General features: G+C 39.6%; 1 protein-coding gene across 2 annotated transcripts; it reads right to left on the bottom strand.

Moving 5' to 3' along the window:
- Positions 1-53,193: 53,193 nt before the first annotated feature.
- Positions 53,194-98,819, bottom strand: gabrg2 (gamma-aminobutyric acid type A receptor subunit gamma2). 2 transcript variants are annotated; one of them, XM_031869091.1, is made up of 10 exons: positions 98,284-98,819; positions 91,029-91,168; positions 85,175-85,242; positions 82,076-82,296; positions 80,425-80,507; positions 78,435-78,572; positions 64,167-64,319; positions 61,677-61,882; positions 60,149-60,172; positions 53,194-57,159 (listed from the first exon to the last, which is right to left on the bottom strand). In XM_031869091.1, the coding sequence occupies exons 1-10, from the start codon at positions 98,397-98,399 to the stop codon at positions 56,878-56,880; spliced, it is 1,431 nt and encodes a 476-aa protein (XP_031724951.1). In that variant the 5' UTR covers positions 98,400-98,819; the 3' UTR covers positions 53,194-56,877. The 2 variants fall into 2 exon arrangements, with proteins under 2 accessions (XP_031724951.1, XP_031724952.1); XM_031869092.1 differs by having other exon boundaries at positions 53,194-57,156.
- Between the last annotated feature and the right edge of the window lie 3,207 nt (positions 98,820-102,026).

Raw genomic sequence — 102,026 nt, 5'->3', positions numbered from 1 at the left:
GTGTGTGTGTGTGTGTGTGTGTGTGTGTGTGTGTGTGTGTGTGTGTGCACATGCACGGCTGGGTGTGTATGTGTTCTGTGTGTTCTCCAGCACATGTGTCTGTCTCTGTGATGATATCTAAGGTCATGTTAGAAACTGCGGTGAAGTCAAGTGTGTGTAAATTTGAATCGCTTTGCTTAAGTCCATATTACACATTGAGGGATATTAATGCACAGCATCTGTATGGACAGTTTAAGACGTATCTCGGACCCCCAAGGGAGAGAAGGACCTAAGAGTATATGTTTTAAGCGTGTGTGTGTGAGGAAAAACACAAAAATAAATCACACTTAGAATATTGAACCAGCAGCAAATGATGGTAGTTGAAATCGAGCTTTGTTTTTTGTTTTACCTGGAAGTCTCTGAATTGATTAAAAATAGCGGCATACTTTCCTTTATAATATACTTACTGACAAGAGAAACAGTTCTGAAGCATAAATTCAATCTTGCCTACATCCCTCTCATCATCAGATGGATGTCTGACCATAACCATAGGAGAAATAAAGAGAAACTTTCTCTTGTTGCAAACATTTTGATGACAAGTTCCTGATGATCGGAAATAATAGACGAAAGAATTCAAAATGTCATGGTGGGATATTGTACCTTGACATTAAAGACCTGCCTCCCCTCTGCTTTCTCCAGCATGAAACTCGATATGAAATGAAATAAAACTCAGAAGCGTGCCTTGCAGCTATTGCACAAAAAAAGAAAAAAAATCACAGAGGCACTCTTCTTTTCCTTTCTCTTCATCAAGATACTGCCTTATCACAGCACCTTCAGACTTTTGTGATTACACTTTGATTTCCACATCCACATCTTTTGTTGCTTAGGCTGCATGTCTTCACTCCATTAATTTAGGAAACAAATTAGGCTAATCATTATCAGGTTCATCACTTTTTATGACCTCCTCATTATACTGGAATAGGCTCTAATTGTGGATCAAGGTGTTTCCTGTCTATTACAGTTTAATGGCTGTTATATATAGCTTAAAAATTCTGATGGGTAACAAATACATACTGTATGACACAAAACTATGTATGACCCCACCGTGCTTATTATTCATATCTATGGCCGTATGTCTCTATGGTGATGTCAGTGAGAAAGGGGAAAATAATAGCTCTGTCAGACAGCTCTAGGCCTGATTGTTACACATTCACACACGGTAGGATTTGTGTGACTGTGTGCATGCTCAAAGATGTATGGCATGAACTTTGACTGTATGTTATGTTTATAAAAGCACCTCCATGCTTCAGTGACCTATGAATCTTTATACGTGAGCGGCAACATGTTTTCTCACAGAGTGACTCCATGCTACAAAGGTATAGTTCAAATTTTTTGAAGTGAGGTTGCATTTGGTATTCATCTATATCCACAGAGAACTGAAGCTGTTATCTATGCTCTCTCTTTAAAGCTACCAGACTCCTTTGACCTTGCAGAATCAAGGGTTTGGGAGAATGGCTTCAGTTCCCCATCGTAAAGGACTGTCTGACGGCAAGGCAAAGTGGTGAAATTGTTGCAACTATATTTTAAACTTAAACAGATATTGATATATTTTCTTTAAGTGAGTCTTTCTTTTTGGTGGTTTCTGCCCCCATCCACAGCAGAACATTGCTTTGGGGGCATGTTGACGTCATCTACTGTAGGTAAAACACTGACTCTGGATAAGTACCTTTTGCAACCCTATTTAAAAGCAACCCAAACTATCCCTTTATGGAGAAGCTAAGCACGAGGGAATCGGTCATCCCACGGTCAGATCTGTCTTGCTTAAGTTGTTTGCATAATTCCTTGCTATGGATGCAGATTCCGTTCAAAGTTAGAAGATTAAATATATTTTTCATGCCATATTTTTTCTTTTCTTTTTTCTTTTTTTAATCCTATTTATAACAATTTGCAGTATCATTAAATGCCCAGTTTTACTGTACCTTAGGGTAAAATTAATCCCTGCTATTGACTGACAAGTAGAAACTTGGGCAGCCAGTGAAATACTGGGAAATTTACATATTTATGTAAGAAAAATGGATCCAAATAAGATCACCGAAGGATGCTAAATTGTTTCCTGATGGATTTTTGCTATTAAGCTGTCGTGAAAAAAAAGAAGAATATTAGATGCGTTATCATGCGGCAGCTTTCATCTCCTTTTGGCTGAGACACGGTTTTATCATTTTGACCATCAAAGGTCTTTTTTTTTTCTTATGCTGTTTTGCCAGTAAAGCAATCTGGATGATAAAAAAAAACTATTTGGCAGTTTCTACTTGAAATTAAACATTTCCAACATGCATGTGAAAATGACTGTAAAAATGCAAAGCAAGTCACAGAATTCATTGATCAAAGTAAGTCCACTCAATGCTGTTGGCTCAGCATAGAAGCCAGTAATGAATATCCTGCCACTGGTGACTGGGAGGCTGAGGATTTACACACACAATTCTATACTAGAAAGGTCATAGACTCAATAATTAGAATGTGCAGTGGGACCATCAACAAGTATGTGCTAACAAAGTAACCTTTTGCAAAACATCCTTAGTCAATCTCTATCTTATATCATATCATACATGTGTAAAGTCACAACTTCAGTAAATGTTGAACAAGTTAGACAATTTCTTCTCTGGTAAGTAAATTATTGTTGTTTGACCCTTTCAGATCCCCTTTAAAGGTTTATTTGACCAGTAAACAGCCCAGTGCAACAACAGTCCTACCAGCCAATGAGCAGCTGCTCTGGAATCAGTGGGGTGAAATGCTTCGTTCAAGGTCTCCTCAACAATAATGTTTACGTGAGGAAAGTTAATTATTCACTTTCTAGGCTTAAATGTCCCCACCCGGTCAAAGGACGTGAACATAATGGTGGAACTTCTGCCTCTCTAAACTCTATACCACCACCAGTCTTATTTGTGCACTCCTCTACCGTATCATTCATGATCACACGGGAAAATGTATCAAAAACAGCAATGAATAATATGAATAGAAATTCACCCATTATTTCTGTTAACCAGTTCTCACCAGAAGAAGTTCACTATTTGCAGTTTAATTCCCATTTGTGTGTATAGAGATTTCTAAGTGATGGGCAATTGATTGATCACAGAGAAATGACTGTCCAGTTACTGCACCATGTTCTATTAAAATGCATTTCAACCTGAGTTCTCACCTCCCTTCACCGACCTTCACTAGCCCCGAGGTAGCTGTCAACCTGTACCCATCTTTGCACCTGAACTGCTCAGCGGACAGTGTAGTTAAATGCCAAGCACTGCTGTAGGCCATTGTTTATGTGCATGTATGCGTGCGTGCACCCGGGGGCCCTGTGCTCGACAGGTAGGGCAGGAAAATGCATTATTGATGCGGTTTGAGGTATGCAAAGCAAGGAACCTCTTTGATCTCTCATAGACGCCGTGTCGCCGGCAATCTCCCTCAGTATCAGTCGTGTGCACATAGCACGGCGAGGCAGGAGCCACACATTTTTCCTTGATCACTTCTCCCTTTTATCTTTTTTCTTTCTTTCTCTCCTCTTTCTATTGAGGAGATACTGCTCACGGAGCAATTGTTTTGGTATTTGTCTTGCTCTGTTATTGGGAAAAGAGAGAAGGAGAGGGAGAAGAGTAGGAAGAAAGCTATTATGATTCCTCCTGTAATTGCGGAGCGAATGAAAATTGAACTGGGGAATTTGCTGCCAATTAACTGTATATTCATAAGGTACTCTTATCATCCGAATTGAATTTACATGCAGAACGATGCAGCATGTGTTGGAACAGGGGGCATAATTGCAAAGCACAGCCAAGTGAGTTATGCAAATGGTGCTCATTTCCCCACAAATTTGAAGTGACTTAGCCTCTACCCATATTCATACAATGCCTTAATAACTTAAACATAAGGTAGCGCTACTGTAATTGCTGTGCTAGATTAAAGTTTCTAGTGCTTAGGTGAAAGAAATGAATGCCCCTGAAGGCAAAATGAGAGGAAGAAGTGAAGAGAATGAACAAAAAACACTTAAAAACTACCGAGTCGGATACTTCTAAATATATTTTGAAGGACTAACGTTGTTGGTTTTCTGAAGATTAGGTTCAAAATAGCACACATGCTCTTTGTAAAGTCCTAATACGACATGAACTTTATGTAGCATAACCGCGGTTACAAACACATACTTGTCTGTGAAGTGAGATTAGGAAAGCAGATATCGCGGGCAACACCTGCGGCCCATTGTGGCCACCGTGTAAGTGTGAGTGTGGATGCACGTCTGTGCGTTTTACCCACAGGTATGCAGCAGTGAAGAGATCAGGCTTATCCTTTGTGACAGTCACTTTTAAGTCCTTTTCGAAAACTGGGTGGTTCAATTTACCACCGTCGCCTCCCGTACCCCACTCCAATCGCGTGCACCCCCCACTCTGACACACACATTCACACGGTCACACACACACCCAGATAGGCTGTTGGACAAACCATTGACCTTCACTTTGCAATCTCTGAGGTCGATCAGTAGGCCATTCTTCCATGTAATGTTTACATCTCTGTGGGCTATTTGGCCACAATGGGGAGATTGCCTTTGGGCAACAACGTGTGTACACAATGGTCGTTTTCCCCCGGCTTGGCTCAAGGCGGGAGGCCATCAACAGCGCAGTGTCACTTTTTCTACTTATTGAAAGGAGTGAGACATTAGGGTCAAGGGAACGAATCAAATTGAGATTCTTTCTGATAACTTTGGTTTTGCTCTTGGTTTCCACGTCTCCTACACTGCACGCTCGACAGTACCCAGTATCTGTGTATCAGTTTGTAAATCCTTGTGAAGGCTGCGATGAAAATCCCATATATGACAGAACATTTAAATTAAAACATAGATTCCCCAGGGATTTGGTGCATTGTGCATATGTTTACATATTAATGAGGAACTATCAATGTTATCAATGCTCATATAACTAAATCCCACATGCTATTTCAGGTGGGTTAGTTGGGATATAAATGATTAGTTATGAGTGTTTTAATTAGCTTAATTCATAATAATTAACATAACCATTGTGCATGTTAAGCAGTAGCCCCGTGTCTCATAGCATGGGCGTACTTTTCTATTTAATTCTCTCGATAACAATCGTTATTTGATATTTCACAAGATGTCGGAGAGGAATATCTTACACTGGAGGTTTTCAAATGCTATTAGAAATGTTTGCTCCAGCAGTGTGAGAACTAGTAACTTACGGAACGCTAGCATTAGAGATTATTTCATTGTTTTGGAGTTTTGTGAATTATTATTACTGAGCTGGGGTTAAAGGGGTCAACTTTAAGCCGTGTTTTATCATCAGCAGAAGGTGAATATGATCAGACGACTGGCTATTCACTGCCTTTAAATATTCATCTGGGTTTTGTTAAAACATGGAAAGGAAATCAAAGAAAGCTTTGAACCAAGTTGTAAGGATCAGAAACAAAAGGGAGCACATCTTATGCTTGAATAAATGTTTCATTAATTATTAGGATTTTAGCTGCTGTTGTCACTAATAATTAGATGTTTCATAACCAAAATGAAGAAAAAAAAGCAACAGCCTCAGGTAAAACAGAAACAACACAATGTCTCTAGCCTTAGAGGACTCATGGATGCAAAATCTAAATATATGCATGACAGCATATCTGTGTGTGTGTGTGTACTGTATACGATTAGTGAATGTGTGTTAGAGAGAGATGACAGTCTGCCTGTAGATCCACAGGGACTGGACCGAGAGCAGGTGTACTGCTCCGTCCTGCAGCCTTGCCAGGACACACAGCCACACCGTGCCAGCGATGTCCGCCTTATACACCCTTGCCTCTCCCTCTCCCTCCGCCTCACCTTATGTCTCGCTCTTTCTCTCCCCACTTCCTTCCAACCTCCATTCCTCTTTACTTCCCAATTTACCTCCTGTCTCTCTCTCTCTCTCTTCCCCCAACCCCCCCGTCCTTCCACTTGCTTCCAGCTTCTGCTCACCTCTCCTACCCCTCCTCCCAAATGAACTAAATCCCACTATACCCTTCATATCCTTTCTTCATTTGCATTTGCTGCCTGAGCTCAAACCTCGCCAAATGTCTTGGGGGCATTCTGTGGGCTCCAACCCCCACCCATATGCAACCCATACTCTTATTATTGTTAGCGTTCCTTTGTTTATCATTCATTTCTCAATCTTGATGCTTTATTAATCCCTCGAAGAAAAGTCGTTTTACACTGTTCTTCCACTTGTAGGCAGCCAGAGAGTTGGCAGACACAATTTTGACCCCAAATTGAATCTAATAATTTGTTTTAGGGTTGATCTACCTGCACACTATTCTGCTGAGTGAGTAAGGTATCAGTTAGACTTTTCAAATTGCTTTTGACGGTAAACACCATCATCTTATTGTCTAATAAGATAATTACCGCAAGTGTAATGCAGCTGACACAAACATATTTCTGCTTGTTTGATTTCACCTAGCATAAATAATTGGCCCTTGATTTTATGTGGCCTTTTTAAAACTACAGATATCTATTTTGATCAATACAAACAAATGTCAGCTGATGTAGTGACCTGGATGCATTAAGCAAATGATGGGGAATCAAGGCATATGCTACTATAAAAACACTCATTATAATGGGGCTCCAAAAATATTTGCTTGGTCGTGTTTATTCTAATTCCTTTTGCTATTTACATTTTATTTTGTTTTTCATCTCTAAATTATGCATATTTATGATGTACTTGTATATAAAAGTATAAAACCACCATTGCCTAATCTCAGTGCCTTGGCAACACGCACTTTTCTCGCCCTACCACAGCTGAATTCTTTCTCTTCTTACACGCAAAAGTGATTATTCTCAGCAACGATTTCAGTATCAATGCACAAAAACAATAAGCCCTCACTGCGGCATACCCGACTTTTATGTTTTCTCTCATTCTCTCGAACTTCGTCCTGCCATCCAAGCCCCACCCTTTTAGTAGCACCTTTCTAAGCTCCCTGTTGTCATCCAAGCTCCCCCACATATATTAAAACACTCCGACAGTCACAGCCACCTGGTTTATACCCTCACTCCATCTTCACCACATGCCATCCACTACACACACACACACAAACAGACACACACGCACACATCCATGCACGCTAATTTAGCCACACAAGCTAGGCCCCAGAATCGAATCAAACCTTCACACCGCGTTCAACCTCTGCTCTGCTCGTCTGCACCCTGCGTTCACTCTAGCGGCCAATCACACACACACACACACACACACACACACACACACACACACACACACACACACACACACATTCAGAGTCTCCACAGATGCATAGCCACTTATCATCACTCATATCTGCTACCTTCCACCACATCAAGCCTTGCAGTTTCTCTACCTGTTTTTACTGCACCTTCATGTTATCCTCAATTTTCTCGACACTTACTCATCCAGGTCCTATGTCCACATAAGTGGCTGATCCATCTGAATGTTGTGCTGTCGATTGGCAGCGTAGAGTGTTGTTTAATTAACACTCTGGCATCTCTCTGTTGTTACATACAAGCTACACAATTCAATTCTTACTATTGCTCACCCAGGAGAATGTGTGACTCACTCAATTATTTGTGGTATTTCGCTCACACATGCATGCATAATTAGCTTTTCATGCAACATGCTACGCCAGTAGGTTGGTGTAAACATCTTTGTTGAATTGTATATAATTAGAGTCTCTCTCTCATTAGATGGAATTTTACTTTACTCAGAGACTATTAGAGGTTTCTACTCTGTTTTTCACTGTACAAAAACAGAAGACGGGTTTGGAGCCCTTTTTTTGAGCTCAGGTTATTTAGGGTTCATTCGCAAGCAACCAATTGCACTTGTCAGAGGCAGCACGATGCAATCAGTGTTCAGTAAGACTCTTGAAATAGCATGATTTTGCAGATTAAGTGTTTTGAGATATTTTTTTTCCCATTGGGGAAAACACAATTTACAAATTTCAGATGTTTTGCACGTTATTTAATTTGATGTGATTTGATATTTTAGTGTTCTGCTGCTAACTTTGCTGCTGCTGTTTGTGCTGCACATTTGTTCGGGGGTTGAATTTTGAAAGAACACACACTACACAGCAAAATAGGAGGGAGTCGGCCAACGGGAGGATTAATCAAGCGGCTGACATCTGTGCAGCTCGGCTACAGTAGTAGAGGCCACAAAAGGCAGGAATCAAAGCTTGCCAATTTTTACGCCTGTCCCAATCTCTGCCTCAGTGCTGCAGACACATGGGGGTAATTGGTCAAATTCAGGAGATTATATGGATTTGCAGAGATTGGCCTTTAATGTTGGTTCAAGTGACCTGTTTGTCTCCTTTGAACACGGCCTGTAAAGTGTAAAATGTGTAAATGTGGTCTGTGCCTGAGGCGTCACACAACGTGTGAATGTACTGTTTACTCTCAACAAGTGAGCATGTGCATGTTTAGTGGTTGAACTGTGCATGTGTCCCTGTATCTGGCATACAGATGCTCTTTCGATCTGTGTTTGTGTGTCCGTCCTTTCATACTTCTGCTGTTGTGATTTCAGAGATGAATAAATGTATAGACACAGTCCCGTGGGCGCTGCTTTATTACTTTTGGTTCATTGTGTTGAATAAACAGCTTGACAGCTTGATTCCATTTCAGTTTTCTCTTTTTCTAGTTATGTGATGTCAAAATGAACACAAAATGATTTGTTGTTCACATACTGGTCAACATTCTTTTTTAAATAGTTTTTACTTATAAAAATAATATAACAGCTCCAACAGCTTGATCTGATGAAGGACATTTAAATTCATATACCTACCAGTGTGGCTGTGGCACACACAACCATGTTAATGGCTTACAAGTAAAAATTGTAAATGTGTTATTGACTGAAAAAAGTATTGAATGAACAAATAAAAATAATAAGAATTGCATTATTTAACTGCATAATACCACTCGCATGCCAAATGATGGCATTCCTGAGTAGCCTAACTTCTCTCTAAAACAATAATATATTGTAACGGACTGAGGGACATGTAATGTTACCCTGTTATGTTATAAGTGTTGTTGTGTTTACAGGAAGAAGTTGTTCTAGATTCGATTGGTTATTGCATTTACTGAGGTCAGTGAAGGTCTCATGCCCTGTGAAGCTGTAAAACCTGTCAGTCATCCTAGCTACCTATGGGGGTGTGTGGCACACAGGAGCGTACCTGAGATTGGCAGAGAGAGTGAGGTGGGAATGATGTTGTTTGTGCTGCTAGCCTGTAGAGAGTTAGTCTATGACCGGGAGCAGATTGTTAAGCATGTTAGAGAACATTTAACGGTGTTGACTGTTGTTTTGGCGCAGGCTACGGCCCACAGTAGCCTGTGTACTGTCCTCTCACAACAAGTAAGATAACGTCTCGTAGCCTTCCTTACCAAGGGTCGCTACAATATGTTTGAAACATGGGGTGAATATGCAATGTGGAACGATTTGCTAAATGATCACTTAGCATAGTATTATTTATAATTTAATGATTTTATGAGTAACATTTTTCAAAAGTTTGATAACACACACAACACAACTTTAGAGTGATAGAAACATTATCAACTGAACTTCTCAAATGCAACATACTCCCAAGCATGAGTTTCTACATCTGAACTCCTAATGGGCATTTACAGGCTGTTTGTGTTTCAAAACATTGAGGGATTAATTACAGACGTGGGCCCTCCAGGGATGGGGTGACTGAATCCCATTTGGAGCGGCTTCATCAGCGCGGGGGTCACCAGGTGTTCGGATGATGATGGGTATGAATGGAGGAGGCAATGCTGAGGGTAATAACGTCATCGTATCTGATTAAAACCTTATAGTGTGTTAGAACGGCAATTGATAGGGGGACCTGATCTGTGTCTCCCTATGCAAACAGATTTGTGTTGTTCTTTAAAGCATGATCCACCGGCCAGAATGTAAATGAGAGAGATAGGAAGACCTGTCTTTATCCCCAGGCTCAGGCAGAATATCAATTGACCTGGAAATACATTACAATGCGAAGCACCGTACCAGAGTTCATCCTCAGAGCGGCTCCACACAATGAGGCAATGAGATAAGTCACTGTAGAGTGAGAGGTAAATCCCTCGTCTTGCTGTGATATCCCTCCCCGTTGGTCTTTGGATATTAATTACATGATGCTGCTTTGGTTAAGTTACTCACAGAAATAATTCAAATATGAAATAAAATGAAATAGCATTGTGAAAATATACAGACAGTTGACACGTTTAAAGGAAACACGTACATAAATTACTGTAGAAACGTAACAAATGCCGATACCACAATACAGAGCAAAAGGGGTCACTCAATGGTTTCAACCCAGCTAATCTATTGATATGACAATGCTCTCCATCATATATACAGTATATATATACTGTATATATACTGTATATATATATATATATATATATATATATACACACACACACAGCCAGATTGTGTTGCATAACAAGGCCATTTCAGCCATCTTGATGCATGACATGTCACGGCTCTGGCTAATTATAGCCCTTGTATCATTAATTCATCACATTGTACCTGTTAAACAACAGAGAAGTAATCAATGATTTAGTTTAAAACACTCATGGACAGATAAGATGACAAGAACAAAAAAGAAAAGAAAATGATGTCTCCAGTGCGAAGAAAAAAAATAAATAACAGGGATCACACATCAGTAATTTGCTGTGAAGAGTGTAAAAACAAATAATTCTTAGATTCAGTCCCTCAACTTATTTACTTCCTTATTCAGCTCACGTCTAATCAGGCTAGAAAAAGAAAGTGTACGTCCAGTCTGAAGCGTGCGTGACGTGCAGAAAGTCCCCAGATGAGGGAATATCTTTCTGTAGAGTGGTGTTCATCCTCCCAGTAGAGTTGAGACACCTGTAGAGTGTGCAGGAGCATTTATTCGCCCATCTGTCGCTGTGAAGACGTAGTCCTCTTGAAATACACAGTCCCGTGTACGACCAGGTGTAGAAAATATTCAAACCCTTTTAGTTGTCGAGTTATGTTCCCACATCACTTTTGGGTCTTGCTAAACTTTCTGAGAGAAGAGATTTAAATAATGTTCTACTGCTGATTTTAGGATTCCTCTCTTGTTATTCCTGCAGTTATTTTTGTACTGGTGCTCTTTTGGTGTTTTTCTCTTTGTGTAATGCTTTTACATTCTCTTTTCGTGTTTTCTCTCTCCCTCTCTGCTCTCAATTAGTTAAAAAAAAGGGTCTGAGGAGTTCGTGGGTTGCAGGTGTTAATACTAAAGGAGGAAAATGCATCCATGCAAAGTGCATCAGTGCTTACCTCAAACTGGGTTCATTAAAACTCCATGGCATTATGCAAAATGAGCCACAGCAGTGAATAAAACAATAAAGTCATACATTTAATTCAGTAGAGGGGAAGCTGGAGAGAGATGAACTGCTGTTTAATTTCCTCACAAAAATAAATAAATATTTGGCTTGATCACAATATGAGTTTTTTTTAAAGGATTGGCTTCTGCAGTGGCTGCAATTTTAAAATCAACTTTTTTCCCCAAATTTGATGCTATTGTTTCTTCTTCATGGTCTTCTTTAAACCCCTACGTGGAACGGACCACAATTCAAAATGAAAAGTAGCGTTAAGATGCATTTCTTATGAAGATTCTCCACTGATGCATTGGATATCTCATGAGTCAAAGACTGGATTTCAACAGCAAAAACTGAAAGCGTGTGAAATTAAAATGTCAAGATGCAAAAATACACACACATGATGATGAGCTGTAATAAACTGGAGACCAGAGAGTCTGGCTTGCCTCTGGTTATCCAGGGACTGGGACAGTTTAATTGAGGTTGTATTAGGGACCTCTATGGAGGAATTTAACTTGTCAGGCTAATCATCATAATGTTGGCCTTGGGTCAAGGCCCATTTTCATCCATTCCATGAGAAAGTCAGGGTCACTTTAGTCAGATGAGGACTCCTCTGCAGTTATAAACCAGGCCACAGAGAGAGGCGGATATGTTGATTCACTTTTAATTAACCATCATCTGCTGGGTTGCCACATTGTCCCAACGATATTGCTTTGGGTCTGGGGAGAAATCATGCAAAGGGTCATTGAAAGTGCTATCAAAGTTTTTTTAAATGCAGAATTAAATGTCTCTGTATAAAAAAACATGTTGAGGAAAATTCATTGTTTCATTGCAATTTAACACAAATGTTATCTTTTCTTGTTCAGTTTGGTTCTGTTGGAAACGGCCGAGTAAATCGTGCTTTTCTTTTGAAGTCTGTTCTGGTCCCAAGGGTGTGAATAACTTAGTTGTGCTTCTTTGCCTAAAACATGCATATTTGAGGGAAGAGAAAAAAAGTGAATCAGCTTTGCATTTAAATTAGTCTCATACACCAGCGTGTATTCAAAAATAATCTTGCAGGCCTAACAAGCAATTCCATGAGGGTGTAAACTGTACCATATGCATACAAGTTATACTCTTAAGAATATTGCAATAGATAGTCTTGTGATAAATAGTAAAGCAGGTACTTACATGCAGCGACACAGTCACTAAAAAACACCATTACATGAATTGTATTATATTACATCAGAATCTCTTGTGTCGTCGTCACGTCTCCCCAAATAATGAAAAAAAAACCCTGCAAGACTTTCCCTGTCTGTCACATTGTACTCTGATGTCGTGATCCTGATTAGCACATGAAGGGTAAATAAGGATCTTGAATATGTTTATGATGTGAGAATGACAGCGGGGATTCAGTCAGCAAATTCTGTTGACACTGCATTAGAGAGGGATGGTATTTATCACCCACCGACACATTTTGATGGAAACAGAAAAGCATGAAATTGAAAATAAACCATTGCGTGAGCGTGTTGGGCATGGCATCGGCACAAGTTAACAAACTAGTGGAATATTACAACATAGTTTTGCTTTCCAGAGAGAGATTAACCCCAAATGTGAGGTAAGCTTCGGCTAATCTTTTAATTGTTCCGCCAGCTGTTAACTAATGTAGAACATTCAGACTATAACTTCACAAGCACTGCTGTTATTATTTGAAGAGTAACTAGAGACCCTCAAATTATGTGCAAAATGCAACAACTGCAGGAGGCATGGCTATGTAGCTACGTATAACTATGTAGCTACGTATAACCATATATTTTAAAATGTATGGTTGAGAGTCAATTATTGCAGATGCCAGAGGAAGACAATCTGGAAATAAGAAGAGAGATGAAGAGACTATTGTCAACTAACTCAGCCAACTCAGCCAAGGGCATCTTTTTTTCAATCTAGATGACTGTCCCTTATCCTTGCAATTATATGTGCATCCCACCATATCACACAGATCTTAAACTGCGGGCAAATTAAACAGCCTTTTTATGGCTGTTGTGGCCCTCTGTATCACTGGGCCAGGTTAGTCCATTACCTCCTTTTAGTAGGGTGTGCAGAGGTGAACTGAGAGATGCAGTGTGAAGCCATGACAGATAAGCAGCAGTCTAGTTGTTGCCAAGTGAAAGTTCAGAAAGCAGGTGTGGGTTGGCACAAGTACAGGGAGGTCATTCTTCAATGAGATAAATCTGCTCAAGTACCCTCGAGCAAGATATTAAATCATTCCTCATTAGGAGAAAAAAAGCCAAATAAATCATTGTTTTGACAATTATCAATTTACAATTGGATCCTAGTGGTCCATATTTAGCCGGTGTTACCACAAGAGTATAGTGCTTGGTATACATAAAAAATAAAATAATACTTGTTCTGTATTCAGCATTAAAAAAGAGTTCAAAAGAGTGCAATGACAGTGTACAGAGAAGAATAAAAATGTGGATAAAACTACTGTGACCAGAATGTGCAAATTATGCACTTGGTTTAGGTGAAGGTCTTCTGCAGTAGGTTACAAACCTCTACTGCAGAGACTGTTAAGTGCTTTTTGTGCTAATGATATGCAAGATGCAAAATAGCAGGCCTACCAAGGACAGAGACAGGACACAGCAGCAGTGGCGATAATTGGAATGAGTTCAGCCATTCTTGGTTCAACGTAGAAGAAGCCAGCGTGCCTCAAATCGAGCTTTTCATTGCAGTCATTAAAATGCGGTTTTGAGAGAAACAGTGCAATTTATCTCTCGTATTATGGAGCTTGAAGGACTAGCTTTCCTTTTATTGACCTGACTTCATAATTTATAGTGGCTTTTAAACAGGGTTTTACAAGAAATAAAACAGATGTTAGTCCTATAATTTAGTTCCATTTGAATTAAATTAAGTTTTCACTTTCATTCAAATTACTGGTACAATTAGGTTATTAGTCAGTTAGCAACTGGCAGATAAAAAAGATAAAAAATAGAGCAGTGGAATGTGTAGTTAAGTTGTCTGTTTGCTGTAATTTATACTGCATACATGTGTCAGTAAATGAGTAGAATCTTGAAATACCTGACACATCAGAAAAGTGTCTTGGAAAGTAATTACTTTTTTTGGAGAAAGTAATCCTGAGGCATATTTTAGCCAACGGAAACCAAACTTGCCAGAGGCGCAGCATAATTGATCCATGCAAGGCTGAACCAATGTTCAGCTTGGCAACACTTCCTGAAAACAGGGCAGAGTGTCCTTTCTATCGTAAAAAATGTCAGTGAAATGCATATCTGTATTCAAAACGTCACGTGACCGATGGTCTGTTCAATTGTGAAAGGTCATAGGGGCTCTAATGAGGTGCCTGCTGGGAAAATAACAAGCCTCTAATGCCTCTATAGACACCTCCCCATGTCAGAACAGGTCAGCTGTAGCAGGATGGAGACGCTTCGCCCAGGAGACGATGCCAACATTTTGATGAATGGAACTGTTTTTGTATCAAATCCGTTTTGTTGTATCAAGTAAATATAAGATTCGAAAGCTCCACATCACCCTAAACAATTTAGCAATATGAAGGATAATAAATACCACAACTCTAATTATTTTCATATGCAAAAGTCACGGATGAAGCAGACAACCTCCATCGAGTTAAATGAGGCCAGAGGAGGTTTTACTGATTTAATTAGAAGTGTCGATTGGCAACATTAACCCTTGGTGTCCTCTGTTACTCATTTAACAGTTACTCCTAAGAGAGTTATAAACCTTGATATTTTGTACTGTGCCTTGAGCTGATCTTTGTCCTTGCAGTTCATTTCCAAGTACTTTAATAAAACCTCTTTAAAACACAGGAGACACTAATGCCTTTTAAAAATGAAAGAAGTCCTGTAAATACAAGATTATGATTCCCCAATTACGTAACAATGGCCCATGCAACATTTAGACACAAGGGTGTCTCTAAAGCGCTTGAGATTATTATGTGGATTTATTCCACCCATGGGTTCTTAACTCACTGTTACAGGGCCACAGTCCTTTTTGACATTTGAGAGAGTATGAATACAATAGCACACAACGGCTGCTGTCATGTGTAGGAACAGACACTGCACACATGGGATGATGTGAACATTCTGTGCCGGCACACGATACTGTAACTGGCAGGGACATGTTGAAACAAAGCGTCATTGTCAGCGTGCCCGCCTGTGCATATGCGTGCTTACGTATGCAGGTATACACACATGTGATTACGATCGCAGTGACAGACACGCAGAGAAGGAAAACAACTACTCAGGCTGACTAAAGGTGAGAGCACGACAGTTGGTGGAAGAAGAGAGGTGGGCTGAAGCAGTAGTCTCCTTGTGCAGGTTTTTGTGATGAATGTGGCATCCGCTGTGCTATTTGATGTCCCTCCGTCACGGTTGACGGATTGTGGGCGAGTGGAGCTTTCTGTGTTGTTGACACCGCACAACAGCACACAGTGGATTTGATGTTTGCTGACAGTTTGTCACACTGCTGTTTTTCTATGTACCTTGGGTGGTGAGAGGTAAAAAAAGAAAGGTCCAGAAAGAGTAGAAATTAGGTCTCGCATTCAGTTGCGTGTAGTTCTGTCATTTAAGTATAGAAGATATGCAGACCTGTGAACCTATTCTGCCCGACAAGAGGAAACGACCCAACATAATGAGCACAATAAAAACACAGCAAGTCTGACACAGCCAGTCAGTGGCTCGTTGTAAATGTTTTTTTGCTTCCATTTTGCAGCACAGCAATGCGATGCCCTGGTTCCATAGTTCCTTGTTTAAAAAAAGGCCTGTAAGTGAGCAACAGGTTGGCAGAAAGTTAAGAACAACAGACACATTGATTAAGGGATATACATTTCCACATGGATTTTGCCCCATGTCATTTATTGTGTGGTCACGTGAGAAAACACTAACTTCTTTAAAACAGGGAAGAACGATTAAAGTGACCATTGATTCAATATATCATATAATAGACTTGAAATATAGTTGAGTATATCTTGAATATTACATTATAAAATGATCCAAGTGCAACACAGGGATTTGACATTTAATACTAAGATGCACAACACAGATTATAAAAAATTTGCATTCAATATCCTCCTATATTAGCTAATATCTCTTAAATTGTGTCATGTGATTCACAACAAACATTATATTTTACTCATTGAATATGAATGCTGTGATGGCTGCTGGGATAATAATCTCATGATAAGCCAATATATATGCAAATTCCTCACTGCATAAAGATGCATTATTAATAGGTTTCCATACCAACCAAAGAAAGAGTCAGAATCCAAGGATCACAGTAAATTTAACAAACTTTAACTCCTTCAGACTCATCAAAGTAAAACCATCCTTTGAAGTTGATCAAGGAACATGTAGATGAGATTTGGACTTGTATCAAGTACAAAGAAAAGTTCTCCCACCTTCATGAAAAGTGTATAATCATGTCAGACACTCTATTGTTGCAGCTTATAAGTGAAAGTATAGAACTTTTGAAACTCATTAAAGAAATTATGTTAAGACTGTTGAACAATTGGTTTAATGTAAACCCACATGTAGATTTGCACTTGTATTTACAGACATTGAACCAACTCATTTTTCCACTCCTTTCTTGAAGAGGACTTTGAAACAGAAGAAATATTTAAATAGACACCCTAACGTTTTGATCAAATATTCATTGCAGAGTGAAATGACCCAGCATCGCCGCAGTGCCGAGAGAAGGAAAACTAAGCAGGGGAACGCTCTCTTAAAACTCCACTTCAACTTTGCACCACTGGGTGTTAGACGAAGTCAAGGGAAATGATCGAGGTCAAGCCTGTTTAGTATGGACTGCACCAGCATGTCTCGGAGTGCAAGCTGAGAGTGCTTTTTTTTATATCCTTATATCCTTTTGCTCCCCTCACAGTAGACATTTCGAAATAGTTTGATACCCGTTTCATGCCTGACTGAGGCTTTGATATTTTAAAAAATTGATTACCTCTAGCAGCACACAAACCTTCTCTCTCGCCCTATGTGTCTCTCTTTTTCTCACTGCCTCTGTCATGTTGCTCTTATTACATGTTCCTCCCTCTGTGTCTTTTTCCATGTGCTGCCAACATTTCATTATTAACCAAAATGTATACAAGTCCTAATATGCAGTAAAATAAGAAGTGTTCCTGACGGTACATCATATCAGGTATAATTTATATCACAACCTCACTCATACATGATGGTAATTACACATTTAATCTGTAAAGCAGCAATATGGTGTAGTTAAATCATGTCATATTTTAGGTCAGAATGGTAATTCAGGCATCCTGGCTAGTTAATTTAATTAACCAAGCAGGCTATCAGTCATTATAGCAGCATGGTAACAATAGGGAGTCATATAGGGGAAATAGACATTAAGACCACCGATTGAAGCCAGTGAGAATAATGGAAGCTCTTCCTGCATAACAAATGCTAATGCAGTGATTCTCAACCTTTTTAATGCTATGCCAAACTTGTACGTGAGGTATGAAAATTCTAAGGATCGCCGGTTTATCCAAGGTTGAATTTAAGGATTTGATCTGGTCCACTGGGCTTAGTTGGCTCATTCAGCTTCTAGCTATTGAGGAGACATTTGATTGACATGAAAGTGCAAGCTATGGTTTAATTAGAAAGCAGCATTTCTATTTCTGCAAGCTGCTCAACAAAAAGCTCAAATTTAGTCATGTCAACTAGCCCTTGCACAAAGGAGTGACTCTTACTACTACTAAGTCAATCTGCAGTTTAACTTAAGAAGAGCTTCAGCAAAAAGCATTTGATTGCAAACTGAATTGCTTCACTATACACTTGTATTTTATCTAGTGCTTTACCCAAGAAAGTCTGAGCATTTGGTCCTTCGTGGCTTGGCTCAGCACCAAACTCATTGTCAAAGCGGAAGAGATCAGAACTTTTTGAATGGATTTCCTTTATGAATGCTTTGTTTTAAATAAGAAAGTGTCAGTTTAATAGTTCGAGAGGCAATAAAAGCGATCAATGTGATGTGCGGGATATTGCCAATGCTACGATGAGCGACTTTTTTAAGAGTGATTAGTTTGATGTGCCCCCGCCAGACAACAACACTCGATGGATTGCCAAGTATGTATCATTACCCCAAGTACTCGCTTTAATCTTGAATCACGGAAGTTAAATCAAACTCTCCCATGACCCCTTTGGGTCTTATCTGGTCATAAGACTGATCAAGTGTGATTATGGTACAATAATACGGGTTTCAAAGGAGGAGACGCGGTGCTACCTTAAGAGGTCACACACAGCATGAGAAGGACAGCAATCAGTTATTTTGTGAGTGCATCCAACAGACCCGTTATCCGTTCTCCACCTCCCATCCCGATCAAACACAGCAGGCACTCCAAAACAAATATCCGTCTATCCTGCGGGACAGCCAGCCCTTCTGGGTCACAGCTCGGATGAAAACGACCTTGACACTCAGTGAGTCCGCAGAAGCAAACAGTCAACATGAATTATACAAGGACGAGGGGGATCTAATGAGGCCTTCATAGAGTGTTTGAGTAACGTAATGAACCGTGGATGCACTGGACAAGTAAGGTATGACTAAATCAATAGCACCTGTCATTGGATGGTGAGGCAGTATCCTTCCTTCTCATCGAGGCTCATTTGGCAGACCAAATAGGCCACAGGATTGTATTTTTGTGATGTTTGCTGTTAACCTGTGCTGCTATTGTGTGTGTGTGTGTGTGTGTGTGTGTGTGTGTGTGTGTGTGTGTGTTTTAGTGTCTGTACCCTTGTCTTTTCTTATGTTGTTGGGAGGCAAGTATGTCCTCCATCCTGGCCACATAATAGACAGGCACCTAATAATAGCACCCTTGCAGTTGCCTAGTGCAGTGGTGAACACACAGACAGTGTATATAGTGGCTGCCCATCATATGTCTGGAGGGGGTCTGATAAATCCCACAAGATAAATTAGTAAAGAGAAGCCTCACAAAGCACTTAATAATCACCGCTAATTATCGCCATTCATTATCGTCTGATTGGGGAGCCTCATAAGGGTCTTTGCTACACAGGAGCAGTTGTGATTGCTGTCACATGAGCCATATTGGTGTCACTCTACCTCTACTGAAACTTCTTCTACAGAACAATGTGAAGAGTAAGAATGGCTTAGGAAGATGAGAAAATATCAGCCACCAAATTGCATTTTTCATGAACATACCTAACCATGATGAGTAGGCTACAAAGCATTTTCAAACACTGGAAAAGGAAAGCTTGAAGTGACTTGCTACCCGATACTTATTTAAAAGTCAGACGCCCTGGAAAGATTGAAAGAATACAATCAATTTTAGATCACTAGTGTCAGTTTGTAGGTTGTTCTTCAATGGAATAAACCAAATGCATATGCAAGTCAATGATCTACAAAACATTTTTTATTCAATGTCTAAAATCTAAGCTAATATTCATCCCAGCCCTTTTGTCTCGGCTATCTTTTAGTTTGTTTCGTCGTGAGCTGTCAGAGAAACAAAGATGTCAGCCACTTTGTGTATGTTCAAAAAAAGGTCACAAAGAGGTAAGATCAATCAGGATTGTCTGCCTTGATGTCCCTGAGATCATAGGTGCACAGTGAGACTAAAGGACTAACGAAGGCTTTTCAATCAAGCTGGCCAACTTGTGACCCAAAAATACATTAAAAAAAGCCCAAAGAAATGGCTTTTACAATTTCAGAATGGGAGTTTGGAGTCTTAAAATATGTTACAAAACAAAAGTATAAATCATTTTTTCACTTGTGCACATGACATACTGTGCTGCAAATAGATTGCACACAGAAAGATGTGAGAACCACAACTATAACTTAAGTGCAGCAAACAACTACAATTTTCACAAATTGAACTCGATATCTTTTATTGGGTTTCTGAGGGCATTCTTACCAGTGATAATTGTCTAGAAAGAAATTGTCTGCATATTCACTCTATTTTTGCAAACTGAAAAAGAAGCTATTGTATTGTAACGGTCTTTTTTTTTTAAAAAGTGGTTTCTTCACTTCCGGTTGACATCAGAGATGTTCACTTTAAAACCTTTCAATGGTTAAGGTTAACGATCTAACACTCACAATTACGCTGCAAACTAAAATAATAGGTTGAAATTGAAAATTATACATTTGATAAATATATTGACCCATTCTACCGTCCTAGCTACAAGCTCCAGTGTTACTAAGCACATATCTTAACATTCATTATTTATCCACTCTCTCCTTTCTGCTGCACTCATAACTTGCAGGAGAAGATCAGAGGTTTAGAGAAATATGCATAGCGAGGGTTTAGGGCAACACATTTATGTGTAGCCTCAACATGAAAAAGGCTGGAACGGTGATGGTAGTTGCCTCTGCACCTCTGGTTAGATTTGCAATTGTAAAGTGAAGACGGACAACAAAACTAGTTACATAATATAACAAGTCAGCTGCATTTACTGACGGAAAACACGCACATGTGATAAAGCTCTGTCTCTTTTATACATAGACAAATCTGTATGGAAATCATACACTTACAATACACAGAAAGCATATTCATCTGATATATTTACAGGCACTAGGAGCATCAACACAGCACAAAGAAGCATCCATATTCTTGCTTGAATTCTCCGTCATTTCTCAACTATAAACAAACTCTTCCCCGGAGCAATTCTTAACACTCAGAGGGAAATAAAAAAAAAGAGTGCTTCCCTTTTTTTTTTTTTAGCTGACTCTGTTATTAAGCTTCATCTCAGAATTAACTTTTGAAACCTACAGTGGAAAAACAAACATCTCTGAATTCATAAGAGGGGCTCTCATGTGCATATTTCAGGTGACAGGCATACACCATGCTGAAGCGAAGTGGTGAATCGATTAAGTCCAAAAAAACATCATCACACATTCCATCACCATATTTATTTTACCTTTACTTGATAACCTGACAGATTTCAATTTAATGGGTTTATAAATTTCATAAGCATTTAAAAGTCCAGTGCTGGATTATGCTGAGTTGACAGGGAAATCCTTGAGAAGGTAAGTACCTTTGTATCAAACCTCTCATAAATGTGATACCTCTCAGCTTATTTATACAGCTGTCAGGAGGACACTCCACTTTCTGACAAAGGCAGAAAGCATGTGGGTGGAAAAGATGGTTGTCTTCTCTTTTCTTTAACAGCTTTGATGTTTGGTAAATTCAAGACATTATATCTTTGCTATCCATAAAGTCCATACAGTGTTGTAGAGGAAACTACTTTGTAGTGCCAACTTTCATGGTCATGTAAAGGCATAAATCCCCCCATAAAGCCTTTAGCCTTGAATAGATTGATTTTAAGAACAATTTTGTTCACAGCTGGCCAAGCCCGCACACTCTGGCACTAAGCATTAATATGCAATGGTGCATTCCATTGTGGTCACAAGTGAAGAATTTTCACTGAAACCTTCTTGACTGCATTTGTCTGTAATTTTGCTATAGTTAATTCTGTGCGGTTCCTGTCGACTACTTGTAGCTTTTGATAGTATCATGCTCACCCACGTGGACACACATGCGCGAGTCACAATACATATTCCTGCCGCTGGTTTTGCACTATTCCACTAAATGTGCAAAAAAGTCTGAATACAGTGTGCTGAATGCAATGTGCCTGCAAAGGCAGCGTAGACGGAGACTGCAGGCTGCCAAGCGTGGATTTGAAAAATTTGAAATAGTAATATTGGCGCTGAAAATGTTGTATGTGAAACTGGATACATTCAATACATCCTTAAGCCCTCAAAGATTCACAAAGTGTTTTGTTGAGGATCAGGGAATGAAAACATAACTTTGTTTGTTTACAAGGACATTGTCCTCAGTGTTCTAAACTAAACCAATGTTTTGGTTGCCGAAGCAAAACCGTTCCAACAACATAAAAGTACATTTTTGTATTAAAAAACAAAATGTTTGTATTTACGTTTATTAATGTGCTTTTTCTTTTTTTGTCTGACTGTGTTAAGCTTTACAGTGTATGGCATCCTGTAACTGTAACGTAAGGAAGATAAACAGCTGAATTTCAAATATGAATTAGATTAATAAACCCAACACAAACCTTTCAGACACATTAGAAACTTTAAAACATGCCTTGAAAGCCATCCATCCATCCATCCAACCTTTTACTTGTATGAGGCAAAGCCTCTTGTCCATTTATCTCTGCAGCAAACAATTTTGCCATCAGTTAACCAATGCAATTATATCAATTTTCAAATTATAAATAGTGCTCATTTGTCCATCTACAGAGCGCTCAAATTTAGACCTGCATGTGTCTTTTTTAACTTTGAAAACTAATGGAGGATAATGTAATCCCTTCCATATTTATTGTATAAGTAAACACTAATGGCAGTAAGCGGTATAGATCTGGATAAGAATTATTCCTGACAGGAAATCTATTTTGCCTACACAGCAAGCACGCAGCTTAAGGGTCTATTTTTGAGACAATACACATCCGCTCTCTTCAGTGAATCCACATGTCATCAGAAATCCCTTCCTTTCCTCTTTCATCTTCATCTTTACAAAACACCCAATTATCTAAAATCATATTCCTAAACCTTGTCTGTCGTTGATATAGAAAACGTGTTGTAAGGTATAAAAAAAAAAAAAAAAGACTTACACACGTTACAGATTCAAATTGTGGGGCACACATGTCATTTATCTTCCTCTGTTTTGCAGCAGAAAGATTGCCGTGATGAAGATGAGTGGTTGTAATTATTTACCAAACAAAAATGTAACAAAATTCGATTATATTTTATGCTCCAGATATGCTTGTTTAAGCGTTTGTTTTTAAGCAGATTATCATCTGGAAATGCTTTGTGTCACATGCAGATTTATCAGCATTAGGGAAGAGAGTGGGTTTGGAGACAGAAATGTCATGGCCTAAAAAAAGACACTCACTTTCTGTTAAATGTGGCGCTATAAAGACTTCCGTGCACTTTATACACTGGTTTGGATTATGGTACCTCCTCCCCTGTGTAACTAATCTTCAATCAGCGCTTATATGAAACACAAAGGATTGGATTTAAGGATTTCATCTTCAAAAAAATCTGTGCACACCAGCAAACTCGTAGGTCTTTGTAAATGTGTATCGTTTGGCTTGTACTTATTTGACATTGACGCAACCTTGAACCACGAAATCCCTGTTTGTTAGGCTGTCTTTGATATAGGCTTTTATGAGCCTTTATTCTGTTCCCACGGTAGTTTACTTTCTCAAGCAGCTGCGGCGTTGGTGTTGACTTCAAAGTATATTTACTTGTTGCATGCATCACCTTCAAGACATTTTCCCTCCTCTTTTCCTCAACACCTGGCCGGAACAGTCACCAGCAGGGGGTGGTGTTCATCCTTACAATGTCAAGTTGAGATGGACAGACGAAGGAAGTGTGGTCCTGATTAATCTTCTGTCTTTTTTTGTGTGTCTGTCCATCTACAATATGTTATCCATCAATCTGTCAGTCTAGTTACTTTTATCCTTCTTACAACTACGTTCTTCTTCTTCTTCTTCTTCTTCTTCTTCTTCTTCTTCTTCTTCTTCTATCTCATCATGTATTTGATTTATGGGAAGCAAGACAAGAGCTCAAGAGTGATCTAGTTTTTACTGGCTTACCATAATGTTAACTCAATTTGATCTAATGTCGTCTTTTTTTGCATAAACATCCAATTGACTGCAGCCTTTTCTGCATTATGGGTTGTACTACAGATAATTCCTGCAGTTCTCACCAACTTGCACTTCCTTCTCGGGTAACACTTTATTATAAAGTCTGTCTGGGTTTGAGGCTTGTTACCCTAAATTCTAACCTCTGGATAATGCTTGGCTGTCCTCTTTGACAAAAGGCATCTCTCTCAGCGATGATGGGAGGAATCGGATGAGGCTTTGAAGTGGAGGGTGCCACAAACACACAACCAAGCCGTTAATGAACAGCCTCTGTGAGAAAACACAATGCTTTTGTTCCGTTGGTTGGTTGTTTGGTTGGGTGGGTGGGTTGGTGAAGAGTCAGCAGGGATATGGAAGATGTGAGGGGTTTTGAAGTCGAGTCATTTATTCTAGGCTCTGCTCCCAAGGCATCAGGGCAGCAGCATCTATTTAGCTGTTGTTTAGCTGTTGTTGTGTGTGTCTGCTCTTTTGTGTATTCTTGTGTGGCATGTATTGTGTGTGTTTTAGTGAATACTTTTCTTATATGCAAACACTTTTAAAGGCAGTGTGTGTACGCGTGCATACTCACAAGCATGAGTATGTGCGTGTTACTCTGCACTTCAACTTCAACTTCAAAGGCAGGGTTTAAGAAAGCTTCTCTGTGCTGTCTCATGCAACTCTTGTTGCTTTAATGAGGTTTCATCCTCCCCAAGACTTTGTGGATAACAAGACACAGTTGGTGGTGAGAGGAGATATGTATATATTCTTGTTTGTAGTGTTGGTATTACAGATCATACAATTTCATAGTGGGTTAATGTATAAATATGTCTATTACATCATATATCATAAGCCTCCATGCTGCAATAATTTCAGGAAATTGCGTGCTCCTTAACTTTATAGGCAGTTTGCTTTATTCCTGAGTCAGTGGAGTATTTCTGAATAAATTTAAAAGTGAGAAATAGGCCATGCAGTTACACAGTCATGCTTCATTTAGAGTTGAATGGGTCCATCTAAAATGCCTAGATTAAAAAGTTGTTCATGAGTTTTGGGAGACACTGTGTCACGTCATCATGAGACTTGCTCCCAATAATTCACTGCTGGGTTGAGTTCTGCCCACCCAGCCAGATTGATTCAGTGGTTATGGACTTAAATCTGGTATCTTGCTGGTCACCGAGGCAGCCTTAGGTTTTCCAATCTTGTCAACCTTTTTTGGTGAACATCTCACACTTGCGCAAACTATTTGTTTAGAGTTATTACAATTGAGCAAATGGTGTATACCTAATACAATTAAATAGATGATAGATGGCAACAGATTTAGATTTTTTTGTATAGAAAGCGTATCTATTTCACCTCCCCTTTGACCGACTTAAGGAGTGGTCTGTTAAGCTGTGGGGCATACGCACAGGAATCCACAGTAAGTGCTCTCTCCTGGTAAAGTGCCGCTTTTACAGGAACAGCATGTAATAGCATGTTTAAGTATGAATTGCTTAAGTGAGCCTCCATTAGATTCCTATCAAGAGCCTTTTCCCATTACTTATAGGGTGCATTGATCAAATTCTGGCAAGTGTGTCCGATCAGCATTTCCACTGAGTCAGCTAGGATTTTGTGTGTGTTGATCATGCGGATGTGTGTCGGGAAGGGTGCCTTTTGTCAGGTCACTGCAGCTTCTGGGCAATTGACTGCAGTGTATTAATCACTTATTGTGCATGTGCTTACCCTTAATCTAACTTCTATCATCAACCTTAAAAAGCTATGGCTTTCTTTGAAAAATCTCAGTTAAGCCGGAACACAACAGGAGTTTATTTAATATATTCTAAGAAAAAATGTGCAGTAATTCACTCATCTTCTGTTCTTTTGTTTTGAAGTAATTTGTCATATCTTGGAACGTTGTGCTTGATGTTCAACGTTACAAATACTTTCCCAAACAAAACAAAAATAATCAAAACTCGTGATTTGTTCAACATTGAAAGGTAGGGAGGTGGAGAGGGCAGCCATGACAAATTGCCTGTTAGATTTTGAAATCGTATCAGCTGTTCAGATTGATATCTTGTGTTGTCAGAAGTTTTGACCTGACAGTGGCAAGAGGCAAAAGCTCAGAAGACTGCAAAAATATTTAGGAATGCGTCATACCATATTTTAAAGCGTGTGACCAGTTGCTGGATGGGTGTGTGAACTGACAGACTGACTGGTGGGCTGATGGACTGTCAAGAGTCAAGTCAGTTAAAAACTGTCTCTTCTGAAGTCTCCTCTCAATGGGTAAGCAGCAGGTGCTAGTCCAGGAGGTGGAGAGATACCAAATACATATTGGTGGGCTCACCTCTACACAATGCCACAGCTCTGGAACCAAACTCTTGGACAGGAACTGAACTCTGGGGTGGCACGCACTATGCAAATGTAAAGATACTCCTGAACCCCCAATTCTGTGCCCCTGTGTTGCTTTTTCCCCCCAACAGACAAGAGGACCACCTTCTTATGTTCCTGCTTAAATGAGGCGATGGCACTCTGTGCCTCCTCCAGGTAGGGATCAAGTTGCTTCCCCAAGTGAGGTAATTTAAGTGTCTTGGGGTCTTCTTCTTAAGTGAGGGTATGATGGAGTATAAGATGGAGGGATGTAACACATGGCATATATACATTCATGTATTTCTCATAATCAGAAGACTCGCACCTCCCTCTGCTATGTTGCACAGTGATGACAGTTTGAAAAAGAGCCCCTCCCACTGCTGATGTGGAAGTTGACATTTAAGATTAGATTAAGCCAGGAAGCACTGTGTACTGTGCACTGTGCACTGTGCACGTGTTCAAATATGTGTCTGCACTGTAATAGCGGGTGTAGTAATATATAATGATATTGAAAAGCTTTCATCGTTTCAAACAATCAAATGTTATTAAAAAGACTGAATTATTCATCTTTGTGTTGCCTGCATAATAGCATCTGTGCTTTGGTGTAGATCCATGTGTGTGTTTCTCTAATCCATCATTCTTTGACGGATTACACACAGATGAGGAGCAGCAGTCAACTAGGCCATTAGAAAAGCTTTATTAACATTGTAAATAATGACAACGGGCAGTCCCAGGAAAGAATCAGATGACATGCTGTCAGACTCTACTGTCACACACTACTGAAATGTTTACCAGCTAATAGAGCATGTACTATGTTATATAATGGCTATATATCAGGTTTTAAAATATTGGGGTGTTTGCTCTTTTCTTACAGTGACAGACTGTTATTATAAAAAAAATAAAAAATCACAAATTGCATGCTCTTTGTAGCATTGACCTATTTTCAATATGCACAGTTACACTTATTTGCAAATAAGAGCTCCCCCTTGTCTGGCCACAGAGGCTGGCTACATTCACTGGGGCTGTGCATAAGTGCTTGCTCAAGGACATCTCAAGAGTGGGAGAGGATAATGTAAAAAACAAAGCAAAACAAAGACAGATAAACACTGACTTTGTATGCCACCAGTTCATTCTCTCATCTGCAAGCTTTAGGGGCCACATTACTCTCACAGTCCATAAACCAGGCAATTAACACCTCATCCAGTATATATTCTGGTATATATTTGATATATATTCTAGACAATGTACTATACTTATTACTATTATTATTATTATTATTATTACTTTATCCTATCTTCTCATACTACCACTATACTATACTGTACAATGTTATATTTATATTATATTATACACAGACAACACTAAGTATCCTTACTTACTCACATTATATATTATAGTGTATGCTATTTAAATATACTAGACCTGCTGACTCGCTGCTGTTAACCATCACATTGTCTTTATTGCTATTTTATATTTCCCATTTTACTTCTGTTCTTTATCGTAGTTGTATATTTCACTATTATTATTCATTTTATTTTATGTTTTGCTCATCTATCTGTATTTATTTCTGCCTTTGTGCTGCATCAACACCTGAACTCCCCCTCTTGGGATCAATAGAGGCGTATCTTATCTTATCTTAGGATGGGAAAAAAAGTCTTAGATAATGCTTTTAAAAAAATACAGGATTTATTTTTCATCATGTAGTTGTCACCCCTTTAGACATATCATTGTTCAAAACAACAGAGTCCTATTTGTTGTTCTGCTTGAGGATGAATAACTGTGATGAGATTTAATATGAGGGGTGCAAGTCTATTGTTTTGAGCTGCCCATTTGCTGCCATGACAGTCAGACACCTGAGGGAAAGTTTGTCCTTCCCGACCACCTCTTGCTCCTCTTCAGCTCTGACTCATTCCAGGTGTGCATGTGATTGTAGATGCACGTGGGATACAGAGAAAGAGATGGAGAGAGATTGTCTATGTGCATGCAGATGCAGAGGTTTGCGAGTGTTTGTATCAGTGTTTGTGCATGGGTCCTTATGCAGTTGCTTGCGTGTCAGCAGAAAGACACCCTCTGGCCAGAGCCAAATAAAGTCTCCTCACCTGTTTGTGGCCTTTGAGGAAGACTGTGTGTGTCACCTCCCAGGGGCCAATGCCATACTGACTTAAAGCCGCTGGAACAATCAGCAGACTCTACACGGCAGGGTCAGATTGAATAGCCTCAGCCCCTCTGAGTACAGGATGAGGAGCCGTTTTGTCTCTCTATATACGCTGAATGACTTTAGAGGATAAGTGTAGTGCATGAGCTGAAAGAACTTAGTCCAAGACCTGGACTTTTCTTATGTAAATTGTTTGAATGGTGTTCAGTGAGGGAATTTAGGGATTAGGGGCGACGCCCCATTAAGACTGTTTGACTTTCTATACCATAATATCTCCAAACGTCTCTGGGTAAAGGTTACTATAGGCTGGCATCTTTGGTGATTTCACAGTAACACATGGAGAGGGAAGCTTTGGATTCCAATATGAATATGAATTGGATTAAAAGACCATTTTGATAGATGCAATACTCATTCCTCTTTAATCCCAGTTTTTTTATTCCATCGCCGAAAAAGTGGACTTGGTTCTTCGGTTTGGTAGTTTGTCTTGTTTTTGTCGGACACTTTTCCAGCTGCGTAAGTATTTGACTTGTGTTTGTGAGGTCACAAGCTAAGTGGGATGGACAGTATGGAATGCTTGGTTTAGTATTAACAATCAATATTTGCACTTAAACAGCCGGACACCTTTTTGGGGGTAAGTAGGCTATGCAACAAATAAAGATGTTTGGTTGCATAGCCTACTTTGCTTTGCATTTTGATCATTTTTTACGTTGAAGGCATTCTTTTTAAAGTGACCATAATGAAAGATGAGATTCTTATCATTTAGTGCCAATATGTTCAAGATCACTGTTTGGTGTGACAAACAGTGTAAAAGGTAAAAAAAATGGAGGATGCAGATTTGGAGAATGCTAAATCAACCAAAATGCTATAATGTTTCTGAGGAAGGAAATCTCCTCTGGAAATTGAGCCACATTGTAATCAATGTAATCCTAACTGGAAACTGGTATACTTCATTAATATAGCAGTCCAGCAAATCACCGGCATTCGTAGAAATACGTGGACCATTCCCATCTCCATCCCTCACTTTTACAGACATAGAATATATGGTAACTTGCGGTGCATTCAATATCCTTTCTATTCAAGCAGGTGGAAATAGAGTTCATAAATATTCTATTATGTTAAGGAATTCTCAGATGATAAATATTCACTCAACGTTCAGCTCAGAGGGAACGACTGGAGAACAGCAGCCTTATGAAAAGCTTTCCTGACCCAAACTTTTAGAGGCCCAGTTTCAACCCCGATGGACTCATTCCTTTTTCTAAAAATCTACAGTCAGATTTTTGAATACAGATCAGACTAAACCAGGAGAAATAACAACGTTAATCGGATGTCACTTTCATCTTACGGAATTTGAATGTCCTTTGTGGCCACAGTTGACTTTGCCCACCTCCTCTTACATCATGTTAGAGCTTGAGACAGTTATAATCTGTGCTCTAGACCCTCCAAAAATCCTACTATAGCTGCCAGTTTCCACAGTCTAGATTGAAAATCTTTTGAAACACGGTTTCAGGGGAGATTTCGGGGAAGCAAGGTTTTAGATCAGTTTGTTTCTGTGAAAAAAGAGCACACCATGGGGAGATTGGCTCCTGCCAAAGAGTTATCTGTTGATATAATCAAACCTGGGGATTACACGAGGTAGAATGGATAAAGCAGCAGTGGGGAAATTACTGAGCTGTAACAAGAAAGTCATTTATTTAACCAGCTCATGAATGAAACAGTAGATTGTGATGCGCTTGTGTGATGCGACAGCCAGTTTGAATAATTATTTTCATGCCATCAACTATAACTTATAAGACATGTCATTGTGTGATACTTGAAAAGGGTGAGTTTTATCAGGATATTATCTATATTAACCTTGCAAAAATGAAATATGCTCCAATGAATTTAACATTGAAATGTATGTTAGACTCCTTACTCCTAAGTAGGCAGGGAGACATGACTTGAAATCCATATTGAGATTAATCCTCACATTTACCTCTGTATGGACAAATGAAACAGTATCATTCTCTCATATGTGATTCATGACATTGCATACGTTAAATTGTTTTATTCCATCTTTAAAAAAGCTCAATAACGGAGAATAGCTCAAATATTTATACCGAAGTGATCTCATAGATGACAAACCTTTCGCACGTGGAGTGTAAAATAACTAAGGAGAGGAGGAACATCTCCACTTAAGAATTAGTAATAGCCTAACATTACCACACACATACAATAAAAATCGATATTGTGTTGATTGAAGCCAATGTGTGACCGGTATCTTGTCACTGTACCAGTTAACTCTGCAACCATGTCCTCAGCTGAAAATACTGCAGTGTCATGACTTTTAAGTCTGTTTAATGATTGATGCAATTATATATTATTTAGGCAGAAGCAAAGAACATATCGCTTTGATCGAGTCTAATTTGCATCTGATTTGAATCAAGAGAGCAGCTGTAGTAGCAGGAAGTCGATTCTGTTTGTAAGTCGGGTGTATTGTAGCTTTATCAATGTCAAAACTCCCAGTAGTGCATGTGTGTGTTTGTGTGACTGCATGACCATTATGTTGTGAGCATTAGTTCCTCTCACATCCGTGCTGGTCATGCTCTGTCGATGAAATGTGTTGTTGCATTGCAGCATGAGATAAGAGGATAAAAAAGATACACCGCTGCCCTGGATGTGCGCTGGTGTGTTATCTCATTTTTTTGATCTTTTTGAGAGAGCAAGCTTGCGATCTTTGCCTCTTGGGGCCTTCTCAATATTTCATGACTGTGCAATGTATCTTTTTACACTAAAATATGCTGTGAATTAAACATGACTGGCTGCATAATCAAAAGCTTTTAATGCAAGTAGAAGGGCAAGCATCTTTGGGTCTGCCTTTTAATTAAAGAATAAAGGGCCGCAGATTTTGGTGAATTTAACGAGGCACAGATTTACTTGATATAGTAGAGGAACAGTCTATGCAGTTCTCTCTGTGCCCCCTAACATTTATAGACATTTCAATCACTTGTGAAACAGGTTCACTACTTCATAAAGGTATAAAGGAGCAATAAAAAAGTTGTTTGCAGAGCATTAGATGCCGAGGCAAGCTGAAGGATTTTATTTTACCACAAAAGCTCCACGAAAGGGACATTGAAGTAAAATACTAAAATTGTAAAGTAATTTGCTCAATATCATTAAAATCTGGCACTTAGGACTTTTAAATTAAATGGCCAGACTTTTCTTTGTAATCACTGTAGAGGTAGATGGATATAAACTCCTTGTATTTAAAAATATATATTTTAGAATCTAGTGACTCATTTTACAGCGAGGTAAGCAAGACCAACCATCTGAGTGGGGTTTGTCTTCGTGTTATTTACAAACCACTCCTACACTAGAAATAAGGATCCCAAACAGATTCATCCTGAAGTGCTGAAGTTCTACCCAGAACCATTTGCTTCTGTAGGGTCATTTTTGAAGAAAAGGGTTTTTGAGGGTTCTTTGTAAGACTAAAGGTTCGATTAAGAACCCTTTTCAACCAAATTACCCTTTTTGGGTGAAATAGTTCTTGATTGTTGAAAGTATGGGTGTCAAAAGGGAACCCCCAAAAACTGTTGATTGTGAACCATGAGTGTTGTAGGTTGCATGGGCTTGCTTAAGCTAATTATTGTTTTATATTCATACAAATTATGTCATATATTACACTCAAAGGCTATACAGCACAATGAAGTAGTGAGCGGCGAACAAAGTTTTAGATTTATCATCTCTTTGAAGGGAACAAGGCGCTCCTCTCAGATCTATATACTCAGAACATTTGTCATGACGCAAAGGGCTGAAAGGACCAGTTGGTCAGGGTTTTTCACATTTTAATGATCCTCTCTGGGACTTATTCCTCTTTCTCTTTCACTCTCTCTCTCTCTCTCTCTCTCTCTCTGTCTCCCACAACCGCTAAGAAGAAATCCCAGAAATATGGATAAGGATTGCCCCACAGAGAGTACATGACCTCATTTCCATGTGTCACAGGGATCTAATAGGCTTGGACACTGCGAGCGAGGATCTGACGTGTTTAAAAATGTTCATACTTCAATCTGTCTGTTTGGCTGTTATTGGTGGGGATAATGAGGCCCTGGCTGCAGAAAGGTTAAAGCAGGTAAAACCACCTCAACCTCCCTTAACTATGGAACCAAAGAGGTCAGATTAAGTCACGGAGTTTAGCCAAGAAACTTAAAAAATGAAACACGGCATGTTTCATGGCAGTCTTAAATTGCAGCTTACTTGCACCAAGGATTATGTTGAATTTACTTAATGCTTGGTTACTTTATTAAAAAAAAACACACACACACACTGCAATTGAATTATTCTGAAAGAGCTAATTAAAACTAATTTGACAAAATACAAAAGAAACACACGAGTATACCTTAGAGAGCTATGTGCAGTAAGTTCGAGAAAATAAATCCTGACATTGGCAGCACTGGGATTTTATACACACCCTGTTTTAACAGCCGCTGACAGACGAACATTAGTGATGAACTGTATGTAACTAGCAACCATCAGCACTATACACCAATTAGAAGGTGACAGGAACCAAGCAGACCTTAACACAAAGCAATTGAGCAATCTCCTTCACAGCTTTTCACAAGCCCACAAAGGAGATGTTACTTTGTTTTTGTTGGTAATTACTACTCTTTCAATTATCCTAGATGAGGGGAAATTATATTATTTAATAGATTAGTGTAAATTTAGCCGTAAATGTATATTAGCTTGTGAATTTGACATGCCTAATAAGTGGATTTATTTATCCTGTGGCTAATTATTTTCATTACATCTCTATGGAGTCATATATTTACCTTTTGCGCTGTTTGTAAAGCCAGGTTGTCCTTTTCAATCATGTATGTTAGTAAATGTAATGAAAAACAGAATTTTCAGTTTTGCTCTGCAAACGAATTAGTTTCATCGTGCTTTGTAATTAAAGTCAATCTGAACCTGATGAGTATACACAGTGTATATTTGAGTGACATTTAAGGCAGCTGAATATTTACTTTAGTTTCCAATATTATATTTTTAATAAAAGTTGCATGGCGTTCCTCTGCACATTGTCTTAATCCTGCTCCTGAATCTCCACAGCTGTCTGCCAATCACAGTTCCATTACCATCTACAAGTCAACCTACTTCCCTTGAACAAAGCTGACATCTTACAGCAAACCACTTAGACACTTCTCCCACAGCTGTTTATACTCACAGAGGGATGTCATCCGTTGAAAGTTTTCAGTTAGCACCGGTCCCATGTTTTTTTTTTAAACTGACAGTAATACTTTTTTCACATCAAGGACCCACAAATAGATATCTGCCCTCGTATAACAACATATAACAGTGACCCCATCTGAGAAGCCTTTTGTTGTTAAATGTGATTGAATATGGAATTTCATTTCTTTCTAGTCCTGAAGAACAGAGATGACAGTGTGACAATTTCAGTGTGGTCTGCCATAGTGCTACAGTTGAATGGACCAACATTAAATCAAACATTAAATGTGTCTCTAACAGTCTCGAACAGGTTAGTGACTAATACAATAGTGTCAGTCCTCTAATCCATCCAATTTAACAATGTAAGGAAAGATGACATACAATCAAGAAAATAATACAACATTCAACAAGGTCGGGTGTAATATCCGTAATATTTTTGCCTATCAAAGTTTGAGTAAATGTCATAATCACCTAATTCACATTGAGTCACAGTTTAGAATGAGGGGTGATTGCCTACCCGTAGCTGAGAACGATGATATTCCACCAGTTTTCATATTATGTTCCTCACTGTCACATAAAGTGAATATAGATAGATCATTATACCTTAAGCGTTCTGGGGTAAAAACTAAATTACTCTGGCACACTCTAACCAACTGACTAACATGTAATTGGGCTTTTCGCGGAATAAAAAACAACTTGTACTGGGTATCAGCCAATGGAAGTCCATGGGAAACTGTCGTAAAACATAAAGCAAATAAACAGCAACACAATGAAAATGCGAAAATGCGGATACGATAAAACCTCTGAATATATTGTATATCTATTGTAAACTGATGCACAAAAGCAATTTCATTTTAAACCATTGTCCAACTATAGCAGCGGAGGAAGAGACACACAATGGCGGAAGAGCACGTCCTGGGCAGATGCAGCATCAATTACGTACTGAATGACAAGAGGATGCTGGCTGGAGTGTAATTAGTTATTAATGGGTATGTCAAAAGTTCACAGTCAAACAACAATACCTCATGGCTTCCTGTGTGTGGAGAGGCAGAAATTCCCTAATCTATTTAATATACTATATATCACATAATAGATAAAAAAAAAAAAAAAAGAATATAAACAAAATAATATCTGGTTGGTTGTAAACAAAGTGAAACAGCCAGCATATGAAAACATGCCTTCCAAAAGCATCTATCCACCCACTAATCTTTAACCCAGCACACTCTGACAGAGATAAACATGTTTTGTTGCAGCAGACACCGCGCAGCGTGAGGCCTTCATTAGGCCCTGTGTAGCCGTGTCCATTGAAGCACTGGGATCTCTGTATGATTGATTGTGGCAGAGCAAAGATCAGTTAGGAGACCTCCCCCATTTTCTGCCGCTGGTCCAAACCCAATAGTCCTTGCTAGGGAGTAGCTAAGGGACCCCCACTCTACACAGAGGCAATATCGTCTGATAAATTGCCTTTCCTGGCAAGATTATACACCGGGGTGTTCCCCACGGTCTTTGGGAGCAATGGTTTAAAGCTCCAGCATTGTGGCAAGGTTGTAAAAGTGGGGAAATCCGTTATAAGAGTGGACATGCAATGATAGGCTTAAATCATGTGGTGTAAAGGCATTAAATCAGCTATAGACATTACAACTAAATATCACACTATCTGTACTTTTTTATGTGAACATCATCATATGTCTATATTCAATGAGCTTTATTATTGATATGGAGACTCTTGAAGTTATTTCAGAGTGAGTGGGGGTGGAAATGTGCTTTCCTAGACAGAAATAAAGAATGATCTTAAATAGTTTTTTCTTGTAAGACAACATCTCATGTGGCCACCAAGATAGCATTGCTTCAAAACACTAAACATGGTGCAACTAATTCAGTCTTCCATTACTTCCTCAAAGTCAACCTTGCACTGATTCTTTGGCTGGCATACAGTGAAAGATCTCCAACTTCCAGCTACAATGTTTTTTGCCCTGCGGGTACTTTAGACAGAGGCGTGTTGTATTTCCAAACCTCAAATAACTCGAGCTCAGAGCATGTGAAAGCCAGCTGACATTCAGACCCTGGAATATCTCGAAGGTTTTCCAAAGGGTTGGCCTGCACACTGGTTCACTGAAACAATGCAAAGTGATGTGGCTGTGAGGGGAATGTCTGCCAAAACTGTTGGGTGCACTTTAATTATGGAGAGGGATTGTGCAACCCGCCTGACTGGCTTGACATTATTCAAAAGTAATTAGTTGCTTGTTATTTTAATTATGGATGAAAGGACACAAGAACAGAATTAACTCTGAAATGGGATTGCTGCATAGCCAGAGAGGGAGAGAACTGAGAGAGGGAAGAGGGATTTTGCAGGTTTTTTTAATTTTTCTGGTCTGCAACCTCCACGGAACAAAATTGCTCTAAAATGAGAGTGTTCTCCAATGCTACTTTGTTCAAATCTATTATGGATTGACTCAAGTTAAGACATTTCTCAATCATGCCAGCCTTTTACATAAACACTCAATGTTTGACAGGCAAAGGAACCTGGTATGCACAGAAAAGTTGCTGCAATCCCACTTGGAAATCCCATCAGTTGTTTCTTAAAGTACCCAAGAGAGACTGTGACTAATACATAAATATACAAAATTTCAGGGTAAACAGAACGTTAATTTATCTGGAATTTTTAAGGTGCTTCAGGAGATTTTGTCCTAACCAGCAAGTGAGCTGTTTTACAATGTAAGGCCCTTCTTACAAACCTGCCACATTTGTGGTCACTTTTGCAGACCATTGCTGCCTAATTGTTTTGATGGGCTTTGTTGTTGTGTGTTGTATGTGTAAATAGGAATATAATAAGATAGCAATCAGAATGGAAACTGGAATAAAAATAATGCTAGGAAATGACATGGTGTACTATAATACAGTATTGTCTCCTGGCCTGAGCAGTATTTACCCAGAGGGGACTGCAGTGCTACAGGCTTCCTACAGCGTCTTCGTCCACTAATCTTTCCAACAGCATCTTGATTCCCCTCTGGAGCTCCAGATAGATTGCTTTAATTAATCACCAACATACTCAATGCACACATAACAAGTGCTAAGTACTGGCCAGGTCAACTGTTAAATGCTCCAGAAGGAAATCTCTGGTGAAATCTTGGAACCACTGAGGTAGACTTTACACAAGGGAAGGTGAGGAGTCGCTGATAGCTAATGCCGTTAATAAGCTTTAATGATGTGCACTGTGCTAACAATAACACTGTGTGTGTGCGTTTGTGTGCATCTGATGCAATGTAACCAGCTGTTCACTCCATGAGCGACCAATTAATGATATGTGACATTTCATTGATTACGTTGCATGTTTACCATTTCTCAATCCAATTGTCTTAAAGATGCCTTGGAATTTAAAGTCAAGACTTTGTGGTTAAATGAGATGCCAGCTGAGCTAGTCACCAACCATTAACAGCTAATTTAGCTCCATTGACCACATGCAGCACCTCCAACTCTTGTCCTAACAGTGAAGCAACCACCTGGCTAGCCATGCAGGTACAAAGACACACAAGTAGATGTGGCAATTTTAGATTTACCGGAGTCCATATTGCTTTTGCTGGGGGCTGGCTGCCTCTCTAGCCCTTGCACCAAGCCAACGCGTCCCAGACACAAAATGTGTGGGCAAATATGTAAATTACTTTGAACAAGAGCATCTTCCAGATTAATGCAATGTATTTCAAGTGACTGTAATGTAATTATAACTGACACCATTTATGCTAGTTATCACTTTTGAAGAAAGTGATAACATTACTGTAAAATGTTGCTCAAAAACTTGTTACAACCCACCACTCTTCTATATAGTAGCTAGTACTCAGTTCTTAGTAATTAGCTTGATGGTGTAGCATAGGCAGTAGCTTGACATGAGGATGCTAATGGTGTGAATGCAGGGTTACTGTTTGCTCATCTGTTTAGTACTGTGTGGTTTCCTCTGAGCCTCATGAAAGGATTGTCATTTGACCCACGCTCAGTTCTTGGCAACTGAGCCAATAATGGAAGTGATTGAGGAAGTCATCGTTAATGGGCTTGATTATTTGCTCTGCCTGCTCAAGCATGTCAAAAAGAGAGATCATACACAGACTAAGTTACACACCCAACTCACACACTTCCACACACACACACACACACACACACACACACACACGCACATACACACAGCGGTTTAATTCCTCTCAGCATTAAGCTTTTAGAAGGCAACAGCAGCGGTTAAGGCATGACAGCTCCCTGGGGACCTTCAGTGCAACTCAGCAGAGAGCTCTTCATGACTACAGATTACCTCCTATTGCATTTCTTTTCCGGTGACAGAGGGCCCATAGTGGCCTCCCTTCAGCCCACACCGGGTCTCGTTCCCATCTTCCTTACCTCTCTTTTTCATTCTTTCTCGGTCTATTTATCCATCTGTCCATAGCGAGCCAATCCTTAGCCACCCTGTGGGAACCTATCAGTCCAAAGATATTTCCTCAAGCTACTGTCGACATTTCGCTTAAAGGAATGGGGAGTCAATGCCCTCAGAAACCATCCATGTCAACCCCGGATGCTTTGTCTGAAATAATTAGGACTTTCATTAGCATCGAGGAGCATGGCTCCATTCGTTACCTGCTTCGACAAGGTTTCCCATAATTGCCGTCTCGAACTTGAGAAGCTCATCTTCCCTGACACCATGCTCTGGGAAAGTCGGTGTCTTAGATGCCATGTTTTCCCAGGCCCTATCAAGCTTACGAGAGCTGCTTCCTTTCCTAGTTTTGTTTCCAGCTAGCATTTAAAAGTTTGATACTGCTCTCTCCTCAACCACTACCATCCTGTCTCTCAGTGCCATCTCCAGCAGCCACTCAGAATGAAGGCCTCCCGATCTGTCTTTCAGTATTTCATTCTCCAGACGTCAATGTGGAAAAAAGAAGAAGGTACACCAAGTCTCTTTTTGACACGCTGCCAGTGAATAACTTTTGATAACTTTGTAGGTGTTGAAAATAGAAGCAGTGCCTTTTCCCACACATCCTGTTCCCTGTAGATTGTTCAGCAGTCACTCATATTCTAGCTCACTTATACATTTACATATTGGGTTGTTGATAGAATGCACTAATAAACAAACATGTTAGTACCTAGTTGAAAATAGTGATGTGTTGGTGTTAGTGTTGAAAGCATTATAAAAATGTCTTTTATAGCTAGTATCCCTTTGTGAATACACAAGAGGTGTCACAAAGTATTGGATATCCAGGGCGCCCTCACAACCTAATGGGTAAGGCACAGACGACACCTTTGTTGCACATCATACCCCTGTCTTTCCCCATGTGTAGTATATTTTTTTACTCTGTCAATTAAATAACACATTTGCATTTATCAAGACTTTTTGGAATAGAAGGCATTTGGGCATCAACTTATCAACTTACTGTAAAAAGCAACATCATCTCCTTACACTTTCATAATGGAAAGTATAATGAAAATAGATTTTTCTGTTGACTAATATTGTTCAAGTGCTGGTTAGTGCGGTGTCCAATACGATAATCACCAGCTGGGCTAAATCTGACCGATCCTGAGGCATTTTCTCTGAAACTCAATAATCCTTATATTAGATTTAATAGATATGTAATCATTTCTTTTGTTGTTAGGTGTTAATAGATGTGCTCTTTAGTTCAACTATAAAGCCCTGACAGGTGCTGGGTTTGCACTTTGTTTTCCTCTTGTTTCTCTCAAAGTGTTGGTTGGTCTTGATGTAGATCTTACTGGCTCCTGAACTCCATACGTTAATTGAATTCATAGAGGTTGCTGGTTCCATGCTAACCATCAGTCAACTTCATCTGGAATAAAAAGAACTTCCATGAAATTAATCAGAATCCATGAAAACCAATCCTTGTCTCTGACTTTAGTCAGGTCTGAATTCAGTCCAACAAATTAGATTTGTATTTCACACTGGAACGCAATCTCGTGTCCCATATTACATGTTATACAGAATGTAATACCCCATTAAAAACATGATTACTGTGATCATGTGGGATCACAGTAAGAACAGTTTTTAAGCTGAGAGCAGGGTTTATGAATGCTAATAAGCCCATCGATCAAATGACTATCATTTATTAGAAATGGAGTGGAAGAAGAGAGAAAAACCACAACCAATGGAATCATGGACCCTATGACATAATCATTGCAGCCTCTTGTAATGTTCTATCACATGGGGAATTTCAAACTGAACTGTTTAGCCTCATCAGTTTTCCTTAAATCAGCTAATGTCTAAGTTATTGCAGCTGAGGTTTATATAATCAGCCTCTCTATTGAGTCCTTCCATTCAATGTACATCAACATATGAACTGAAGTTATGTAGGCATAGTCATGTATGCAAAGGCACTCTTTTTTCATTTGTAGGTGTATGCTTTTGCAAGTACTGTATTTCTGTTTACTTATCAACTACTAAACATATACAGTATTTTATTGGTCGATGATTAGACATTTACATAAAGGGACAAATATCTTGTAGCTGATTTACCGTTTATCCTAATCCAACACAGCTAGCTTGGTCTTCCTCTCTAGCCATCAGAAAGACCTTTCAAATGGACACTTTTATCACTTACCACCTCAAAAAGTGATGCAGGGCTACTACATCAAAATCAATTCATCAATTCATTTTTACAACTCCGACAAGTGTTTTCTGGAGTGTAATGAGCTCTGGACAGACAATTAAACTACTATAGCCAATGCTTAAAGCTTAAAGATTCACATTATGATTGGGTTAAACTTGTTCAAACATGTCTGATTGCCCTTCTTTGCAAGAAAGGGCAATCAGAACTCCATTGTACAGTTGTGTTTAGCACACTACTGATGAATATTACATGTTGTTATAACTGTTAGGATTAGTTCATTTTTAGACTCAGATAAAAAAGAAGATTCTTTTCCTGTTACTGTGCCGTATTTGCACATCTGCATGTCATAACCAGTTCCTACGAGTTGTTAATTTGGATCATGTAACACTTCTTAATTTAGAGCTGAAAACTTGCTGGCCTTCCTGGTAAACAGCACACTGCCATATGGCTCTAATTCATGTTAGGGCACTCTCAATTCTCACCTCAAACAGATGTTATTTTTGGGACCCCAGGGCAATTTCAATTCAAATTTTTTTTTTGAAGGGCTGAAAGATTGTGCACTTGCAATTAGAACACCTAACATAAGATAAATCTCTATTTCAGGAGAATTTTGTCACTGATGACATCAAAGCAACATGATCCCCAAAACCGGGCACAGTCGTTTCGTAGAATGTTAAAGGGGGCATATTATGCTCATTTTCAGGTTCATACTTGTATTTTGGGTTTCCACCAGAACATGTTTACATGTTGCAATGTTAAAAAAGCACTTTATTTTTCTCATTCTGTCTGTCTGAATGGACCTGTATATTCTGCCTGAAAACAATCTTTTTTAGCCTCTGTCTCTTTCAGCCCTCTCCCGAAAAAGCCCAGTGTTCTCTGATTGACGTATATATTTTCATTTGCCTTTTGTTGCAACCACATATATAGCCTTTAGTGCTCCAGTACCAGTCACCACATATGTCTTTTTAGCAACTCAGTATTCAGGTTCAGGTTTTGGGAGAGAGAAATTCAATGAATATGCATGTTACATGAAAGAACATTCAATGACAAGGCTTTGGGGAAGAAACTAGAACACTAGCATGTAACAAATACATGTACATAAACACTTTAAGCACTACAAGTGGCGATACATACATTAAATGGGCACAGTGGATCGATGGATAATGTGTGGCTTACCATGAGTGCAAAAAATAGGAGAGACTATGTTTGTGTACCAGCTTTCCATCAAACATTCAGCTTTTCTGACCATAAGAGACTTCTAGATTTACAACTCATGATTATCAATTCCCTCCTGGACTGTTGACTGATCTTGAGTCTTTTGAAAGCCAACAATGTGGAGGTACATATCCACCACCTGCTGAGCAAAGCTAGAATTTGGTTTCTTGCTCGCTGCATGATTTCGTTTCATCGTTAGGACACCGAAGGTGTGCCTGGTCTATTGCCCCGAACATGCGGCTCATGACTCTTTTGGTTACCCCACCTGTCACTCACTGATTAATGTCTTGGCAGTTTTCAATTCAATCCTAGTTTAGAAAGGGTGGGTTGTGAGGGGTGATTAGCTGACTCAGTGGTATTATTAGCCCCTAGAGTACACAGATGCTCTCTCAAGAGATTTGTGTAAAGTTGAAGTTTGCAAAAGCGCCAGGCCATCTGAATCTTAGTTACTTTAGTTACTTTGACATTTATTACTTGTATTCCCATTGAATGTGTTTACATTTGACATTGTCTACATTTTTTTCTGATACCACCCAACCAACTCTCTGACTATGTTACCAAGCAAAAAGAGTTATTGACTATTAACTACTGCTTGACCCGTGTTAACATGTTACCCTCCTTGGGAGTGGCAGTCCCTCTGCAATGCCAGCTGGTATGTCTTCAAAGTCGACTCCAGTGTATTCACTGAAATCCAAAGCCTCTGTAAATCCAGACAAGCCCCATTCGGACAGATCAGGCTCTCTGGTAGGCACAGGTCTCTTTGTCATACTCACAAAAGCTTGTCTCAGAATAACAGAGCTGATACCCACAAGATATCCCACTGGCACAGAAAATACAAAATTGCACTTCTCTTATGACCAGGACAGGATAGCGGACTGTGTGTCCAGACAAAAGAAGGGGAATAAGGGAGGAAAAACTGGTCTTTTGAGTGACGTCTGGCAGCAACAGTGAGTAAAGTTAGAAAGTAAGTGAGGAAAATAAATGCAGTTATCTTGCTGGTGTTTGCAGCTGTCACTTTGTGCTCATACAGTAGCTATCTCTGCAACAAGAAAAACATGGTGTTAACATCAAGAAAATGTTCAAGAAAATGTTTGGAAAAGCATGCTCCATTATGAGAAGACTTAGGGAAGAGTCCTGTCGTGCCAAATATAACAAATCCAGAACATTGTCAAACGTCTGTCCACCATCAGGATATCTTAAAAAAGAAGAAGTTTTGATAGTGACTCTTTTTGTAATGGACTGGCAATATTATCTTAAAGATTTAATGGGGCTGCTGGGATGCCAATTTTTTTTACTGCTGCAGAAGTATCTATCCATCCATTATCTGTAATTGCTTATCCTTTGCAGGGTCATAGGGGGCTAGAGCCTGTCCCGGCTGACATTGGGCAAGAGGCGGTATACATCCTGAACTGGTCGCCAGGCAATCACAGAACTTGCTGCACAACTAGCCATGGCATTAACTTACCATCGCAATTTTTTTGTATTTCTTTGTATTTTTTTGTATTTTTTCTATTATTTTGTATTTTATGTCTCTAATTTCTGTTGTATGTTCCCCACACTGGCAGCAGGCCTCCAGGAGCAGCTTACTGCACTGCTAGCCACTCCATTGATGGCCTGTTTGCTAACATGTCTGCCTCCTAACAGAGAACGACCAAATAAGGCCATCTATCTTAATCCAAGTGAAAACTTTTAGCCAGGTCAGTGGCAGCCGTGGCACCCAGCCAGCTGCTCACATCAGATCATTAGTGCCAGGGGCTCGACTTTGATCTCCCTGAAATAATTGAACTTCCAGAACCCTGTTCCTGCACAGTGGCCCCCTGCAGCTTCCTCACCCACACACAAAGACACACCTTCACATCTGCAGGGCGGAGCAAAGCTTCTGACAGCTTCCCTGAACAGGCAGTATTGCTGTGCTAGTTGGCTACAGCTTCAGGCCAAGACAGGTGATGTTTTAATGGGTGGTTGTGTCTGTATGGTTCAGGGACTCTCTCTTCTCTGATGTCTGGTGTTTTCACTTCAATATCTCTTGTGCTGTGTAACCCAAGGTTTTATGGCATAACTCTCAAAGTTCCGGTCAAAATTTAGCTCGCTAAATAGAGCAAACCAGACCACTGACAAGAAGAAGCAAAGGTTAAAAAAGCTTTTTTTCTGCCTACTATTTTTCCACAAACTTTGTGATCTCAATTTAATACTGATGCCTCTATTTGACCAACCCAAGTAGACAAGACCATCAGCGAGATGATTGGCTATTTCAACATAGTTATTCTTAAAGCTTGTCAGCTGGGTCGGATTCTGCACAAAATTCGATGAAATCATTCAGGTTAACCAGACACACCTTCAGCTCAGACTCCAGCAATCGTGGACAGACCCAGATCTGGCTTCGCTGCCGCCTTCTGCCTTCTGTTTTCACTGCTTTATCTGCAGTGAAAACAGAAGAACTGCCAAAAAATGTAGAAGAACAGTACTTCCAGCTACTGTGGCATTATATCTGTTCTGTTATGTGTTTTTGTAATCGATGTCTTTACTCTTGTTGCTTCAACGTATACAACTGCTAATATAGATGTGTTGTAGACATGCAGTACATTCATGTATCTGTTGGTTCCACGGGTTCTGTGGCGCAGTAAAAGTTCCTAACATACACATCTGTTTATATCTCAGCAGGATTTTTTTTTTTTGTTTCAAAAAATGTTTTGATTCTGTCAGTCGGAACGATGTTTGCCCTTTTATTGACCCACACATAAGTGAGGCGTGGTTAACTAGGTTTAAAGGCCGTGGATTATTCAATGTACCCACATGTAATGGGAACAGGACAATGTAAGGACAACTTCAAGAAGACTGTTGACTTGGGCTAATTATCATATCTCTTCCAAATGCCTTTGCCTCCAGCAATAACACAGGCAGTGATATGGTTCTCTCAAATACCCACCAGCAGCTGTAGCAAAGGTGGCTTAAAGCCAGGGTTGCAACAGGGATCTAAGAGGTGTATTGGTATTCAGATACAAGCCATTGCCTGCCTTCTGGAAGTACTGAATATTAATCCCAGAGGGTCGGCTGTGAATGCTGGAGGCAAATGCACCTTCACATCTTTAGCCTTAGCTGCCAACAAATGCAGGAAACCATGATAACGTAGGGTTGGGGACTTCAGTGAAAAAGCTATATGTTGAGGGTGTAGGGACGGTTATATTGCTGTTTGTGATTACTTGCATTTTGCAGGAACCCACAGAGAGTTGGTTGAAATTGAACCCAACTAGCAAAACAGTATGTGAGGAACTAAATGAGGTTTAAGAGGCAAGTAGCCATTAGCTGTTTGTAATATGATGCCACGTTTAACCATGTTCCAGTCATGAGCTTGTAGTTAAATTATTTAACAGTAGTAGAGAACACCTTAGATAAAATAACTTGTGGTTAATGATGTTGAATTTCAGTACAGATGGGAGAGCTATTTGACTATTTTCAAATATTACACTTGTTTATATTTGAGAGTTTATTGAGAGACCTAGCAGACAAGAGGATCGGTACCTACTTCTATGGATCGCAGCAGCAATAAAGCACTGACTAATCAATTACAGCCAGCCATATTTTTGGAGAGACAAAGTTCAGGTATCAACAGACCAATGCAGCCACTAGTACTGATTTTTTTTCCCCCAAAGTAGAAGGAAACGTCTTTAACAATCTTCTCTTTAATTACAGAGTTAAATGCATATATGTAAAGCGTTTGTAGAGTTACAGAAGGAGAGACACAGGGGTGCTGTGAGGAGAAACCGATGCAATAGTGTTTAATCACTGGCTTTAAATAAACAAACAAAAACAAAAAACAACAATCACCCTCCCTCCTTAGGGAGAGTCAGCTGATTTTTTTTTTGAGTGACAAATGAAAGTCGACTGCCTTCATCTCCCCACTTCACTGTCCTCCTCAATATCAGGAGGACTAGAGGACAGCACTGTTATTTAAAAAAAGGCATTTAAGGTAATTAAATGGCAGCCTCTCTTACCCAAATAGTCTTCTTTGTAGCTGACAAGCATGTCAGCCGCAGCGTTGCTTCTTTGTTGAGGTTTTCACACTGGTGATCACTTAACTACACAGTATCTAATCTTTCTTACATTTTCAGTCATTGGTTTAATCACTATAAGAGCTATCAAAACCAATAGTGTTTGTTCATGGAATGATAACACAACCTTGACCATCGAGATGACAGTGAAGAGGCTTTGCTTTATTTCAAGTGACTCATTTCCCTTCTATTCTAGAGTACAGTATTTTGAGCTGCAACCGCACCCCTTAAGAGTCATTTCATTTAGAAGGTGGTGAAGTTCATACATATTGTTTGATGAACTTGCTTCATTCAACGTGTACATAGTTAGTGAGCTCAAAAAGATCTAAATAGTAAGAATTTCCCAAAACAAGTGGCAAAACAAGCAGTTTGCAGAAGGCGATCAGGCCAACTTGAGTGACACATATTGAAAAAATAAAAATAAATATAAGGAATTCCAAATGACAGACAGAATAGAAATTTAAAAAACCAGAAACCCATGTAAAGTGAGGTGCAACAATAAACACTTGTGGTTGTACTTAGCTGCCAGGAGGGACATGACTAAATATGAGGCTTTATTGCTGTAAACACAAATATTTTTTGGTGGGAAGATATACTTCCTTGGTAACCACTCTTAATTACTGGTGTTGGACAGTTCAGCATTTTATTACAGTATGTAATCAGCTAGATATTCCTAGCTGGTTGTTTCGTTGTGTCAGACTTTCATATGAAGTCAGAGCATTGAGTGCAAAATCATGAATTGCCTGGAAAAATGAGGGTTGATAAAATGAAACACTCCCCCTGTACTGTTTGCTCTCGAGTGATGCACACAACCTTTAACTCTTCCAGCTGACAGTAGAAAGTAGAAAACTCTTGCTGAACTGGCAGCTTCCAGGTGTGGATGTGGAATTCGATGAATGCAATCAGAGTTAGCGGAAGAGCAAGCACACTCGGTCAACTTTGAATGACTTTCAGCAGAATTATGTTTTCCTCTCTTATATAATGTTGGCTGTTCTATTCATTTCAGTTGTTTCAAGCAATGCAAATATGAGCTGAAGTGTAATGCTTGTTGGTTGTGCATGACAAAACACGCTTTAACAGCTGGCTCATTCAATTTTCCTCAAACTTTTTTTGGGTTTAGTTGTCTCTTTTTTACCCTTTTATTTTCATGCTTGCTTTTAGGCTATATTTTGTCATCACTCAGATTTCTTTTGTTATCAGGAGGAGAATCTGGTTGATAGATGCTTCTTGTTCATTGTCTAACATCATACACAGTTCATTATAGTCCAAGGTGAAGGGGGGGGGACAGCTGTTTGATGAAGTTCAAAGTGCAAAACCCAAACCCTCTTTGCACGCTTCTATGGCTTTTTCGATCTGCACTCTATTTCACATCAGAGACAAAGCAGCATATGGGCAAACTGCAGAGCACTGATGTTATTCAATTAAACTAAGTCATGCTTGAGTCATAGCTGATTGTTTTTAGAGTTATGTAATGCTTGTTGTGTTACACTGTTTGAATAGCCTCAATATACCATTTGGCATCTCCATCTGTTGGCGCTCTAAAGACTCATTTTAAAAGGTTCAGGCAGCTCAGGTCTACCTATTGCACAATAAATTCACAGTTTTTTCATTTCACGTCATTTCTCTTCATCTCTTTTTTTTCTACTTCTTCTAATTATTTAAATTATTATTGTTATTATGCTTTGTGACACTGTGAGTGCCAAGCATACAGTACATTAACGCAGAAAAAAATCAAGTAACGAATCAAAGCAAATCGGATTAAATTCACTTTTGCATCTAGGGGAGTCTCATCAGTCAATGCGGCTTTCCTGAGTATACTCCTAAAGGCCATCCAACACCCGAGGACTGTGGGTTTATTCTTAGATCTAGAGTAAATAATTCAATAAAAAAATCTCCTGAAACCCCTAACCTTTTGTCGATGCCTGTGATTTATCCTCCGACTTGACACAGGCGGTCATTTGAATTCAATGGCTGTGCTCATCCCAACATCCGCTGTGACATTTGTATTTATAGATGATTATATCAGACAGCTGACAACATGTTTCACTCATGACTGTGACAGTGGCTTCAAGATAATGCTATTCACATGAGGGGGACATAGCAGGTTACTCGTTGACCTTGGTGGTGTTGTTGTTGTTGTTGTCTCATCACCATATAGATTTTACTTTTTGCTAAATTTGTAACAAATTTCAGACAGACACTGAAGTCACACGTATGTAGCAGACAAAAAGAGGCACAAACCTTTGCACATACTGTATGCACACAAACACACAGTGTTAGCTCACTTAAGGGGACATTGCTTCGGTTTGCTTTGTCTACAGTTTGTGTATGTGTGAGCATGAGGGTGTTTGCATACTGTATGTGTGTGAAATGTATCCATTGTATATGGAGTGTGCATACATGAATGATGTCCCTAATGGAACAGAAAAGCTTAAAGGGTGATCATTCATTATGTGATGTTCATTAGAAAAACCATGTGTGGATCCAAATAGGTTAGTGTGTGCATGTTTGTCTAAGCTAATGTACTGTATAAATTGACCATATAGCTATGTGCGCAGGATTGCCTGCAGTGTGCGTAGTCACCCAAGGAGTCAGGTGAGCTGGTTCAGGCATCTGATCCGGAAAATCAAACTGGGACCAAACCCTGAGGGCAGACAGGCCGGAAGAATTCACGCCTCAGGTACTTCCAAAAGGCCCTAGAGGGAGGGTTTAGGGAGGGGATTTCGGCTAAACAACTTACAATGCAGACGGTGGGGATGCATATCTTGGCTAACCCGCTGACCCATTCCAAGACAGTTTTTGTCCCAATGTGATACGCTCTCCTTGTGTCATATTTACACCAAATATAATATTTCAACCTCTACAAAATGTAATTTGAAGTGAACCTATTGAAAATATATTTCTAAATATAAGTCAAATGTAACACACTTTTGCAGTATGTTTGTGCCTGTGTCTTGTCCCTGTGCACCCTATGGGAGTGACTCAGCTGTGTGCTTAGATGAGTCACTGGGACCTGGAGGGAATGGACAGCCAGTGGAAGAGATATCTAAGGCACACAACCATGGGTCTTAAGCCCTGTGGGGAGATTGAGATCCAGTTTTCTCGACTAGACAGGTCTGACGCTGGAGCGACATTGCCTCAGGGAGCCCCGGCAGGAGCGGTCACGTGAAGAGAGTTAGTGTCAAGGGCAGTATGGTCGAGAAATGTGCTCTACCAGCTGTCTAGTGCATGCACACACATTTAGGAGTATTTATTTATTTGAGAGGATTTACATACATACCAACAACAGTCACAAATATGCAAATACACACACTGCCCTTTCACAAAATAATTCAATAATAATAAAGATAGAAGAACACTGAAGGGATAGTTTGCTTTCATAGTTTAATTTTGTTAGCAACTTGAATGTGTTGGGACATAATCCACTGTAATTTCTTTTAAAATACATTTATATAAATATTCAGTGTATACAGTATACCGTATATCATATACAGAAAAAACGCACAACATAATCAACCTCCATGTCACACTGGATGGCTCCCTATGTGGCAACAGATTTAGCCGTTTTAGTCCCTGCACTACAGTGAAAGTGTTTTCAGTCTATGTGTTTTGTTTTTTTTTTACTTTTACAAAGTCTAAATTCACTGGCTGCCTATTAGTTGTCTAGCCAACAGCTAAGGCTCATTGTTTTTTTTTTCCAGAAACCTAAGCACTGTTTTTTTCCCGGAAACCTAGGCACTGTTAACAAGCAGTTTATAAAATAACTTAACCACCAAAATGTTGTTTTTCCCCATCATTTGCCAAATGCCTTATGAAGTGAAACTGAAAACACACCAAAACTCAGAGGATTATGATGGTGATTTAAAAAACTGACTGCCCTTTGTGTTAACATAAACTGAACCAGGCAGATCAGCTCATCTACTCAGTTGATGGATTAGAATAGACAGTTGCCGAAGGTAGTTGACCATTCGGTTTAGTGTGTTTTGTTAATGTCTATGTGATGGGGTATAGACATATATTTTATGCCTCTCCCGTCACATCATATTTCATTCTCACGACATGCCAGTGTTTCAACCCATGTATGCTCAAAGACTTATTTTGTATTTGTGTTTTTGATGGCCTTCTTTTATTTTGACACTGCTTTTACAAATGGTACGAGAAGTATTAATCAGGGCCCATACATTTGCTACTGGATGGCAGCGGCTCGAAAAGAAAAAAGAACCTGTTGTCAAGATGGCTGACTCATCAGTTACAACGTTTTTCAATTCTTGCAAAGAAAATATCTGTGCAAAGACAAAATATGTTAAAGAATTGGTGGTGGGAAATTGGTAAAATAGTTATGGTAAGTGTCAGGCAACTAAAACACTGAGCCCTATAGTACAAAATGCCTACAATAACACACAAAATGAAACAGGAAGAGCTCCACAACCATATGGCTTATATGCATATCATAAGATGCTAAGGAATATGATTCCATTGTAAGTAAATCTATTCCTTTTACCAGTCCTGAGTAAATAGAAATGCAATAAGGTTAAAAAAAATAAGATTTATATCCTGGCCTATAATTTCCAAGGCAATGTCACCATTATTACCAAGCATTAGCGTTTTTGCATGGGGAGCTGCGGGGCAGGGCCCCATTAGAGGGCGCTGTTGTGCAGAAGAAGTCATATGCTTCTCTCAATTTCAGACAGAATAATGGCAAACTCAATTTTACTTCAGAACATTTTTGCAATTTTTAATCATATTCTGAATGAAGTATCTTCTCTAGAAACATATTGCTTTGCAGTGTGTGTAAATTTGTTTTTGTGCCTGATGCAGCTTGTCTGTTTCCGCTTGGTGGGGCACGGCAGACTTGCCCCTACTGCATATGTAACTCTGGACCAACAAACCATATGTGCACATATGCGCGTGTTCAACGTGAACTGTCAGATTGAGAGTGGAGCCTGATGGCCGGGGCCCCTAGAGGCATCCCGTTGGTTGATTTTAGTGGTGCAAGGGTGTACACGTCTTGCAAGCTAGCTAAAGAGGGACTGCTATTGTACTTAAGTTAACGTTACGCTGGTACAAAGTGTTTCGATTTTGTTGCGGGGAACACTCCTGTTTGCACGCTCCATTAATCCTGTCAAAGCGCGTTGCTACAGTTCATCTCAAAACAAAACAAGCCTGGTAATGGTATTGGCTTGACTTATCAGGCTTTGATTATGTCTTATAGTTGCTGGATGCTGAGCAAACAACGATGGGAGTGACATGGGTCTCATGTTTCACTCAGTATTATTTTATGAAGTATTAATATCGACCAGACATAAATAGTAGAAATCCAGAAACATGATGCAGATGCACAGGAAAACAAAATGTGAGGATACCTGCCACACCAGTGAGTCTACAGTAGTGGAAATGAAACACCTGAACAGGTGGCTGCCCCACCGGGACACTGGGAGCTAACGTGTATGCGCTGCAAGTAAAGTGTAGATCATTTGAAATCATAGCAAAAAATATTACATCTTTTATTATAGCCATAAAAAAATAAAATAGAGAATAGAATAGATAATGCATACTAGTTTGTAAATAAGAAATGTCTCCAAACTTTTTAGGCTGTTTCAATCAACATCAGCTAGACTGCACTCTTATCTGCAGAGTAACCCAGAGCTACTGAGTGTTCTAATTTCACAGATTTAGTCACAGCAAAGAAGTCAGTCACTGTGAGAGATTGGAGATTTAAACATTTCAACACCTGCAGCTCTCTCTCTCGCTGCAGGGCCAGCCTGCTACAAAAGTAATAGAGTAGATGCACATGGGTCCATGATATGCTACTGGTTTACACGACAGGAGTTTGGTCAACCTTTTGGGTATAACATGTTATCGTTTCATCATTTTATTCACACATTTGTGTGACATTTTGTCATGATTTACAAATGAATTCTTGAGTTTTGGCCAGAAAATTGTAATGTGAGATCACAATGACCTTTGAACACTAAATTCTTATTAGATATTGCATTCACGAATATGGAACAGATGGATTGAGACCCGAAAACATCACCGAGGCGGAATGATTAAAATAGGAGGCAGTATATTCATATTCTGAATATGTCATTGCGCACACAGGGATGAAAGCATGAGGGTGAAGTCCTTAAAAGTGAGCCATGTGCAGACTTCATAATTCATGCAGGACTCCCTGCGATCCCAGCTCTGTACTCGCCGAAGAGCCTGTACCTCAGCTGATGAAAGGGCTGTGACAGCTCTGTGCTGTGGTACATTGCAGACCGTTGTGTAATAATCAGAGGGATTCACATGGCTGTCCTTTGCAGCTGCCACACTGTCCAGTGGAGGGAGAGGTGCCAGCACAGGGTTCCATCAGCCAACTGCCACTCTGGTTCGAGTGCACTTTCCTGGAAGGAAGAGACTCACTGGACGAGAGTAGAACAGACTGTGCTATTCCTACATAAAAATAAAAAACTGTCCTCCTAAATGAAAACATTCTTCTGGTAGAGTAAATTCATGCCAAACAAATGTGCTTAGCTGTTTCCATGAAACAGATCAGATTACTCAGTGACAATAAAAAAAAGTTGACAATATAAATTACACAAAAGCCTGATTATTACTCTGTAGGTTCTAACACATATAGCAACTGCTTCCTCAAAACCTGTGGCGGCTGAATGGATGATGGTTACCTCAGCCTCAGAAAACATGCAGTTTCATGCTAAAGTGTTTATTTGGCCAACTGACGAAGAGGAGGGCGGGACAATTAAATGTGTTTTTGCTCCAACAAGGGGAAAATAATGATCAGTCCATTTTGGACAATTTGCAGACAGACATAGCTATTAAAATGTCTCAATATGTCATCCTCATTTCTAACATGTAATTAAAAAGACACCTTGACATTTTATCAAAAGACTATGAAATTGGATAAATGTGTTTATTGTAGTCTACTTTAATTACAGGTTCTTCAACAACTCGTTGCCTGAGAAAAGGTTCCAGTATGTTTGTAACTGGCCATATAGTTGGTCTGGGTGTAAATTCTCTATTCTGCAATTTTTGTGAATATTAGTATCTATGCCAGGACATTGCTTGGAGCATGTTTTATGTTTTACCTGCCTGGATAAAGTACAGGCCATAGAATGTGTTTCGAGAAAGTGTGAGTCACGGCAACCACGAGCAGTCCATGAACATGCAGCCACGACTGGCACCCGACATATAATGTAGTTTGCTGCAGCAGTATGCAAGATTAGCTGTGGACGGACACAGAGGTGCTCACTTACTTAATCACTCACTCACACACACACACACACACGACCAATCGGAGATAATGAAATCACCAGTCCAAGATAATATGTTAGCAAACGCTAAGTTAGACTGTCTGGCATGTTTTTTCTCCCATTCGCTGAAATGCATAGTCATATTGCTTCACAACCAGTTTTCCTTACAAACTGATGTTTGTGTCTAATTGTGCCGGAAAAGTCTGCTGCTAAGCAATCTGAAAGACACACTTTCAACATCCCCTCTAAACGTCACGCATTGTTTTATTTAAACACCTGTGCTAGGCCTCATAAGGTAAAATTATACAATATTTCTTAAGAAATGCATGTCTTCTTCCCTCCCACATTAATCATCTCATGCCTCCACAGTGACACTTTGGAAGGATCCCAACCCCCACTTTTGGAGCCATTGGACCAAACTCCCAAACTGTATGCAATTATAACTATACTTTTACTCAAGTATGAATTTTAATGTAGGAATTATCCTTGCTTGTCTGTTCATGGTAACGCATATATATTAAAAATATAGCATAGCAATGAAATATTACAACCACAAGTACACATACAGGAATACATAATAATGATGAACCTATGCCAGTGATAAATGCAATCATTTTATTGTAAAATTCCACAGCTATGTGCCATTCCCTTATGAAAAGGATTTTTTCCAGTACATGTATAGTATATAATGCAGACCATAACAGAATTGATCAGTGCCCCCCTTTTTTTTTTTTTTTACAATACTCAATATACATAGATGACAAACAACTAACATAATGTATGTATGAGGATCATATGAAATAAATTTTGTTCTTGGATACCTTTTGAGCTCCGTAATTCCAGTGTGTATTATTTTGTTTCCATCTGTTTGACAAAATACATAACAATAGAAAATATCTACATGTGCGGTTCACATAATGTGTCTCATTTGTGTGTCCCAAAATAAATAAAATCACCTTGTCAAAAATAAGCACGGCATAATAAACGTCCATGTCAATGCAGGCAAAAGGACTGAGACCAGATGAAACGGTGCTTGAATTAGTCCCAATTGTGAAAACATATCCAACATGCACACCACTGAATAAATTGTATCTCCCATATGCCTTTATAGCTCGGAATTTACAGTAGAGTGCACAAGAAAAATTATAAACAAGCTCTTACCATCATGGAAATAATAAAATGCCATAGAGTATGTTTGTTTTTTGCACACTGTTATCCAAACACAAGACATGCTTGGTTATTTACAAACCCAGCATCCTGATAAAGTCAGAATCAGAAATGTCTTTGTGTTAGCCGTGATATAATGATTGTTTTTTTATTGGTCTGGTCTACATTCAAACAATTGTCCTGATGCTTTTGGATCAGTACCATATCAATAACAAACAAAACAACATACAAAAAAAGAAAAATGTCTGAGGAAATAGGATGTGGCCAACTTTTGCTGCATAGCATTTCCTTCAAGGAAACACGCACTTTTAGCATATGTTTTTACTATAAGGCAGTAAAAGTGGATTCACAAATGATATTATGGTTTGATATTCTCTATTGCATGTGTGTCAGTTTGGCACTTTAAACTACAGAACACTGATGATGACCATTCTACATCGCTATTGACACACCTACGTCCCTAAAGATGTCAGAGATAAGAGTATGTGCACACTGAAGACGGACTACTAAGTGGCAGCTTCGGGAAACAACAGGGCCATCATTAAATACGAAAGGGAAAGAACTTCAGGAAATATGAGATAATCTGGTAAATGCATATGTTAATATCATCATTGATGCTTTATTAAAGATGGCAAATACCAAGACCGATGAAAACCTTGCGGAGGTGGAAAACAAATATATGGATATAATCAATAGTCACTTCGACAAGCAAATGTTCTTCTTCTTCTGGTGGCTTGGGAACTGTTTTTTGTGTTTCTCCCCCCCCCCCTGAAAATAGTCTACTACTCAGAAGCTGCAAAAAAAGGTAATGTTGCAACTCACAAATTCAACAGATATAACATTTTGACAGGCCTTTGTGAGAGTAGTGTACATCGATCACAACATAGAAAACACAAGATAAATAAGCTCAAGCTCCATTGACACATCAAACAAAAATGTATCTTTGATATAAATGACAGCATTCTGTGTTTCTTTTTAGGGGCTATATAAACATGAAATACTTTGTTTCAAATAAAATAAATAAATAAATACCATTAATGAATAAATAAATAAATACCCCATAACCCCAAAGTATTCTACATGGTCAGTTCAGCATAATACAATAAGTCTAATATACTGTATGATGATATATTGTAACAATGCTGAAATTACAAAATATATACCCTTATACAAAATCCCAAGGGCAGGACGAGTGTTTTCTTCTGTTCATAATTTATTTACATAAACAATGTGATGTACACCCACTCCTTTTGAGTTTACAAATGATACTGAAGCACTGTCTCCATTTGTTGCATACTGGTGTCTATCAAAATTGTAATCTGTAAGTGGTTGTAATTCATGTGCGTTACATGTTATCATACATAACATTTACAATTCAGATGCTTTCACTGTGTGAGCCGCTCGCTTCACATATTATGGCATTCAAGCTAATTTTATAGGGAAAATTTCAAAGAAAATACAAAAAATAATGAAATTATGTCGAGCCAGTGAATCAATTTCCTCACGATGTAACAATTTACATTCTCAAAGTGTTTCTCCTGAAACAGATAGGACATGAGATGCTTGATAATAAAGTTTACACATCTCTTCTCAAATTAAGAAGATACTTTTTTGTACTTGGATTAAGTTCTTTAGTTTATTTGATATAAATTCATATTTTTTCGTTTTGTTTTGTTGCTCAACTTAGAAGAATGACACATAGAATGAATCCTGTCCCACTGCAGGGATTTCAAAATACCCAACAGCTGTCTGTATCGACATTCACATTAAAGTGTAGATACGTTTGAAACTCACACAATGATTACACTGTTGCAGCTTTCACTCTGGGAATGTAAAGGGCAAACAATGATTTTAAAATAAAACATTACTTGTTTTAGTACAGTTTCTCTTGCATAACCAAAATACAACAGAAGTGTGTCATTATGTAAATGCACACTCTTAACAGCAAATGTAGGGGAGGATGAGAGGTCAGTGTTGTCTATACTGTAAGCTAATAGCTGTGAGGAAAATAATTAAACCAGTTGTCTGGCCTGAAATTCTGGGCTGATCCTCCTACCTTGTATGCAAAGATGATTCCTCAACTGAAGAGGATAAACCGGGCACATTTTTATCATTCCATTTTCCTATTTTTCTAGAAAATAGTTTAATTAAATCTTAAATGTTAATCAACAGTGCTCATTTTTTATTTTTTTTTCTATAGCCAACAACAGAAGACCATAAAATATGTTGATTTGTGGCCTGAAAGGTGCATGCAATAAATGTAAACCACTATGTAATAGTAAACTATATACAGCGTCTGTACAGTTGAGCATTTTTCATAAATAGCATCGTCTCTCCGTCTCTGACCACACATGAAAAATGCAATGTTTAATTGTGCCAATACTTAAATGAATTACTTAGATTAGCATCACAGTCAAACATAGCTCTATTAAAGTGCTTCAGATTGTGTGTTTTAATATTTTAAGTGAAAAATTAAAGTGAAAAGGAATGATAAGATATACATTTTCTCTTTTTTTTTCAAGCGTTTGATGTGATCTGAATTGCTATTCATGTCAATTGTTTTCTATGGAAGGGATGCATTTGTCTTAAAATAAAGCAATTAGTAGAAGACCCATTGTGAAGAAATGGAGGAGGAATTCCAAAATAAAATGTCCAAAATCATATCATAAAACCAGAAAAAACCCAACCTTGTGAATCCTCTTAATTGCTTACACAATCAATGATTTCACAACACATTTACAAACCTCCTCATACCAGTTAAATGTAATGCTACAATATTTGCAATGTCTGTTAAAGTTCTCAAATAATAAAGCTAACATCTCAAGAGATTAAAACTAAGAAATTAAAGGAAATGCTTTAAATCAAATCAGTGGGTATTTCAGTGGGTCCCCTCCTTCGCAATGTCACTTGCTGGCACAGAGCATATGTAGAATGACATGAGCTATATGATGAGGCTGGAAACCCACCCAGGCCTAGAGATAGAGATAGGAGACCCAGTAGACCAGGTTGAAGAGACCAAATGCAGTGGGGAAGAAGATGCGCGCATATGAGTCTATTTTGGCGACACGGATGTGCAACCTGCCGTGCCGCCAGGCTCCGGAGCGGCAGTCCTCGAAACAGCAGAAGAAGCTGGTGCAGTCCTTCCCGTCCAGACACTCATAACCATACTCTTCGTCTCGCTCCTGCATGTGCGTGGCGTTGTTCATCTGAATGGCTGTGGCCGAGCGTGGACGGATGTCTACCGTGGGTGTCTGCTTTTAACAGGACAAAATGACACAGTTAGCTGTCGGAGCCCCAGAGTGCCGTAATTGAGAACTCCCTGACATAACAGGGGACCTAATTTGAGCTGCCATTTCTTGTCTCCCGCTTCAATTTCTGTCATTAGTCAGCAAAATGTAATTTGCACCCTCAATTTGCCAATGGACCCTTTCAATGTCAGAAAATACTAATTCAGCCATAACTACCACCTGTAGTTGTAATTAGTGAGGCTTATAGGAGCAACGGGTCAGTCATCCCTGTGGAATCTATGATGCAAATTACACTTTTGGGCTGGCGGCTGAAGCAGCCATAATATTTTTAGTACAGTAGTCCATATTGCTTTACTTAGCAGCTATACTTTTTAAAGCTGGGGCTGGATAATGCCTAATTCTGTTTTTACTATGCATTATTGCACAACATTTAAAAGGTCAATACGAAATTCAGAGCATATCTAGTTCCTCGACGGCTGAGCCTGCAGCTCGCAGCTAATGGTGCTAAGAGCACTAAAAGTGCAAACAACATCAACAGTGATGACAGAGATAACGGTGTTAACCTGAGGGGGAACGGGAGGTGGGCGTAACGCGTCCAGGACGACGTTATCGTCTAGAACTGCCGTACGAGTAGAATGTAAAGCGGCGGCCGCGAGTTAACCAGCGGGGCACGCTCACATGCACTAACATGCACTAAAAGGCACGTGCAGCTATGTAAACAGAGCTCAGAGTAGCCCGGAATACAACACACAAAGAAGAGCACGACTTTACTCTCTGCTCAGATAGACATTACTATATCTTTACATACGAATAGTTGTTTGATGCCATATTAATGTTCTAAATATCGTATAGAGAACCTTTAAAAATGCAGTGAAAATGCTGTAGCAAGCAGATGACTGTGAGTCACATGTTCTAAGCACTTCTTTAAAATGTTTCGAATGCCCTGTGACTCAACAAAATGTCATAATTTGGACCTGTATGGATGTTGTAAGCATTTCTTTCTGAAATGCATTTATAAGATAGGTAGTAACTGGCTTATGATACATCATTAAGCTTAGCTTAGGGAGGAGCATGTGGTGGCAGATGTGCGGTACACAGCTCAATATTTCTCCAGCCCACTCTTTCTGTCACTAAATGGGTTGAAACAAACCTCCTTTTCAAATTGTGCTCACCACTGGAGGGCATATGCCTTTTATTTGTTCCTAAAATAGGACATCAGTAAGTCTGTGGCCTGTCATTCTAAAGGGAGACAATTAGCATTCAAACAGACTGCTTTCATCAGCTTTTATCTTGAAATACCATGCCACCTTCGCACAAATTGGAATTCTGGCTGTTTGGCAGGATAAATGCCCCCCACCCCCTTTGGCAGAGGTTCCTTGACCTTGCTGATAAACTAGAGTGTCAAGCTCATCATTTAAAAATGACACAGTGCATTGAGCAAAAGTTCAACTTCTAAGAATTTCACATCACCACTTTCCCTCAAAGAAATACCTTTATGACATAGGAATAATATTCTATAAACGATTGTACCGGCACTCCAACTATGTTTTACATCACGTATTTATGCTCTATGTTGATTTGTTCTTTTTTAAATTGCAACATAGATCACAAAACCGTAAATACTCTGTCTCCATGAATGTTTTTGGCCCCATTTTAATGCATCTACAGCTTGCTACAAAAAAAAAAGAAATTGGTCAATGCAGTTTTAGTTGCAAAATATAATTATCTGTTAGCATGCATTCTCAAACAAGCCTAAAAATACTTAAACTTGATTGAACTATTCATTCCCTACAACTTCTCGTCTTGCCCAGCACTAGTGCACAAACCTGTGGTCCCTTTGAAAACGATACATAACCACAAACAAAACAACATATGAGTTAGTTTCGCCATTTTTGTCCGTATTAATGCATGTTGAGGTCATGAGGCGATTAGCAGAATAGGTTATGACTCAGTTCTCAAAGGGGATTGGTTGCACTGGAGGAAGCGCAGTGGAAGCTCAAGCAGAAGGAGCATTAACAGCATCCTGCCACATGACCTGGTCAAGATGGGCTGTGCTGGTGTTAGCAAAAAATAAATTAAAAACAACGACAAAGAAACAACACGGTGGCATTGGCAACTTTAACTGGCTGAAATTAGACAACCTCTGAGAGAAGACAACAGGCAGAATCATTAAGGATCATTGCTGGAGGATCCCTCGGTTATCTGACTTAAATTGAATACTTGATGGTTGTGTACAAATAAAGGTGGATTCTTCAGCAGTACATTTAGACCCATGTGTAGGCTGAAAATCTAATCGATCTGACCGTACAGTGATTGCTCCCAATAACATATTGATGTGGACCACTATGTGTAAAAGAAGATTTTTTTGTCTTGAATTGTGTGTAAGACTAGATTCAGATCTTTGCTAGCTCCCACCCACCCTGGATGCATTTTTTGTGTGTTTAAAGATTGGCATGTGTTAATCTTCTGAACGGACCTCCATCTCTAATTAGACCTAACCGTGCAGGGGTTGTCTGTTTCAGTCTGTTAAGGCTCTGCTGACTCTGTAGGAAGAGTCAGGTTGAGAAGCCCAACAACACACACTTTACTGGCAGGAGAAGGGAAGGAACAGGAAACTATTGCAGCTACTGCTAGATCACTGTGGTTACAACAACAAGGAGTGAAACAGGACAGAGGGAGCCAGAATGAGTCCACGCAGGGCCTGGACTGTTATATTCCTCTGGACAGGGGACGTGTGGGATGCTTATTTTAATTTGAAAAACTCCATAAGTACGTCTGGCTGGCTGCCTCCACACTGTGCACTGCAGAGCGCCCCTTTTTAATGTTATCTCTGATACCTATTTGTTAACTGATGAGTACAGTAGGAATGCAGGTAGATACAGAGGGAATAAAGAGAGGCATATCTGCTGTAGAACAGACAGAAAAGCAGTGAGGTGCTGGGGGCTCAAAGAGCCAAAATGTAGCAGACGCATGCAGTCAGACACAGGCAATATACCTTTGAGGAAAAGAGCCGGAGGAGCTTTTGTCCAGACAGGAAACACAGAATATGTGGAATTGAAAGAGAGTAACAAAGAAAAACAAAGAATACATGTAAACAGAGAACAAAAAAACACAAGATAATGTGTGAAATTTACAATCACTCTACTGGCTAACTCAAAATGGAAAGAGGAGAATTATACTGGAGAGAGACATACATGTTATGAACATACAGAGGGGGAGATGCATGGTGGGATACATGTATTTCACACGATTCTTATGCCAGCATCACCTTAGGAAAGATGTCACAGATGCCACACTGGAGAGATTAAGTCTATATGTAATAATACACCTTGTGATAATGTATGACGGTAATCTAGAAGAAACAAAATAAAATGACAGGAGGACATCTGATGTTGAAAATCCCTCTGCATCTTATGAAGAAGATCACAAGGAACCAACACAGCTTATAAGTAAGATACACTTTTGAAGTTCTTTATTTATATTTCCTCGATTTCCTATTCTTTCCATGCTTTTTAACAATTCATGAATACCAAATGAATTTCAGTCAAAGACCTCGTTTTCTTGCATACTTTCTCCTTCCTATATCTTGGCAAGTCATGCAGAGAACCTAGAGAAAAGCCCCTCTGAGATGGCAAACTGGCGTGGCACCTTCCACTTCATTAGTCATTCATTCATCCACGAGACAGTTAGAAACATTAGTTACAGAGGCTGAAACTAGAGCGCCTCACTTTCCCAAAGTTCCACTTCAACACTCCTGTTCACCCAAGCACAGTAAACTTAGTGGAGAGGTTTAATATCTTTCAAATCTAATCCCACCCACCTAAAAAAAATGACATGACCACAAAGATGGATATCAGTTAAACAACAATTCTTTGACGAAGAAAAATTCAAGTTGTTAATTTGTCTACTAATCACTTGTTTCATGCAAAATTTCTATTCTAGCTGATTAAGTGCTCGTCTCGCTGTTGAGAGGAAATGTTCTCGGCTCCATAAGTGCTCATAGAGAAATCATGAGAAATCATGTCCCTTCAAACCAAGCTGCCATGATCTCTTGAGAGATTTAAGGCTCACATCACATGACTGCAATTCTCCTGTCATGTGACATGGGTCTAAATTACAACTGTAACAGATATGTGGCGGATTAGAAAAAGGTTTTAGCGGCACCCCTCGCTCATTGATTAGTTTGTGTGGCGGCCCCTTGGAAGATGCTCCCTTAGAAATGCAGTGTTTAGCTTTTTTTCCCAAGACTTACTCCCTGAAGTGTAATACTGTGGGGCAGGGACAGTGAGAGAAATTGACATTTCACCTAAATAAAAAGATAATGTAAACGCTCTAAAGATATTACATAAAGATATAGTATATAAGTAAATAAATAAAAGAATGTTTGTAGCTACATTGAGAAATTGAGCAAACGTTCCTGGTCAGAACTTACATACAGAACTTTACTGAAACCTCAATAAAGTGTCCTCATAAAAAAACAAAAAACAAAACATCACTGTAATTAGTTTCAGAGAGACGCTCACCGGGTTTCTCCTCTTCTTGTCCTTTTTGGCGCTCGGCTTCCTGTTGCTGACAAAGTAGTGCAGCGTGCCGTACTCTATAAGTGCGGCGAAGACGAAGATGAAGCAGACTGACACAAACAGGTCCATGGCAGTCACATAGGAAACCTTTGGAAGGGATTTCCTGGCAATAGTACTCAGCGTGGTCATGGTCAGCACAGTGGTGATTCCTGGTAATGTGATTGGAGGGAAGACAGAAAATTAGATCTGCTCTAAATCACAACAAAATAGAAATGTGTAAGTTCAGTTTCTGTACTTTTTTGCACTGCCACATAGAGCTCAAAGGAATGCATCATTTTTACACTCTGAATTCTTATTCCATCTAAAAATGCTCCACAATTCTAGTTATATCATGAATACAATCATCTCGCCGTATTTAATGTGCTCGTAAATCTGTCATGAAGTTGAACATGATCCGCATGCTGCTCACAGTTTTATTCAGACATTTCTTCAGGTGTATAAAGAAGAGTTGATAAGATAGTATTGCATTTGTCACCAAAAGGTTATTCTCCCCAAAATAGTTTCGCAGTTGGAGGGAAGCTGAAACGAGCAAAGGTCCAAGTGGAGATCAAAGGAGTGGAGGTTTTTAATAATGTTCACAGATGAGAAGCAGTTCTTTTTCAATGCATTAAAACACTCAAAACTTATAGCCAAGTGCTGCGTATGATGTACATTTCCAATTTAGAAACGCACATGCCAAGGGGAGAAAAGAAAAGTCACTGGAGAATTACAGTGTAATTCAAATTTTCACGGAGATGCATAATATCATATTCATATGATGTAAGGTGAGATATTTATTTTCTGGTATTTTATTTTCTAATGTAATGCTGGAGGTTTATTTCGCTGAACAATAACAAACTGTGACTTAACAGTAATATATATATATATACACAGTATATATATATATATATATATATATATATGAATTAAAGAGGATTAGTGTTTGCTGTTTAATAGCAAGCTCTTGCAGTTAGACGCCTATAAGGACGGAGTGAGCAGCTGTTTTACTGTCCCCTTGATCCACATAGTTTACGGTTTAGCCGCCATTGACCATCACACTGACGTAGAGCATTCTTTTATCCGCCATCTGGTAACCCTCTCCCCCTTTTCGCACTCCCTCTATCTCTAACGATGATGTAATGTAGATGGAGGCGAGGTGATGACACATGATAAAGAAATGCGTTTATAAGTACACTGATATAACATTATTATCAATAGCAACATCACAACCCTCGTACTACCAAGAGTACCGCCTTGTACATAGGAGATGATTTGTGTTTAAAGTTATTGCCGACAGAAAGACATCATTGTAAGTCTAGAATAACATCGCAGTATTGCAAGTGAATTGATATATTTCTGGATGTCATTGAAGGATTAGGAATTATGTCATCTGCATTAATCCGCCTCCTAACCACCTGGCTTCCTGTACCTTCTGCATCATCTTTCAACTGAAATTAAAATATTTGACTCTTGGTACAATTTTAGCTGGGAATTAGAAGTGTTATTATTTAGACTGCAAATCATGGCTGGAGCTGCATAAGCAGGGGGGAAAACCAAATAACCTATTTTTAGACAGATTAATGATGGGCAAAGTAACGATGCTAGTGAGGTAGAAAGAGGGTTTCGTCCTGCAGGGATTGTTTCACATTAAATTATGCTCGCTAATCATCCCATCACATTGACTTGAGGTCAGGAGTTAGAGCCTTAAGGGGCCAAAAGGAAAGCTGACTAAGGAATATGTACGCAACTCCATCATGAGTGAACTTCTGAAGATGTCCAATGGATGCCGAGGGCAAGTTCAAAAGCTGATAAATTTCCTTGAAATCCTCGCTCTTGCCCTCTTTTTTCCTTGCGTGTCTCCTTATTGCATTCGGTTAGGAGGCCACCTGCATTCTTATTTTGCTGAGGCTGCATCTCTGCACTTTCCCTGCTGCATTGCATAATTAATGCCTCATTAAGGCATGTATGAAAACATATGTGCCAGGATAGGCTTTTCTAATCAAGACGAACTAGATTTGTAAGCAGCTGCCCTGTCTCAGAGGGGAAAAGAGGAGGAGGAAGGATGGTGAGGGAAAGAAAAAAGGAAAGGAGAGAAAGGCAGGAAAGAGGAAGCTTAGGCAGATTGCTTTTCAGTTTGAGGTGGTGTGTGACCACCACAGGGTTTTTGATGTGTTTCACAGCAGAGAGTAATTAAGGCCCGCTAATGAAGCACACTGGTATAACTGAAGCATATATGTGTGTTTGGGCCAAGTGGAATGATTATAAAAATGAACTACAGCAAAGGAATTGTCAAGGCTTCATGAGCAGTTACAGAGGAGAGGGATGTGGGGTCTAAAAGAAAATAAAAGCTACATTTTTGCTAAGTGACCTTTTTTCTTTTTTATAACTGATTTCAGCATGTACAGCAATTGGTAAAAACCTTGCGGCAGAAATGACTTTCTTTTTTCCGTTTACCTAATGATGTCCTTGCAGGTACAGCATCCTTGTTGATCCAGAATGAGACCCAGGAGAGGACAACAATCAGGGTGCATGGGATGTAGGTCTGAATGGTAAAGTAGCCCATTCTCCTGCTCAGGTCAAAGAAGACGGTCAGCACCACATAGTCTCCTGGAGAGAGAAAAATAAGAAAGGACGGATAAGAGTAAGGGCATGTGGAATGTGTGACAAAATATACGGGATGTAAAGTGTCTATATGGGATAGCATGTACTTTATTACTATAGTATAAAAAATGCAAAGTGATTAGTCTTGAGTATTGATTTTCACATCCATCCCAGAAGACAAGGACAAAATAATCGAACCGCGCCCTGCAGTGATGTTTAAAAAAGTATGGTTCAAGTATTAGTAGGTATTATCTTAGGTTGTTAACACAGAAACACCAAGCATGGATTAAACAAACTGATAAGTCATGGGCTGATCAATATGTAATGTTGTGTAACCAAAATCTTCACAGCATGTTTGCCCAAGGCAAGTGGAGATCTAACATGAAACGGAGTTTCAGAGAGCTAGAGCCAGACTTGCTTGGAGACACACACACAAACACACACACACACACACACACACACACACACACACACACACACACACACACTCAAACAAACCCTCATCTCTTGCCAGTAGTTAGCTGGACCATGAACACTAGCGTCCAGCTGATGATGAGCCATCCCTGGGCTGGCCGGCTGTCTGACCCCAGCAGATGTTAGGTGTTAAGAGGTTGAGGTTAGCTGAGCCCAGATAGGCCTGACCCTGACAATATGGATCATCTGGCCTGCCTGTTCAAAATGCATGCTAAGCACGGACGCACACGTGCGTGCACCCTCTTGCACCACACACGCACACACAATGGGCTTCTATCACCTTTGCAAAAAGAGTGAATTAAACCAGGACCAAACAGGAAGACAGGCATGTACAAGAACAAATTCATCACACAAATACTCCAGCAGCATTCCTGCCAGCCGGACTATGCAGCAATGCTTGCCAACAGTTACTGTCCTCTTGAGCGGTCTAACCGTGTACCTGTCTGTCAGTTTCCCTGGGTTTAATGGCAGTTCACTGCTGGCCTCCAGCTCAGTCAGTTGTCTGCTAATTGATTAACATCAGATTGTTACCGGTGTCGGAAACCTCCCCTGGCCTCTCGCTATGGCTTGTAACATGCAGGGCACAAAACTACTCTCTCTCTCAGCCATGTATCTACAGTGTGTGTTTGTGTGTGTGTGTGTGTGTGTTTAGGTACCCACAGCAAATTGAATATTCTCTGCAGCTGGGGATTGAACAGCTGGCTAATAATTTCCCTCATGCGCACAACACATACTGCAGTTTATTGAAAAACAGCCAACATCTGGGCATTTGTGTGTTAATGAGAAACAATGAGGGAACGAGATGTGTGTGCGTTATTTCTGCGAAGATATGCACTCTGTGTGTGTGTGTGTGAGTGTGTGTGTGTGTGTGTGTAAGTCCACTTAGTGTCTGGACAGGGACCAAGTCTGTGAGATTCATCCCACAATGCACCTCTGTTCACCCAGCCATTGATAGCACCATTAAATAAACCAAGTGCAATAACCTCAGCAGCACAACCATAACTGTTCATCTCACCATGTGTGTTTTCTGCTGATGCAGGCAGGTGCACGGTATATTACAGTGCGCCGCCTCGGTTTGTAGGAGTACGGGAGATACATGAAGGCTGCTCTCGGGGGTCCCACAGCCCACTATTTTGTTTTTTTTTATTAACATTACATTAGCAGGGGCCTAAAACCGAGACCCCTGACAGCTGAGAAACTGCCGGTTAATACACTTATTTCAGCTCGGTCAGCAACATGAAGCCTCCTTCATAATTCTTCGGACACTTAATGATAATGGGATTGCCACCACAGGGGTGAGGTCGGCTGGCGAAAGACCCTCCTGGCTTATGCATCTCTTTGCTAGTTTCATTACGGGGCACAGCACTTGCCAGGAAGACACTTTGAGGAGTTGTTATCGACCGATGCCCTCCATTCTGGCAGGCTGATATATCTGTATCAGCCTGCCTGCCATTATGACTCTGTAATGCATCAGTTTGTTAATGACTTCCTGATTCCACTCAATACGAAAGGCTTTCCAGTTCCGTCCCTGGTTTAAGTGTCTGGCTCTCATTTCACAACATTACCGAATGGGGAGCAAATAGTTTAGTGCTCAAGATAAACAATCCCAAAACAATTAGTGGACTGCGGACATGTTAGATGTTGTTTATTTATATTTGAATGCCTGCTTGAGTCAATCTTAACTTGTTTAATTCTTATCTGATTCTTCGATTTTTTTTAAATTATTCCCATAGCATATGTTTGTGTTTGTAAAACAAGTCTACAAAATGTGTTAATGTGCATTGCCAAGACAGTGTTTCCCCTTTTCCCTAAGGTTGACTGCTTTTGGGTGATGGGCAACCATGGACGACAGGGTAAGACTAGGTGTTACGAGAGAGTATTTTGATCGTGTGAAATTTTAGCAGGGGCGCTCATAATTCGAATATAGCGTAAAACCATTTCCTGATATCAGGCAACGAAAACAATGCACCACTAAGAGAGGCCAAACACTTGAATTTATTTCAAATGTGTACATTTTGTTCAAGTTGCACTTTAAAGTGCTGTATGGCAAGTTAGATGGTGGCTCACACTTGCACGCACTCAACGCCTGTGTGTGGGATGAAAGGTCCGTTTATTTCACATACGACTGCAGCTGTGATATCAAAGCATCCAAGCCTTCGTGCCTGCATTCATCCTAACGCGAGCCCTCAAACTAACCTTAGCTAGAACACCCCATCTGTCAACGCCAGCAGATGAGGGCGTGTTCACAGGAGTGTTCACACGCCATCTTCACAGGGTCTATATAAAAGCTCTCTTTTTTCAAGGGTGTTACCGCTGAGGTCAAATTGACCTTCTTTAGATCAACAATGAATATAAAGAAGATGTCATACATGGTGCTATGATCTCACAGCCTTTCGCATGTATCCAACGACACCCACATCTCCTGTGGTCTACAGGCAGCTGCAGTCCTAAGTCTTTCATAATCAACTGCATGTGCTGATTTCCCTCAGTAACAAAAAGCACAGTCAGAGATCAGATCTCTGTCGAGGCCTCCCGTTTGGCCTCTTTTCTTTGCCTCTCTATTACCAAAACTTAAAATTTCAACAATCCTATCATCTTTTCGCTGTAATTACATCACTAATTCAAGCCCTTTATATTTCATGAATGAAAAATGCTGATGACAGCTGTGTGAAAAATCAACTATGCAGACAACAGCTCAAATCTATTGTTTGCATTAAGATATGGTTTGAAGTATTTTCATTAGGATCACACATTTCCTCGGCAAAAGCGATTTACTACAAGCTGATGTAATCTACAAAAAAAGCAATAAAAACTTGGCGGGGATGATCATTCATCAGAATTGTGTTACTTTGTTGTTAAAAGCCGCAGAGACAACGCACTCAACAGAATTTAGACACACACACACACACACACACACACACAACAGAGCAGAGCAAAGCAGAGGAAACGAGAAGATTATTGTTACAGTATGCGCCTTCTACTGAGGTGGAAATACACACAAAAAGTGGATGTTTTATTATTATTATTAGAATACAGATATCGTTACAACATTCTCTATTTGACGGGAGAGTATTGAACCTGCGAGAGTGAATGTTGATCCAAATGTGGCTGTGCATTATTGCAGAACAGCCACAGGGGAATTCATGGGAATGAAACATGGTAATTCAGGATTGCTGACCAGGGAACAAAAAAAAAAAAAAAAAAAAACTGTCACATGAGAATATGGTTCTGCTGGCAGCCAGGCTGTAAATTGGTGTGGATATGGATGGGCGGGGGAGACCTGAGGCACATGCTGGCCATCCAATGAAGGGAGACGAGCCAGACACATGGCAGGGCCGCTGACAGGCTGTCATGCCGAGCTCCTCTCCTGTCAAGGGTCAACCAAATCAGGGGTGACAGCGGATGCTATTGTGCACGTGTGCATGTGCGTGTGTGTTGGTGAGAAAGCCGGGAGCTTTGCTAATGACCAGGGTTATGCCACGGCTGTTTGCCAGGGTCAACAATACTTACAGGGAATGTTAACTCACCACTACCTATGACATGACTAGAAGCTATATGCCAGTGATTAACCTCTTAAGCTATGTTATGCTAGTTACTATGGTTTTGCATTTTGCCTCCGCAGGCTACTGCAGCTATTCCTGCCCTACAGCGGGTGGCAAGATGATGTCGCGGCACAAAAAAAAAAAAAAAGCACAGCATTGTCGTGGTGAGTGACTGCGGGAACAGAACAGCATGATTAAACACCAGACAGGAGTCTGCAGAGTTTGATTGCCTTGTTGTTAATATTGTGTTGAATGTGACAGAGACCAATGAATATCCCTCTCTACGACACACTAATAGCTCTCACATTATTGAGAGCAACGCTGTTTATAGGATTCATGACTCATAGTGAGAATCTGCCAAATTGGTTTTCCTTACCATTATTTGAAGTGGAAAAGTTAGGAAAGCATGTTTAAAAGTTAGTATATCTATGCAGGGGGAGGGTTGGGCTGTTGCCACCTTGTGGCCCAGATGTGACTGTGATTTAGTGGTGCGTATTACCACACAAATGTGTAATCAATCTATTCACCACAAAAGCATTTACCACACAGACCATGGGGCAGTTATTCCCTCCGCTACCATCTTAAAAGATGCCACCCTTTCTGGAGCTACAGCTTATTCCAGGTCACAAACAAACATCTTGTTTACTTCTTATCCTCGCCTACACCGTTTTACTTCTCTACAGATAAGATGAGACAACTGCATTAGTGAGTTTATTACGTCATATGATGAAAACACAGGCCAACACATTCAACTTCTCTCTCAGTGCGTTATCCATGTTTCAGCTTACCTCGTCTAAAAATGGCTTCATCATTTCTTATTCACAGTCACACACTGAGGAGAGATGCAATTCACACTTGTTACATAAGCTCCAACTTCTAAAAATTAAACTGTCACTCTTCTTTCTCCCCATATTTAATATTTCACCTTTTTATTAATTATTTTTAGTCTGACCTCCTGTTTGAACTATTTTGGCCAGGTGACAAGACTTATTCTTCTTCAGTCACGACACTGATGGCTAGACTTCTTTAAAAAAAAAGGACAGATGAGCTGCAATTCAAACTAAATATAAAGCGAGGAGAGAATGAGACGCAGTGTGTGACGCAGTGAAAGAAAACCAGACATGAGCACACAAGACGAAAAGCTTTCCGGAGGTCCTATTGGTGCGGGGATCCGTTCAGCTAGGATTTGTGTGAAAATATAATGGACAACCTGAAACCAAAGACGGACGGACGTATGACTGTACAAGTTCAGACATGCACTCAGGAGGAAATGGATGGACAATATTTGCCATTGTTCTCAGTAATATCTTGCACCGTATGAATATATATTTTTAAGTGATATAACACAAGAGTGATTCAACTCGAGTAATTTTACATTTTAGCTTCCATTGTTCTACTCGACACACCTGCTGCAGGATACTGACCAGAACAATCTACAAGTACCTCCCACAGGCAAGAATTCCCACACACAAGAACTCAAACAACAGAGTATACACTTTGTTATGTGATGATATGATGTCTCAGAACATTTTACTGTTCAACAATATGATCTTATTGAGCTGTGAAGATTTAGGTCACTTTGCATTGATTGGGTGTTTTTGAGGGGAATCAGTTGACATTCACTATATCTCATCTTACTGGAATGTCTTCTTTAATGAATCATATTGTGTGCTCAGTGATAAATAAAAAAGACTCACTATTACAGGATATCTTGAATTTTTCCGTCCTAATTGCACCATGTATTGATCTTCACAATAGCAACAATGTGATTTCGTTTTACTTCGATGGATGAGCCCAGACAAACACTGTATAAGCTAAGTAAGTGCTGTTACAGATGAGAGTTCTGGATCCCTGGTTTCAAGCTTTGAAATCGAATGAATCATATTCAACACACTGAATGAATTGCCCAAAACTATAGCACTGATTTATGCCTGTGCTTACTCACACTAAGTAACATTTACTTTTAAGTACCTCGATAATCACAACGCTTTGCCAAAACAGCACTCCCAGAAAAACATGTGCCAACTTTAAGAAATTGATATTTTCAGTGCAGTAAGCCTCATATGCAAATGTTCACTTTGTGCTGAACGTCATACATGATCCTCGCTATCCAGCATTAATATTAACAATGCATTGCCTCATACAGATTCATGAACAGCTTCATTGAAGGTAACACATGTCCAAGTCCAAGCTTAGATGACATGGGATTAAATGTTACTCTAGCATTTACGAGACTTACTGGAAACAGGCCTCTGATACAATATAGTATCTCTGACAAGTATTAGCATAAATATGCAGCGATATAATATATTATCGATTCTAAGTTCTATTTTTTAAACTGTATTTAGTGCTTCCCTAGACTCCAGGTGATGTGCTGCACAGTGTCATTATAATTCATGGGAAACTCATTTTGCTTTTATTGCAAGTGTGAGATTTATGCTCATGCCATGTATTAACCAGCCAGACACAAGATGTTCCACAACCCTCTCCTCATTTCTTATAGCTAATTACTTAGAAACCTTGGGATGCAGAATTACGCAAGGCCAATAAGCTGAGTGAGAAGAACATCTAGGACCAAACTTTACAGCAGTTAATTGAGCAATGAGGTTTTGGCCCAGGAGCAATTGCTCCACAGAGTGGCATCAACTTTGAACGCATCTAGCCTCTAAACCAGCTCTGTCTGTGTCAACAGGGTACCAAGAAGAGACAGTTAAAGTTAATTTTGTGTGTGCATGCAGATGCGAGCAGTAGATGTATAAACTACATTTAGGCTGTAGTAATAGCTGGTCGAATGTAGGATTTCAAAAGTACCCCATTCGGCACATCTCTTAAAAATTACAGTGTGTATGTGTGACTATTTCCCTTCCTGCACCTGCAGGCGTACAAAGTCTCTCGCTCTACCCTCGTCAAAATCCAAGTCCAACCCCATCAACCCCTTCAGTGCTTCACACCATGAAGTAAAAGTGATGTTTCAAAATGACAGCTGCACCAGCAGAAGTCAAGAAAGACATAAACAGCTTTGACCTGTTTTGGTATTGGCTGAACATTCGCTTCTTTTCCCTTCATCTCTTCTTTTTCACGTCTACTTGCCACCGCCACTTTCCCAAAGCAATCTCTTCTCCTATGGCATATTACCATTCTCTGTTTTCAGGTTTTAATTACTAGCTTATTAGACACACACACACAGAGAAAGAGAAAGAGAAAGAGAGGAAAAGAGAAAGAAAGAGAGAGGGAGAGAAAGAGAAAAAGAGAGAGGGAGAGACGAGGGGGAGGTTGTAAAAAATTAGGACACATGAATACATGGGCAGCTAAATAAAAATCATCTCTTTTGCAAGAGTGAGCAGAGAAGAAGGGAGAAGAAGGAGGATTGTAAAGAGCAGACCCGTGTAAATGTGAATACTGTTAGTGTATGGGGCGGGTGAGGATGTGTGTGTGTGTGGAAGATGGGAGAAGGAATGGGGAGGAGTGTAAATTGGTATTTAACTTCACAAAAGTAGGATTCTGGCTGAGTCAGAGCATTTTGCCTCCCACTCCTGCCCATCACAACTATCACCCAGAAGCAAGAGGGAGAACACACACACGAGAGAGAGAGAGAGAGAGAGAGAGAGAGAGAGAGAGAGAGAGAGAGAGAGAACAGCTATTATAGCAACAGAGGATGGTTTCAGCGTGCTTCTTAACCTTTTTCCTTCAGCAAAGATTGTCATCTGATAAAAAAAACTGCAACATTTTATTCCTTTGATTTGCGGTTTTCATTTACAGCACAAAATCACGGGTGACGTATTCTGCACCACCTGTGTAGTATTTTCATTATATGTCTGATTTATTACTTTCTAAAAATAAAGGGATTTTTAACAAGCTCATTAAGACTGACAGTTTCTGTTGTATAGGTGAAGTACATGGTGCAGTACATGCTTGAATTGTATCATTCACAACAGAGCATTACTACAATATTTGACATAAACATGAATGGAGAGTAATATTTGAACATTTTCTGCTCTGTATGCATCTGCACATTACTAAATCTCATATGGCATCTCCTTTTACATTTTTGTGAATCATTCCGAGAATGTGTTACTCATCAAGACCATGTATGCATTTGAAAATTGAATAATTTCGCACAATATGCTTGAGCTTTCACATGTTTGATTTGATCAGGGATGCAATGTCTCAGAAATAATAAAAAAAAGAAGTTATTGGCATTTTGTTTTTATTGCTTTTTGTCTCCCTCCATCTTCTCTTGATTAAACCAGGCAGGTGGTGACGAGCATCCTTGCCTCGGTGGCATCATTGTGTTTCGAGAAATTTAACAACATTTTCCCTTTAATTTGCTTTGAATTTCAGCTATTGAACTCATATGTGGTGTGCCCGTTACCACACCACCACTGGGGGATTTCACAAACCTCCCGACACCAAGACAATATTGCCACACGTCTGTTCCACCTCTCTTGTAAGCTGATTTCTTTAAGAGAACAGCTGTTTTGATTTGGCAGTGCAATAGTAACACATAACAACATTGATGGAAACCCAAGTAATCATTTCATACTCCTGACACAACACTGAAATGTTATCCAAGGACCCAATGCTTTTCATCTTGACCCTCTATAAAATATATGGACCCAGATGCGATATCAAGAAGGAAGATGGAGGAAATTGTGCTGTAGCAGAACTGCATCTATTCTAGTCGTGTGCGAGAGTGTGTTTAGTGTAGCCGAGGATTCAATTATAGTCTAGTTCCCCATTTGCAGCACAGGGCCTAAAGATGCACTCTCCCAAGCTATAAGGGAAATCCTTTGGCGTGTCAGAGAGTGAGTGTGTTTATATATATATATATAGTGTATATACCGAGTGCATGGGCGTTCATGTGTTTGTTTGGCTGACTGTCCTCCTCTCGCTGGGCCACTTCCTTTCAACCACAATGCCTCCAGATTTGCCCCATCAACGAATCATCTGCAAACTGTGGAGCTCCGTAATCTGAAGAGGGCCACTGATGTATCCCTGGGCGTTCTCCACTCAAACTGAATCACACAGGCGGCCGCACAGAGACAACAGGGCAGCACGGCATGGCTTTTGGAAGGTCACTCTAAGAATAGCTTTCAATACGTAAAAAAATAAATAAAAGACTTGTATCCAGTGGAGAGCACGGACTGAAATGTGCATGCAGGCAAATGGACACAGAAGCATGCATTAATTCATGGACACAGGCGCAGACCAAAGCACTCTGAATACTGTCAAACACACACATACTGTATGTACTGCTGGCTGATGCACATAGCATACATCTGTGCTCAGCTGAAGCAACAAATTAAGCACAAGTCCTGTTTGAACCCTTACACAATCCACTGCAAGTGAGGCTAGTAACGAAACAATAAAGAAAGACAGCAATGGCATTGATTCCCTTTATGCTGGAAAGGAAAAGCTTCTTTGTAATCTAAGCAGTGCTTTTCTAAGCTGTTCCACTAATGTGCTGGGAAGATAGTTAACATCCTCAGAGAGATCCCTGTGGTAGTGCTTGATAGTTAATGTAAATGCACCACCCAAGTATATGGATCAAAAAGCTTGGGGCAGAGTCTGTCCGAAACAAAATGGGGTTTAAATAATTCCAGTAAGAGTTTTAATTTTGAGTCTACTGAAATTCTTTTTTTTTGTTTAATAAACTCCAATGATACCTTGCCATCTGCTTCCGGCTGGCTACCTGAGGCTGACGCTGCGCGCCACTTTGAAATCATGGCGGGACAAAGAAAATAATTTTATCGCAACGAAAAACTAAGTCTCCTCAAAGCTTATGACAAACTGCCAAAAACAAGCCATTGAGATGCAGCAAAGAAACTCGGTGTTCCTCAGTGTAGTCTTCTCCGCATGAGAAATACAGACAAATAAAAAAATTCAGTCATAATAGTCATCCGCTTATAGTGATCACTGATCATTTATAATGTTCTGGTTATTTGCTTGCAAAAAACTACCAATAATCCAATTGGAGTACAAGTTTATATAAAGCTGCGGTAAGTTCACACACGTCTGCAGTCCTGACACACTTGACCTCTGTAAACTGGCAAAATGGATTCTGTTTTGCAATTTCCCTTTGCAGGACCAATAAATGCCACAACTACCATCCCTTTCCATTTTATTCCTGTCACCCCTCTATGATTTTTCCACTCCTGCGTTATCTTTCTTTTTCTCTCTGTCCTTGTCTTCTCTATGATGCTCATCCCTGAACTCCAGCCTGGCAGATGGGTGAGAACACAGCTCCCAGCATCAAGCTTAACCCAGCCACTGAGGGGTTAACTCAGTGCATCTAGTGCCTTGGCTGTCCTACCTTCAACATTGTCTGCATCTCTTTTTCTCTCTATTCTGTCCACTGGCGTCCTTTCAAGGGTCCTTGCTTGTCACAAGCAGCAGTGAATGTTTCTTTTTTTGTTTTTTATGAGATTGTGTACGTGCATCCAAATGTGTGTATGTGTGTGTCTGTGTTTGTAAATGCAGGTATAAGCTTCCAGGCAGTAGAGGCGGCTCTGATGTGAAGTGACATGCTGAGAGACCAAGTCTTTGGACACTGGCTGTGAGAAGGAAGAGAACCCCCCCCCCCCCCAAAAAGAGCCTTTACAAACAGCTACAACACAACTGGATGAGAGCAGCAGATGGCATGTCAACGCCCCAACCCCCTTTAATTACAATATCACTCAATCGTTCTTTAATCATGCATCACTTTTTATTTAAAAAAAAAAAAGAAAAGATACTCAGAGAATACGAGTACAGACACATTAATGCGGGAGTAGTGTTTTTGTTCAAGTTGAGCCTGGGAGAGGCTGGCTTGTCTCACAGAATGAGAAGGAATCTCTTCCTCTGACTATTTGCTACAGCCTTCATTGCCGGGATACGGCCAATTCACACTGCCTGCTTGTCTGCTTAGCTTAGCATTATACGTCCCTCTGTTACCTCACCTGACCCATTTCAATTCAGTTTTGCTGAGAGTGGTTGGACTGGAATACTGTGAAAAATAAGATTTAAAAAAAAAAAAGAATATCTGTAACCAACTAAAACCTTCCATGCCGGACAAAGAACCCTTCTCTGAGAGGGATTCAGTGTCTGGCTAGTGGACAACGCAGTATTGTACACACCATCAGATGAGTGCCTGAGCCCAGGGCTGTCTGGTGGAAGGACATTCTCCCTACTCTATCTACAGGCCCCCCGCTAACAAGACTCCTTCAGTGCGAATGCAGAAGTCGACACAGCAGCTTTATCCTAAGTCAATTTAACAACAACCGAAAAGATGATTAGTGTTTGTCCTTTATATAAAAACAAAACATTTTTTTGTACATTTCCCAGAAAGCAGAAGCCCGAAAATAAGGAAACAAAGCCATATGTAGGTAATTTAAGATATTTATGTATATTTGATCGGTAATACCAGAAGAAAAGATGAAATTGAAAACGGTAAAAGAGGATTTTGAATGAATTTACTGAAGAACAAATAAATGCAATAGTGTTAATAAGCATTTAGTTTGAAAAGATCTTGATCCCCAGGAACTATGTTTTTAATAATGTTTGTTTGCAATTAAAATGTACAAAAGTAGCTGCTGATGATACAGCATGTTATGGAATATTTCTACATGTTCAGCATACCTTTCAGGAGTGCTACTCGCAAAGTACTTGAGATGACGGGGGTAATTATAAAGGCCCCAACTGACGGCTTTTTGAGACAGATGTTGTGTTCGTGAGTCTTGAAGCAGGTCAGATACCCAAACTGACTGCAAAATGAGACAAGAGGTCTCTCCGCCACAGCCAAGGTTCTCTGCTCTGACAAGAGACCAGATGGCTGTTTGTGGAAACAACAAACCAGATCAGATAGAGGGAGAGTCAGAGGACGCTGCAAATTCTCCACTACAGCTCATCCTCCCACACAGATAGCCTTTTCATGTTGTCACTTGAACATGTTGTGATTGAAACAGAAGGAAAATGTAAAAGCATGTTTTTAAAAAACAAAACAACATTTTTTAAATCAACTTGCACCAGGGTTTTACAACGCACATGCACTGTGCAAGGGTGTGTGTGTTAGCACTATGCGTCAGTGACATTCTGTTCAACTGTGGCGAATTACAGAACGACTGGCTGAATTCAGTTATTCCCACGGCTACTGTGTGTGCGAGTGCAGTCGCATTAAAAAGACAAGTGTAACCAGGGCTAAATGTGTGTGAAGTGACTATTTCTGTTGAAACACTTGGAATAATAAACTATATTGCAGAGGCCAACGCATCATCTTCCTGTATCTTTAGAGTGGGTACGTATCAAAATTGTACTGTGATCAAACTCAAAACTGTAAACAGTTGTTTTCTTCTCTTTGTGTAGCTAAAGTACGTGCTTCTCACAAGGCAGACTTGGCTTTTATTGTGAAAGGTAAGCAGCATACTAAATGATTAGATGCTGAGCTGCAAATGAAAGCGAGAATAACGACTCTTCTGTCACATGTCTGAAACAATGACTTTACTTTCTGTAACCTTCCAGCCTGTAGCACATTCTAAAGGGATGGAGTAAGGCCAAAAAACATCCATTCCCCCTGATCAATACTCGCATAACAGAAAGACTAGGATGAATTGACTATCTCATAAAAAGGAGATTGAGTTGGAGAATTAAAAAAAAAAAAAAAAAACTTTTTACATTGGTGTTTATAGGGAAAAAGCCTTTCTTTCTTTGTCATCTCAAAATGTCCAAGTTTAAGCCAATAAATGCGGAAATGGCAGTATTTCTTTCGAAGCGATCAAACAGTAGAATTCTTGAGGGGATATATTACTTGTACATATAAAATAGACCCTTATTTTGAATGTCCGTTGTCAGCTCCTCCAAGCCCAAACAATTCCTTGCAGAGTATTACATACATTACATACCGATATCTCATGAGTATAAACATAAACAAACAAGCATGGATGCAGACACAGTAGCCCTCTTCTAAAACATCAATACTGTCAGGGAAAAGCAGCTGTTTTTCCTCAAGCAAGAATTCATATTCCTGCATTCATTCGGAATGGAATCCAGCAAGTATACAACATAATGAATGATGCACATTGTCCCTCTCTGTGTGTTATTTCAAAGGCACCACATTATTTAACCCCACCCACCCTTGTTAGAGCATGCCGTGAAGGATATTTGACTAGAATAGCAGAAAAGTCAGAAACGTATGCATTGAAAATAAATGAGCAATTTTTACTGACAGTGTTTCTATTTTGCAAATAACATCTTGGCATCTAAAATGTATCATAACTTTTGTAACTTATTCTTATAGTGCATTGCTTTCTTGACATTGGTTCTTCAGTTATTGTATCTGTAGAAAATGGAGCAGAATATAAGATATGAATGTAATATATTTGAATAATTTTATTGTATAACATCCTAATTGCAAGTCCACACTCTTAATAATGACAGAAGTGGCTACAAAACTAAGACGATCAGTCATCACACATGTGGAATAGTAACACAATTGGACCATAAGGTACGTACCATAAGATTACCATAAGGATTACCATAAGGAAAGATAGTCAAGACAAGTCATATCAAAACTTTAACTTGTGCACAAAACTGGAAAGGGGATGTATTGTAAGAACAATACATCCCACAGGGTAGTGATATATGCAGTAGGTAGCCATAATGGATTTAACTTGAAGAAGTGTGAACTAAAAGTGGATAAAACATCAAGAGTCATGTCAATCAACAGTGATTGTTTACAGATCAGACTTGGAAGAGGAATGGCAATTTTGAGAGAGTCAGAGAGACATCGACTTTACTTCATAACGTGTTTAGAGTCACTGGCATGCATGTGTTAAGCCTGATTATAATAATAATAATAATAATGCCTCTCATATTTCTGTGAATAAAATTTCAGCATATCATCACATTACGGTGATGCTGCCTGCATGCTCCTGCCTCCATCAGATTAAATATATCATGCCCGACATGAATGTTGTGTCACGCAGCACCCACAGATCAAGAAATCATTTCTACCACACAAGCAATGTGCCACTGGCAAAGAACGAGTATTGAAGAATGATTTTTTTTAATTTTTAAATACATTTTTTTGAAGAAGCTGCTTGTTAGAAACAAGTATAGATTATTTTCTTACCAGAGACAGTCCTGACAATCTCAGAGGTGTTCCTCAGGCCCACGAAGGAGAACTGGTAGAGCCTCCAGGAGCGAATGTCCCCGACCTCAACTGAGCTTCTTTTCCACTTGTAAATAATCTCCTCCCTGGGGTAGCCATCTGAACAGGGAAGAACACAGTTACATTGAGCTTTGTCACAGGGAGAGGAGAGGAGAGAAGCTTGGTGCAGAAATGACACAACATTAATTTCTTTAAGGAGATATCTTAAGACTTGACTCCTTAGATAAGCGCTCTGCATTATAAAAACAACGTGTTTGAAAACTGTTCAATATAAAACAAAGACAGAGACGCAGTCTGTTCTATTTTAGAGTGATCCATGCAGACAAAGTCAGTAAGCTCGGAGGGGAACTGTTTCATGAAAGAATCATCAAATAACAGACTCCTGACAAAATATGCAGTCCATCTGTGGAGTGAAAACTTGAAAGCTGAAACACTCAAAATTGATCCACGTCTGTCTATGACTTGGATTCCAGTAATGTTATTACATCAAGAGGATGCTCTCTGGTTGTGAGAATTACAATAACAATCTTACTCATGCTATTTCACTTAGACGTTGCAGAGCATTAACATAATCAAATGATATTTGTTAGTATTGAATTCATGTCTGGTATCCAAATTTCGATTAAAAACTTCTTTAAACTAATAGTACGTTACATTTCGGAACTGCAACTCCTTATCCTGCGAAGGTTGTCGTCAGTCTAGATATGAGCTGTGTGCAGCCGACAACGGAGCGGCTTGAATAATGCACATGAAGCTTCCTCAGTTCGAACTTTAAACGGCTTTATTACTAAAGTGCTCTCAGGCATCCAGTAATGCTGAACCTCGGAGGAGAAGGGGAATGGAAGAATCTGCCCATTTGACACATTACAGCCAGGCAGGCGGGCAGTCTGCTCCTTCGCCGGCAATGCATCCAGGACAAATTATTGATTCAGTGTCCTTTTGGGAAGCTAGAACAACAATGCTCCGTGAGCTCAATGTTGTGAATTCACTTTGAGCAAACTTAAATGATAATGGTGCATCATCTGTATCTGTACAGCATTCTCCTAAACCGCTGCAAAAGAGGTTCAGGAAACTGGTAAATCTACAATGCTTTGTGGCACGTGTTGAGAAAATATGCCCGCGTGATACATTGCTGCACACTGCTCAGTGCTCCGCCTGCTGCCTCTGAGATTGAGCTCATGCACTGTACATCAAGCGATTTTCAAAGTTCTGAAAACATCCACGGCTTTCATCAAATTTAAATGAACGCTTCTGTTCCATTTTTAGGCCCGCTACCCCTCCGCTTTCTCTTTCTTGTTGCTCTGGAGCTATTTAGGAAGCATTCTCTCTGGAGAATATCCCATGGTGCATCTCTCTGTAGATCCATAGCGGCCTCATTAGCATAACATACGCTCATCATTCGGAGGGACTGACTCATTTGGATTTGTGTCACTTTTTGAAATGTCTTTTAGAGCAGTATTGACAAAGTGCAGGAAAAAATCAATCAGTACTCAGCCTGTTGGCAATACGACATCTATTATTAAATCCCCTTAATGAAGAATGCCTATGTACTGTATGTATATACTATAAATGAATGAATGAATAGTTTAACAAACGTTTTTCTTCAAATATGTCCTGTCGTAACACATAACTACATATAGTTATATTTTCCTCATTTATTAAAGAACTCTTTGAAGACGAAGAAAGCATTTTAGCTGGCAGAGAGTGCAAGATATACTGTAGCTAGTGTACATGCATGCATATATATGTTAAACCTAAATACACATGTGACTCGTCTTACTGGAGATTGGAGAGGTCTGAAGGAAATCCTAAACCTGTTGCATAATGATTCCTTTAATGATGTCTTCGTTGGGCTCATATGTTGGTCGTTCATGGGCACAGCATGTGCGTGTTTGAGATGAAACAGAGGAAGAGGTAAAACAGTAGGGGCTCAGCATATGGACAAACTTACAGCTTGAAAACTCCAGGGGACACGAGTGCTCATCCATCGGGAAGTTGTTCAGTTTAAGCTGGCACTCGGCATCGATGGTCAACCTGCAGATACACAATATTTCGATCATATACATATTTATTGTATTCATTTATTTATTACAGTCTGAATTACACCCCTATCCTTATCAATATTAACACAAGGAATTATGAATTAGAATTTCACCAAACTAAATTGATGGTTTTCACAGCAACACACACACACACGTCTCTTCGTTTTCACACTTGAGGGAGTTTGAAGGTAGTCATTAAACTTCCCCTTAATGAGAGAATGACCTTAAATGACTTTACCCATCCATGCACCCGCTATTGTCATGTATCATTGTCCTCCCAATCACTGCGGTCATCCTAATTAACCAGTGGTTAAATTCAGAGTTCCTTAACAAATTAATGAAGTGGAGGGATAGTGTTCTGCACAGCAGAACATCCATCACGGCTTGATTGACTCCAGAAAGGTTCACTTTCTCCCTTATTATCACTGATGACATATTGTGGTGTCAGCATAAACGTCCGCTGTATTTATGATGGCGTGCAAAACATGATAATAAGCACAATTAATATATCCCCTTCAATCTATCCTCCTGTTTCACATGTTTGTTGTTGGCTTCATGAGTTTTACACTCATAACCAGTGTGCAGTCAGTTTAATATTGAGCAACCAATAACATTGAACACTGTGTAGTACTTCCAACCCACCAGAGGAGTCATTTCCTATCTACTATATGTGTCCAATCAATTGCTCTGCAGGCAACATTGGGCTGTATTTAGCAATATATTAATGTTTTCTTTAGAAACTTCCCAAACATTTCTGAAACACAAACTACTGAAAAAAATATATAACAGGAACATGAAAAATGTTCAAACCATATGCTGTGTAAGAGTGCCTAAAAACATAAGTTTAGGGAGATGTAGTTACAGTGTTCCCTTGCCACTAACAACTTCCTGCATATTTCAGTAGGGCAGATTTCACTTTCGCTGATAAATGTCACATTTAAAATGCTGAAATTTAAAATTGCCCAAGGCCTGTTCAGGATAATCAGTACAATGAATCAGTGTAGTGTAGAGAGGCCGTCAATTGTTGGGTACTTCAGTATACTTTCTAAAGTACACACAGTGATTATGGTGGATCCCAGGAAGAGATGGAAGCACCTTGGTGGCAACAAATTGATAATAATCCAAATAAAAAATGAAATGCTGCACAGTTATCGTTCATTCTTAGTCCAGTTTAGGTGCTCAAATTGTTGAATCGAGGCTAATTACCATGCATTTTCACTGTTATCTATTGTTTCCTAATTTATTCAACCGAGAGCACTAGAACTAATTGTTTCTGTAAATAGATTTTGAACTCCCAATTATCTTTCCAACATAGGAGAAAAAAATGCTCTTTTACACTAAATCTAAAAATAGAAGCACTTTTTAATCTTTTGGTTTAGAGAAAATAGCATTAAATGTATCCAAAATGGTATGGATAATGATAACTGATAATTTAAGCTTTCAATGGGATAAAATGGTAATAAGTGGTAAATTAAATAATTCTGTGACACAATCAATCCAACTGTTAGAACTGATTTGAGTATTGTTCATTGCTCATCTCAGACATTCCTGAAATTTTACCTGAGGGTGTAGAGTATCCGACCGTCATTCCAGATACGAAGCATGCGATTGGGTGTGGTGATCCAGTGGGCGTCGGCCTTCTTCGAGTTGCGGAAAAAAGTGTCTGGGATCCAGATCTTCCCAACCATGTTGCTGTTAAGACGTAGAACCTTCATCGAGCTGTTGAATTTTAACCTCCTGTCGTACCAGGTCTGAGCAAAAAAGATGTCGATGGTGTATTCCTGAAGACAGATAAAACAAGGTTTTGTTACCCAAATTGTTACGTTCAACTTTGAGTTTAAAAGCTGAACGTGCTTTATATAACACACCAGATAAAAGTCTGTGTCAGGAAAACCTTGCAAACGGTATTGTTTACAACCAATGCTGTCACCAATGCCTGGCTTTTAACTGTGATAAACAACCAAATCAAATCGAATTGTGGGCTACAAAAGCACTGGTTCTTCTGTCTGAGGGGAACTTTTCTGTGGTAGTCAAACACTTAATGCTGGAACACATTTGCAGGCACTTTTTTCCACAGACAAGAGGGTTTCTATTCAGGCCAAGAAGTCCTTTTGTCCCTCCTAAAGAGCTCTGTTGAAAAAGACCATCTTGAAGCCCTCAACCTGAAAATTAAATGTTCAACGGGGCAATTAATAATTCCCCTTGTTTGGCTCAAGTATTATCTAACCTCATAACCTGCTGCCTTGGCAGCACTTTGTCCTGAGCCTGACAAAACCATCTGTCTCCTATTCAGTCCTTGTAAGAGCTGTGTTAGAATATACGTATGAGGGATGAAAAGCGGCATGGGGAGAGTTGAAAAGCTAAGGTGAGAGGGAAAGGAGACACGGTGAGTGAGAGGGCTCTATCGTGTCTTTCATATGTATTTTGTTATTTGGAATGGTTGAGCCCTGACGTTCAAAGTGAAGTACAGCTGGAGAGAGAGAAAACATCTGGGGATTTGTGTGCAAGAGGGCATAGAGGCATTAACTTCCGGACAAAGCTTAGCCCGACAATAAAGTCTAAATCCATGCCACAGAGTCCTAAACGAGATTAGAAAAATAACATTTTCACCAGGCGACGTTACTATCCTTTCAACATCCTTTTTTCCCCACCAAGGACAGCCAGAGAGTTCAAATCCAATGATGAGAGACAGATTGAATGCCTTAGGATCTGTGCCCTGCTTAGTGTAATGAACATCTATTTATTTTAATTTTTTTCTGCTATTGTACATGAGTTACAAATTTGCCATCTTTCAAAGCTTCGTCCTGCATAATTAAGACTTAAAAATTGTGTTCGTGCTTGTGTGCTCTTCAGAAAATCTACCTACCACATGTGTCATGTCATAGTGTGACCGCACTGCCCAAACCACAATAATTACATATGAATGTGAAGCGATCAGTTACGGTTCCATGTCGGCGAGATGCCCTCGTCACACAAACGCAGACTCCCTTATGCGAGCGCAAACACACATTTTCTAACTGATACCATCAATGCTTTTCTTTCAACTTCAGTGTGACTGCAGTTATTGAGAGTGGGTGTTTTAACTAAGACTAAGTGAAACGGAACGCCACCACCATGTAGAGCAGACTGCTCTGCAGAATAACAATAGAAGTGGGTTCTCAGCGGGGACGTGCTACAGAAAACAATGACACATAAAGCAGCGCTGATGTGAGATTTGCTTATCCTTCTTTCTATCCAACAAACATTTGTGTTTTCCTCTCCACCATCAGATGAACTGTTCTCTTTGTCGTCACTGCAGCAGGACAGCTATATATTCTATTACTATTCCTCAGTTTTCATTTTTCGAATTCATTAGTTACTGTGCATTGTTACATCACCACCAATGGAAATCAAAGAAAAAACATGGAGTACAATCTGTCGATCTGAAACCGAGAGCTGAAATTCAGTTCCAACTCGTTAAATTGTTATTTTTATTAATAGGGCCGCACTGATACATATCAGTTTTGGAAGCTGGTACTGTACAAAAAAGCAGCGCTCCCACTCATATTGGCTGAAACTGTTGTGCATCGCTGTAAGAGTAATAAAACAAATGCTACACGGACGTGGCTTTGTGAACATAAAAAGCTTCTTGCATCTTAAAGTAATACAGCGTTTTAAAAAAAAACATGATTGCATTCTGTTTATTCTATTGCTACCTTAACATTTGTACTCTATACACTAGCAGAAGAATAATGAGAGAAACTATTATTGGACCAATACTGATTTACAAAATGGAAAGCAATATAATAATGCATGTACCTGATAATAGCAAGGTTAACCTCTACCTCACCAGAATGTAAGGTTATACATTTGTCGATAACTGAACTACTTTTAAAAGAAAAAAGGTTTTTATATGCAACCTTTTATTAAAGAAATGTTTATCAAAAACAAACAGCATTGCGGTTGGTGAACACAATTACATTTAGCACAACCAGTACACAATTTGAATGTGTCACTTTCACCATTAAAACAGATAGACATGATCAAAAGTCAAAAGTCAAAAAAAAACAAAAAGCCTCATCTTCAAACCAGATCTAAGGAAAATCAGAAGCTGGTATATTGATTTGAATACACTAAGAGCTTGAACAGGTGACACCTCGGTTTGTCGCTGATGTAATTCTTGGCAACCACAAAGTGCGAGCATCTTAGGATTTGCCAACTCGCACAGCCATTCGCAAATATGCTGCTTTGAAATCTGGCTTGTGTGTTGAGCAACACAATTGGTCAACTGTTTATCAGTATTTCTAATTTGAAAAAGAAAAGAAGATGTTTAATGCAACGCAGGTGCAAAGGCCAGTGCAGTAGTTAAGTAGCTGATTGACACCTGCATTGTGTTGCTACACTACAAGGGCAGAAGGGCAGCATAGTCATTAGATGGACCAACCAATCCACCGTGACAGCAAGCATCTGCTCTGCTGAAGTGTGCTTGAGCAAGACGGTGAAACCCCGCTAGCTCCAGAGAGCTACCCTCGACATCATTATGCGCTCAGCTCCCCGAGGATGGAGGTAGGCCGAAGACATTTTTTAAATAAATATCCTCCATTAGTTACACATGCAGTTTATGCCTGATTATTGATAAAAAACATTGCCATATTAACACTATATTCCAGTATTACTCACCATATTGATGGCATTTACTGGCCCGATGCTGTTGACAAACATGTCTGTGTGGATCACTGTTGGTTTCACTGAAAAGAAGCACAAGAAAGTCAGTTTTATAGATGAGCAACTATTTATAGATGAGCAACTATTTCTCATGCACATGCACACACAAGTTTTAGGAAGTTTCTTTTTTTTTAGTTTTGTCTTCATCTTCATCGTCAATGAAGAAACAAGGGAAATAATCTCCTTGTTGTTAAAGTGTGAATACGAAGCAGCTGGACAGCATCACTGCTCAGCTGGCTTTCAGTGGGATGTCGTGTTAAGTTCCATTTGATACACACCTGATTGACAGATGCAAATGATGAAATCATGAGAAAGTTTTGAAAGATTGCACACTGTCTGCACCAAGTTCAGTGAAAATGCAACATTTCCTCATCCACAATACGAAACAACAGCTTTATACTGAAGCCACTAAAATCAATCAAAGACAATGGAAAAATGCAATTAGAAATTCAAAAAACTAGATGTGCAATGCAGAAAAACGGATTTTTATCAAAATAGAGCCAATAGAGGAAATGAAAAAAACACTATATATGACTTTCATTATATAATATTACACAAACATATCAATCTAATATTTCAAGCAAAAACATTCAAGCAAATAGTCTCATGTTTTATAACATATCAGGCCAATATGTACACACAATGAAGACAGGTGTAGAAAACAAGCTTCACATTAAATCACCTAAATGAAATGATCCCACTTTACTTTCATGACACTGTATTACGTTATCAGGATTTTACCAGGTGTAAGATGCATCAGATAGCGCTAATGAAATAGAAAACCTTGCGCCTTTGTCTGCAAGGAGACGACATCAGAGCCTACAGGGACAATTTCATCTTCAAACAGGCCTCCTGACAATGTCAGAAAACCACATGCACTGTCTGTATTTACTGCCAAACTCCCATCCCATTTACCACAATACCTTTGTGCCCTCTGCAACATCCCATCCATCCCTTTCCTACCCTTCTATGCTTCAGGCCTGTGGGCTGCTCTTGATAGCCAATCAATTACTGTCTTTTCTCACAGACCTGCTGATGCCGGGCGCTCCCACAGTGACGGGCTTTTCTGTTAGAAGTGCCTCGTAAATATCGTGACTTGAAAGGTTTGAGGAAGCACTACAATTCTGAGCCCAATGGAGACGACAAAAAAGCAGAAGTTAAATTGTAATCTATTTAATGTTAAACACAAGCACTAAACTCACAGCTAGACCTTGAAGACTGGGTGCTGGATCCTAAATGGAGATGATAAAAAGGGGAAGACAAGGACAGCACCCCAAATTGACTTTTTCTAATATTGCCAGACGGATGTCAGAAGGGTGTCTTGCCTGAAGTGCCCATGTGGCAATATCAAAAAAAAGGAAAATTGGAGTGCTGTCCTACTCCTTCCTTTGTTAAACTATTGAACGTTGCAATCTTCATGTATAAATCAAATATCTTAGTTTGAACACTTGCATGTGTACATGCATTACACCTTGGTGTCTGCTGCCTACACTTAGTGAGATGGGCAGACGTCAGAAACAGTTTGGCTCAGGAAACTTGAAAGCTTGGTGTCAAACAAGACACCCATGCTCTGTCAGACCCTCCAAGTCATCCTGGATCACTACACTTGCGTGCACTTCACTACAATGCGTATCTTTATGGATGGCTGGACGGTGCCTGAGAAGAGAGTCTGGGTTAAGATATGGGAGCAGGAGTGAGTGTAAGAGATAGTTACATAGAGGGGGTTACACAGGCACACATGCATGTGCATTGCACCCCCACACCTTTGCACACATATCTTTGAACAAACTCATGCGCGCACACACACACACACAATACACTATTGTTGACTTCCACTACCGGCTACGACTACAAGTGCACATTACTGTTTGCATAATCTGAATGCAGAAATATGTAACCCTCGACTGGATTATTGGTAAAAACAAAATCCATATAAATGTACATTCATGGCGTGAATAAATTATTAACAAATAAAAACAAGGTGTATTATTTTATATAGCAAACTGGAAAGTGGATGTTTTTCATATATGCACAAACAGATGCCAAGGAAAAAATATTCCAAGTTGCCAGAGAACATTAAGTGGATGTGCTGAGATTTCTAACTTGCTGTCTGAGATGACATAATGCATGCAACACAGCCACCACAGGCATCCTAGTGAACGGCTGATCAAATTAGCTCAAAGAATGACCAAATACAGCTCCATGCATGAGCAATGATCTAGACCTATTAATTAAACTCACTGTACAACTTCATGTCCTCTCCATTGCTCTCTAAATATGTAAATTATATGAAGCAATGTATTTATTTTCTAAAAGACAATGACTTTCCATCACTATCCATCCATGGATGTATTATGATTTAAGGATTTTCTCTCTCTCTCTCGATGTCTCTGTCCTATTTGCTTCACTTTTCATATGTACAGTAGACTCCAGGGGCATTAAAATTAAATGAGCATCACAATGGACTTCAAAGGGAGGCTGTGGCACATTCAGCAATGAATCTAAATCCAGAGCATTTCAGCGCTTTGAGGAATGGAGGAGAATCTTTGCTTTGCCTTGGTATGGTTGGTTGGTTGGTTGATTGGTTGGTGGAGCAGATGACAGTATAGCCAGCTAATTATAACCCCTCGGTAGCTGTGTAACTTGGCAGCAGCTGGAATACCACCAGTGAGCAAGATCATAGTGCGTTTGAAGATGATGGTTAAGACGGTGGCAGCCAGCCGCAGTGGCTCTCTGGGCTGATGCTGCACCTCAAAGCAGATCTGAGCTGCTCTTCAATTTAAAGCACAAGCCCACTTCTGAAGTCTTTTTAGAATAAAGATGCTGCACTTCATCATGAAATGTGTCACATTATATGCCGCATACATTTTGTACAGTATATGGGAAAACCATGAAAGCAGTGTAACAGACTTACTGTATACGTCCATGTTACTCTGCCGCTTTCATCTTGTGCCATCATTTGAACAATTCATTAGTCACACTTTAAAGCTGCATCAGGTCAATTCTTGGCAGCGGCACCTCAAATAATTTGCAATGTTTGTGGTGGGGAAGCCAGTGAGGGATTGTACTCTTTTTGTCGCACTAGAGAAGCCTACCGGTGCTCCTTCAAGGTAGGGGTTTAAACCTGGGTAGAACCTCTCAGTGGCAGGTGTGAAGAAGCAGCTGATGAGGTAGCACATACAGTATATTCCCTCCTTAGGTCAACAGTGGGGGGAGCACTGGCAAAGACCACAGCACATTTCCAATTGGGAGAAAACAGGACAAAAAAAATCCTTAGTGTTAAAAAAAATGAGGCAAGTTTGGAGCACCTTAGCAGCTGAGGGGTTACACCACATGCAATGTAACAGCAACGTCCTGCAAGGGCATTTATTCAAATCTATTCTTACCAGTTGCTCCTTTAATACAGCACCAACCGGTGTCCCTACAGTAGATGGCGAAGCAATTCACTGCTAGTATATAAAGTGGTATGTCTTTATTGTTCTGTAAGAGTACGTGACAGGTTCCAACTTAAACCAGTTTCCCAGGAATACTGACCCATGAATCATCAAGTATTCAAGGGCACTGAATAGCTATATATTCTGCTCTTGCAGATGGACGTGACAGGCTTTAGGATATACATGCACTTGTGCAGACAATGGAGCCCTGCCCAGCTGTCTGTCAAAGTGTAGGAAGTAAGCTACTTGTCTCTTTCTCACATCGACAAGACAAGGCTTGCTACCCCGACCGTAATGTGTGCAAGTACATTGTCAGAGGTAGACATTATTTATAGTCAGCCCGGATGCCCGTCAACACACAACACAAACACACACATAGAACACACAAGGACACCTTGTACTACCGAGCATGGTGTAACAATGAACTCTATGCTGTGCATATTCAATCCTCCATGTTCAATTTATACAGCCAGTGAATAGACCATCCAGTGCAGTGCAATTAAAAAGTCATTATTTCCTATTGTTTTCCAATCTGCAGCAGATATATTCACAGGGTATCAGTTGGCATGACTAACATTATTACTAGCAACCACTAGAGGTGAGGCAAGTCACAGGTAGGTCACAAGACTTAGTTACGAAGTCCCACGTCGAGTCCAAGTCCTAACTATTTTGTTTCGAGTCTTCAACAAGTCATGAGTCGATTTCAATTTAATGCCATTTATAATTCAAAACAGAGTCATAGTAGAGTAGACTTAAAGAAATAATGAATGCTTTTCAAAGTGTGTATTTACTAGTGTCAAATAAACATTGCAGAGCCATCTGAGTTGTTGTGCCTTGGCATGTTATTCCTGTGAAGAGGGTTGGTGTTTGATAGCATTTTATCGGGTCTAAATCCAGTTGCTGATTCAGACAATCAGCCAAGTTTAATTTAGTCTTTTTAAACAGTAACTCACTGCAGTATTGTTAACTAGATACCTACAGGTGATATAATCCGCCAATAGTGATGTTTTTTTTAAACTGGCTAAAGCAGCAGTCAACACAGGCTAAAAGTGAGAAGCCATCGAAATGCACCTTTCCCTCATGTTTGTTCAATTTGACTGGCTGCTGCCGGATTAATTCAAAAATGTATCTGTTGTCAGGATATCAAGTAATTCCAGGCCATCAGGGTAGAGGCCAAGCAAAGTAACGCGTCCCAGGTGTTCACAGCTCCTTATAGGCTGATTTTTTTCATTTCAGAAGAAATTGTGCATCCATCCTTGATAATGCTAGCTCATGTCGCACCACTGAGCTAGCTGGCGTTACAGCTCAGCAGAGGAGGATGCCATAAATGTTTACCTCTTGCACCGTCACGCACATGAGCCTTGTTCAAGTGTAGATGCGCTCTTTACTTCTTTGCGTTGATACGGTTGTGAGGTTTAGGTTGTTTGAGAGAAAACATCAGCCAATGTCTCCAACACTTAGCAACTCACACAAAAACAATCTAGATTGATACATTGCACCACGGGTAAGAGGAATAATATGTATTATGGATTTTGTGGTGAACTGTCCCTTTAAGATGCAATTCCTCTAATTATTATTCGCCCGGAAAGTCATCGATCGGACGTGTGTGTGAGTTCATCTGTCCTTGGCCACTACTTTGTGGTTGACTTGATCTTTTGTTTTGGATGGTGTGTTTGGCTAAATGCTAACAGCTAACGGAGCTACCAATACACAGACTGCTGTACATCGTCATCACTCAGCCGCTGCTCCACGGGCAGACAGCCTGATGAGTTTGATGATGTAGATTGTATAACATGTCTTATACAACGACTTCGAGTCAATTGACTGAATATGTTTTTGTGTTTGATTGAAATGTGTTTTACGATGTGTTTTTTTTTTGGTGTCTAGACGAGGGGTTAGACAATTGTGGGTTGCATTCATTCAATCACATAAGACAGCAGTGCTCTTTGCAGACAAACCGGGTCGAGATCTGCAGTGTACTGAGTGCACCGTTCTAGTTGCTGCTTAATTCTCCAAAAAAGGAGAAAGTCTTCCCTAATTTATTAACTCATTTTATGTATTTCTTAGTGACAATTTTGAGCAAGATGTAAGAGGAGTGTATTTTGGGTTAGGGTACACACTGCAGCACAGTCATGGTTTATCTTTAACAAGTGAGAATGAGGCCGGCTCCAGGATCCTTTTAGAAATCCGTAGGTGACATCACAGATGATACGTCATATTTTCTACAGTTATTATATAAAGTGCTTGGGTATGAGCATGTTTGTCGGATAATGAGTGCATATACGTGTCTGTTTGCACATTTTGGCCGGTAATGTGGGTGTAGTTCTTTGTGATTCTGCAACTAATCGAATCATCTGTGAGAAATCAGCACCCACCTCCGATGTCAGGTCTGAGCTTGTTGTCATATCCGTCTAGTAGGCTGTTTAGGATGTGTGTGACGTCACTCTCGAACACTTTGGGAGTCAGCACCCACGTCTTGTTGGTAGCCTCATCATCCTCATCAGTCTGGAAGGAGCTGCGAGGAAGAGAGAGAAAATGAATGCATTCAATCAATAATTTATTTTAAAGAAGAGCAAGCTGTGTTTTTTTACTCTGCTTTCTTTATAAATACATATTAGGAGCTTAGAGACGAGGTCGGAAGGGAGATTTTCAGGGCTTTTCTTCATCACGTTACAGCTAATAGAGACAAACTGAAATATGTGTGATTAAGCTTCCCTTTCCATTTAGTTTTATGGGATTTCTTGTGAAACAAAGTAGTTGCACCACTGAAAACTGTTAACAAGAGTTACAGAAAAAGAGTCAAATGAAGCGACCATTTTGTAGTATTAATATATGAATTATCTATGGTACACATTCAGTGCAACACTCTATAAGGTTATCGTTAATCAAATATCCATGTTGTCTTGGTCAACCGCCCGTTAAAAGTGGTTATCTCATTTATGTACCAGATATATTGGTTTTTTTCCAGTCTGAGATGTGTGTTCTTGCAGCAATGCCATCTTCTGAATACACTGTAATTTGCAAAACATCCCATAATGCCATGGTTCTCAGTCTTGTTCCTCACATAGAACACTTAAGAGATGCAGAAAATACCAAAGCACAAAGCAATCGTAGCCTGAAATGGCACAAGGCTCGTAAATATATTCTAATTTAAGAGGCTATATAATAGATATATAGTGAGTTTATTGCTGATGGTAATTATGCTTTCTCTGAGGGGACCTGCGGTTAGCTGATCTAAAAGGAGATAACTCATTATCTGAGTTTTACACTGTTTGGTTTATTTTCAATGGAACATACATTGGGGCAAATCAGTGTGCACCACCAGGCCAGCTGAGAGCCACTCTCATCTATGTGACACATCGCTTTCATCATTAAATTGGTCCTCCCAGAAGCCTCGTACTAACTTTTTCCCCATGGAGAGATCTTGCAAATGTTTAATTTAAGTAATGTGGTTAGGTAGTCAGCAACTCTTAACATGAAATGCCCACATGGACAAATTCATCACAAGGATGCATCAAGTTCTTCATCTGTCAAGTATGAAACAAGTTTAATAATGGCCCCTTTTTAAAAGTGAGATGGGGGTAAAAAGAGGGTAATCTCTTCAAGTAAAGGCTTAAAAGTAAACGTAAGTCTTAATAGCTTGACATGCATTCAAAGTGCTAGGTTTCACTACTGCAAAAAGTAAAAATCTACCCACTGCTTCTCAAAATGTCCTTTATTTCATTCACATGACAAAATAAATGCAAAGGAATTGCATTAACTTTTACTGTGACGTCCAGAGTTTGAACGACAACCTCCACAATTATCTTCAAAAACAGCAAGAGCCCTCCTTCAATTTCCAACTTGGTGAAAAAAATTCTAAGATGGTAAAGTTGGGTAACTTGAAGGCAGAATTGTTTATCAAAGTGTAACTAGGTTTTTAGGGCCCCACAAGCTTCAGTGAGAGCTGGAGAACACAAGCCAATTTTCCTAAGTTTACTTCCTCACCTCAGATGTCTTAAACTGAAAGGATAATGATGTCTCAAGAGACCCCTACCACAAATACCACCACGGCTGGGCTATAAATGTTTTTTCCTGTTCTCCCAGAGACAAGCGTGATCTTGGTAAGTTATATGTCTGAAATGGTTTGGTCTCCGTTACAAAAGATCTTTCTTTTAGCTCTGAGACCTGAGTAGATGATGGAGGTATGACAATACATTAGGGCTAATTAATGCTGGCAACAACATGCTGCTGTCAAGTAGGACTATAGTGTGTCAGGAGACTTGATGTTGTCTGCAGTAAGAGGGAATGTGTGTACTGCTGAAGGCCAGGGGTGAGATGTGTATACACGCTATGTTTCTGACAGAAAGAGAGGAGTAGTCAGAAAAGCATGAACATGATGTGTGAATGATATTGAAGAAATCTCTATATCAACTCCAAGAGGTTTGTAAAAGCACCAGTTGAGTCGTACTACTGTCAAAGGAATTGAAAAAGATTGAAATGACAAATTGAAATGTAAAAAAAACAAGTATTGTTAAAAAACGTATCGACATAACTTTTATCTTCATATCTTGAATAACAGGGAGGAGCAGTGCTTCTGATCTGAGCATATTCAAACTTGAGGTCTGCTACAAATCTCAGTTATTTCAAATCAATACTTATCTCCTACTATTTGTGTGATCTTCTCTGTATGCCTACGCATTAAAGAGAGGCCTACTGCACTAACTACATGGAAGTTGTGCCTCAAATGACGAAAAACTCTGATGATTAACACATGTGTACAGGCACACAATGCATCAGAAACAAGACAGAGAAAGGTGATAGATGGATAGATAGATACAGCAAGATAGAGTGAGATAGAGAGATTCTGAGAAAGGGTTTGGAGAATCAGCCAACAGCATAAAAGAGTAACAGTGAAACAGTTGCGAGCTTTCAGGAAAGCTTTGGAGCAATGAGAGGAAAAGGAGACTTCTGAATGAAATAATAAAGAATCATTGATGGTGACATGGAAAAAAAGACTGGTAAAGCACAAGGATAGAGGCTTTAATAGCTTTCTCGTGTTCTTAGGCTGGGTGCAAGGAATAATCTTCCTTAGACTGCATTAAGTGCCATTAAGTGCCATCCATCTACACCACAATACTAGTGCCTAAAACATTAAATCTTAATATTTTTTCTCAGGTGGATGCTTTTAGATATGTCTTACTGGATGTCATAAAATAAAAATCCAGAGAGTATCCGTCTCTGGCACTGACAGACTAGATGTATAGTTGTATAGATGGGTTGATAAACAGGGCAGAGAAGGGTGTAAGAACTTGAAACGTCTGTTTTTTGTTTTTTTTTAAAGGTTGCTGTATTCATCTCGCAGAGTAACTTTGTGAATATGGAAATGCTCCAAAGACAAATAGATCAAAGGAAGAGCCATGTGTTCTCCACTGCAGGCAGATCTGAGGTTTTGCCTACTAATGCGGTACCTGCAGATCCACAGAGAGGTCTGCGCCAGTGTGTATGTATGTGTGCGTGCTGTTATGCGTTTTTGTGCCGATATTAGTGTTTGTTTTTCATGCATATCCATGTTGCTGCCTATGTAATGATGGAGAGGACTGGCGTCAAGTGTTGCGTTCACACCAACTCTCATTGAGGACAGTCTGATACTGTCATAGTCTACCCCTTCACATTTAGAGCCGTTGTCAATAAACACCCTCATCGGCTCTATATTGAGCGGTCAAAAAATATCTCAAAAAATCACATCTCAGGTTCCATGTAAAGCAGCGGTGAAGTGCCCCATCTTCTGCCGTTTTACACATTCATAAGACGGTCTAAGTCTATAGCAATACCAGCTATAGAAACAGCTCTGTGGCCCTCATTGGCATATGCACGAAGTTCCCTTGAGCCATCGTCTTTGCATGTTTTAAACAGTACCGAAATGAAGGAACCAAATCTAGTGAACCCTCATGCTAATTATCAACCAACGTGAAATTGGTGCACGTCACATTGTTGCTTACAGCACAACCCTCCTCTCACAAGTGCTACCAGATTAGGCCAATTTGTATTGTTATCAATGTGGTGTATCAAGTTAAAGGGCCAATCAGTAATACCTTAGAGTATTTAAATGGGAAGTTTGAGAAAAAGACTCTCAGCAGCTGCAACATTAAATATTAATAAGTAATTAAGATCCTGTCTAACGTTGGTGGATTAAAACGCTTGTCAATCAGAGGAAGTGATAGTAGGGTCCAATTCTGGGTGGGGTGACATTTCTGTTTGTAATCTATTTAAATCACTTAACTGTTTGGAGGTTCACATGATTGACGATACAGTGAGTCAAATTCCAATACAACATTGACTGATTAGTAATGAACTCCTCCAATCATGTGAATTCAGGCCATATACATTACCATGGAGGGAAAGCAAACATTAGTGGACTAGTTTTAACAGTATCCTCTCTCTACTCTAGTATCCTCTTTCACCTGCTGCGTACCTGTGTCCTCAAAATAGAAACACACAGACCCTTTTGGAGTAACTGTAGTAGATCTATATTTATCCACGGGATCTCTTAGAATAAAAGGTAGAACTAGTGAAAGCCAAAGTGAAAATACTTTAGATAGGACACTCAGAAAGAACAAGGCACGTTATGCCCCAATATCCATGACCCTTCTTCAGGTTTCATGTGGTGCAAACACATTTAAGAAATAAATACATATAGTCATTAGGGATAGTCATTATGTTTGTCAACATTATACACCTCAACCCTTTCCAAGTGGTGACAAGAAGCAGTGTATGAGTGCTTGATTGAGCCTTATACACTGTAGTTTTCCCAATTAAAATCGATGGAACTGCATTTACTAATAACCAAGTATGACTGGGTTTGGTAACTGGAATGCTACAAATGGCCGACTCAGGATTGAATTCATTACATTTGCACCAAATGTGTCGTGAAATTTGTCACAATGTATCCACACTCAAAGCAGCTCAAAAGAACACTAACCTACAGTCATTTTCATCAGCTGAGATTGGCATGTGCCATCTGCATTTAATGTATTGTGTGTCCATAGCATATTCTTGCTAGTAAACTAAGTTTAGCAAGAAAAAAAGATGGAATATCTAATTGAAGTTACTGTAGATAACTGTGTGGGTGTTTATGTTGCTGGCAAGGTATCTGTTGTTGATGTTTCTCTTAAGCCACAACTACAATTGGCATTGTAGTGCTTTGACAACATTGACATTTTAGGTGATGAGGGCTCGAGATAAATTCTTAACACATCAACATTTTTACATCAGAGAAATATGCTGAAGTGATGTTATAAAACCCTGACAGATTTAGAGGAACTATGCCACATTGAGGATTATTCTTCACTTGAAATGGAAAAAAAAAAATGTTGTTAACCATCAGTACTACTCTGTTCGACCTACTAAGCTTTGTATTTTTCATATACAGTATGTCAGATTATAAGAACTGAAGTATTATTTGTCAGGTATTAGAGGAAGCTGTATAGATTATATGTTGTGTATCACATGGGATTTATTGACAGTTAATGGGACTTCAATGACACCAATAAAAACTAGCATGTCTTATTGGAATTTTAAACAACAATCCTGACATCTGATTTACTGTAATGTCACATGTACATATATATTTATTTTCCGTGTCCATCAAAACAATAGAGGCTCTTGTTGATCCATGGGAAATATACATTAGTATTAAAATAAGCTCTGGTACAGTCATGGTTGGAAAACAGTTAAAAACAGAAAATACAAAATGAATACAAAAATAAATTGCAGTGGGTTCCAAATTATGATTATATAATGCATTTCATCTGCAACCTAAAATGCTGGAGGTGAGTTTACCAAACAGGAAACATGACTTGGCATAATAGAAAACCTGAGCAGAGCACTTCCTCACTCTGACATCACTTCCTCCTGCGATGGCCATACTGTGAGGGTTTACTAAATCTCCTAGCAGACCATGGGCCTACATCTGGAGCCTAATTATTGACTGAAGGAACAATATGCCAAAACATTTGTTGATACATATCTTCTACTTTTACATGAGGGAGGACTGCGCATTGGGGTTCATGTATGGTGATGCAATTAGACATCACTACACATAGTAACTGTCAATGAGTCACAAAGTAGCATAGATTACTGAAAGCATGCCTGAGGCCTTGAGAGATTCCTTATGTAAGAGGTCTCATACATGAATCACAAATAGTGTCTGATTCAACTTACCGAGCAATTAGCTGTCTTTTAATAACTATACAGTACACATGACTTGTAAATGAACTATTTGAAAGAGAATACATCTTGCTGTGATAAGGGGTAACTAGCTTTGAGCCACATATATTACATTTGTACAGGTGTTCACCTATAGATCTCTCATTTGGCCTTGGTATGATTATCAAAGAAGCACCAAACTGTCACATCCCAGTTCATTATGTATCAATCACACGTGCACAACTTATACAATCCATAACCTGCACATATATATCAATTGTTGGTGTAATTCAATTGGGCAAGGTGTCGCGGTAACTCAAGCCCATCGTGAACACTACTTGTGCATAGAATTAAAAAAACTGCACAGGCCTGACAATGAAGCCTGGGCACTGGGGCAGGGAGCATTGAGGTTGCGATCAGCATGACGGTGATTGAACGTCGTCTGATTTATCTGCCTCCATTTTTCGCCCTCCAGCAGCACAAAACGACGAAAGCGAAGCGAGGAGTCTTGTCATCCTTCCTCTTGACTTCTCTCATCTTAGCACACGAGGAATAATGTCTTGACGGGGAAGACCAAACAGCTTCTCTCAAATCTGCACCTCAGTTCAAGCTGAAATGGCAGTCCTTTGCCTGTATATGTGTGTGTGTGTGTGAGTGTGTGTTCAAGACAAGGATGACTCCATATGTGTTATCCTTGTCCTTATTGTGCCTTTACACTTGTATTCTCTGTGTGAATGTCTGCCATTTTGAAATGCTTTTTTTTAATTTCAGATACGTGAGATGAAACATACCCTCATTCACACTCAAGTTGTCTTTATTACAAATGACTGTTTGCATAAAGCTATTCGAGTTACTGCCACATCCAACACCTGCGTTTAATAACCAGGCTCAGGCTCTTAGAATAGACTTGATCCTTGAAGACAGCTTAGCAGGGACTATATGTAGCCTTAGCTTCAAGCAAATTAGCCTGCCACTATGCTATTTCTAACGCTGGACATATTGTGAGAGATGCTGGCCTGTTCATAGACATGTTTAACTGCACGGTATTAAATCATCAGATCCCCACAGCCGAATATTTAAGTCAGACTGTAGCTGTTCATCGCCTTTGTTTTCTGTAAAGAAAAAAAAAAAAAAAAAAAAGAATCTCCCAGTAATGCGGTGCATGTGTCACTGTAGGTATCTAAAAAAAATGTCTATCACACTCCCATATCGAAACACGATTAAAGATGTGATATACGCGCAACATGCCTTGGTTTTTCTAATAAAACCAGATTCCTCTCAGCTACCTAATCGGCCAGGATCCCACTAAAAGCAGGCTTGTGTTGGCATGAGATGGGAGGCGCCGCAGAATTACGTGTTGTTAAAATAAGGCACACGCAAACCAAAAAAAGCCGACAAAGAATCACGGTTTAGAGAGGACATATGACGGCATCGATGGCTTACCTTGCAGGCAGATTAACGACAATAAACACCCAGAGAAACAGCTTCAGGGGAAGGGAAGGCTTCGCCATTGCTGTCGAGCATTTGGAGGCAAAATTCGGTGAAGCCATCATCACCATCTTCGTTTCCTCTTTATTGCAGATGGACGTCTCCGTCTATTTACTGTGTTTCCTCTCTACGATACATTACGCACGTTAGCGGTAGCGGGTCTGCAAACCTAGACCCGATGCGGACGTGCGGTGAAGGGAAATCAGCCCAAACAAAATCGATGCGAGCAGAAAGCTTGATTTCGCGTCGCTTGTTTTTTTTTTTTTTTTTTTTTTTTTTTTTTTTTTTTTTTTTTTTTTTCTTTTTTTTTTCTTTTGCGTCTGTTGGCGACTCGTAAGTCTAACAGGGCCCTAAAAAACTGCCACAGACTGCGAACCCCCGTAATATGCTACTCTAATGTCGAGCAGCTGAAAAAAAAACAACAGAAGAGACTCAGCCTGAATGCAGATTAACACTGGGGTCAGAGAGGAACTGATGCACGTTGCTGCAGCACGGATCAACACATGCGTGCTTTCACCAAGCGGAAGGAGGGCTGCACTGACTACGGTAAAAACGAATTAGCTTGGTGCTACAGAAAAAGAATGGTGGTTTCATTTTTTACTGCTACATATAGCAGTAATACATATATATAATCTTTTTAACAACATTCACTTATTAAGAATAAACTCCTCCAATCATGTGAATTCAGGCCATATGCATTACCATGGAGGGAAAGCAAACATTAGTGGACTAGTTTTAACAGTATCCTCTCTCTACTCTAGTATCCTCTTTCACCTGCTGCGTACCTGTGTCCTCAAAATAGAAACACACAGACCCTTTTGGAGTAACTGTAGTAGATCTATATTTATCCACGGGATCTCTTAGAATAAAAGGTAGAACTAGTGAAAGCCGGACACTCAAAAAGAACAAGGCACGTTATGCCCCAATATCCATGACCCTTCTTTAGGTTTCAGGTGATGTTCATATTTCATATTTTTAACACATATGTCAAAATGGTGAAAGTAATCTTGTTGCCAAATAATGTGACACAATTTCTTAAGTGACATCCTGGGGTCCTTAGGTTTGTTGCAGACTAATGAGGAGCAAGTACATCCAAAATGACTTTTTGGAGTACACTTTTTCAAAGAAACTCCCCTATAAGTAATTACACAAATCATTTCAGGTGGATAAGTGTGTGTGTGTGTGTGTGTGTGTGTGTGTGTGTGTGTGTGTGTGAGTGTCCCTTTATGCCATACACATCTATTTAGAATCCTAAATGAGCCGCAGGCCTGAGTCGAGTCCAGTCACGCTTTCAGCACCTTGGACAGCTCTATTAGTTTTCATCTGTATAACAAACCACCATTCAGCACCAAGGACAGCTTCCGTCAGTTTGTTGCTGCTCAACTCAGAGGATACAGCCTCTCACGGCCCAGTTGATTTGACAATAAATACACACCGTCATCCCTAAAAAGGAGCTGATTAGTTTACTTTGATATTTAGTTTTCACTTTAATTGATTGCATGACTGAATGAGGTTAAGCAGCACAGAGGACATATCTCTATTTTGGCATTATACACATTTATTTAATGATATGTGCTTTTCCAAGTCTTTTGACATATTTAAAAAACAATCCAGAAAGAGCATCCTGAGGTTGTCATCGTCCTTCATAGGGTGCTCTCACCCATTTTGTTATCCTTATATAAGTATGATGCTCCTGCTTTGGTGGGGTGTAAATTCTTTCCAAGGACTCCTTGAGGGGATGTTTTCGAAAAAAAATATGTCTTTATAATCTAAAGTACAAAATGGTAGCCAATCCCACACTGTCTCATAAATAACTGTTTGCAATCCTCCCCCCTCTCGATCTATTTACACACTTGAATGGCAAGTTTCTAGCGTCTTTAAATGCTACTTTAAAAGAGAGAAGGAAAATCAGGATAAATAAATAACACAAAATATGCAAAGATTACATTTGGTGCTTATTAGGACTGTGTGCGTGATGCAAATGACAAGAGCAAAGTAGATCACATGTCCTCAGCAGCATTGTTCGGTCTTCTGTTTTGATTGACCCAAGGACATATCTGTCAAGTTTCCATTTTCAAGTTTGCTTTCTTCTGAACTGCGTTTCTCCTTTATTGTTATCTTCACTCAAAGATAAGAAGAACAATTTGGCTTCATACATCATACAGATATATATACTGTATATGTATATATATATATATATATATATATATATATATAGAGAGAGAGAGAGAGAGAGAGAGAGTTCCTTTCCAGCAAACAAACAAAAAATATGACTGTAAAGGGAGAAAAATGAGCACTGCAGTCACAGTAGAAACAAGCAAGTGCTAGCATCGTCTTGTCATGGTGCATTAGCCCAAATTCCCCTCTAAACATTTATTACATGGGCATACAGGCGTTGAACATGCTGCATTATCACTTTTATGGCCCCATGAGGCGACAGCTATATGGTAAACTTTTGCTCAGTTTTCCCATATGTTTGAGGCCTGATAAACTCATTCACTCAGAATGACAACCGGCCATTAACTGGTTTCTGGTTTTAACCATTAGTTATTAAAATTCGACTGTGGCAATCAAAGTTGATTGTAGCCGCCTCAGTGTGACATGCATAGAAGATGAGCTGTGTCTGATTTGAAATAACCATCATGTGTTTATTTGTGGCAAGTGAGGCTCAGCGTAGGTTAATCATCTTAAGAAAATTGACAGATGCTTCATCAGGCATGCAGCACTCCTTAAAAGAGAGTAAACCAGCAGCCGCTCCCAAAAACAGTATAAATGAAGAAAGGAAGTCTTGTAATATTCAATATATTCTTATAACCCGTTTGCAATGTGTATTACCTGGCCATAGTGTCCCTCAAAAGATCTCTTACTGAAGATATAGGTTTCACAAGCCAAACAGCGAAAACAAGACAGTAATATGGGTCATGTTTTTAAATTTTTTATGTTTAATAAATATGACTATAATACTTAAAACACAAATGTATTTAACCATGTTTGTTTGGCTGTTTTATGATTTGTTTTGCAGTTAAAACACTTCTAGTATGAGCTGAGGAGAGTAACCTCTATTGCCCTCGCATGCTAATTTTTTTTTCAATTTGACATCCCTGTATAGATATTCTACATATTTACAACTTTGGAAATGAAAATAGAACTTTAGGCCTTTCTCATCATACTCTGTAAATGAAACTGGTATAAACAGACACACACGCACACACACATGCATGTCCCATATCATTCAGTCCCCAGGCCAGCTATCACTCTCTGCCCTGCAGCCATATCACCACAGCTGTCAGAGACTCTAGCCATGCAGGTCATGAACCAAATGTCAACATCAGAGATACTGGTAGTAGGAGGTATCGATCTAGCTAAGATGGAAGAGGTAATATAGAAGAATATTATACCCAGTGGCTACTAAGTTGTTACGGTTAATTAACCCATGTGGATGTATTTTGTTTTCGTGGTAGACCTTCACAGTTGAGTTATAATTCGATTGAAAGGATTTGTGCAGAGGTAAAGGCTTTTCTATTGCTATTACAGCATGTTACTAGATGATTAATTTTAATCTATATGGCTCATACCCAACATTTATTCTGATGATACAAGACAGGCAGTTAATATCCCCAGCAGAATCTACCTCTGTTCCTCTTTTTCAGACTCTCTCTCTCTCTCTCTCTCTCTCTCTCTCTCTCTCTCTCTCTCTC

This window comes from Anarrhichthys ocellatus, unplaced genomic scaffold (assembly GCF_004355925.1).
Source record: "Anarrhichthys ocellatus isolate YVR2014 unplaced genomic scaffold, GSC_Weel_1.0 scaffold46, whole genome shotgun sequence".
Classification (NCBI taxonomy): Eukaryota; Metazoa; Chordata; class Actinopteri; order Perciformes; family Anarhichadidae; genus Anarrhichthys; species Anarrhichthys ocellatus.
This window is presented reverse-complemented; position numbering and strand designations above follow the sequence as displayed.

Bases quoted from the DNA above. Each gene is read 5' to 3' on its own strand.
- gabrg2 (XM_031869091.1), bottom strand. From the start codon at position 98,399: ATGGTGATGATGGCTTCACCGAATTTTGCCTCCAAATGCTCGACAGCA. The intron at 82,297-85,174 runs GTGAGTAATACT...ATCTGTCTTCAG, and splicing joins CAGTAAATGCCATCAATATG to GAATACACCATCGACATCTT. The intron at 78,573-80,424 runs GTAAGTTTGTCC...TTCCCTGTTCAG, and splicing joins TCCCCTGGAGTTTTCAAGCT to ATGGCTACCCCAGGGAGGAG.